This window comes from Helicoverpa armigera, chromosome 12 (genome assembly GCF_030705265.1).
Source record: "Helicoverpa armigera isolate CAAS_96S chromosome 12, ASM3070526v1, whole genome shotgun sequence".
NCBI lineage: Eukaryota > Metazoa > Arthropoda > Insecta > Lepidoptera > Noctuidae > Helicoverpa > Helicoverpa armigera.
The window spans coordinates 6,596,079-6,740,257 of NC_087131.1; the positions used below are offsets into that span (position 1 = coordinate 6,596,079).

General features: G+C 35.3%; 1 protein-coding gene across 6 annotated transcripts; it reads left to right on the forward strand.

The window, feature by feature from the left end:
* The first annotated feature begins 3,015 nt into the window (after positions 1 to 3,015).
* Positions 3,016 to 106,396, forward strand: LOC110373607 (uncharacterized). Of its 6 annotated transcripts, none has more exons than XM_021330926.3 (13): positions 3,016 to 3,543; positions 79,300 to 79,551; positions 80,683 to 80,843; positions 92,397 to 92,443; positions 93,007 to 93,164; positions 99,517 to 99,675; positions 100,797 to 100,853; positions 102,341 to 102,407; positions 103,213 to 103,736; positions 103,879 to 104,071; positions 104,370 to 104,542; positions 104,622 to 104,991; positions 105,079 to 106,396. In XM_021330926.3, the coding sequence occupies exons 1-13, from the start codon at positions 3,094 to 3,096 to the stop codon at positions 105,537 to 105,539; spliced, it is 3,072 nt and encodes a 1,023-aa protein (XP_021186601.2). In that variant the 5' UTR covers positions 3,016 to 3,093; the 3' UTR covers positions 105,540 to 106,396. The 6 variants fall into 6 exon arrangements, with proteins under 6 accessions (XP_021186601.2, XP_021186615.2, XP_049694740.2 ...); XM_021330940.3 differs by having other exon boundaries at positions 104,421 to 104,542; XM_049838783.2 differs by having other exon boundaries at positions 105,059 to 105,199.
* The last annotated feature ends 37,783 nt before the right edge of the window (positions 106,397 to 144,179 follow it).

Genomic DNA, 144,179 nt, shown 5'->3' on the forward strand with positions numbered 1-144,179 from the left:
GAAGTGCAGATTCTGACATAATTTCATGGACCACTTCATTCCTGCTAAATCATAACAGTTCAATTGTTACTGGAAGGGACATTCTATTAATTAACTGAAGCTTCATAGAAAATGTAGTTGAGGAAAATGTTTTTCTTTGATTTAAATAATCCTTTGGTATACCTAGATAATATAAAGTTTAATTTTCTGAAGCATTCAAGTTACCGCATTAGAAATCTATCTGTAGGTGTCTGTTAAGTTATAACAAAAATTTATAAAAAAATATTCATTATTTTAAAAGTAACTTCAAGTTATGATTTATTAGTGAAGTACTATAGATTAAAGGCAGTTTTTATCTTGTCGTAGTGTTGCGCCTGCGAGAATGTTAAGTTACATCTCGGAGTTTAATTGCGCTTACTATTCTTCAAGTTCTCCATGAGATGGCGTTAGTAGTAACTTTGGTTCATTTGTATTACTGGTGTCTGACTACAAATTAAATAAATAATGCTAATTGTGATAAGAGGTTTTAGTTTACTAAAAATTTAAGTAGGTTGACTTAATTGAATGATTTTTTTATTTATTTTCGCAAGAGAGTTAAATTGTTTTTATCTAATTTATTGTGTCCTTAATTATCACTATTCTATATTTTAAATTTTAATTCCTAAAACTTTAATTTATCGTTCAAATCTCTTCTATTATTTCAGTATCTGCAAGCGTGCGCGCGCGGAAAACTAGGTTGGAATAATCTAGTTTATCTGCTGAGTTAGCGAATATCACGATAAGCCAGCTAAGTTATTAATTTTCATTTTATCTGTATAAAAAATCTTTTCGTTTTCGTGATTTTAATAGTTATCTATTTTCTTGAACGTGCTAGTTTTTTTCGTTTTAAATATGTTTAAGTATTTTGATTGACGGTTTATAAGCCTAACCTATTTTCTCACGTTAGATGAAAGCGACTTTGTTCAGTGATTGTTCCAAATACGCCAAACGAGTCAAGTTTTCAAGTAGTGTATGAGAAGACACAAGTTTTGCACATAGAGAGTGATTGTTTATTAATATTTGAAGGAACTAAAATGTACCACCTCATAAAAGTCTGAGAGCAGACTTAGCCACATTTCACGGTAACATTCGTCACAAAGTTGGCACAAAATTACTATGGTCTTGTCGCGTCAGTCGTGGTTAATCTTGACATTCTATGTAGCCGCACTGTTGAGTTACTTCAAACAATAGAACTGGGACAAGTATTACTGTTTTCCGCAAACTATAAATGAACCTCTAAATACTTATGAGAGCCAAGTGAAGATAGTTTTGAATAGTTCTGACTTAGTTTAAGCCTTCATTAAATTATTTATTGAAAATCAACTTCTGTTTCTGTGTCTGTGTGGACTTCAGAGCTTTGTTCAGATATTTCATAAAAGCACCTACGTCTTCAATTTTTCACACAAAAATATATTTTTTATTTACTTAGTTTGTTTAAAATAAAAAAGAATCCTATGCATGATTGGGATAATCTACTTAGGCACTTACGTGCTTTAAAAGGTTTTTGAGACTTATTAACCTCTCCTGAGTAGATAGAAGTAAGTAAGTATAATTAAGTAAAGTAATTAACAGGTATATAGGTATTTAATTTATTTACGCTTTATAGTATGTTGTATTCAGGATTTACGTAAAAGAGAATCATATGTATTAATAATAGAAATGATGAAAGCACCCTACACGAGTATAATATGAGATCGTAAATAAATATTCTATAATTCCTAATTGCTGCGGATATCAGACAGCCAATCTACTTCCTGTATTTATAAATGCAATATTTCATCAGAATATTGTGAGCGCAAATATGTATGTAGATATTGACTAAATATTCAAACCTTTTTAATGAGCGTCTAGACTCGAACGGTGTTTAAATGTAAAGTATCATATACATGGATAAATATGGAATATTATTTATTAACAGCTACAGAGCTCTCGTTTTATTTAGAAGTATTATTTATTTCATTTTACATTTACTTAATTGGTATTTCTATTAGCTCTAATGTAGTTGAACTGGCATTTTAAAATTTTCACCTTCTTAATAAAAGTTACAATTATATTCTTATCTACTTAGTTTCTCAAAAACTCTGTGACACTAACTTTTAAACGCTATACTGAACTAGTACATTAACGAAATATTTATAGAGTCTGGACAATAAACAAAATAAGGAACTATCCTCAGCCCGCATCGCCGGCTTTATGCAAACTTATATAAAGCAAGTTCGCTCATTTAGTTGCAGCTTCCGAAATGAGATAAAACAGGTCAAGTAGTTTAATGAATAACAGCTTTGGCAAAAGTAAACTTTGTGCTATTTCCCCGTTTGTGGTTAATTGGCTTTATTAAGTAAACAGTAAACAGATAGGTGGGGAGTTCTTACGGGATTTATGTATGGGGTAAGTGTGTGTGTAATCCATGGTTTTGATTTATTATGTCTGCTCAAACTAGTAAAATGATATGCTTGTTGGATTGGTTTGTCATTTGTTTTTATTTATATTATATCTACCTAGTTACTAAATTGTGATACTCTAAAAAACTATAATACTTAACAGGTAGACGCAATAACAAAAAATGTTATTAATAGTTTCATTTGAATACAAAATGAGGGCAGAATCAAATTAAATGTAGTTCAATTCACAAACTAGAGGCGCCTCAGAGATTAATAAATAAAACTACACATATATCATTCGACACAGGCGACCACCCGCTGTTCCATATTATATTGACTTTGTGACCCTATTTTTTCTAACTAATCCGAGACGTTTAGTTACGTAAACAAATAATATTAGATATCATTAAATATGCTAAGAGTTCATTTAATACCAATGCTTGTGATAACAGCAGATAACGTCTAACTGGTATTTGAAAAAATAATTCGGAATATCACGTGGTGCGACGCGCACCTCTCTATGAAACGAAACGATTAAGCTACAAAATGTCAAAAAGCAAAAGCACCAAGTACTAGGGGCGGCGACCGCGGCTTATAGAGGGGAGAGGGGGGCAAAGGGGAGCGTGGTCGCCAGTTTTCGCCGACCACCGCGCCGCGAGCACGCCTTGTAATGCTCACAGTATTTTGACGCGACATGGCCTCGTCTGCGAGCGGCAACATCGTCGTCGAGTGGTTGCGATCGCTCCACTTGGGCCAATACGCGGAAAGTTTTATTGATAACGGATATGATGACTTAGAAATATGCAAACAAGTAGGAGAACCAGACTTGGATGCTATTGGCGTCCTGAACCCTGCTCATCGTCAGCGATTGCTTCATTCAGTCAGATCTTTGAGAGAGGAAGGAGCGGCGGCTGTTTATTTTACTTTGGAGGAGGCAGCCGCCGCTCGGGACTCTTGTAGATGTGAAGAAGAAGCAAGGAAAGAGCAGGCGACAGCAGCAGTGGAACCGGCGAAATATGTTGACGAGTATGAGGAAGGGAAAGCAGAGTTAGTGAAGATACCTCGGATGCAACTGAAACGTTTGCTTCGCGAACGTCTCGCTCAGGACGGGATACGTCTGAGCCTGCAGCCATATTCAACCACGGTCAGTGTTCATTAGCCCTAAATCGTGGGCAGTGCTTCTCGCGGTTATGACCCGTGACTTGTGAAAGTGAGAGGATATCTCTGAATGTATAAATGTTAAATGTGTCTGGAGTGAGACGTGAATACAGAGCTAGTATAATGTTTACTACGAGTCGACCGCGTAGAGACACTGCCTGCGTCTTGTTATTTCTTTTGAATTAGTCTGTGTGTGGTGCGGCCCGTCTTCGACCGCCCCGAGCGAATCGCTCCTCGGGACGTGTTGCCATAAAGTTTGTTGCGTGCGTGATTTCCCTCGAGATGAGGAGTTTGCGCGCCTTCCTGTCGTGAGAAGATTGTAATCGCGTGCCTGCCGGCTCTAAATTGGGTTTTACGATAAATCGCGAAACCTGTTTTAGCTCCCTAAGGCGTTAATTAGTAATACGGCTTGTTCTGACAAGAAACAAAGATCTCATTCCCATATAAATATCTGATGCAACTTAAAGTTTTGAGTTGTGCATTTCGTGAGTCGATAACCGTTCGATCGTTTTTTGAAGAATGTAGCCCTCCCTGGCAGCCTGGTAATAATTCGTCTGACTCACTAAATGAATCTTCTAAATTAGACAACAGACCAGTTTTTTCATTGACTCTACTAAAATATTAAAATAACACAAAAGACAAACAGATACTAATAAACTAAGAAGTTCACAGCCTATGAGCAATAAAACAACGACAAACAAGCAGGCATCATAAAAACGATTAAAATAAAGTAACGTTTAATGGGTCATTATGAGAAGCTAATAACATGTTATTGTATAGAAGTTTATTTTCACAAGTTAATGTTATCTTTATCACATGGGCGGAAGCGCTTAGTTGATATTTTAATTGAAGGGTTATTAATTATTCCAGTGGGTAGTGATTAAGAGGGTGGAACGTTTCTCGGAGGGCACACCTCTACGTTGTGTAAATTATATCCAGCATTTGTTAGCAACTTGACGTGCACGGTATCCTTATCGTTCATTGATTTTTTCGTATCAACGTAAACATGCTCCGATTTGATAAAACTGATTACTTTAGTCTTATTTGCATTTTATTCGGCTTGTGTAGACAATATTTTCGAATAGAACACAATTTCATTTATGATCAAAGGAACATAAGTCATGTTTAACAAGTACAAACCTGGCTCGCAGTTTAGTTCAGCATAACAATCAATTTTCAATATTACTTCCCTAGTTGGTACAAACCCAACACAAAATCCATAAAGCTTTCCACGTATTCCTTACTTTTTACTGCTTACAGAATTTCTTTGTTTCCAACTTGGCTTACAATGCATTGTTTCTAATAATTTCGCTAACAAGTGGTTGGAAATGGCACGCCACAATGGACACCACCAAGTACCTATAGAACGAAAATATTTCAAAACCAAAATGCATTCCTTTTCTGTAATAATAATTGCAAATGGTTTAGAATAATATTAGGATTATTTTTTTTACGTAGTCATTTAGTATTTCAATATTTTCTATATCAAATTGTAAAGCGACGAGCCTACTGTAATTACCTGTGATGATTTTTTACCGGTTTTTGGCCTCCATGTTGAATGAAACCTGTTCGGTCTCAAGTGCGCCAAGACCCGACGTCGAACAGGCGCGCATTGGATCGCCAGCAAAAAATAATCTAAGAATGCCACTGGCATTACAAACTCGAACCCGCAGGTATGTATAAGTTTGAAGTAGCAACATTACAGTCAATATTTACTTTAAATGACTTAATGACGATGGTTTTAAATCCTATAAGACATGAAAATTTATTTTCTAAAAGAATATAAATAAAACCAACCATAAATAATTGAATACAATTTACTCCCCATTTTCGCCGGCAATTCCAAAAGCTATGACGCTAATGTCATTAATATCGTAATTTGTATCAATGTCGCTATTAACGAAACGTCCTGTCACAGTAACATGCTTTGGATTAATTATCACCATGGCGCATTGTGATCGATCCACCCCCATATCTACCTGGGAGCATTCCTCACAATTTTACCCGGTAACAATAGAATTGGTTGTGATTTTTTGTCTAGAGGCGCTTTGTAAAGCGATTACCGCCGGAACTGTGCACAAAAGCTTCTGACGAAATTTGCTGGGTATCCATATCGTAGTTCCGATTAATGGCTAATATTTGTGTGCTGTTGTCGTGCATTGTGCCTGCTACATCCGCTGTGAGATCACCGTTATTGTCAAAGTTGGGGTTGCTACGTGTAACAGCTTGCGTTGAATTGTGTTCTGTAATTGATAGGCTTACTTACAACCTTGTGTGAGTAAAAGTTAACTTTGGTACGATGTACGTGTTAAAACATATATTTTTTCTCTCTTTTCAGTTTTAAATAATTGATCTATTTAAAACAAAAAAAAAACCTTGAACTCTACATGCCTATCGCACAAATAAAAGGCATCCTCAGAAGCCAATAAACAAGCTATCCATTTAACCAGTCGTTAACGATCCAGTGTCAGAGTTAATCCTCTCCTAACCGTATCTATTACAAATACCGATCTTTCGTAGTATCTTTGTGAGCCCATTATGATCCACATCCTCCTTTACGTTGCTAATTTTAATCGAGGGGTGGCGAGGTGCGGATGTTACGGATTATATCGACATTAACGCCTCTTAATGGATTCGATTCCATTCTTAAATGATACATGCCGGTATTTTATTAGCCTGCAATTCAAACGTATTGCGATAATTACCATTAAATATTTTATTAGCAAGTTTAACGCAAAAGTGCCCATATTTTAAAGTTATGTTCGCATTAATTTGACGATTAAATAATAATAGTAAAACATGGATGGATATTCGTATTATAAAAAATATGTAAAAGCCATTAGCGTTTTTACTACAAAAGCATGAATTCCATATTTAAAGAATAATCTACGATTGAAATGTCTAAATCGACAGCTTTATTTCTGTTATCAGCAGCATTAAAATCGGTTCCTTTTATGTTTGTCCACTTCTGAGTCACTGTCTCACTGATACAAAACGGTTTAAAATACCACACGTATTTTTATTGGTCGTAAAAAATAATGTCTCACGATTAGACTTCGCTTTAACACGAAAGGAAAAGCTACTATCTATTGAATACGCTAAAATGGTTCAGTAAACAGATAGTCAGTAGAAAAAAGTAAATTAATGAATGCTTCGATGGTTCTCATAAGAATTAGTTTATGTATGTTAATGGAAAGAGGACCAAAAAGGTCAAATAGATGTTTATAAACGAATTCAATCGGACGCAACGTTAGTCACATTTCTATCTGCCCATTTACAGTGCGTGGGCTAGTCCATATTGTTTACACAAGGCAGTAAATGAAAGCATTCGTTTCCATTCTTCAAAGTTTTATTTGTATAGCTTTTGTTAATCATACAAGATTTGTAAGCCGTTGTTTGTCCAAATAATTAGATGTCTTTCGGTTACCACATACGATTTCCGTTATTTATCGTGTTCGGTCATTTGTTCGCACGTTGTTTTTTGTTAAGTAATATTTGTTTTAATTAAAATTGTGCTTCTATACAAAGAGATGTTTGCTTTTGAGACGAGGTTTAAAATTAGCTCGAGCGGGTTTTTCTACCTGTGTCGCCGCTTTGTTACAATGAATGTGTGCGGAGTCACGCGGTGCCCCGGCTCCTTGATATTCCTCCGTCGCGTGGGGCTTATGTATGCCTTGGTAATTTTAATCATATGCAGTGAAATTGCTTTGTAAATATGGTTAATAAATAAGATTTTTAGAGTTAGAAATTGTAATCTTTACTGATGTATAAACGTAAAAAGTTTGCTCGAAAAAAATAACTTATGAAAATGTATAAGTTAGACATTTTTACCTTTGTCTATAACTTTATGATATAATCAACGAAGACGTAAAACTTTTTATCATAACAAAAAAAGCAGTATCGCTTTAATATTGGAGATAAACGAAATTTTACCTCGTAACTTTTAACACTTTATCAATGTAAGCGACCGAATACAAATTCCTGAGTTGAGAAATATCAACAATTGAAGTTCGGCAGGTGTAAGGCGATCTGAGCGAGTTTGCTTGACGCTTCAGATGTTTGCTATGCCCACAGACTGCAAGCCCAAAGTCGGCAAACTTGGAGATTTGCTCTTCAGCTCACCAGGGAGATTAGCATCGGTAATTGTAAGGCCAACGAAGTTTACACAATCTATAGTTGTCGGAATTAGATTTATATTTTGTCAAGTCTGGCTTTGTTAGCTGTTCATTACGCTCAGTTTGATAACTAAGGAGTTGTTTCTATCTTGATTAAGTTTATGTGCGGTATTGTCTGTCTGCGTGCTATTGCTACAGTTTATTTAGTAGATAGATGGTAAATCTAGGCTCGCGCCTTTCATGTTCTCGTTATCGCAGTACATACATCGCACATATAATGTATTTACGAGTTTTGTACTGATCTCAAAGCATCGTGAATATGGTGTAGGAGTGGTATGCTTGGTGAATCAAAAACTGACGTATGTATGTATGTGTTTTCATGCCAACCAAGTAAAGCTTTCAGTAAACATTTTTATTGTTAATAACAATATAATCATAATTTCATATTCGGGTTAATGTAGGTTGAAGATAGGTACGTCATAAATTGCTTTCTAACTTTCATATAAGTGAGTACTTTAGAGTTTCTTAGAATTGGTTTGTATTTCTCTTCAAAGGTACACGGTCAAGTATCAAAGATTTATTATTATTAAACGATAGCGTAGGCAGTAGCTGTTACTCTGACAACTTGACATCAAATACTTGGTAGCATTGTTTATATAACTTTTCTAGTGCTTATATAAAAATCTTATAAGTAGGTATAAAGAAAATTCTTTTAATTCTCCTGTTTTAATTTATTGTGTATTTTAGATCATAGCCCAATATTTCCAAACGTCCGAATATTAGCTAGTCTATATAATTTTACACTTGATTCAGTGATAAGAATAAATTAACACACAGTGAAAATGCCAGTCGGTAGAGCCTGCTGAAAATATGCTTTCATGGATCTGTCATTAAGACAAAAAATTACTTTCAGTGAATACATAAGTACTTAGGTATAATACCTTCATACATTAGTTTACTTTACTTCACATTAAAGTTCTACGTATATTTAAGTATAAAAATTTCAAAGAAAGGCTCTAAAACAGTAAACCAATCCACGATATATTTCCGGCTACAACCTGTCTCGTAGAAGATTTATTTATAAGAGTTCTTAATCAAACATACAAGGGCCTTCCGAGAAGGTGAGCTTCAAAATAAACTGTTACTCTTTGTTTTGGCTTCTTAGGTGGCTTTCTCGTATTGAGTTTGTTAGTTTGTATAATTTAAAACAAGTTCAGTTAATTGGTTAAGCTTGATTATTATTATTTCTATTCACTATATGGAGCTGAATATTAGAGATATGATTGCCTTTTACGATACATGTAGTTCATTCATTCATACGATGTTTAGTTTCAAAAGAAAAGATCACAAAACAACCCGCTCCTATTTTCGCCAAATCATATGCTTTGATGAACTGCTGTATAAATCGCAACTAAAAAGGAATTGTATCCCACAAAAAAAGGAAAAATTCGGAATAACGTGCTTCGGGGAGCGTCACAAATTGGTTACAATAGCGAAATAAACGTTGTGGAATTTTTCATTTGCACACCGTTTCACACTTTGGTGTTAGCTTTAAATTTTAACGGTTTGAGCGGGCATCGATCAAACATTGGCTTGTCACAAACAAGAATATTCATAGATATCGGTTTGTATTATTGATTCTGAAAAGTTCTCAATACTTTGTATTGGTACCCTATCTCTACAATTCATCATTTTTCATATACCTAATGCACAGAGACACTCCTAGATATATCTACATTTTACTAGTCTCTGTCTCTTATACATATGTATCATTCAATTAAAACGAGCTGAAACTTAAAAATGCATAGTTATAACATATCGGAGTTTAGGGAAAAAATTATAACCTAAACCAGCATAGTTTCATGTATTACCTACAATTAAAGGTACCTTAGTAACGGGTACGAGCAATTACCTCTAAAACAATATTCAACACTAAATTCATAACAGCACAATGGTAAACTGTTGATAGGCTGTTAGTCTATCTGCCAGTCAGTCAATCATTTGCCTTCAGATTAAATAAACAGATAGCCACGTTCGCCACTGTTCGTACACAGTACTCAATTTAGATCAATCCGCTTAAAACACTAATAGGATTCTTCTCCTAATGATGGAATTCAGGTACCTAGGAAACAACTAGGTGATAGTGCATGCCAGAATGTTTTAACTTTACTTCAAAATATGCTTATCTTCTCAAACGTGACAACATCAAAACAAAATCCTTCTTTCTTGAAAATCAAAATCATTAGAAAACAAACAACACCGCGAAGCTAATGAAAAATATGCGTCGACAATATGTTGAGGTGAAATGCTTTTTTTCGCCATTGTATGCCAACCTCTTTTAAAACCATAAAAAGGTTTCATTATGTGAAAGCCGCGTGGATCTTTCTTTAAAGAAAGTATATATCCCGCAATTACTGGCCAACAGGTTAATGAAATATTTAAAACGTCATGGAACACACATTCATTTCACACCACAAGATACTAATTTAGTAGTGACTTAAAACTTCAAATTACAAAACTTTTAAAGTTCTTTGCAAAAGGTAAATTCTGAAAGAATATTACATAAAATCATCACAGCTGTTTCTGGATAAGTTCTACTACGTCATACAAACAAAACAGCAGCGATCGTAAACACGAAAAAAACCTGTTACCATTTCCGTCCAATAATCATAAAAATAGTTTTACTATCACTAAAAATTTAAAATTGCTCAACGATAAACGAACAATGTATTTCAAAATTGCTGATAGTTATCTAACTGCTGATAGTTTTACTGAGAAAGAAACAATATTATCAGCGCGGTGTTATTGTTAACTTCGTGTTAAACAGTAAACTAATATAGGCTTGCTTTCTTAGAAGTTCACTTTTATTACACCTCCAAGCATTTGTCATTAGTTAGTCTTTAGTGACGTCATAAACGTAGGTATTCAGAGAAGTACTAGGCTATTTCATAACGTGTGAAATGAATGTTTATAACACTAGTTTCAGCGTACGGTTTCACCCGCGTCCCGTGAAAATTACTTTGCACATACAAATATAAAGTCGCCTAAGGCCTTCCTCGTGAATTAGGTGAAAACACTAAAAGATTTTCAATCAATTAGCAAGTGTAAGCAGATCAACAAAGTCTTTAGCTATATGTGATTGTTATTATCTTCAAAGGATATAATAGAAAAAAAAATGTGGTTGCAATATGTTTCATATATCTAACCAAAAACAAACATACAGTAAAAGTCCTGTTACATATTATTTAGAATTAGCACTCTTCCAAATGAGATTTGATGGTTCAATGCCTCACTAAACAGCCATAATATACGAAACACCTACGCATTGAAAAGGATTACACGACTGTTTGGTATTTACACTCTAAAGCCAATTAGTAAATGTGTGCCAACAAGATTTTCACTATGTATTTTTAGACGTAGGCACTACCAAGAACGGTATTATTTTAAATTAACTACTTTTTTAGGATTTTGATCTCTCGCCAGTAAAAATATCTACAGTTTAAATAACGTAAATCATGAAAGTTTTCTGATGTAAAAAAATAGAATGCGACGGCTTTAAAAAATAAAATAATAATAACTCCTATTATAATTTAACTTCAACGTATCAGTATTAAATTGACAAATAAATGGCCAAAAAACATCAACACTATTCTTAACCTGATATTTGAAACAAATATAGGTAGAAACACGAATTCTCTACTCCGAACCGTGTCCCGCAGTCTATGCCTAATACCACCGGCTTTAGTTCCCTCTCTGCCAAACATTGCTCTACAAACACTATGACCTTTACAGTTCTGTACGAATATAACAATAACCTTTGAAACCAAAACCTTTCTGAATGACGTTTCCCATGTCTCATAATTTTATTTCAAGTAACTTCAGTCTTTTTCATACTGTATTAACAAATAAGGAAGAAATGAGAATTTATGTCCGAATCTCGTGTCTTTAATTAGGCTTAATTAAATTACAATTGGTCGGAAATATCAGATCGTGCGTCTCAAAACTTGAATGTTTACTGCAAGTTACAGCGGACCTACCTGCCCTAATTTCGTTAAATATAAAATAAGGATACCAATTACGTTTCCGTCTATAATGAGCGAATGTCGAATGCTATTATTTTCGTATTAACTCGTGATCGGTTCAGACCACTGGACACAAATTTGGTTTCCGAACGAAATTGGTTAATAATGATAGGTTACCCAAAACATTGCAGCTTCCCTGTTTCATTTTTAATTTTTGTCTGAAATTATCGCTTTTTCTATTATTATTATAAATCAAGTATTTTTTTAAATAATCTTATATAACTTTTTATAGCTCAAAAAATTGCTTCAGCAGTTTGTAACCTTATCTAATAAAAAGCTTGTAAAACTAAATAGGTCATCACGACAAAAATATGTCCCCACTAAAAATATGAAACACGAATAAAATTCCTGACATCGAAAAGTTTACGACGTTCCCTCCAATCTGGCGCTATATCTAATTACACAGAACCTCCATCCAGGCAATATGTGAGCTTCAAATCTAATTTTGCTCACGTAACTTAATATACCTAATAGTACACCATGAACTATTAGATTTACTTCAAAAGGTTAAGGTGATCAGATTTCATGTTTGTGCCGTGAATGGGGCGATAAACCGTCTCATTTAATAGCTCGACGTGGGTTGACCATGCATGTGCGTATACGCAAGTTCTTTTTTCATTTTTATGTCCATCAAGTAAGGCGCCTAAGACGACCGGCACAGCGGGACCTACCATAGGTGTTCGTGATTCATTTAATTTATTACACAACTGTGAAACGTCCCTTTTTGCTGGACAGTTCTTTTGTTAGGTGTATTTTATTAACGGGAGATAAGGTTTTTTTATTAATGATGGAGGTGAAGGTCATAGAGAACATTAAAAATATAGACATTAAGCTGTATTGTGGACTCTTTCGATATTTATGACTCGGCCTGTGGTGTTTTAAGGAAGACAAAGATTTACCAAAGATTGTGTAAGAAGCGTTAATTCTTGAACCGAAACAAATATATTTTTTTTTATATTTCTATCTACTAAATTCCTATGTCGATTCATGGAAATAAAGGTTTAAAGGAGGTCGCAAAAGTAATAAAATATTTTATATTATTCTAATAAAAAAGCCTTATAGGCTATAGCTGATCCGTACGTGCTCTCAGGCGGGACTCTTGCTTCGTTTTTTACGATCCTTGAGCGATAATCCCGCGGTAATACCTACTAGGCTCTCAAAAATCAGTCGACCAAAGGTCTAGACGATCGTCAAAAGCCCTTATATCCTCTAATAATGAGTTAGGTGAACATAGGCAGTATGGACACTCATCGGCTAGAAATTGTGAATTGTGAAAATTGAAATGGTGAAACTCTGGTCCTCAGTTCTTATACGTCGTATTGGTTTAGTTATAAGTGATACTTAGTGTCACAGGTATTGACTTAGGACCTCTCATTAAAGAACGGTACAGAATGGCAACAGAATGAAAATACATACACCTAATGTTTATATATTTATTTGGTTATAGCCTAATAATGACGGCCACCATTCTCTTTAATAGAAGATCGGATAGATCATGTTCTCTCACTGTCATGGTTGTATGGCCATTTCCTAACTACCTTCCAAACTATGAGCTGCTAACGATTAACAGGACCCTGAAATCGATGAGACCCCCGAACTTCATAGTGGAGCTTGGACACCACTAGACCAACGAGGCAGACCGTATCAGAATACCGTTCTATATAATGTTCTATATTCTATTTCATATAATGATAATGCTCTCGTAAAACCTTTTAACAGAGAGTGCCTTGAGCGGCACTGATGCTTCCCATTTACTATTCATTATTGAACCAGAAAATATAAATAGTATTCATGAGTAGAAACTTGTGTAACATGCAGTTGCCGCTATCTTGCTAATTTTCACTATTTAGCGACCGTCTAATGAGAACAGCATGAACCCGTTTTGTACGCATATGTTTTAGATTCATACAGGAGCACTTTTCAACCATCTTTATATGTATATTTTATGGATGATTTTCATTCACTGCTTTATTTATGATACAGTGATTGCCTCTTAGAATCTCTCTCAAACCAACACAAACACTAATCAATCGACACAAGATTACCTATGTTTTATTCCAATGAATGGTTATTATCGTGTGAAGTCTGGAAGTAAACACTACTCCGAAACAATAGGTACCTACAATCTTTATTTCTACTAGTTAGTCTACATAGCACTAGCCTGTATTACACGCACAATGCTTTCCTTTCTGATAGGTACCGCGGAAGCTAGGGTTGCGTGCTACCAACTCCATGTTTTCAATTAGCATAAGGTTCTAAGCAACTTAGGACTTCTAAACAACACTTATAAAACCTAGACGTTGTGCCTCTCGAATAGTAATAACGAAATGAAATGACATGTGAAATTGGAGTATAAAGATAAAGATGTATGTGAGAATTAGTTACTTTTGCCACATAGGTATCCATATATTTCGATAAGGCATCGGGAAAAATGTATACAAAGAAAATTTACTCGAAATAAAACAACCATTTTATAAGCTTTCAACAACCAATCTTAAGGAAAAGGGTTCCTAATGGCATCCGAATTGAAACTTTCACTTAGTTTGCTTGAAATTGATTAAGGCCAAAATGGAATAGGAAATGTTGTTATTCCCAACTTTTTATTGTTAAATTCGGAGATTACTTGTAAATTGTTTAATAACGCTGTAGGGGAAAGTTTTATTATGTCCGTGTTTACATAATTTAGTTAAATTATACACGTATAACTTGATAGCAAAGTTAGGAAGACGGATATTCTTTACAGATTGACAAATATAATATTTTTAAAATGCCAATATCCGCAATATCTGTCGAACGGAACATTCAAGATTCTGATAAATTTCAAGTAAAAATGGGTTAAGTCAACAAAATACTGAGACATGGAAAGTCGCTCAAATATTAAAAACCGAAGATGAATCACTGGCCCAAATTCTTTCACTCTTTCCCCAAAGTGACGCATCCGCCAATAAACTGAGTCGGGGTGGAATATATCTTTTTTTACAACTAGCTCAACCCGGACAGTGTAACGGGAACAATGCATTCCTGTTGTTACGTTCGGTCAACAAAAAGGCAACAAGAGCAAATGTTTTTTGTCGCCAACCCCGCTAAATTAAACAGGGAAGCTGATTTTGTTTTATTTTTTTTCGGAGCAATTTTGCTTTACGTTGAACGTGGAAGCCGAAACTGTGATGACCTTTATTATGCTGGTAATGCTGGGAAATCTTTCGCGTGGTGTTTTTGTTTAAGTTACGGCATGGTATTATGCGTGGTAATTTTTAAGGTATAACATTATATCTTTCGTTTTGATATCTTATATCATGATTAAGTCAGTCACATAGTAAAGGGATCATTATTTTATCATAAATATTTGAACCACTTGCAATATTATTATTGTTTCCTCTTAAAATACCTATAACTTGCTTTGTAATCTTGATCTCCCTCATACAAAGCGGCAACATGCGTATACCCATAAACTTGACTTAAACCCCATAAAAATCACATAAGAAATATTGCTACCACAATTAAATCCAAAAATATCCCCGACCGAATACGGAAAGAAAAAATATGCACACTTTCAATTTAACGATTACACCCGTTAAGATTTTATATACAAAGTATAAGCTGAAGTTACATATATACGCCGAATAACTAAGAAATGCGGCTTAACGTTGTTTTGCATGCCCACAATCGGCTGTAACTTGACTAAATATTATGTCGCGTGCAGTATAAATTCGGTAGGCAGACGCAATTAAACATTTACGATTAATTTTACGACTACAGCCCTGAAAGAGTACACTGTTGTATTCAAATCAATGCATTATTTCGACGAAGGATTTTGGGGACTATTGAATATCTAAAATTACTATCAGCAATATCAAAAACACATAAAATAACAAAAGCCATAATTTACTGAAACGATTTTTTTAATGCAAAACTTTGAATTTATGACATCATTCTGTATAAGCGATACTGGGTACCGATTTACATGATTCGCGTGATGAATAAGCACCCTTCAGACATAAGGATTTAACGATCTATACCGTTAATGACAGACGGAACCAGAATTAATCAGCAATTCCTTCGCACGCCACAACGAACGTCCCTTAATAAAATTACAGCCATGTCTTTTCTGAGAGATACATTCATGTTAATTCAATTTGTTGTAGTCTTTATGTTTTATGCATTAAGGAACTCTGGTCGTGTATAACATTGCCTAAACGTGTTGTGTTTCCAGTGTTGACCCGAGCAAGGGCTCGATTAACATTCCTCGCTCCATATGATCGCTTCGGGATCCAATCAGGCCGGTGTTCACATAATTGTTTGCGGACATGATTTTATCGGAAAACTACAACGGTCGGGACAGCGGTTGTTCGTTTCATGCCATCCATCTAGAAATTATTGGTGGCCCTCAAGTGTTTTGAAGCCAAATTGCGAACGGTGATACTGTAGGGACATTTAATATCGGTACCTGATTTAATTTGAAATTGAAACGAGATAACCGTAGCGAAACGACAGGTTTATTAAGCTGAAGAAAAACTCACGAACCTACTTGTTCAAGCAAGCCATAGGCGTTAAGATCTCATCCTGTCACCACGGCGCGACTATAACACCATTTTACACACTACATCTGCGCAAAAACTAGTATCATTATCGGTTCCGCAGTAACCACCGTTCTTAACCCGTTAAGGAGCTCCGGCTTAATCTCTTATGTATGTATGCTTAACATCCACGAATGCCATCATTTACCATCAGTGGTGCTACTTTGCAAGGTCGTATATCGTTACCAGTGTCCCTTAATCTAGCGGTAACTATGGAACAACAAAACTCATTACTCGGCGCTATTCGTGGCCGTACCTGCGAGTACTGGCAAGCTCGTGTTGGGTGCTTGCCCTGAGATATGTGCGACAGCGGTTTTTAAGAATGGTTTCTTTGAAGCTGCTGTGTTTTATATATCTCTACAATAGAGTATGTACATTAGTAACTGAAAGACAGCGATATGGTTTTCAAGACCTGAGGATCATTTCAAGTTATTCGTATATCACAAAGCCATCAACAAATTTAAGATAGATAAAACTATTTATGTCACCGCCAAAATCAATCAAACTCTGATATACAAATACACTATAGATATTTTTCAAGGACAATAATCCTTAACTAAATAAGATCATAACATTTACCACACACCCAATAGGGCGCTCATAACAAAAGTTCTGGAACAGCATAACTTACCGCTTAGAACATAAATGAATATCATGCCTTGCCAGTAACTTATAACATTACCCGCATTAAATCTTCCACAAGCGGGTATAGACAAAGGTGACGGCTGAAATACGAGCGCCGCCCGCGGCTTACTTTACTATGAAAGTTTATCACTTGGGCCGCGTCGTTATTTGGCTTAGGAGATTAGCAAATGGGGCAACTTGTTCGGTTTACGAAGCCTAAGCCACACCACTAAACCCGGAGAACTTACCGCTACCTTGGCATGGGGATTTTTAATTATATCATTAACTGGACCAACGCACGCGCGTGTCGATTAGCAGTTTTATAGCTATGAAGCCGCGCTTTGCCCTTATTTATGAGTTACAGTGTGGAAACTTGGCTTACATGAAGTAATTTTGTTCCGTTATTACGTTTTGTGGGGTATAGGAGGTTGTCACGCTTTTTTAAGTGAATAATATAATTTTAAAGTTTCAACACCAAGCGGCTATATAGTCGGGAAACACGGAGATGGGTGAGGCTAGTAGTGTAATTAAACAATTTTGTGTGAAGAGAGACGGAGAAAGAGAGTACTTTGTACCCTTTGCATTCTTTAGTCAGTAATTAATCGGAACCCTCTCAGATAGGCCTCTTTACGCAAGAAAACATATCAAGTAATTAGAAGTTACGACTAGGGAAATATACCAGACACAGCGAAGTTGTTGGTATATTCAAAACTACATAAACATTCGTGAAGCCCAATTTATCTTACCGGATTTATTTTATTTAAAATAAAAAAATACCTGGTACAAAACGGTTTACAAATATTAAGCACCGTCTTAGTTATCCGTCGATCAGATTATGAATCTCAGTCTGGCATAATCGCCTTAAATACTAATCTCCCCTTTTCTATTACGTAACTCATTCATCTCGAATAATTATAATTAATTCCAGGAATATTATACGGACGCAAATAAATTCCTGAGTTTTCTTTTTGATATTTATTATCTTTAAACAGCTTTTCTCGGCGGTGTAAAGCCGTGTAAAGCTGTTTAATTAAAAGGGTTAGAACGTATATCTAACACTTACGTGTTAGTGAGCTGGTATTTGCGAGGTCTTATTAAAACTTTAATCAAGTTTGTACTTTTTTTAATCTGGCCACATCAGTGTTATTTAGCAGCCGAGCGCGCGCTTACTTCGCTAATTTAAATTTCAGCAATTTATAAATACACTTAATTAACTTAACGTGTTCAAAACACATGCTGGCCAGGTGAATTAAGAACACCTGCTGTATTATTCCTACGCGAAACTTAATATGGTGAGCAATTTTTCCTTTTTGTATTCCTTTTAATTTGCAACCCGATAACTCATGTGACCAAGGAGGACAGATGAGCCACTTAACTCACGGTCTATTGAATTTCTGCCGGATCAAACTCTCAATGTAATCAAAGGATATAAAGAAAAGAAGGACGCCTTTGTTTTTATAAGCGAGCTTCGTGTGTAGATTAATCAATCACCTACTCGTACGAACCGAATGAAGGAAATTCGGGCACAGTAATGTATCTTGAGACCTAAAAAGATTTCTTTAACAGACGGAAAATGGGTAAATGTGTACCTAATGTTGGATACGAAAGCTGATGGATGTTATTTTTTTGAGAAATATTATGTTGACAAAGGATTACAGATGTTATTGGTTATTCCTGTCTGTATCTTTATCTATCTATCTTTGAAAGCTTTGAAATTATGTTATAGCCAAATGTGTTGGTATACAATTATAGGACATTTATTGAAAGATGTTATTTATGAGATATATCATTATAGTTATTATGTCCAAAAATACGACAAAATGTCAGGAAAAAACTGTCTACAAAGACCGATTAAAAATCCTACACCTCGCTTCGTTATAAGTATATTTCCACAAAATTTCTAACGACAGAAACTTTGAGTTACTTGTCACTTCGCTCAAATGGCAGTCATTTATTTTGAACAACTTCAAAACTAACTAAGGGAAAAACTGCTATAGTAGTTACATCACGCTCCGGGTACGAATTGTGTGAGGGACACACGGGGCTTCAGAATATAGCACTTATGTGTTCTATTAGTTAACAGTAAGAAAGTTTGCACGAATTTTGTGTTTTTTTGAATGTTCATTTTTCTTCTGTTCTATTTTTGTATAATTTGAAACCATTCAAATAAAGAATAATTCAAGTCAGTTTAATTTGAAATGGTTATTCGAAACCGTATTTACACAACACAACTGTTTATTCCGTCTTGACATTCGTAAAAAACATGAAAACCGTATGCCTATTTTATTCGGAACCTTAGCTACTTACAATTTTCCGTTCTCTTTTTGTCAAATTACCGCTGTCTCTGTATGCCAGTTTCACTGCCTGTATAACACACATGTTTGGAAAAGAAAAGAGGAAAACTTTCATTTTTACGCCGTCTAACGGATTCAATATCGACGCGGCTTGAATGAGTTTTGGGGGTGGAAAAATCGTTAATCATCCCTTTGTTGGAATTTTGTTACGGCCTAACTCGTTGCTCGCCTGTTTGGACTTCCATTTTTCCTTTGAATGCTGAAAGTGGGGCCGTTCTTGACGAATTGTTTTCATGGGAAAACAAAAACGAATTCGTTGAGATTCGGGTCCGTAATATGTAAGGAAAGCCGGCTGGAAGGTATTTCATTTTAGACGCAGGAGCTGTGTAGGTATTTGTATGAAATTGCTCCAAAAACTTATATGTGTAACCGAAGTAGAAAGCAAAAGCAGTGTAACTAAAGAAACAGTGACGGCATAATAACTTAAATAAGTAAAACGATATCTTTTTACTTTGAGAGAACGATTAAGCTGCCGACTTCTTCACATAAATTCACACGTATAAAATGTAATCCGGTTTGGTGTCATCCTATGTAACATGAAACTCTATTGCGTTGAAAACCAAGCGAAGTGATAAACCTCAGATCACACTCTTAATTACAATTGCGGTTATCTATACCGACACTATAAAAAAGTAATAAAAGAGACAAGAAAAAATGTTTTAATTCAAACCACAGCGGTAAGTCGTAACTTGGTTGGTGTGGTTTGAATTGACCTTAGAGCTGACACGAATTTAACAAATAGAGTGTCATTCATAACTCTCAATTAGGTGTTTACCATTTGCCATGACCATTAATCAGAATTAGACAAAACAAGCATCGTAGTAGTATTCGTAGTGTTTTTGCTCTAAACTATCTTTTGTTTATCGTTCATAAAACGTAGATATCTCTTTTTTGTTTATTTTGTTTGTTTTGTCAAGATACATAAGCTTACTCACATTTTCTCGGGTCAATAGTTTAAGTTTAAGATGTATTTGACCGTGATGAGTTCCGGTGGCTTGTCGTTAATGAACGTGCGTGCTTTCGAGCACATAAAACTGGTGGATCCAACTCATTTTTCGTTGATCACTTGTATTCACAATGCTGCATTCGTCTGATATAAAAATACTACTTAACTTGCGAGAAAACTTGAACTAATTCCTTAATGCCAAAAAAAAAACTCAAATTAAAAAACTGAACTTGGCTGTAACGAAATCTACAACCTCTACGCATATAAAAATCTAGAAATCAACAAAACATAACTTTTACAATGTTAAACTAGGGAAACTCTTAATTAGATCTAAAACTGTCGTTAAAACAGCGTTTGGAATACGAAAATAACTTTGTTTGTTCAGTTAGTTGGAGCTGTTGATTAAATTGCACTACACACATTGCCTGCCCATCGTTTATCTTTGAGACCAGTAACCCTTCCCTTGAAGAATTTTACGACTTGCCTGAGATGATAAGCAGTATTTATAACTATTAAGTACTTTCAACGGATATGCAACACAAATATATACGTATTTTTTTTTTACATACTTACCTAAGTACAAAGATTTTTTTCATTTTTTGTTACCAGTAAAGGAAAAATAAAAGGTATCTGTGCATTTTTTTAAATAATGTATTTTGCTTCTAGAATCGTAATTTTAAAAGAAATAATTTTGATTTCGAGAAAATATGTAGCCGTGAAATCTGAAAAGCTGCGATCGCGTGCTTCTTAATATAAACAGTTTATAGAAGTTGAGCCGCGTTACGTATGAAATGTTTTCAGGTGTTGCATGCCTCGGGGACTCATTATTTAGATTTATATACGAGATTAAGCATTTGTTACCTAATGCGATTAATAATGGCACTACACTTTATTATGCGTATTTTTATTAAACCTCTTAGTGCCAAACGAATCAAATTAAATCTTAGAAATGTGATTTATTGTAACGCTTGAGGTAGTTATTATTTTTATGGATCTATTGCATAAATAAATATACGACATTTAGGTACCAGTTGTATGTCAGACCGAATTGATTCTCTATTGTTTTATAATTAGCGATAAACAAGCGGTTAAACAGCAGCAGGATTTAAAACAAAAGAGAATATGCTACACGTCATACACTTAACGCTTAAACAAAACAAACAAACTATAAAAAAATACCTAACAAACAAATCCAAATCATTAAGTAAAATCAAAACCAAACAGTACAAAAACTAGACGCTGCAAACAATGCATGTCCGTCAATAATTAGTTAACAAATAGGTGGCGATACGGTCGTAGGTTATCGTCCCTTAGTTTACACAGCATTGTCGGTCCAAATCAGCGCTATATAAATACTACAGCTCAGATATGCTGGCTTACTGGTTCCATTTGATTGTTCATTTCAAGTTAGCGACTTAGAGCGATTTAAGCGGCTTTTTTTATTTTTCATAATAAAGTTTTTAATTAATTTTCGTATTGAATAATGCAATTGTATATCTTTGTTTATGCAGACAGAGGATAAAAATTTAAATAAATGAAAAAGAGCGCTAAATCCGCCTTAAAAAGCAGAAACAATAAACTGCTCCGTTCGCTCCAGCTTACCGCTCGCTCCCATCGCTTCTGGCACTCATCCGAAACACAACTGTGTCAACACAGTCGAGATAATTCGAATACTCGATGAGGAATGTGTTTTCTTATCTCAAGGTTTGCGAGCAACCGACGGGTTCTTTGATGAACTTGTAACGAGCAACGCTGCCCGACTAAGATAATAGCCATTTCAAGTTTTGTTACTTTTGCTGATGGGATACGGATTTTAGGAAAATAATTGCTCTAGATTAATATTATTTGATGGTTATTTTAATTAGTATTAAATTACATTGTCATGATTTACAATTGATTATTTTTCTCCCCTTACATACAACATGTGTAACATTTCTATCACGGTTTCAAGGATAAAGTTTATGCACTTTCAATTTGCTTTTCGAAAGTAATCAGAAAGCGAAACATCGTATTCGTATGTACAATTTCACTAATAGGATCTCTGACAGCCCGATGTCGGAAACAGACCTCACCTCATGCTACAAAGGCCAGTCAATCTGATTTCAGTTTTAAAGCTTATATATCCTGACCCAGACGAGGAAAATAAAATACACAATCTCCTTTCACAATGTTTGAATGAATAAACAGAAACCTGGCTTATGGAAAGTTGAATCAAGACAAAGAAATCATTGCTAGACTTTTCGCAGACAAAAATATAACACAAAAAACAATAACGTTTTCAATTAGAGTATAATAAGTTCAATGAACTTTGGAACACAATCGTGATAGTAAGATTATACCGTCGCAGACAGTTGATTAGCTCATTTTATGAAAGAATCACGACTATTCACCCGGTAGTCAATAACCTACAAAATATGGCATTGACTTCACCGCTATCTTATCGCATTTGTTTAACAAAATACTACTCATCAAATCATTAATCATCAAATTAGACTCACGAAATATTTATAACAACCAAGAATCATAAAATATTGTATTGCCTGCGTCCCTTGGATTGACAAGTTTAAGCCATTCTTCCTCTTCGTCACTTTCCCGTAAACGCACTTCATTTGTTTACTGTCCTACAACTTTTTCAGGAACTGATATTTTTTATCTATCTATTTAAAAGAAACACAGATAAGGGATCCACACACCTATTAGAGAAGTGACTAATAATGTCATTCATATCAAAGATAGTCACGACCAGTTAAACCTTACCTAAGTAGCAAGTTCACGGAACTGTATTTCCTTTTAGGTGACTAACTGCTTCCGCGAAGATAAGGAAACCAATAATTCCGTGGGTTTACTCCATACATAATGCAATTAAAGTATCGGCGGCGCGCTATGATGTTGATATGATAAGATAACAAGACTTTATGGACACCGCGGCTTTTAATTAAAGATAAAATTGTTGGTGAATCTGTTTTTTTATTTAACCGCGTATTTTATTGAGTTTTTTGTCTAATGTTTTATTTATATTCTAGTTATTTGTCGTCCAACTTAATGTTTTCCGTTATTATAGTAGTGAATAAATAATATAAATCTACAAGACATTGCAATGACTATGAGTTCATCATTATGTATCTATGTAAACCTATACATAGGTTTATTTATTTATAGATGAACCTATGTACGTTATTAGCAAAATAGTTTGTACATTTAGCTTCTTTGCCTGTTTGACATAGGAACATAATTTGAAGTTGGCTTAGGTATAACCTCTCGTTTTGAGCATAGTATAGCATGTAACATTATTATTTGGACAAAATATTGGATATTTAGATGTATGCCTGATTCAAATTATTGGTATACACGACCCAGATTCGGATTAATTTGATTTTGATAATTGATTTGGTACTTCGTTTGAGGCGTTAATTGAAACACTGGTTTTGGAAACATAATGGTTTTCAAACAGTAAACTGTATCGGTTTTAGGTAGAATAACGCACTGGCTTAGGCATCCGTAATCCATAGGCGTAAATGAAGCCAACTTTATGGAATTTTCAATTATTTACGAGAGTTCATTATAAACTATTTTAAACTATATTGACCTGGTAATCACGACATTTCACAATATAGATTAAGCCAACGAGTACACCGCTCTAGTACACAATTTAATACCGCAGCTTAGCAATAAATCTTCCTAATTACAATACTTGAAAGTTATCCAAATACACATCCATTCATAGACTCATCTACACAGACTATCAATCAAACACTCACACATATAAACTATTAGAATCAAAGACGAGAGTTGCACACTTTGACGGCGTGCTTTGAACTTCGAGTGCAATGACCCCATATCACTTAGTACACAGGTGTAATGAGAATCCGCGGTGTAAATATGTATTTACGTACCGTATGTTGCATGTATCAATTCTATAAATGAATTTCCGGTACTTTGAGACAGTATAATTATATTTAGACTCGGAAATGTTGATTTGTTCAATTCAAACTTCTGCTTTGTTCGATGCAATGTAACATCGACGCTATTATCTAGCTTAGTCATGAATCTTTACAGATGTAAATAAAGGCTTGTCTACATTTCTATACGATTTTTTAAAAGGTTCTGTGTTTGCATCTCGTATTTTGCAGCGTGCTCCTTTTCATAGTCATTATTTAGTTAAAACATTAGGTACTAATGATAATTTTAGGCATCTGATTTGTGTATTTCACCAATTTCCATAATAAGCCTCATTGTGACGCGTTCCGTCACAAATATGCTGATTGATAGAATAAACTATTCTAGAGATTAGCCTACACAAACAGGCAATTTAGTTACATAAATCATTCAATCAGTTATGCTGGCCACTTGTGACAATGTATTTGCAAAGTCATGTCCGAAATTGATCGATTAAATCATTGTCTGTTATATTGGCAAAAAAGTAATCAATGAACTATTCTATAACGTTTTCAATTATCTTTGGGTTTTTCTTCCGATTATATTCTTGTGATTGTTATTGCAGGTATAGTAAAAGTATATTTTCGGCCATAATGTCGACCAAATCACGCCCACTTCACGTGGCTTTGTTTTTTACATTTGAAACAGAAATACTTGTAAATTGTTCAATAAATTCTAGTGTTAGTTGGAATTGCCTAGCATTTATAAATATCGCAAAACTTTTGGCATATTCATTTGAATAAATACCAAACGCAAGCAGCACAATAAAAATGAACGAGCGAGCCTAGCTTTCCACGTTTCCAACATTTTTCTATTTTTTCAGCTGACCGCAACCTATAATTCCGCGATAGTTAAATCGGCTTGTGTATTCTAACATCCGACAAAACCTCGGTTACGTTTGATTGATAGTTCCATAAAGTTTTCATTTAAAAAATTGATTTGTTTTTTATTGATTCATATCATGTTGATAGATCGTTTTTTGTTGTATCAATATACCTGCAGGGATTTGTTACTTATGATCAGGAAAATATTTCTATTCCAACTTACCTCGTGCAAGGAAATATCTGTAGGTAATTTTACGAGCCGTTTAATAATTCACCACTCTAATGATGCAGGCACAGTTATGTTTCACGCCCATGTGAAATGTATCGATTACGTGCCTTAACTAAATGCTCACTTGATTACCCATTTATACATACACAAAAAAGTACGGAACAGCAATACCAGTATTTCAAACCTATGACAGGTATAACGGTTACCGGAACTCTGCGGCACTGTCAAGTGATCAATGCTGGAAATTGACATCTGTTTACATTTCATTAGGGTTTGCTTTTGTTTGTAGTTTTATTGTTGTGTTAAGGCATGGGAGTATCATACTCACGCGATACGAATATAAACATGCCACTGAAGGTATCGCGGCCGGGGTATATTTTCTAATAGATGAACGCATATTTTCTTGTAATGGTGGAACTTTGGCGATGGGCGTCAGCAAAGTTTTGGACCATTTGTTGTGTTTTGAACCCGTGCTAAAATGTTGGCGGTATTGTAACATCATTATGTCAGGCTTTATGGCTGCAGGTATTTAGAGTTGCTCCTACAAACAATATTAAAACTTCCTTTTGACTCCTTTGAGAGATCCAATTTGTAAAGTTTTTAGATTCGCCATTTACTTTGGTTTAATATCGTTCTGAGCATTATTAGTTTTGTAACCGCAATATTTTCTATTTATACATTTTTTGATTGATTTTCATTAATTTTCATTCAGTTAGAAAACAGAGTCCTTTACCGCAATAATCACCATAAACTTTTAAATTCAACATTTTAACAAAACAGAAAGTTATCGAATTTTAATCATGGGTGTTTCTTCCTCTTGATCTGATGACTACCTGCATACGATCTGGCATGCTCTGGATGATGTTTTTTATCTCCACCTGAGAGATCTCCTCCCAGGCAGGTACCAGCGCGGTTTTCAATTCACTAAGAGTCCGTGGTGGGTTACGACTTGCTTGGACCTGTCTTTTAAGCATGTTCCAGACATGTTCTATAGGATTCATGGCTGGGTTTCTTGCAGGCCAGTCCAATTTTTGAATATCGACATCGAACAAGTAATCGGTTACGCAAAGAGCTGCGTGAGGTCGAGCATTGTCCTGCATTATACGAAATTCTTCGCTTCCTATGAATCCCTGATAGGGTAAAACATGATTTTGAAGGATCTCTTCAATATACCGCACTGTTTTCAGACGACTTTCGACAACCAATAATTCAGTACGGGCTTCTGAACTTTTGCCTCGCCAAACCAAGATGGACCCACTATGAAAACCGAGTTTTGCTCGGTAGTGGTGGGAAGAAACCATTCTCCGCTCTTTCTCCATTCACGTTTACGGCCGCCTGGAGCTCTTAAGACGACTCTGCATTCATCGGTCCATAAAATTTTACTCTATTAGTCATGCGTCCATTTTGCATGTTCTCTTGCAAACCTAAGTATGGCTATGCGATGGTGCGGGAGAAGTTCCGGGCCTCTAGTTGGTCTTCGAGCACGCAGATCCCGTTCCTCCATCCTTCTTCTTATTGTGCACTTACGGACATTGACTTATCTTGCTGTTTGCAAAGGCTGGCGTATCTCTAACGCAGTGAGAAACCGATTTTCATTATTACACGTACGATAAATCGGTCGTCGTGCGAGGACGAACACCTTACACCCCATTTTCTGATCTTCTTGTGTAAAGGCCAGTCTGGTCATACATTTTCTATGCATATCTTTAACTTGTACGCGGTGCACATAAAGTTTCAACCATCTTCCGCTGCGTACGCCCTTGACGTCTTAGCATCACTACTTGAGCAACTTGAGCTGCAGTAAGGGTAATTTTCAAATCAAATTGTGAAAAAAAGAGAAACAAAAAACGATCATAATCATTATTTTTTTTTGGAACGTGCTTAGTACTTCGGCAATTTCTATCTGAATTTAAACTTAACTTTCTGCTTTGTGTTCCAACAACGGAATCTGTTTCTAGTGTTATAAAACTTAAACAGACACACATTTTTCTGTATTTTACTTAACAATTACGAAAGGACTGACAATATGTCATATCAAATTAGATTTTACAACAGCTATCTGGGCTGATATCTACTTGTGTTTGTTTGGGCCAAATTCCGTGCCGCTGAGTGTATTACACGAAGCGTATGACCAATAAATTGCTCCAAAGCCCATTGTGTATTCTTTCTGCCAAAAGAAAAAATACGGACGTTGAGATCATCAAAACAATGAAAACGAGGAAACCCTTTTGTGTAAAAACACATACATAAAAATCGTCCTTTTCTATATATGTATCAACCGTCGTCATATCTAATGTGCTTCTAAATTATTCACTTTTCGTGTCCCATATTTGACTGGTAAATATTCCTTTGAGGCGCCATCGAAATTCGAACAAAAACTATGCATTAAACAAGGCGACCACTCATCCGTATTCCGACAAACTGTACCAAAGCCTATTCGAAGTCACCCAGGGCCTTTGAATTGCAAAATGCTTCGACCATTACAAGAAGTTGTATAAAAAGCGGACCTTCACTGTATATGTTGAATGGAAATGACTTCTTTTGTGTGATACCTAGATTTTATGTGGGCCTGGAATTTTTTATACACCTATGCTTCAGTTTTGGCTGGACTTGATTTTTAATATGGACTTTTATCTGGTTTGTCAAAGTCTATTTTTATCAATATAGAACAAACTAAAGATTGGTTCACAAGAAATAATAGATTCAAACAAAATTAAGTCGTAAATTAAATCCGTTGCCTTCGGTCCTTGTATCACTGAATTACATCCTGAGGCAGTTTGTTATTCAATGGCCAGGTTGGCTGTTTATTTACAGTCAACGTATAGTAGGTGCCTCCATAATTTAAAGGTAAATTAACCCCGGCTCGGTTGATAGTGGTTATGCCACCCTTTTCTATGACACGAGTTAATTGCATCCTACATTTTGTAGCCGAAATTTCGGACATAATATTTTACGGACTTAAAGTACCGTCACTGGGACATCACTCTACGTAGCCGGAGAAGGAATATTTTGCAAACTTTGAAGCACTAAAACGAGTTGATGAGGCTTTTGAAGCGGTCTTGTTTACTGTGAAAAATATTTTAGATGGAATTTTTTTTTATTATTATTATTATCTTGTATGTCTCTACCAGATCTCGGGACTATAGAGTCCCGGATTTTTGGGAGGCGAACGTGGGGCCGAAGCCAACACGCTGAAGCCCTTTTGAGACAACTTTAATGAAATGGTGACACAAAACCGACGATTATCCCTGTATACACTATAGAAATGTACCCAAGGACAATCCCCGGTTCTGTGCTAAACTATTGCTAACTATGGATGAAAACTACTTGGGCTATTGTGATGGGATGCTAATGGACTAGGGATGGGAAACTACGGGAACTATGGCACCTGCCGATAACAATGTAATAAATACACGTAAAAATGGCAGGTGGAGACTCGCCAACTCACTTACTGGGCCCCCGGGAATCAGTCACTGAAAAGCAACAAGAGGGCAACAGGTACATGAGCGGCTGAGAAGGGTGAGGATACCTCGGCGGACTTTAAACGCAGATCACGCGCTCCCTGTGGGTCCAGCATCACCGGCCCACTCGCCACTTACCACGAGGCACCTACCCTCCGAGCATTGCTCTAGCGACTCCACTCTGACCGGCCGGTGAAGGCAAGCCAAGAGGCGGGAGACCTATCCCCCGTCATGCTTCACTCCGGCAAGCCGGAGATGGGGGACAGTATACTCTCCCTGGAGCACTCGGATATATAGCCCCGCGGGGTCGCTACTCCCCGTCATCCGCCTCAGATGCCCTGCGGGGCTTATTATTATTATTATTACTAGCCTATAATGTCCCACTGCTGGGCAAAGGCCTCCCCATCTCGTGTGGAAGATGGAATTTAAAACTAAAAAAAGTAGAACATCTAGAACAAACTTAATTTCAATATAGAGTCCGATGGCACATCTTGCATTATACTCGTGTTCACTTCCAAGTTCCTTCTCGGTACGATAATGCACGGTCGACCTTATTCCCGATCGGTTGGAAAGATGAACTTAATACTGCCATTAGGATATCTCACACATTTGAATAGTTCTACGGTACGGAGATCTTGTCGCGTACTTGCGAACTAGTCGGCTTTTATTTTAATTTTATTTCAGAGAATTTTAAGTTTATTTTGGAGTATGTTATGATCTGTGAAGTAATGTAAATTGTTATTCTTTGTTACAGGTAAGCCACGATTTGACTATCCATACGACGAAGGAAGAATTTGTAAGTTAATTTAGTCACATTAAACTTGAATAACATCAAAATAAAATAACCAAACAACAAATTGACGAAATTATTATCGATCATCAAATCAGGTCCAGTCAATCACGTACGTAAAGTAACGAATAATACTTACTAGCTTTACGCGAGTGCAGAGGGATTCGTTAAAAGGGTGAAGCAGCCTCGTCACATTGTTTATTTAGTCCGCTCGTTGGTCGGCCAGGCCTAATCCGGATCGATCGTCTGCCGGAATGTTCGAGCCGGCCTTTGAGCGTTGCCCGTCACGTCTGCAGTATTTACAAGTTTTTAGGGTGCTTGCAAGGTTTCCGTGTGTGTTCTTGTATACCAATGAATGTCAATATTTTGTTAGACTTTTGTATTCCTTTTCTTTTGGTTGTTTTCAACTATGGTAGCTTAGCACTCGGTTATATCATGCTGATGAAATTCACCGATAATTATAACCTGTACCTACAGATATAGCGACCGCTGCAAGTCATTGTAAATTATAAGAGTAGTCTATTTTGACACCGAATAGCCATGAATAATATTCTGGTGTGACCGTGTGAAATGTATTTATGATAATGAAAATTATTTTCAGACTATCCGCAATAATTCAAATTTAAGTTTATCATTATTTGCATCAAATGGACATACATAGCGTTGAAAATGTTAGGGTATCTAATAGTAGATGTATCTGAACAGCTGTAATTTATGAAGCCTCTGATTAAAAACATGTAGCAGCTATAACTATCACTAACATTATTACTAGAAGGTAATAAATTAATGATAAACAATTCTGAAAGAAATCAATCAAAGTTGTTTGGACCCACAGGCCTAAACAAATTACCAGCAAAAATATTGTAACTATAGATCTTTTTATATTGGTAGCATTCACAATGTCAGTCACCAGTTAGCCATTATTGCCATCCTTTTTTGTTTCTCGTATTTTATTATAATCTGTCCCTGTCCCACGTATGGTGTAAATCCCCAATCTCATGTTTATAATCACTATGCAAATTGGAACATTTCAATATTGCGCTTGAACGCGACCAATATGGCTTATTGTAATTGAGTTATTTATATTTTTGTTTACGAAAATGGTTTGACGCTGCGATTGTTGAATAATAGGAATATGTTTGGAATTAATACGTTTAATATATTGGGCTATTGACAGATTGCTAACAGTTTTGAATTGGGGATAATACTTGAGAGATATATTGGGGTCCGGTTGAAAGGTTCGTATCAGCTGCGAAGGTTCTCGTAGTAGCTAGCAATCGAGAGATACGATTTTGTGCTGATAAAGAAAATGAAGTTGGAAGGGACAGAATGAACATATTGTAGCACTTTCATAGTAGAATACTTTTAGAGGATTAGCTCCTTTGTAAGAAATTTATTTGCCTGCTTACATTTGGAATACGGCCAAATATTTGTTTCATGTAATTTCACTACTATAAGTCCTGATAACCTACCTCAGCATTAAATTCTTCTAGAAATGATCGTAGTAAATGTAGGTGGAAAATATTCTATTTTTTTTTTTGTAAGTAGTGCTTACTTGGACAATCCTATTATTCTGTACATAGTAAGCTTTCCTTTTATCCTAACCGCAATCCATAAATAAATGATTGTTTGTTCAATCTATGCCGCAGATTGCGTCTAGAGTACAAACAAGATTTTAGCTCAAGCATAATTTTTTTTTCAGTGGCATTTTCTGTGAATATTATACCTCTGTTTAATTGAAAGACATAAGAGCACGGTTAATGAGCAACCCTGTCTGAAAAAGATAAACTACTGAAATTCCTAATTACTGTAATAGATATACCTACTGTAACAATATATCTTATAAACACTCAGTTTGTAAAGACAGGTATTTGTATTTATTACCTTGTAAGTAAATCAACAAACAACATTCCCAGCAACAGAACAATGCATTCAGTTTTTGTTCTAATAACTAACGTGTACCTACAATTATTCTAATTGCCAACGTTCCAACGAAATACGTTTGCCAATTAATAATTCTGAGTAACTAAGTAGCATTTCACGAAAATAACATTACTAACAATAATTGCAATGCAGTCAGGCATCTGGTTTGCAAAGTTACTAAACGAAACCAACTTGGTTTCCGTCAAGTAATAGTTGAAATACGTCAAGTTTGTTCAATAGAACATGACAGAGTGTCTGATGTTGGACTAAATACTACCAGCCTTTGATTTACGATTTGTTTATTGGACTAATAAGTGGACTAAGCTCGAGCAATTTGTAATTGCAATACCGCCGCTTTATAAGGAAATAATCATATTTATGAACCATCGCGTGAATATTACGAGTAAATGCAGCATGCAAAACTGGAAGCTGTATTTCAAACAGCACCGAGTCCCAAGAGTGCTGTGTGAGGTTTTATATTCTTAAATTATACGCTGACTTGTTTTTAAAACAACTAAGATAAACTACAACATTCGTGTGGAAAATGAACTTGATTTTCAAAGGATGTCTAACATTGTAAGTAAACTTTCGGCTAGTTTATAGTATAAATGAATTTATAAAACCTTTGCAAATAAAAATGATACGAAAAAGTCTCAGTGATAATTACCTACACTGACAATTATTTCATAACATGAACTTTTCCCAGACAGAATAGTATCTATCTAATACCTATTAAGTTTATGATTACATTCCTTCGTAATTAAGTGACTAACAGTGACAATAACTACACTCAATAAACATTAACTGCAAAGTCACACAAAAACATATTTGTTGAGTAACCAGCAGAACATAAACAAGACAAACATGAACACAAACCTCGATATTTGCCGAACAACAACACTAACAGGCTAGCTTGTACAACCACTACAGAGACAGATAGATCTTCATTCCACATTGCCATTCAGAAAACGTATCAGGAAATAAACGATCCCCAATTTTACGAGCTGATAAATACTAATAATATTACCTCTCTAACCATTCAACTCGGTAACGGAACCCCACATAATTTAAAAGAACGATTACATTAGCATCTCCTTACCGCATACCGAGATCACCCCTTATAAAGTTGCCAAAACATCCTTTGATCTTCACATTGTTTTGTCCAGCTCGCGGAAATTTATTTTCAACACAGTACCCTTGGGTAACGTATTTTATTCAAACTTGGTATAACATCTACGGGATATAACCCTTGTGCGTAAATGTTATTTTGAGAATTGCGTTTAAGAATAGTTTTGATCGTTCTTAATGTACAAACTTCAGTACAAGAATGCAAAGTTTTAGGTTGTGTGGTAAAATTTAATTTATAGGAAATTTGTGACTGGCACCCAACAAGAATAATAATAGTTCATTGTTAAGATACAGAACAATAGTAAATTTTACGTTAAGGAAAGGCTGAGACAGAAAACAAATTGCTCCTAAGAACCGTCGCAGATAAAGCGCTTGCAATCTGTCATTGCTTATCATATGTTTGCTATCTCAACGCTCAGTTTACACAGTGTAAAAAAGGGGCAACCTGTGTGGTGTACTTGAAAATAGATGCTTCAGCAAAATCCTTCCAAGATTTTGAAATGTAGCTGCAAATACCTTCATTGCTTAATATCGAGGATAGCCGAAAAAACTTCGCCACTGGCTATCTTGAACTCCTTTAAAGATTAATACTTCTTATCGTATCCGTCCTTTTGCGAGGGAGCTGGGCCTGTGGGAAGATAAAGGACTTACCTCTTCAAAACTCGAACCCCTTACTATTGTGAAGTGCATATTAAAGCGGGCGCGGCTTCTCGTGAATTGGCTCCTTGATTTGAAGTTTACAGTCGTCGCAAATTCACGGGTTAAATAATTTCGTCTAATTCTTGGGTTTGTTATTGCGGAAGGGTTTGTTTATTAGAAATTAGTGTCGAACAGGTTTGTGCTCTGTGTTGTTACAAATTTTACGAATCTGATTTCTATCGTAATAGTGACAGTGTTTTAAGATGTTAAAATTACTTAGTAGAAATATTTTTTTGGGAATTGGGTTTAGGTTTTGAGTTATGAATAAAATGGGAATGACTCATTTTTGGTGCAAGGCTTTAACAGCGAATTCTATATCTCTTGTCGTTTTATACCATAACATCAATAAAACTTGAGCTCTTCACATCTATCTTTCGATTTTATTGAAATAAAAATATGCTTATAATCGTTAGCTATTATTAGGTTTACATGCCATATAAAAACAAGAATGGCTTTATACAATAAATCAACTCAGCCGCTGAATGGGCAATCGAATATTCATGCGAAAAACATGGAGCCGTTAATATAACGAACATCCAAAGCCACTTCTACACAGACTTTAATTATGTAAATGTCTATGATATAAAGCTCCATTTTATTATATGCGTAATTGTTTTTGCATATTCAGAATATATTATTGCTAAAAATGTTAACAACGCCGCTCATTTTTGCGTAATTAGAATTCAGAAAACATTAATTTGTTAAAAGTGTTTGGAACTTGTGCCCGTAATGGATTATAGTGTTTGAATGATTCTTAATGAGGTTTTAACATACATTACATGTATGATTGGGACAAATATTTTTACTTTAACATTTCTAAAGCGAGAGTAAAAGTTTTTATTTACATTTGATAAGCAGCGGCCAGCTGATTTAAATAATGAGAAAATAAATAAATAATTATGCCATCTTCACCTTGAAAATAAATGCTAATATTTAATTCCCACGGCGCGTGTTTGCAAAGTAGGTAACGCATATATTGACTACTCAATAAAATAACAATATGAAGTATTCTGTACTCTGTTGAATAGACACGAAGAATCGTTTTGTTCGTCTCTTGAGATTTAACCGCGAGACAGAAATTGCTGCGGCCCGCTACTTATGTTCGACTGATGGTGAAATAAGATTTTTGTAATTTCAAAGCTAAGCTTTAAGTATTGTGCTCGCGACAATCCTATTGTCGAGAAGGAACATTATTTTAACTTGACGTTATTAATATTAACGTATCTACTCAATGTTAAAATCAGAGCATGAAAACAATAACATGAATAAAAAAGCTAGACATATGCAGACCAATCGTAGTTTTGCTAGACAATCGAACGCCGCCTACGACTATTTGGGAAAAGTCCACTTTTATCATCAACACAAAGCTTCAGAAACTAGATCAAAGTTATAAACCGTACTAGAATTTTTGACTCCCCATAAAGCGGGCATAAAAGAATCATTTTTCAATTTGCCAATACCGATTCTTGTGAATGTTTCACGCAAAAACGTGCACGACACACGATAGCCACCTACGTTGCGGGCTGGAGCGGATTGTTGCTACTTTTTTATTCGCCCGAGTTCCGACAAAAAAGCAATCTATGAATCGGCCGCTTGCCCACAACAGCTTTGCACGCGTAAAACTTCATAACATGACTTACTGGGACGGAATTCGGTCGATAATCGTGTAATTTAAAAATTGAAAATTATAAAACAAGTCGGTCGTGTAATACGAGATTTGCGGCCATGAAAGCCAGTGTCGCTGAGCTTCGTGTATTAGATTACCTACTTTGCGGTTTATGTAGACGCCATGAGCATTGTGGTTACAAAGCTTCTCACGGTGCGCACTGCTCCAAGCTCGTACGTGTCTAATCCGAATTCCTACTATTGTTTCAAGCGGAAGGTGTTATTGACACGTTTTTTCCACACCTCTAACAGCTCTCGTTGATCTAAAGTTACTTCAGATACGTCCACGTTGAATATACGTCTTTAATTTAATTCAAGAAACATTTTATATTCACAGTAGCTGCGAGACATTTGTCCGCTCGTAAGAATATTATTCTACGGGGTATTCTAAAGATACTGTGAAACTGTATGCGGTGTAAGTCTTGTGAACGGTCCGGGTAATTTATTCGTTCCCTAAAGCAGTGCATCACCGAAGACTGCGCTGCTGCTGCCCGTAGCGTGGGCGGCACCCACCATTGTGACAAAATAATGTCTCCTCACTATAACCTTCTTCCACCCAGTGTTGCATCCGAAAAAACGCCTTATTCTTAGAACTACACAACTGCTATTTGCGCGCATCGTCGCACCAGATGGTACGGCGCGATAGCGCTGAATAATCAACGCTTAAAACGTCTGGAAAAGGAAGATACGGTAATGTAATATGAATAACAAAACGACAGAGATATATTCCTATCTAATTCTTATTACTTACGACCAACAATGGTCATATAAATTACTGGAGTTAATTCTATTGCCTGTGAATCATAGGCCGAGGTGTTGCACCGCTGAATCAATAAACGTTAATATGAGGACGTCCTATTCTGTAGTGGCGAAGAGTCGCTTTGATCTATTTTTGATTCGGACCCGATAGGGTAGGACGATTGTGTTTCTCACTCGAGTCGGCATCGTGGCTCCAATTTTCCAGCAGAGTGGGCTTCCAGCAATTGATGCGTTGTGACGCGGCGACAGCTCGCGAGCTTGCGATTAATTACTTTCGCCAAGTCGACTTCACCGTAGCCGGGTAGGGCTTCGCTTCAACTGTCGTGTAAGTTTTTGTTACACCGTTTTTGCATGCAAAACTCGCAGTCGGAATAAATTGAATTGATACGTGGCAACACCCGGCAATACCAGCCGTATCGTCTGTGTAAGCCTTTACTGCAAACGTTTTGTATTACTTATTGTGACGTGTATCTTTAAATAAACTGGAAGATCGTGTATAAAATATGCCGTGTAATTTTTATCAGCATTTTAATCAATGATTGGTAGCAAATCAATTAGTTGGTATTTGACTTCTCTGACTTTAATCCGCAATATCGTTCGTATTAAAGTAAAATAAAATAAACAAGCTCGTTTATTTTCAAAACACAATTTACCATTACAATCTTGACTACCATTACTTCGGTCTGGCTGCATTTGTGGCATACTTTAACTTCACACGAGTTGAGGGCGATTCGCATTATTTAGTGTAAAGGAATAAAAACTGATTTTCTAACGAAAAGGCATATCTACAGTATGTTTATCTTATATCTAAACTATGGGTAATACATTACATAGAAAAAAAACCAAGCATTTTCCTTATGGCCAACTTTTGTGCTGATAACCACACGCCATTTCGATATTAGCATACAAATCCTACAGACAAGTTGGAGTAGCAGTAATTTGGGTGTCGTACATGAGAAACGTTTTACGTACCTGCCTCTAGGCGTTTAACCTCGCGGAAAATGTGAATAGTAACTTATTCCCGTCAGTGGCAGGGTTCGGGCGGCGATGTGTGAATCGACCTACAGGGTGCGTGGCTTCGTGCCAACGCCGAGGTACCTCTGAATCCGACTGCATGCATGTTAGTACGTGTATACTGATTTATGAGACCAACTTTACCAGTGCTAAGCAGTTTCTGCATGATTATAATAAGCACAGAAGGGACGAAAAGTTATAAAGGGTTTAGGATATTATGTTTGATATATTAAATAGTTTTGTAGCAGCTTTATTTACGTTGTTTTGAGAAATTTAGGCAAGTAAGTAGTATTATGCTAAAATAAAACCTTAGGCTTGCTTATTTGATAACATTACGTTATTAAGATTGTAATTGTAGGTAACTGTTATGATGGTGACAACAGAAGTTGTTATGATATGAGAAATCGATTTAGTACACTTTCACATTCATTATTGACGTTCACGACATGCCTCACTATTTACTATCACAACCTCTGTTTACTTCAATTGTTATATCTTTATACATAGCAGAACTGTGGTTAGCTGTTAAAACAAAAATAAAGACAAAAAAAGTAGCCTAGCACTTAAAATAAAAAAGCACGTTGAAAATGAGCACTAACCATGCACGCCATTTACACCAAAACTAACACAGTGGCCACACTGTAGGTATAATAGAGTTACTACGTTAACTACACTGCCTAGGCTGTAATTGAGACTTAGTCTAAGCTTTGACATGCTAATGAGCTGGACAAGCAACATGTGGCCAACGACACATGCCACGTCACCTTTACAGAGAAATTGAGTTTGTGGGTTATTTTTAATTTGGCCGGATTATTTTTGTGTTTGTAAAAAATATTTTAAATTAACTAATTATGCTTGTAATTCGTGAACTAAATTTCTTCAAAATTAAACCAGCAGTAGTTATTTAATGGAATTGAAAATAACTGGAAACATTTATGGGTGTGTTTCCATTTTGAGTGCTTGAAGATTTCAAATCATTTAATAAATGTGTTAAATAATAGTACTGGTAAATAATTTACTTAACCAGTTTAGTATTTATTTTACTTGCTAGGTCGTGTGATCGAAGCGACATTTTTCAACACGCAATTGTCACATTATAAATGTAATCAATCAAATAAAATCTCTACACCTAGTTTAAAGGGGATTACATTGGTTGATGCAAAACAAATTCATTCTTAATGTTAACGGGTTAAAGTTTAATATTGTACAACAGCAAAACAACCCTTGAAACGGTTGTCACTCGAAATTGACATCTGGCATTTGCTTTGATATTATTGACGTGCTAATTCATTAGTCTTCACTTTGGGGGCAACGCCACAACTTGCATACTTAAGTTATTGATGCACCATTAAGAACCTTATGCAGATAGACATAAAGTTTAAAATCACTATACTTAGGATACTTTTGAGTGAAGAAACTTGAAACGATATTTTTTTAAGGGAGCCCCAAAATTTAAAGCTTTTAGATTAACGGTATTCGAGTCACGAAACGTTAATATTTCGGGTTAACACATTGCGTTAAGTTAAAAAATTGAAACAGATTTTTATTATTGGCTAATTATACCTGTATTTATAATTATAATGATATTGCATCAAAAATATATTTACCTGACTCGCAAAAATGTATATTATGCCCCTAAAGTTCGAATGCTAGAATAATTAATGTTTACCTTATCCTTGAACTCCAAGCACTAAAATAGCATTATAAGTCAAAAGCTATATTCCTAAACGTAAATTCTGTAGAACTTTAGTCTAGCCTTCACCTTGCTCGTTTCCATGAAAAATTTGAACCCTTATTCAGCATCGCGTGACATTGAATTATAAGACAAATCGAATCCATTCTAGTATTCAGAACAACTATTTTTACTTGACTGTAAGAGTAAGAGGTCTGCCAACCATTTTTCTTGCCTTGACTTTCTTGGAATAGAGAAAAATGTGGCGTGTCACTCAATTATTTACTCTTGAGCGGTGTAAGGGTTGGTTTGCTGGCTGAAGGGAAAATCGGTTACCACAATACTTTCCAAAACGATTTAATACAAGGTGTTTGTTAATGGTCTTGAATTGTTTTATTTTATTTATTTTTATTTATTTCATTCAGCTGATTGTTATACATAGAGAATAGACTATGATTCAACGATTACTTTGACGTAAACCAAAGAACTTTGACGTAAAGAAATATCTATTTAGCTTAGGTGAAAATGCCCTCTGGGACACATTCATCAACGATATCACAAAGGTTACTATGCAGTGTACGAAAATCCAGCGTTGCAAAGCTTACTCTGTCCTATCGATGAATAAAGATACAACACAAGGAGTGCCTTTATTGGTTCCACAATTGCCTACCGTCGAAGCCTGTAATTGGTTCATTGCTTTTCGCTTCACTATCCATTCTAGCAAACTTTCCACTCCAAGCTATTAGCCCCGTAATAGTATACGTAAATTTGATTTTGCCATTAACAATGAGTACATGAGAGAATGCGGTGAAGTTCCCATTTAAGGAAAAGTCGTCATTGCCTGCGTGATGTAGATAAGAAAAGTAATTGAGGCAGTAGTTAATTGTGGATTAATTGTTTCAAACATGTAAAGTGAAAGTATGTTCTGATATTCAGAATATTCTAATTATTTCGTTCATCAAATGCTATAGTCACTGAATATCCAAAATTGTAAAGTATTAACTGTAGGACCGTTAAAAGATAGGTTTCCAAATATTAACCACACTATGACTTCTTCATACCACGAATAGAGCATTAGGGTGAACCGAATATTTTTTTAAATTTCTCCGTGGATGCCTCTACGCATACCTGATTCGTGTTGACGGCTTGCGCCCTTAGCCTTGCAGTTTCGAAGGGTACGTATTTCCGATTAAAGCACCTTGCTTCCCCCTCACCTTGCTTCGCTTATTGTGTCACCCTCGTCACGATTTTTCATAGACGTGGTTCTCCCATCCTCTTCACCACACTTGATTTGCGAAGCACGTATACTTCGCCATCATTAAATTAATGCAACCCTTTTATTTTGAACTTTGAGCCTTTGTAATAAGGATTGTCTTAGCCGCAAAATAATCTTAGTAATGCGCCCAGACTATCTCATCGTATTGTCTGAGTTGTAGGGGCGGTGTTTCGTTCTGCGGCGACATCGTTCAGCGCACCTTATTGGAAAAATAAATCGAATAGTCAAAGCTTTCGTGCTTGGCCGTCGTTATCAATAATCCAAGTACGTTCTCCACTTCTTACCTTGCCATTGATTTAAAGCGCCCACTTAGTAAAGTGAGAAATAAACTCGACGAATTTATCTGATTAATAACTATACATAGATTTCCCGAAATTGTCTAAACACAACGCTGCATAATTTTATTTTCATAAATTCATAATTCATTCAGGATCTACACACGAGCAATTTTTTACCCGCCAAGTCCGCGACCCAATTAAAATAATGCAATTGTAAAATAATAAAGCCGATATTATATAACCAGTTATTACAGTTCAATTACTCTATGACCGACAATTTCTTGTTAATAATGCTTGTAGTCAGCCATTTTTATTTATGCGTCGTCATGGTAACGGGATATAGTTTTTGCGGGCGAGAACCCCTTTGTTGGAAAAACTTTGCGTCAGTTAATTACGGTGTGTGAAGTTTTGGCAGGTTTGTGAGTTTTTACGTCCAGTGTCCGTAGGCCGTGGTTAGTTAAGCGTGAGGTTTAAGTAAAAGGAAAACAAGTTCCCACTTTGTTTCACTTAGTTATTTCATTGTGTGTGAAGAACAGACGGCGAAGGTAATTATGAACTGTGCTATAAATAGAAGTGTTTATTATAGTTAATGATGTTTAATTAAGGGTCATGAATGGACATAATTTGGCTGTTTAAGTACCTATTTGATTTTAAAAGTATTTATCGTAAATTATTAAGTTTGTGGTTTTTCGTGTAAAAAAGTTATACAAAAAAACACTATCATTTAATCGATAATAGGTCGATAATAATCAAAATATTCACGCACTGTTTAATATATCCACCAAAGATAAATACCTAGAGATACTTGAAGTACCAATAACAGTATACGCTGTACTTACACACTCAACCAAATAAAAATAAAACTCTCACATCACAAAAACAAACGAATAACAGAACTATCGCAACCCTAAAAATCATTAGCCAACTAGTTTAATAACAACAGTAACAGTCCGAACGAGACCTCTAACTTGGCAAAGTAAATAAATCAGAACTTGGCTCACCACTACGTCAGAACTCAGAACTATAGTGCACTGAGATAAACCAGTGGAGGTGTTCATTAGGGTGCGTCTACACGGTGCGAGTAGCTGGAGCAAGTTAACATGCGCAAGTGACAAGAGCACACGGGTGGGTATTTTGCTTTGGTACATGCTCGAGTCGATAGAACCGCACGTTTTTAAAATGCATGTAACCTACGCATGTGCCTCAATATGCGCAATCTACTTGAACCGTGTAGACGCACCCTTATAGTGGATAAATAACTTTTCCTACTGACAAATTACCGACAGTACTTTGTTGCGAAAAAAGTCGCACGACTGGTGTATTGTGTTAACCCATTGTTTTTTCAGCTGCGGATAGAAAATTAAAATGGAAAGAGTAAATCTGAGTCAGACCATTTGTTTGTTGATTTAAGGAATTAAGTTAAACCAGAGACTTTGGTTTGGTTTTGATTGCTGTATTTTTAGTCAGTTTAAAAGGACAATTTGCTGTAATTTAAATAATTTTTATCAAGACTTTATTTTTTATATTTTTATATTTATATTACCTTTATATTTTTATATTTATCACATCCATTTAATTTTGGAGTCAAAAAGAGAACAAGGATGTGTTATTATGTACTTAAATTGATTTGATTTATCTAGTTATTCCCAACACCACCACATTGTAAACCAAACCACCACTGTGTCAAAGAAGAGTTTTTTCCCTAAAGTAAATAAATTCCAAGCATACCTTCAATAAATTTCCCTCAACAACAAACAGTTCCCAATACAAGGCATACGAAATTAATCAACAAAAATCGATACACAGTCCGATATTGATAATATTACCGACGATCATATTTCATGATCACTTGATTGATTTACAACGGTCGAGATGCTTGCTTTCCAATTCGATTTATTGTTTGCGGTCGCAAGTAAATAATATTTGGATGTAAAGCGGCAAGAAGTGACTTCGAAACTTAAAGGCAAATAAGGCTTATTCGGTTTGTGTTTATTGTAAATAAAATTCAATGTTCATGTGTTGTACTTTACTGACGTGTAAGTATTTTGTAAGGATTTCTTACCATTTACTGAATTGAATTTAAAATGATTTGTTGAGCGTGTAATAATTGGGACAGTAAAATTAATAAATAACTTTAGTAAAAAACTATTTACCACTTCACTATTTACTACAAAATCTACATACCTACAGTTTTTTTACAAACAGTTGCTATAAAGACACATGCATGGATATACCTAATGTGAACTATAAAGTCGATTAACAAGGGATAAAATAAAATTTATAAAAAATGTACACTCTTTATCTTTTCATTGCGTGAGACGGCTACCAATACCTCCAAGTCGAGACAGCTACAAAAAAACATCGGTTTGGCACTTCAAGCAGGTTTCTTTTTTGTCTACACAATTAATCAGTTTTATACCTCACTGCGTATTTGTACATCCAAACGTTCAAATTAATCTTATAAAATAATCCAACACAATGATTGATTTATTTTGATAAATTTAATTGAGTTGGTAGCCAAATGTCAAGGAAAAAATAATACTAAATATTATTAGTGTTTGTTTTAATACAAATTATTATAAAAAAGACGAAGATAAAAATCTGAATTGCCGAACTAAGATTTATCATTCTATTTTATTTTATTTGACAACTTTAATAAATTAAATGATGGACACTTCTAGCAAGCTATCGAGGATCTTTGTAAACTATTAAATGATTTCAATCGTTCGCGGTGTGCCAGTGGTCCTATCAATGCTGTCGGCTACTTCAGGTCATCAGGTCAAGCTTGAATTAAAGCTTCGCTGTTACGAAGCGATTTTTTGTTTGCCTTTGCATTATAAAGATTAATAGTGCCAAATGAAGGATGAGGCACCGTTTCGAAACTAAATGAATGATTAATTTAATTAACGCTTGGATGGCTCTAGGCATTATTAGATAGTTTATGACTTTTTGCTTTGATTTAAAAAGCTTACTTAATTAAATATATCTAGCATAAAAACTCGCGCGCATATTAAAAGGCGAGTCCCACAATGCGCATTACAAACATGCACATATAAAAGCTAACAATAATGTTACTCGGACATGAAATTAAATGACTTTTTCCTGTCATTTAATACGGAGTAATGAAGCCGTCGTCAAATATTCATCCATCAGAGCAAATCATCTGTGCAACGTTGACGCTCGTCCATTATTTATTTGGCAACGATCATCATCATTACGTCCAGAAACCTTGGAAGACGTAAAAGGTAAAGGCGGCTAGCGAGTTTGTAAATATTCGTCACTAATAAAAACATAAAGTAATTAATCAAACAGGTTATAAAAAACTAGTCTCCATTTAAATTACATTTTGAATTATGCATTTTATAACGTTCACACATTTCAAAACTTCATGTGGTATTCGGCATACCACACTGACATTCAAAATTCCGCCGGGAGCAGAGCAGATTTTACAAAATTATTTACCCTCGCATTTAAGCTTCTACAGTGACGCATATTGGTTTGACAGAAAAAGAAAACATCCTCTAAGACACCAATATAGCGGAACACCGTAATAACAAGTCCCAAACATTACCAATTCTAATTTGTCGACATCCGCTCGCGGTTACCTCTCCCTTGCACCGAAACAAAAGTGACTGTGCCCAATTACAACGAAACGCGTTGTTCCCTACCATAATTTGGCCAAGATCACCGTAATTTTGTATTTTGTAATATTCCATTATATGTAGCATCCGCATGACGTATAAATTGTAGATGTCTTCAAATTGATGGCGAACAAAAACTGCAGTCTTGGTATTTCGGTTAATTTAGATGCATGGGAATCGATTTTGTACGAACACGGTGAAGGGTAATTAAGCCGTGTGAATTGCATGCGGTGGCATGCAAATTAATGATTTGGCTAAATTATTGGGTAGGTCAAATTACAAGCAAAAAGTGCAACTTAAATAGTTTTTATTAAGTTTAGCTTATTATATATTAGCGTAATATAAATGTTATTATAATAAAATTACATGTTTCAAAATAAGTATTCAATTACTTACCCTCTATGTTTATCATGTATATTTTTTTCATATTTACTTGCAGGCTTTTATTTGTAAAACGGAAAGGCTACCATGTACTTACGGTATACTTATACCTAAACTATCACCATTAAAGAAAGTGGACGCCGTCATTATAAACTTCAAAATAGCTTTTGCTCTCCCAACTATTCCGAAACGCAACCCTACAAAGGGTATGAATGATTAAAGTGCGCACATGTACCTACGTATCTACATGTATGTACATACATACATACATCAGTGTATGTCAGAGGGCACGTCATAATCCACCCAAGCACAAAGATTAACATTTAAACAAGTTTTATGTAAATCATACTGGATAAAACCCGTTTCATTTTTGTGATCGCTCGCTTGGAAATGCTTGCTTTCTTTGAAATTGCACCATTCTTTAGATTTGTTTCTACTGAAGGTTTCTTAATTTCACGTTGTATTTGAGTAAAGTAGTAGTTTGCTATGTAAATTTAATAAAGTCCAGAAAATGAAATTTTTCATTTAGAATGAGCTAAATCAAAAATATATCACGTTTTCTTTTAGGTAAAGTAAATATTTGTGTGAATTAAAATACCAACACTTGGTTTGCAAAATGATAGTGTAACAATGAATGACAGGAAAGAGGCGTGAGTTTTGCTTAACAGAATAAACATGTGATTGGAATAAATAATTATGAAGCGACCAATCACAAGGCTTTATCATACATCTGTCACATAAATCAACCAATAAGAATACAACTTAAAAGGCCAGTAAGCCAGGTTTAATATTTAAATACCTAGTTAGAAGCCATTAAATGGCCTTGAAATGTCCGGAAAGTGCGTTGTTGGGTAATAAATTAGCGGCTAGCCTTGGTCCGGGTGACGAATAGATTTTCATTGAAGGGTTTAAGCTTAAGTTGAGTAAAATACGATAGTTTGAGTGGTCTGGTCACATCGTGGCAGTGTTTGAAGGGATAACTATTCTGAAGTCAAGTGAGGGATTTTGTTATGTTTTAGTTATTGAAATAAAAGTTTAGATATTATCTTATAAAAGGAGTTTTAAAAGGTTGAAGCTTTCTTAAAAGAAAATCGATCTATAAAGAACAACTTCAGTGAAATAAAAGTCGAATTACTTAATAGCAATAATTACCATTTTACATAGGCAACATGAAATTTGATCGAACCAGCGGTCATCGCTAGTTATAAACAAATTACTTTCTTCGGAATGTTCTAATGAAATAGCCTAGCCTTATAGCCCCATAAGTTTTATAGCACCAATATTGAAGGTATTTCAACCAATTAGCGGGAAATGCAGTCAACACCCCCTCTGTATAACTCCGCCTTATTCTTTGTTCAGTTCGAGAACTAAATAATGGAGTACAACTATTGTTTTTGTCCTATAGAAATATAACCCCTGATCACAAAATCGCGGCTGCATACATTCATTGTGAGAGCCGTCAGAACTGCATAATATACATAATGTACTTCGAAACACCCTATGTTTATGAGCTTTAAAAAACAAAGCTTTGTAATTTTGCAATCTGAATGTGATTCATAACCATACCTCATATAAACCATTGCTTGTAAAGACAGAAAAAAACAACATAATAAACCTGTAGCTAAAAGACTTTTACTTCCATTTCCATCAATCTGCAAACATACGCGTGAAAACATCATCCTTTTACCGCCGTGTAAAAACCTCGCGGCACATGGAATAGAAAACGCCATTTCCAGCGCATCCGTAATCTACTATCGGCGCTATCGTATCCGTCGACTGACTGATTCGATTCCGCAGCACGCTTCTCCGTGTGAAAATAACACGTCACTCAAATACAAACGATAATAAATTCAATTTTCTCTCACCCTAGCCGTCAAAATGACGGCCGGTCAGGATTAAACCGAGTCCCATTCGCCTTTTGTTCGCCACATTTTCTCCTTGTCGGAATGCTCTTGTCACTTCTCATATGATTCTCAGATGGAAACGTTGGCTGTTTACGGATTGAACTTGTTGCTGATCAAAATATTATAACGCAATGCTATAGATATGCTATATCTATATCTTTCGTATGTGAAAATGAGTTAGAACCTCGTATTGTCCTACGCGAGAATTGTAGAGTTGAATAAAAGTTTGAAAAGTTATTTCTCAAGCAAAGAAAATTGACAATCCGCCTTAGTTTTTATTGTGTTTGTAAACTGGGATTTTCTATTAAGAATCTAATGGAGCTGTTATTTATTTAGCACCTGATCAATTTCCTCTGTAATACGCTTACACAGTTGCGGATCTAAAGTATTCACAATGCGAGGCAAAGTCGTCGTTTCTCAGAATTCATGATCGTGTTACCTCGCACTGCCGCCAATTAAACCGCGTTCTACCCTCGTTTTGCTTTTATTGCACACACGATACGCGGATTGAGTCGGCACTAACTTCGCCGCCTGATAGCTATTTTAAAAGAATTTTACTGTAAGATTAACATTTAATTTAAAGCTACTTTAGGATTATTTTGGGATGGTATCATGAAAACTAATAAAAAATTTAAAGGCTTTTTAATATGTATGGAAGTATTTGATATTATGAAGAGGAAGAAACTGGATTACGCCAAATGCTCCTAAAATATTAAAGCTGGAGAACGCAGTTTTAGGAATTTCTCATCTCTGTTAGAAATACCTATTCGATTCAAACGGTATACCTCCGGAGATTACAAAGCACGTTTTAAATCTTTTACGAAACATTCAATTCCCGAACCCACGTCTATGAAGATTTAATTTCAAAAATCGAATAATCCGAACCGACTTCGTGTACGTTCGGTACCCACACGAATATCGGGTTCCATAATAGCGTTCCGCAGAGAAAATGTTTTATTGGCCTTGTCGCCTCTCCAGCCAGCAATAAAGGGCAAGACTATCGTGGTGTATAAAACGCACCTTTATTATTTCTTTGTTTTGCATTGGATTGTTCGACTTCGCGTTTGCAGTATCGACAATCGGATTATGAATGCAACCGCAGTCGCAACGTCGAGCTGCCATTTTCATATCGCTCGATGCAAAACTGTCGATATGAGGTTTAACGGTAAATTGAGGTTACTCTATCATTAGCCAATTTATTTCCTCCAAGTGAAAATTGCATTTCACTAAGTATGCCAACAATTTATGTCGATGCCTCTTCTTGTTTTTATTTTAGTTCCTTTTATATGCGATTACATGTGCAACCTTCAGCTTACCATCTAAAGTTACATCCCATAAATCGATGAACCGTTTTTGACAAAGGTAACGGTACCTGGTATGCCTCCAATAACAAAATTAAGGTTGCAAAAAAATGCGTGCCCCATTCACTGAATCGGCAATTTGCATGCGTAACATCAAGCCTTAACTACCTTGCTCGGGCCGGAATTATCCGGAATAAGGTGCAATAAAATTTTTATTTTTTCGTTATTTAGGTAATGCTCCGTTTGAATTGGTTCGTAGCTATGAAAGCCACGCTAGTAGCACGCTGGTTTTGAGATTAGACTAAGCTTGCTCCCTTTCGTTTACAAATAGGCCAATACTAGCTGGCTTAAAACTTTGGTTAACGTTTAAACATTGGTGAACTCTATACCTACATAAGGTCTTGTTACAGAAAATCAAAAAATTAAACAACTTTGTATTATAACGAAAATTATGAAGCTACTTTCATCTTAAAATTAACTTAGAAGAGGAAAACAGCTTTCTTTTTAATTGACACGGAAACCGGTTTCTTAATGAGGGAATTAACTTTTTAATCACTTTTTACCAAACTGTTAAAAACACGTACCTTATGAACATGATTGATACAAAATATTATATTTATTTTATTAGGAATTTTCTACAGTATATTAACATGTTCCTAATTCTTGCTGCTTTGACATTTTTTTATCGAGATAAAGCAAAAGCTTCCTGAAACACACTGAGAAAATAACATTTATATAATTTTAAGTGCTCATAGTTCACGGTACTAGAATTTCAATAATTCCGACTTTTAGTCGCAAGCGGCACCGATTGAAGTCTAATCGCGAGTAGCGGTCACTACTTAGGAATGCACGACCGTAGGTAGTCAACTTGATACGTTGACAATTCAATACCTTGCATTAACTTTAAGATAAGAGCTATTACAAAATATCACATGACGATTTCTACGACTGTGTACATATAAAACTTAGTGGGGGTTCGAGTATGGTAAGAAATTGATGGTATATACCTATGGTATAGAAAAATAAAATTATACATCGTTCTATTATACGTTTTAAAACCTGTAACATATTCGTTGCTTTGTGTATATTACCAACATTGTTTGCTGAGCAAACATGACCGGCATTCGCGTTTAATTGAATGAAATTGAAAAGCTTAGTCAGATTTATTTAAAACATAAGCAAGCAATGTGTTAAGCTTTTAAATATAATTCATTTTCATATTAATGTTTATAGTGACCAGAATTTTTTGGGATTTTTAACGAACAGGGGAATTTCATGTCACTGGCTCGATTTTGACCCTTTAAACAAATGGAGAAAATTGTAACGCTAACGGCTATTGTTTAGTTGCTACCTGAAACGTATATAACCCATGAGTACACAGTATATTTATGTTAAAAAGTGACTCAATAGTTGTTACTTCTACTTTATCAAAGAAAACGTTAACTGAGGCGATCCTAATGTGCAACTTCGATAGCTTCAATTCATAACGTTATTTTCTCGAATGCACGAGTATGTCGTTAAAAATAATGGCAATATCCACAATTGAATGAAATAACTGGGGAGCATGATGTCGTCTTCAGCAATTTTAATTAAAAAACTACGTATAAGAATTCTCACTACCTTTCCTACTACTTAAGTGTATTCATACCTTTAAGTAGTCTTTTATGTAGTACGAAACTAATGAGTTGCCTAGATATGTTGCGTTTCATTTTGCTGTAAGTGCAAATATGTAGGTATGTAATGTACCTATGCTATATTTTAAAGAGAAGATATGTCTACTGAAGCACTGCCAAATCCTTTAATTAGCTTCCTGATCGTTATCAAAATACTTACAAACTACGGGTCCAGGCTCAAATGCTATCCAGACTTAGATGATATATTATTTGAATTATAGATTAAGAAATGTCAATATTGATGTTCCTTAACATACAAAATTGGTAGCTCTCCGGAATTATAATCGAGAGAATTTCCAAGGCTGTCAACAGATTAGATACTCCGTGGCCTATGCTTTTCGAGATCTCGATTACTCGTACCGACTGCATGCCACAGCACTAAAGGCGTTAGTTCTAAGATAACGTGTTGAGGTGCGACTCTCAGGCACGCGGCATATCTTTAGCGAAACCTTTCTACTTCGGTATGCACGGCCTCTTAAGTACGGGTGCAAAAGGAACAACCTGTTACCTATCACGCAATGGATCACGTTGTGTGCGTGTCTTTATTTTGTAAAATGCGATATGTATAGCTTCACTTGGTGTAAGCTTTGTCATAGTTTTGTGGACTGTGTCGAGAGTATTAGTTACATTATAGGTGAAACAAGAATTGTTACCTACAAGGGTCCTTTTCAAATTAAGAATATATCTCAAAGAATGTAATTACCTATGTGCTTATGTTGAATTTATTTCACCATTTTGACATTGGACGTATCTAAACCTGTACCTTTATTTAGTTAACTTATCCCAATGTTTTTTCTACGATAAGTCAAATAAAAATTTCCCAAAAAAAGGAGTCTTATTTTTATAGGATTATATTTAGCCATCATCCTCCTGCCCTTATCCCAATTTTATTTGGGGTCGGCGCAGCATGTTTTCTTCTTCCATACGCTTCTATCTGCCGTCATCTCACAAGTAACATTCTTTCTTACCATATCTACTTTCACACAATCCATCCATCGTTTCTTTGGTCTTCCTCTTCCACTATATCCGTCCACGTTCATACTCATTACCTTCCTCACAACATGACTCTCATTCCTCCGCATCACATGCCCATACCACGACAGCCGGTTTCCACGCAGTTTTTCTGATACCGGCGCTACTTTCAAACTTCCTCTTATATACTCATTCCTCACTCTATCCATTCGCGTAACTCCACACATACCTCTTAACATTCTCATCTCTGCCGCATGCAATTGTCTTTCATTCGTCGCTTTTGTGGGCCAGCACTCTGATCCATACAAGACAGCAGGCCTGACCATACTCTTGTAAATTTTCCCCTTAAGTTTAAGGGGAATACGAGGGTCACAAGTTGTTCCCGTTACCTGCCGCCATTTCATCCATCCTGCTTTAATTCTGTGCGTAACTGTCCGATCTATTTCGCCATCACCCTGAATAAGCGAACCGAGATACCGGAAATCGGAGCAGACTGGAAGAAGTGCGTTATCCAGCGCTATGGCTTCAGGACTGGAGAGACCGCCGAAATCGCAGAACATGTATTCGGTCTTGGTTCTGCTGATTTTTAAGCCAACATTCTCCAGTCTCTGTTGCCAACTCCCCAATCTGCTCTGGATCTCAGGTCCGTCTTCGCTAACCAGGACGATGTCGTCGGCAAACAGCATGCACCAGGGTGCCTCCTCCTGTATGTCCGCCGTCAAGGCGTCCATAATAAGCAGGAAGAGGTAAGGACTTAAAGCCGACCCTTGGTGCAGGCCCACAGCCACACTGAACTGGTCAGTATTGCCGGCCGACGATCGGACATAAGTACAGGACTGTCTGTACATCGCACGAACTAACTCCACATACTTCCCAGGCACACCTTTCTCTTTCATGGCCCACCACAACACTTCCCGAGGCACCCTATCATACGCTTTCTCGAGGTCAATGAACACCATGTGCAGATTCCTGTGCACACGTCTGTACTTCTCGCACAATTGGCGAAGTGCGAAGATGGCGTCCATTGTTCCTCGACCTGGCATAAACCCAAATTGGTTTTGGGTAATTTCACTCTCTTCTCGCACTCTTTTCTCTATCACTTTCTCCCATACTTTCATAGTATGCGACATGAGCTTTATCCCTCTATAGTTGCCGCAATCTTGCACATCCCCTTTATTCTTGAAGATGGGCACTAGCGAACTACTGCACCATTCTTGCGGGATGACTTCTTCATGCAGCAACTTATTGAAGAATAAAGTCAGCCACATACATCCGTTCTTCTTTAACACCTTCCACACCTCAGCTGGTATATCATCAGGGCCCAAGGCCTTTCCATTCTTCATACTTCCAAGTGCTCTTTCTACCTCATCCATGCTAATTTCTCTTACCAATCCCTTATTTACTTGTGCCTCTTGGAGTATTCCATTCCAAACATTCTCTTCATTCATAAGCTTTTCAAAATAAACCTTCCATCTCTCTTTTATTTCCTCATCTTTACACAAAACCTTGGATTTATTGGGATTATATTTAGCCTGAAACAGATTTTCCTTCTTTATATTTAGAATATCTTTAACTGAAATATTAACCATTCATATGTTTGTTTCAGGTAAGCTTTCCTTCGGGAGTTTCAATGAATACGGTTGAAGAGTAAGTCCTGTGCCCTTTGATGGTCCCTTTCAATATGAGTGTAAGTATACAAAGATGCGAGCTTCCTAGATGTGTTAGAGGAATAATTGCTGCGTGCATTTAACTGGGAACAGTAACGAAGTGGGCTTGATGGAAGCAAAGCGGGAAATGCATTACCATGTAAATTGAAGCTTTTTTAATTGTGCGAGGATTATGACTTGGATATCATTGAACTTTTTGCAGGATATCAAAGTTATTTGAAGTAAAATAAAGATTGTACTAAAATCTAAAATAACTTCGCTGGCATCGGAAGCATAAACAGTCTATCCTAAATTCCAATTAAGTCTTTGAAAATTTCAACCTGTCAATAAATTAATGTGATTCCATATTTCTTTGATAAAAATATATCATAACTAATATTGTAGGTAATTAAATCCCGTTAAACGTTTCCAGCGCTTGTAAATCCACGGCCTTTGATTATACACGCTCGGGAATGTCCTTTGAAGTCCACCGCTAGGTCGGTGGTCCACATTTAGTTTCTTTTTGTTCTCACATCTTAGCTTCCGTCCATTCGCATTGTCCATTATAGGATCATAGGCCATTATGCTAAGCAGTTTGTCGAACTTACTTTATTACATCCATTATTTTGTTTGCGACCACGTTTTATTAGACTGTATAAAACGGATGAAGCTCATTTTGGGGAGCGATGTTTGCTGTCAACATAGATTATATTTGATTACTTTTGATGTTAGCGTGACAAATATTATGATAACCACAAACAACGGTGACGCACTTTTAGTTAAAAAGATTTAGCAAACAAAACCAATTCAATTATAGGCAACTTTTTCAATCGGTTATTTTGATTTGAAAATTAAAACGACACATGTGGAATAGCCTCACGGTATGACGTGTACGGCACCACATCAATTACAATTGCTAATCCAAACGCGGACTAAAATACGCAACAATGAAAAAACGTATACATTTTTAAATTTCAAATCCAATCCTTTCTGTATTCTCTTTGCATTGCCGCCCACGTACGAGTTTGCTCCTGTAAAATATTAATAATACAATTCCGGTTCTATTTTCGTAGTCAGTCACTGCTTTAAGAGGATTTCGCGGCAGTGAGACGTTTACAAGGGCCGTAACAATGTTATTCTTCGCCTTGACAAGCTCAGGCGGGAAGCCGACCGATCAATCATCGAATAGTGCGGTACGGCCGGGCGACGTGCCAACTGTCGATTCGTCGATCCGGATGCCGATATCGATAGGAATCGGAACTGATGTTCGTGTTGAAGGGTTTTTGTTGGTAATTATTATTGGAGTTGGGAAATATTGCGGATATGATTATTATGGAAGAGGTTTCATTACATTTTCCCGTATTAAATATGGAAATGAGAAATGTACATAAATCATTCATTTATTTTGTGCGTGATAAAAAACAGAATACAATATTATTTCCGACGTAGGAAGAATGACAATATTAGGGATGCACTAATGTTTGAAGACATGTCACCTACAGACACCACTACATCTAAGCCCCCTTCCAAGGGGATTTAATCGGGATAATACATGTGTCGCATCTTATTACCAAACTGAGATTGTGGCAGGAGCAAACAAGCTGTAGGCCCTCTCTATTGCGAGTCAACATGATATCACTTACGGAACCTCTCCTAGCTAAGTGTATTTGTATTGATGAATTCTTTTTCATCCTTTGGTGTATCCATTTACAAGAAGCGGATTATATTGTTCATGTTTCATCGATACTTTTTCTGATCGCCTTATTTTATTGGAATTTATATAATTTTATCGTTAGATCAAAACATCACAAAATATTTGTATATAAATACTTATTCGTTTTTGTTTGATTTTTATATGATTGTTAGTTGAAATTATACTGTCATCGCCTATCCAATAATCTTCAAAGTTATCGTAAACGTGTTCAGTTTCAATCTGTGTTTGAGTAAAACACACTTGATTTTACTGTTCCCAAGTGACAAACGTAATAAATTCCATACTGGGAACTCGTAAAAAGTGTATCGTATATAGACGTCAACGCTCCGTCTACTTAATGTGACGTTGAATTAGTTCGTCTTAACTTTCTAATAAACAAACTCAAATGACATAATTGTGATGAGACGATACCGCACATGATTGCTGTTAAAACGAAACTTGTGAGACTGGACTATAAAATTTTTGATGTATTTAATACAGTAAAATGTTTATATCTCCTAAATGGAGCTTTTATCATGACTTTATCTATGGCTGTTTATGGTTTCATATGGTAAACTCGTTGATGGGAAAGCAATTGGGCTTCTAATTGACACAATAATAATTGTGTAGTACTGTGTTGACAACAAAATTGGAATGTCAATATTGATCACTTTGTTCAGGAATTATAGTGAAATATGTGTCCAGAAATGTTCTTAGATACCGAAGTAATTTACTGTATTGGTATTCTAATTAACGTTGAAAAACATCTATACATATAATAAATCTGTAGAAAAGTAATTTTTGTACATTGAAGGAATTGGCAAAAAAAATAGCCAGCATGTTAAAGGATAACTAACAGAACCCATTTCCATCATTTTTGTCATTTTTGTCTGTTTGTCTGTTTGTCTGTTTATCTGTTTATCTGTTTGTTCGTTCGGGATTCACGTAAAATCTACGAATTCAATGCAGACAATGCTTATATACAAAAATTCTACGTAACTTGGGGTATTACTTAGTTTTTGTTTCATCGAAATCGATTCACTCTATCAAAAGGTATGATTAATTTTGTGAATTCAAGATGTAAAATATTACGACACGCAATCTGTTTGTCAAAACTGTACATTTGAATGTTGTACTTATATTAGTTGATCGGCCTATTATTAACCTTTACACAGAAAATCACACCTTCATAAGTAACTTCGGAAGAAAAAAAAATGAAAATTGTGTTTAGCCAAGGTTAAAGTAGCTCCATCTATGGTAATCTGTGTTAAATAAAATACATAAAATTTGTCAAAGGAGCGAGGTGGTAAATGACAATAAATTACCATACATTCTTTATAGAGGATTATTATTTCAACAGATGGAGTTGTGTATTTTCCGTAATTCACCATATTTTAACACGTAGTGTAATTTTTCGATAGACATTTCAATAGTGTTTGTCAGTTTGCCGTGCCACATCAAAATCCAATTATAATTATTACCTTGATTAAAGGAAAATAATAGTTCTCAGCCAAATTTAAAACGGTGCCATCTAAATTATTTTTTGAATATTATGTCAAAAATGATGACTTTATATTATCATTTAAAGTTACAGATGGAGTTTATATCAGGATTTTTTCATAAACATAGTTTAGCTTATCTTCCACTAATGTGGTGGCCTTAAAACAAATTACTTTGAGTGAATAGTATTAAGTAGACCTTCATTATTTTTTCTGATGCAAAGTATGTAAACTTTATCCTAGAAGAAAGGAGGATCTGTCTCTCGCAAGTGCTGCTAAGCGTGAGGTAGGTAGGTAATGTAGGATTCTGTAGCTTTAAGAACAAGCCCAGATACAAAGTGCAGATAAGAAATGGGAGCTTTCTCGATTTAATACCATACACACGTAAAATGCTTTATGCGTCTGAAAACGTACAAATTGCGCGTCGCATACCAGAGACATGCTTACTTTCAACTTCTGATCGCAAATACACTGGTCACGATTACGAACAGTCTCAGTAAGACCCGAGCCAAGTCTAAAAAAACACCTTTTATATAAAACTACGTTTGATGTCATTCAATCACAAAGACAGAATTGTTTTCTGTTGCAAATCCTATCCACCTGTATCCTATCCTAATCCAGCATGCATTGCAGGTGTGCATTGCACAAAAACCAATGGTATCCTATTCGAGAAGTGAAAAGAGTCGACCTGCCAACGTCAGCTTCTGCGCTAAGCAAGTGTTCTTAATAGTACCATCAGAATTACATTCATCGTTGAATGAGGTGAATAAATTTTCAGAAACCACAATAACAGTAGGAGCCAAAGCATATGATCGCTTCATAGAGCTCTGATTGGCCCCAGTTGACCAAGTCAGGTCTGATTTGTTCGTTCATCAGATCTTTGAAAGTTTTTCGGTGGACTTTTTTTACTTACTGTCGTCCTGTTTACGTGTGACACAAAATATGGTATATAAACGCAAGAGCGAAATTTTCCTGGTGTGCGGTAGTGACGCCCAGTATACGACACTTCTGTTTCTTTTGATTTGCTGGCTCCACCAAGAAATGACAAATTGAGAGCGTACATTTTGAAAATGTTGGTGTTGGCTTCCAGTCACCGAATCTGTTTGAGTACCAATATTTTGCTTGGAGCGACTACCTATCTACCTATCTTCAATCCAGTCAACTACACAAGCCGATATCCATGGTAAGACTGACAGACTTTCTGGCTTCTGATTAGTCGCAGCAGCTGCAGAAAATGTACAAATGACAGCTTTGTCAGACTCAAAGCATATCATCATCATCATCATCATCAGCCTATCGCAGTCCACTGCTGGACATAGGCCTCTCTAAGTGCACGCCACTGAGATCAAAGCATATAGACATAGATTATAACTGTTTCCTGTGAAAATTACTTACGCACCATACGTAATAATTTTCCAAATTGGCTGACTAGATCCAGAGATATTCACAACGTCACAAACTTTACTTCTTTTGTTTAGATAAATGGTCACATCCACAACACAACCTTGATCAATGAATCTATGCGACTGCTAAGTGCTAATCCTAATTATACTGTCACGTGAAAGAATGCACCTACGGGATAAGTAGTATTTTGACTATTCTATATTGCCCACGCAGACGAAGTTGCGGGCAACAGCTAGTTTTGAATATGTATGATGATTAGCAGTTATTTATTATAGTCTTAATTTTACCTCAGAACCATTTTGTATTCTGTTTTTCTTATTTCGCCGAGTTTGATAATAAATTCTGATTTCTTCAAATTGTGTTCTGTAACTGCACAGACGAAAGGAGCTATAAATAAAAGCCATTATTGTGCCTCCACAGCGGCCGGTGTTCAGTAGAAATCTGTCATAATTTATAATTTTATCATATTACACAATTAATATTGAGTTATTTACAACCCCGTTCCGTTAATATTATTAAATGGCTAACGAAGGTAATGGATGGGAGAAAAGGACACTTTATCTGCGAAGTGATTGGTATAATCATCAACTCGATATTTGACACTAATCTCAGTTTATTACGCTTTAAATTATAAAACATCTTATATTTCTATTAATAAAATACAAACATGTAATAATCTGTATAAAGTGGTTTTGAGGTAATTTTGTTTGTATAAAAACTATTTAAAGTCATAATTTCCTTAGTTTTAGAGGTTATAAAAGCCGTTTTTACTGTCTATAAAAATGTTTGCCTCGCGGGATCCCTCAATCCGTGGGTGTCACGTGAAGCAATCAATGGTTAACATATAACATATCAGGCATTACGGAATTCGAAACATACAGCATGTTCAGTAAAACAAAAAGATATAATGATTACAGGATTGCTCTAGGAAGACCATTTAGACATTCTAATGCGATTTTTACAATGCTCAGAATTAAAAAATGAGCGTTGAAAGGATAACCCATTCGTATAATTGTAATAGGGCGTGTGAAGAATTTCTTAATTGATATAATAAATTAAATGGCTCAGTAAAGTCTTTCGGCTCTTTTGTGATAACGTGTTGAGATTATGAGATTTATTAGAACACGGAAACTGTGTACTAATTGGCGTTTTATGGGGGTATGAGCGTGTTTGTCTTTTGTTTATATTTCGATACAGTTATTAGAAGCTTTATGTCTTATTATCCAAACTTTTGTGGTAAATCTATAGTTTCGAAAAAGTGTTTCAATTAATTAGTATCTACATGTTTTTCTCAAGAAGCTGTTTTATCCGTATTTATCACAAGGATTTATTTAATGTTCTTAACTTTTGTCACAAAATTCTACAAACTGCATTATCAAGTTATTCTCAGTCTTTTCAATATTCTACAAAAAACATTATTCTACTGGAATATTAGTCACTGCCATTCCCGTGGGAGTTTGGCTCTACTCGACGTACTTTCAACCACTAAAGTGGCTTTTGTTGAAAGTTTAGTAATTTTTAAGAAACTATCGGTAAAGTGCAGCTTTTAAATAAGGTCAAGTATGATGTTTTTCCCTTGTGATTATACTAAGAGGTACTATAGTTGTTGTTCGGTATGTGACTTTAGCGATAAGTATTCAAATTATTATTGACTAAGCGTTCCTCTGATGGAGTGATTCCGTAAGTACATAGATTTACCTATGTTTATAACTCAAATCAAGATTTTAAACCCAAAGTTTACTGTTGACATCATTGCATATTAAAATAATGACTGCAATAAGTCTTCCCGCTTAAATAATTAAATCGAAACTCTCCAGCTGTCGTATCATTGTCACAATTCACATTGAATTAATGGCAGACTGTGTGCAGCAGCGACGCAAATATAATAGCCAGTATTGCCATTCTAAAGACAAACGCAACCGCCACACTGCCACCACAAATAAGTCGGAAACCAAATTAGAATAGTCTACTGAGCATTCCGTCGGCGAAATACTAAGCTGCATTACAATTTTCATCGCTCGAACAATCACACACGGCTTTGATTTACGTAGGTACGGTCTTATTTCAGATGAAAAGCCGACTTCTCTAAGATAAAAGGAATAAATCACATGTCAGCCGACCGACTTACGCTGCACGAATCCTGAATCTCGTCGGAAAATACCTTCTCCCTTGAAGATTATCTACAACTTTATTTTGTTCGCTGTATTACTATTAATTTATTGTTCCTTATTGGACCGTGGTTCTGGTTGCGGTTGGTTTATTTTTGTGTGTATTTTCATATATGTTTCATTCAGTACATATACATGATACATGAGAGTTATTTTATAAATGTAAAACAGACTAAATATAAAATATTGGAGAAAAATAATGTAGGCACCTATGCCTTTAGTTTGAATGAGTGGCTAACTAGGTTTTTGAAGCAGTAATTAAATAATTACTTTCATAAATAAACTATGTTTTGACATTATAGTTACTAAAGGAACTACAGCTACATGTAAATAACCAGTTTTCACCTTCAATAATGAAGTTGTCATTGCCTTCGGAAGTATATAAGTAAAGGGCAGTAGGGCAGCCGGTCATTAGTGACCCAACACTCAGGACCGATAAGATAAGCCAAGTTCGGCCCCTTTAGTCCTTATCGTCACGTCAAAATATTTTATGTGCCGCGATTAGTGGCCGGACAAAAAACTGTAGGAGCAATTATTATGATTGTTTAGTAGTGTGGGAAGCTCGTCCTAAAGATTGTGACTCCAGCTTTAAATGGATACGTACTTCCATATTAAGGTGAGGGCAGTTGTCCTTGAGTGTGATCCCTTACTTAGCGCGCTTTTTTGTTTGATATAATGCTGTTATGATGGCCGACTCACTATGTCTTCTTTTAGGGCTATGTGGGAATATTTATGATTCTTAAGTGTCTATCATAATTATTTCAGTCCTTATTCTATGTTTTCTTGCCTCTATACACCATTAGGAATTTTCCTGAATACATTTTCTAGTGCTTACTCACGATAATGTCAGCGAAACGACGCACACTATGACATAAATAAAAACTAAGATAGCGATGTCGTAAAAGGTTTTTGATACGCTAAAAACTTATGAATAAGGCATAGGAATTTCAGTCATAACCGTAGCCTTCTTTCGCGAAAGTAACCTCGCCTACTCACTTGGACGTAAAAATGTTGAGCAGCGTTTTTAAGCCTCTCAACACGCAAAGTAATACTCGTAATGTGGGTAATGCCTTTTCTATTTTCAAGCTAAGCCTGTTAGAAATTCATTCCAGAATAATACGTACTCTTTTTTCCTCATACTTTATATATTTCGTGACGAAATGCTCGTGGATATGATAGGGTTTCCGAGTTGGACATCATTATGTTACTACCGGACGGGTATTAATGGTAATTTGGTCGGTACAGTCATTAAGATACTGCTGAGTAAAGATTCTATCATTACTTTTGAGATTTTGGTGTTGAATAAATAAACAAACTAATCATGTATTGGAATGGATATGTTAATTATTACTTTGGTAATGTAGTCTTGATATTTCTTATTCTCTTTTCCCGAACCGAATAAAATCGAAGCATTTTCTGAATGGATTTGGTATTACTGCGCTGACTCATTGATTGAAAAGTGATATTAGTAAACTTTGACAGCCAGTGGGTGAAAAAAAAAAAACATTTGATGACCAACACGAAGGGTGACAGCTGCCATTGTTTCATCCGAAATTCACCCAAATTGGACGTCATTTTGATGCTTTTACGTAATGAGATTTTAATTCTGAAACACCTTTTGTAAAGGTGACTGTGGAGTTTCAAAATGGCCTTTTATTTTTACTTTAATTGTGTGCCCAACGAAATATGAAAATTGCTTTTTAATTTAACGTGTCGAAGTTCTCGAGTAAACTTCGGAAGATTTAAATAGTTCGAAAGTTATACTAAAGTTTCAAAGGTCAGTGTTTATACTTCTAGGTATTAGTTATTTGAATTCTAAATAAATTATTATCAACATTTTGCAATTTATTTAATTTTATGAACGTAATTGAAGGGTTCATCATAGACTTGAGCCTAATAATGAATCTGATTTCTTCAAAAAAATCTGATTAATGTACATCAACGTGTGTGTATTAACACTAAGATAGTCATAAATCTTCCATAACAATCTTAACCAGTGCATCTCATGTATTTACCGACTTAAACTATCATAGTCGGAAATCATAAAGTCCCATAACAATATCACGACCAATCTACATTATAATTTCAAAAGTTAATCCGAAGCACTACCACGCAGATGTGGAATAACAAGTTTACGTATTCGTAGTACGACACGTACCACTAAGTACGCCATTACGTAGCATTTCCGACAGTAAATTGCGTATCGATGTTCCAGCACTATGTGATTTCACGCTGGGGCGTGTTAATTTTGCCAATATTACCGTCGTTATATGCGAACATCGACGCACATACGGGCCGTTTCCTGCGTACAGTATGCTCTGATTGAACCCTATTTTCAATCAATTTTAGCGCATATGTTAACAAGTTAATTTTGTCATAAATAATGTTTGGTACTTGGTTGGGGGTTCTGGTTTTCAGATTGTCATATTTATGACTTCAACTTATCTTTTTCTAAAGCTCTTTTTGTATCGGAATTGATGATGATTGTTTTGAATTATTATACTGTCTTTTTGTACGTATCCGTAATGATAATAAATTATGAAAAAAATTGCATGGCCAAAAAACGGCGCGATGACAAAAACCATATCAATTACTGTTATTACACCCATCCATCGTCAACTGTCCAACAGAAATGCAAACCCATAATTTCCTAAAGTGCGCATTTAGGAGCACATGAGCAACATAAATTTGACGATACATATACCTCGTATCACGAGGTTCCACCAGCTGCCCATTCATTGTCATTTACTTTGATGCTCTATTGATCCTGGTAGGCATGCTGGCTTGTTATTAATATACCACAAGCTATAAACTTAAAGCGCGAATGTTCACAGTATTTCCTTGGAAAATACATGGAGTGATAATTTGGCTGTTAACTTGCTTTATGGCCGCTGTCGTCGACTGGCTTTAAACCAAATATGCTGTGGTACAGCGTGTGTGACGCAAATCCTGATAGTAACTGTCTCTTTGTAATTGATTACGAAATAAAAAAAGTTTTATAGTCAATATAAGTAGCTACAACCATTTCCATTGTCTATCAAGACATGTCCAATTTTCACGTGAGCAATATAAATTAACATCACATGCGTGAAATGAATGATTACGCAGTATTTTGACAGTGGACCCCTCACGTTTCTAATCGCCTCGTCCCCTAATCTTGGACCATAGGATGCGTAGACGAACACACATAACTATCCCTTTTGTAGTAAGATCAAAGAGACACTTGGTACGCTAGAACGCGACTGTAATTGATGATGTCTTTTGTGCATTATTAAGCAACTGTACCTTATTTAATAGTAGTATTACGTGTAATAACTCATTAGTCAATGTAGTTGAGTCCGTGTATTTCTGTGTTATGAATAAAATATTATGTTGTGTCTCGTATTGTTTGTTTTGATTTACGGCGGTCTTGATCTATGTTTAGTTTTTTTCATTCGATATATTTTTACTAAATTATTTGTTGGTAATTTAACCCACGATGTTAAAATATTTAGGTAGGTAAACTGTTATTAAGTATTACACGTTATACGTAATACCTTTTTAAATAGTATGTGCCTCTAAACAACCTTTACTTCAACCCCCCACGGTTATACGCGTGACAGTTAATTGTCAAATTATTTTTTTACACCATCGAAGCAAAGTAGCGTAAAACCCACCTGCTGGCTTGATTACCTAATAGTTCGACAAACACGCACAAGAACCGTAACAGGAGATGTCACGTTATAATGATAATTATAGTTCAAAATAATAACATAGCCCTCTAGCGTGCCGTGGATGTGAAATAAGACTATTAATCAGATCCTTCATTAAGAATAAAGTAATTAATATGCTTAATGGAGGCCCTGATAAAGTTATAAAACATAATGAAAAACAGCGAGAAAAAAAAATGCTCAATATTTTACCCGAGAGCATTGTTAACCCTAAGTAATAGAAGATTAGGTAGATAACACCAATCTCTATTAGCCCGATCGGCGAGCTAGCACAAATTTTCGTGACGTGAATTTCAGCTGACGAAAACTTCAAAGCGAACACCCAAAATACGAGCACCAGATAATGCCGTAGTCGGATTTAGAAACCCTGTGAAGTCTTGCAGCACGTGCACGATACAATTACGGAGTGAACCTCTCTAACAAGACTCCCATAGCCATTTACGCACACGATACGTAGGTACAGATGCGTTCGTATATCGCCACTGGCACGCGTGGCTCGACTAAAATGCATTTCACATGCAAAGCGTGCCTTAGCCCACGCCTGCGTCGGTTGTTCACAATCTTTAAGTTTAATGAAGGCCTTAGTGGTTGTTGCCGTGGGTTTGATTGAGCTCACATCGCTTCTATAGTCGAGTTAGGGCGTGACGCGGGGGACTGTCTATAACCTAGTCTGAATGAAATTGACGTGAACTTTACACGTCGCAATACGATAACAATTTTGTTTCACGATACTTTTATTGATATTTCAAAGTTAAATAAACCTTCAATTAGAAACTTCAAAGTATTTAAATAAGATTAATAACACCTTTGATACCCCACACAAAGACGAAATAATACATTTACAAAAATAATAATCATTAATTTCTGACTTTAAGTACCTAATTAATTGTAAATGTTGCCATCTCAATATAATTTAGATTCTCTTTTAAAACAATTTTTATAATGACAGAGATTTACCAGCATATTTTTGCAAGCTTCGTATCCACTCATGGACCCTCCTGGTGGCTGTCAATTCAGCAATCGTTAGTATCACAACAACTTCCTTTGTATCTTTTGTTCACGCAATTTGCGTCACACGAGAGCTAATGAAGCTGTCTGGCGCGATGTGGGGGACCACGATTTGGACAGCGGGTGAAATAACAAGGGAATTGAACGAATAAATCTTAACCACAGCAGGATAATCACGTGCTAATAAAGAGAAAAGGTTTTTCTCTATTTGCGTGGAACGTGCTTATAAAAATATTTTCTGCTCACAATAGAAACTGGGTAACCTAAATATATCGCCTGTTTTAGCTTCACAAAGTGGATGTCTCACAAAAATACTTAGCTTCTTTAGTAAACACACATCCATTATTCTTTTATAAACCGACAAAAAGTAGAAGAAAGGAAAACGTCAAACAAAGTAAAACTGAACAAAAATTATGCATGAAAAACACACAGTGCCGACAAAGACGTATTAATTTGCCACACTATGCAATTTGCGCAAAAAAGCGAAGCTATTATAAAAAATAAGGTGCTCGCGTACAGGGCTATGAATAGGTAACTACTGTTCGTAGTAGATAGGTATGGTATATGTCCACGGATGGAAACATGCCCTTTAATTAAACGTCGGACATTAGGAAATTTTACAGCCGATGTCCGTATTGAATCGATTCACTTTACATCGAATCGTTTAAAGGCATAAAATTTAATTAGCCATCTACCTGACAAGTAATCCTTCTCTTTTGGACGTTTGAGTAATGAGGGAGAGGTGAGAGGTCCGATGAATTCTTGGAAACGGTAGGAAGCGGCGTCGAGGCGCATATCCGGCCCATTGTTGCTGTACGGTCCTTGAACGTCTTTACTAATTAGTCAAAAGCGTAAGCGGTTGTGTGACGGTAATTACGTCATATTGTGGAGCTGTGAATGCTTTGTCACCCCGCATTGTTGTTAAACGCAATCATTATGCTATGAATGCCAAAGTTATGATACCATACATAGGATAATAACATAGGCAATAAGTTAGTAACTCTAACTTTTGGATACAAACCTACACTAAACGTAATGTCTAACAGGGAGAATTTGGGCTACAGCTGTTTATTTCAAAGAGCATGATCCATTCCTGTATTCTCAAGTTCTAAAAGGCTATCCGATTATTCGACACAACTACAGGAGATCGGGTACAGAATTACTATCTTAAGTAGCACTGTGACTTTGTTAATAAATTCCTCATTAATGACTCGACCGCAGATATTGCAGCATAACATTGCAATCTGTTAACTTTAAGATTGTTGAAACGCTTGTGCATCTTACGAAAATATATTTAAGCATTAAACACATATATCAAACATCTAGTCCCGTTCCGAACAGTCTACTCGAAAATAAATGTTCCTATTCTCAAGTGACATTCACGACATCTTACGAGCAATGTTCATCGTAACGCTTCTAAACGCTTAATCTTTTCGCTTAGTCTCTTTCAGGCTGGTACAAGCGGGTAAATGACGCGTGTAAGGCAACGCGAAGCAATTTGGCAGCAATTCCCGTGCCGGCTTAGTGCAATAAGACTTCACTATTTTCACGGAAAATAATATTTGAACAGAAACATTGATCCTCAAATAGTATCTTGTACAGGTCTAGGTAGTTTCGTTTGTTTGCCAATATCTTGTTCAAGATGGTACGGTAGCAAAACATTTCGGATAGAATAAATATTTCTTTATTGGAATCAGTGTTGGAAGGGTGAAATACGAAGTTTGTAGGTATGGATTTGGATGCGGCACATAAATTATAAGGTACATTGTACCGCAGACTTTAATGATAAGACAGATAATTTAATGTAGAAATACGTAACGAGGATTCTTAATGGATATTGATCGCAGTATTCCTGCTGTACTGTCCTGTAAGTGACAGATCACTAGAGCGTAACTCGCAGCACTATTAAGTAACCATTTCCCTCGGCCGAGTCCGTAGTCCGTACAATCCCTTGGGACAATCTGTTACACAATGCCTGTATTCTATTTTTATTGTAGTCCCACCGCCATTAGCATGGGAAAATTAGCTAATGTAGTTTAGAATTGGGTTGGTCATTGAACGTACAGTAATGTATTGGACTAACAATTATTTTGGACTGACGGCTGACAGTTGATTGATGTGGGAGCATAATCGACTGAATTATATTTCAGGTAGGTCTTGAAGTAAAGTTAATTTAAGTGTAAATGAAAAGACGAAAAGACTATAAGTTGAACTACCACACTATATACCACTAACAAAGTGATTCTAATTAAGGATAGTTAAAGCTGACCAAAGAAAACAGCAAAAACTAATCTATTTACCCTTGAAGCAATAATTTATATAAATAAGACACAGCTTCCAATTTTTATTGAACATCAGTTTACAAAGTACAAATAAAACAATCGAAAAACTAAGTCCAAATCCCTTCATCAATTTATTTGAATTGCCTAACTTTGGCAAGTAAACTTCTTACACAAATCTTACTATTGTTTTCATAATATAATATTGTAGGTTGAATGACTATTATTACGCAGTTACTCTTACAAAACAACTTAAAGATATTTGGCAGAGATTTCGCCGAGTTTGGTTAACTCTAGCTCCTGAAGAGTAGCAACATTGGAGCGTGCCAACAATTGTGTAATCAGTACAAGTATATAGAAAAGGGGGAATGGACTGTCAATGTATCGTAAATGGCAATGAAGTTATGAAGGAAATGTTAATAGTGTCAGGATCGAGTGCCATTACGTCCCACGTAGAAGATAGAGCAACATTTATAAGTAGCCAATGATTCGTTGAATCGATCGCCGTTCAGAAGTATACCGGTGTTTATATAAATCGTACAGTATTATGGTCTTACTGGCTCACCTCTTTGATACAGCTTGGCTACAATGTAGGGAACAGAAATGGTTTTCTAAACTAACAATACGCATTTAACTTCATAAAAGGAAAAGTTTAGTTTTGTCAATTGAAATTATTATAGGAATTTATGACTACCATAGTAGGTATGTTGACTGTGATACGAGATCCAATTTATCCTATATGGGAAATGGAGCACGAAAGTAAAGTAACATTCAGTTAGGATAAAATCTGCACAATGTTGTTTACTCGACTTAACATTATGGATCATAACGCTTTACGCATTCTTGAGAGGAGAAGGACTTACATAGATTGACATACCGCTATTGAGTATAGCACATAAAAACAGCACTACGAATAAAAAAATATTATTATCTAACAAGATAAACTGTAAATTATACCTTACAGGTACAAAAATAAAATTCATTTTTGTATTCTCTATGCGACCACATTTTTCCAGACCCATAATTCAGTAGACATACCAGTTACCTCCACTCCACACCCGACGTGCCTCGTTGCAGTCACAAAACTATTTCACTGTAACCTCAGCTTAAATAAAGTACAGAATAAACTAAGATGTCTGCCAAGACTTGCTAAGGTCCTGAATATTGCAGGCAGGTGATGCCATCCCTTTCGCACGGCCAATGGATATATTTCAATATTTTATGTGTCTAGCCGCCTCGTGGTTTCACTTCCTTTGGAAGCGGTTTTCTTGACTAGAACTTTGTAAGAGGCCTTAGACTTGCATGATCTAAGCGAATTTCGGAAATGATTAAATATGGACTCAGAGTTGTATGATTTCAACATTTTCATACATCACGGGACATCTATTTCATATTCTGTAAAGTAAAGTAACATTTCAAAAAACTTTCCGACATACCTAATGTATTTGATTTCAATGATCATCTGTTCGAATGAAATCGTTATTGAGTTTGCATGACAATCGTCTCCATCATCGAAAAAACATTGGGTTTTAGGAAATGTAGGTGTGATAAGAATGAGATTATTATCATATTATACGACGTGTTATAGCTAAATTATTTAAATTTAAACACATACGTTTATACGTTTATTGAAGGTTCTTTATTGTTGTTAGAAGAGATATGAATCGATACAGGTCGTTTATTGATTTCAATCGATATTGAATCATTTATTATTGAGCAAAGGAAATCAGTAATTTCTTTAACAATTCTTTTATTAAATTTTAAAGCAATGCTTCCGTCGTTTCTAATTCTGATTTGAATAAAAAACTATTTAGAGTGAGTCAATTACTAGCTAGCTGAAAGTATGCACAGTAGGAAATTATGACTACAATTTCCTTATTAACTTTTTTTCACTTCGTCTAATCAGTCCAATAACTTGTGAATCGACATTTAATGACTCCTTCACTTAATTTTCTGCCACATAACATCTATCAACACGACTTCCAAAGGCATCCATCATAGAAAGTGGTACGTAAAACAATTTTAACCTGTCCCTGTCTAGATTATTACCGTTGATAGCGGTCTGTAATTATTGGTCGTACAATACAAACTGTAATTTGCAGACTGTACTGTGTTACTGTAATAGGTTTAATATGTGTCGGACTTTCTGTGGCTACATTTATTTGTTATTTTGGTCGTTAATTGGTTATTTCTAGGCTATGAAAGCTGAATTCTACTTTAGATACAGACGGCTACGTTAGTCATCAATGACATGGTAATGTTGGCAATTTTGCGTATTTTCAATACTTTTCAAATATGTATTTTTTCAGACATCAGAAATTAGATTTCCCTTTGCAATATATTCTTTTCTGGGCGTTTATAATGTTATGATGCAACGTGATAAATACACAATACCTCTTCTAATATACTTCCATACATCGAAGTAGTAAAGAAATATTCATACAAAACAAACATCCGCTACCTCCCCATTCACTAAAACACTCATCTCTGTTATCGTAATGGCTTTTTATTTTGCCTTAATGCATTTCTAGATAACCGTGCACTACAAATAGAGGCAATAATTCAAAGTTTTCAAGTACTCCATCTAAACAAACCTCATATACATCAAAGACAAAAGTCATAAATATTTTAATTGCAAAACACTCGAGTTATTCTGGTGACAGTAATTCAGATTTGTACTAGCACGTGATTCATAACTGCAAAATTAAATACAAAGTAAAATGGCACAATATTAATTCTCAAATAGAGAACTAACAGTGATCTTTGTTTTAATAATTAGTTTGAATTTTTGATTATGAGCCTCAATTACTTGGGCGTAGAGATGGAGTATTAAGCTCTCTAGAACTATAAGTTACCGGGTTGCGGTTTTGTCCTATCGTATTTTGAGGCGGCATCGCGGGGTCACGGACAGAGTTTCGTAATATGCGTGAGCGTAATCGTAAACATGTAAAGCGGTGCGAGTAAATGGTGCAAGCGGTTAGCGTAAATCTTTTGAGCGATCGTTAAGCACAACCGCGCTGTGGACGTCAATTTATCGATTGCATTACGGCGCCCTACGCTGCAACCGCAATGCTGTGGCCCTCCAATTTTAATTATTCACTTGTCACCTACATTTTTAATCACCGCCCCATGTTCGGAAATTTTACGCGCCAGCTTTGAACCGCCATGGAATAAAAACCAAGGCCTATCAGCGGTAATTTTATCCACAAAAATAAGTTACGTTTGACATTTTCTGTCCCAACAGTTAAAACAGCAATTACGAAAGAACCCGTCTAACGTTTCCCCCGGGTATTCTACTAAAACGTAATTTACGCCGACCGAAATTCGAGGGGTATCTCAAACCACAAAAAAGCGAGTCGTATCTACATGTCGCTTGCATTCGACGACGCGACTCATTTCTGAGAAGACAAATTACGGAATCCGTGGCAGTCGGCCGCGTAAAAAATGCAGCAATTAACTACCAGACGACGGTACCGGAATAACCATCACTATTTCGGGTGAGCGATCATTTCGCTCGTTATTTTAGACTGTTTATGTTTTTTCGTCAACAAATAGTTTTAGGGTGGGAATACACATTATAACTAACTTGCTTCTTTAAACATCAAAGACAAATATTTTGTAGACAATGTTAAATCGTTATTTAATTCGAAACGACTTCATTCAAAGCTTGTTTAATTCTAGCTTCTTATTAATATCTGAGTGTACGAACGTCTGTAAGAAATAACAAATGATCTTGGCCAATATTAATGCGGTAGCTTCTCTAGCTCGAGGCGTATGCTCGTTTAAAGCGCACAGATTTATGGTCCATAAGCCAGTCGAAAAGTAAATCGTAAAAACGAGAGGCAGTTTGCACTTGCAATGCCAATAAAATAATAAAGCAATAAAAATATATATTCAACTCAACGGGGCGCATGTTTCAACCGTGGAGAGTTTAAATTGCTTCCATTCTGGGCGATAATTGTCAGTTATTTTGTAATGGAAGAGTAAATTATGAAATGTGGTTGTAAGCAGTCCGATTAATATAATCAAAGTCATTTGAAACGCTAATGCCTCGTAGATAGCTGTTGTCAATTAATTATGAAGGCAAAATACAGTGTAACATAATCAGTTATTTATCACCAGTGTGTCAGAGCAAGTCGTTTGTCAATGGTTTCACCCACGGCGCTACATCTTGGGCATTCGTCAACACACTTACTTTTAAGTATATAATGAACCTTAGTCAACACTGCATAAGGGGTTTTATTGGAAAACCTCTGCTTATTAGTTGTTGTGATGACAACCCAAGATTACTAGCTTATCTGATTTCATCGTCTTGAAAAGCTTATTTTTAACGTACACGAACGTTGGTTATTTTAAAGATGCCGACAGAATGTTTTATAATCAAGCCATAAATGTACCATGAACGTTCCGCAATTGCACTGCAGTGTTTAACATAATATATAAACATAGGTAGGTACGTATGTAATGAGCGCATTAAATTTACAACGCAAATACATGGCTCCCAGCGCGCGTACAGTTGGTTAAATCATAAAGCCGCCGTCAATGCGCCTGTCTTCTTGTGCGACGAACAGAATGCAATCCATGCAGCGTCGGCTCCCACAATCAGGCCGGCAACCGCCCGACTAAAGAGAAGAATTCAAACAACGGCTTTTTGAGCGGCCCTCCACCATTCAAATTAGCTTAATGCGTTGAGCACAAAGCTTTGCGATAAGCGTGGAAACCGGGAAGCTGCTCGTTCCGAGAGATCGCTTAGATATTTTTAATCAAAACATTTGGGGATCACGTCGAACCGTCGAACTTTTTCAGAATTGACGGGTTATCGAATCAAAGTTTGGAAAGTGTCAATTGCGTGATTTCCTTTCATCATTAAGGTCTTTTGTGTGAAGGAGTTGTGTCTTGAGTTCCGGCGCAGACAGTCGTCTTAGTTGTGACGATCTGAAAATAGACAACAGATGTAGGTATCGTTTGCAACCATTCGTCGTCGCACAACACGCGCGCTCGACCGTTGACAGATTGGACGTTTTAAATTTAGAACGCTCATCCTTTATTTTGAACCTTTAATGAAATATGGTCTGCCGATTTTAATGTTCAGTTTTATTTGTTCAGCTGCAGTCTGGTGATTTGTTTTCTCAGATTTGTCAACAAGCCAAGAAACGTATTTATTATGTATTGCGATGAAATTTAAATTGAAAAAAAATAGTGATGCAAATAAAGCTGAGATGGCGCTTTTATCATTCTCATAAAATGTGACTGCGAGAAACGAGTTTCGACTTCCGATGTCAATACTATCAATTTCAATATGTGTTTTCCATTGACAGTGTTTCGATGTTTGCGGTAAAATATACGAATGGGGAATATTTACGATCAAACGATTGAGTTTCTGTTGAATGTGTAGCATGCTTCCATTCGGCTGTCACTTGCTACCCACGTGTTATTCAAATGCTTTTGTTTATGCATTATGTGGTTTATGGACAACGGAATACGCCCGCGATTCTACAATAGCCTATCTTTTGTAAAATATTTCATAATGTCTATTGAAGCCGTTGCCTTTGAACATATATTTTATGACTCAGCATTGTAGTAGTGCAATCGTAACATTGGAACACTACTGATATTGAATCCTACAAAATATCAAAATATTTGCGGTGTTCTGAAAATCAAAGTAGATAAGAATTTTTCACGTATATTTTTTTGATATTATGTTGATGACATTTCAAATCACGAAAATTATTACTCATTTATAATCATATAAACCCATAATGACAATAATGGTACATGCACAAATTCTTTTTTTATTGACTAAGTAACTATTCTAATTTTTTTTTTCAATTTCCATCAGATTTAACCAGTCGCACATCACACCGTAAGCCCCATGACTCAGACCACGTAATCCCTTGCTATTTCACAAGCGTGTTATTATCCGATATTATCACAAGCGTGGGCCATGTTTATCAATGTTCTATGCAAGTTCAACCGTTGAGGAAACTATACATCATTGTCAATCTTCACTTGTCCAATTAAATAAATAACCTCCGGTTTGTCCGTAATTTCTTTTGCTGTCACTTCGAATTAATGCCTTCTTACTTCAAATTCATCAAGTTGTTTTACTTAGATAAATCTGGCTGCTCTAAATGTTTTAATTATGTTACCGAGTTTTTTTTTGACGAAATCTTTGTCAAACTCGGCGAGCTGAGTTGTATAATACAATGGTTTGTCATTTTCACTGAATTATATTTATTAAACAAATATTATCATTTATTGAAAGTATATCTTACATACTCATCTCCATTATATTTTCTTAACTTTATTGTCTCGTTCGCTCAATATCAATAAAAAGTGGAATCTATCGACTTCTAAACTTGAAGTTTATTACAGGAGTCACGACGTGGTTTTGTTTCTTTTTACAATATCAATATCTCGCTGAATGTCTTAGCTCAACGTAATATAATACGAGATGGGACTGGCGTAGTATTTTATTATCTCGAGAATACTCCAGACACGCATCATCTATGACATCAAAACTCAATATCCGTTCGGTACATTTGTTATAGATTTCACATTTCCGTCTTGGCTAAAGTGCTTCGCTGCGCCATTTGCCACGATAAATATTTTGAAATACAACTCTTAAGTCGACTTTCCAATACTAGTTGGCATTAAATTTTACGAGTGTATGCTAGTCTTATTTCATGGGTTATTGTTTGGGTAATCTTCGGGTAATAGCGTATCGTGTTTTGCGCATACACTCTGCGCTCTATTTAGAAATTGGGGAATTTCTACTTTGCAGTTTCATTTTAGTCCTTCCTATCGATGCATGCACTCATTGCAATAGCAATTACTTGCTTAATGGCTGTTTAACAGTTACCCAATATTTGCTGCATTACAATTAAATGCTTCTCTAAATTGTTCAACTGCGATCGTGAATCGAACGTTTTGCAAACATTAATTTTGGTTCTAACGTTAACATTTTGTTGTACTCGTAGAATAGAACAATAAAGTTTGCTGCGTGACAATTTGAATATTAATTAAAATAACTTATTAATTCAATCGCTATTATTTTACTAATAGTTTAAACAACTAACAAGCAAATTATTATCAGTCTATTGATCGTCTGATTCACTTCATTAACATCTAGAAGCTTCTACAAGAAAAGCATGAATGAGGAATGAATGGGCTCATCCTGTTCTGTTCTCCAAGTGAGGGGGGCAGGTGAATCTGTATATAAATCGTGTCAGCGTCGCATCGGCTCCGTGGCACGCGGAACCTCGTCTTATTGTGGTGCTATTTGTTTTGTTTAGCGGCAGACGGGACGCGTTATTTTAGATTCGCCATCTTCGATGTTTCTGTGGTCGTTGTTTGTGAATTGTGGCCGTTCATTGGTTGGTAATGTAATTAGATTGGTAGTCGTATAATATAGTTTCAAGAATAATAATTTTTATCATGTTCTACCAGGTGTTATAACAACTCAACAACAGTCTAGGAGAGTATAGGCACTTATTGGTTTAAAATAAAGATTTCGATCATGTTCTATTCGACTAGCAAAGCAAAAAGCAAAAAAGACACGATCATAAAAGTCCATTCTGACCAGTTTCGTATAAGTCATCATTCGCCAACTCTTTCCACCACGTAACGTGAAGTTTGAATCCCAAGAGTTTTGAGACGAGAGCTCTCGCCCACACGTAGGTACGTGTATTTGCAAGTAATTGAAAACTCACATGACAGCTATCAACTGAGTTTCTTTCTCCGAGCAAAAAGTTACCGCGTGTTTCTAAGAAGATGTCGTATTATGTTTTGAATAAATTACGTGTTAGGTGCTGACATTTTCTTTGAATAAAGGTAGACCTGGAATAAATTACATCTTTATAAATAAAATCAGCTTCTGTACGCGGTTGATAAAGGATAATCTCGTGAGAACTGCTGCCTTGTGTTAGCTATTTTGGACTTTTCTTATGATTGTAGCTATCACAGAAGGTATACTTACCTGCTTTGTTATCACCCTACATATCGCAGATGAAGAAGTAAATTAGAACTGTTGGAAAACAATTTGCTAAAGATATATTTATACTCAAGAAATAAAATAATTCAAAGAATTTCTTTCAACCACGACAACTAAAAGTAAAATTTGATTGTTTTCACCTTATTTTCGCTCAATCTATTCGAGAAATTCTCATTCCTAATGCAAGTTAAGTAGCGCCACATAGTCCATTGTCTCACATTTTGTTTTGTTCTCATCTTGGTCCGCGTGTAATGCTATTTTAGATTCGTGATCTCTTAATAGTATTTGCTATTCCAATACTTGCTACTGAATAAAGCAGCTTAGAAAATCTTTGTTGGAAAATAAATGGCTTCACTCAACTTCTTTCGCTGATGCTTTTGCTGATAAATTGGTTATTATAGCTCGGGATTGAGTGTAAAAATTATTTGGTATTAGTTTTAAGCACTGCATCGGATGGTGTTGATCAGACCACAACAGTTATGAAGTCATTTTAGGATGTATTTAGTGACCTATGAAATACGTGAAAATAAATATAAATGGTATAAAGAAGAGCCATAGATGAGCTGATTTTTATGTAAGTTATAAGACATTAAAACACTAATTTAATAAAGAGACAACATAAATTAGGTAATCATACACAAAAATAAATTAATCTTTATTTATTACTTCTAACCTCACAGAGTGTTGATTTGAGGTTAATTAGCTAACATTTTTATTGCTTCTTAATTTATTACGTTATAAATCATAGATTTTCTCAACTTATGGATGTAATCCTATACAAGTGAGATGTTTATGTGGTTAACATGAATATAATTTTCTGTCATCATGCTTCGATTATTTCGTTAATGATCATAGTTAAGTTGCAAAAAATCTATGATGAAAGGACCTACCTTGTTTTTAAAGACATTCATATGCAGCAGTACCAGTTGGGACACCAGAATGTGTAACCAGTGTGTACATAATGGATGAATATAGCTGCACTCTTCCTAGAAAAACGCGCAAAAACTAAGATACATTTAATTCAATTTCTCAGCTATTTTAAACAAACTCACATCAACGTTTTTAAAGTAGAATATTTTCATCGCAATTGGAACGACAAAGCGACATACTAAGACTCAAACAAATTGTTCTACGAAACACAGTAATACTCTTTGTCTCAAATAGATAAATGTATTAAAGCTTCGGCTTCGTTCGGACTGAACGTAAAGGCGCAATACAAATCGATAGTCCGTCGCATAAAGTTTTCACGATCACTAAAACAAATGTATCTACGTACCTGGTACATCTTATGTGAGAACCTCGCTTCGTATCGTGTCTCTAGGATTCTAGGATAAATTAATCCTGTTACGCTGGTAATACTGGTACGAAAAGGCCACCCCTTTTCTCCCACGGCTGGTTTATCAAACGACTCAAGGATTAAATGGGGTGGTTGTTTCTTCGCGTATTTGCACTGTAAACACACCGATTGTTTATTAGCGATTGTTTTTAAAACAATTCCCCATTCTTTGATTGCCGGTGGAGGAATATTCGAATATTTTTTGTTGGAAGTCTGTACGATTATGTATCGATAATATGTTTGTATACTGGATATGTAGATGATGCGATGCGGTGCCACTATAAAATTGAAGTGTAGACATCCAAGCAACAAACATTATTTTTTCAACCAAACAGTTGCTTCAAATACGTCAAACTAAACGACCAACAAACAGCCCTGTCACAAAGCTAACGCGAGAAAAACATAACTCTCTTCTTCTTGGGCGGATAATTAATACTGCATCGAATACCTTGGGGTCCGTTGAACCCAGCATACAATGGATGTAATGGCACAACATGAGCCGACAGGCGTCTGCCTCACAAAGGCTTGGACTGTCACAGACCGCCGCGGCCAACTAGGGAAGCTGGATAGTATGTAGCTGCCATGGTGGATCTATGATTGTTATGTTGTTCGGTGTTCATAATTACCTACTTGTTACCTCATATACCGAAATAAAAGTATTTTGTAAATTGTTTCATTCTGTAAATATCGTTTACAATTTTATTTTTTTAGACTTATCAACGAAGTTGGTTGGTAAAACATAGCCACTATTGTTCACTAGATTTGTCACAGTTACAGTTTCAGAAAAATAATATTCCCTTGCCCCCTTTAATAAGGCTATTTAAAACTAGAACAGGATAATTATTTGGTGTTCTTAATAAAAACCAAATGTAATTAATAAATTCCTTTCATACATGCAATGAAGACGTATACTTACCTAACAGCGTCCGGGACCAGTTTTATGACAGAGCCTTAATGGTGACTCCTAGCTTGTCCGCATCTGTTCTTTGATGAGCATAAATTACCGATTAAACCAGTATTTTACTGCCTATTATATTCATTTTGTACTTTTATCCGCTGCGAGTGCATCGTTTATAGATTTTTTGTGGCATTATTATGCGCTAAAATTGGATTCATGCGATGTTGAGTGATTACTGCCCTTAGTATTTATCTTAATAACAATGTTGTTGTACAACGTGTATTTACTAATTATGAACCCATAATGTTTAATGTACTTACAAGTATATTGTACGTACGTGTATTATACTTACGAAAAGCAGAAGTTTTTATAAAGCAACATTACCTTAAACCACATTCTGCTCGCTTATTTTTAATAAAGCGAAATATTCAGTCTCTGCATGCAAAACTAAAACTTTTGGAATATTTTATTTACATAATATTCTGGTGCAGCGTAGCATGCGGTGGGGCGGACACGTGTAAACTGTCCTACGTACAAGAATGTCCGCGTACGAACACTGCAACACAACATGCTAAAAGGCTAACCAAGCCCGACCACAAACGCTCCTACCTACACCTATTTTATTAACGAGCCGACAATTTAAAGCAAACTAGAAACTCATTTAGTGGCCATTACCTCCAACTAACTACTGGTAAGCAGATTAAAATGCATGCCAAAAGTTTAAATTTATGTACCGGACGCTCTCTTCAATTAAACTTGTTATAATGAAACTCTGGAAAAACTGAGTAAATTTCTACGAAGAGACGACGCAAATAATTCCCAAGTTTTGCAATTTATACTCATTTTAAAGTTGAGTTCGATGGCGCAGACGTTCCTTCAGTAACCCACGACCTGAATTGATTATTTTAACGCTTTCGGATCTTTTCAACTTGATAATTTTGTCTTCCTTGTAACTTGTTGTGTTCAAGTTTAATTTCAGCCGAGTTGGGTAATCTGATATTTTAAGGTGGCATTTCGTTATTTTGTTTAGTAAAATAATACCCCAATTATTATAATATCTATGTTTCGAACTTTGTAGGTACTTGTAAATTATGACAAATTGCGACAAGATTCTCAGTTGTTACACAAGTGTCATTTAATATTTCTAATGCGTATGTTATTATAATAATTAACTTTAACATAGTGACTCCTTTGTATAACCACACTGTCACAAATAAATCAAATCTAATTACTGTTACAAACATTTCATACTAATTTATTATTCAGTACGCTAACAAAGGTACACAACATTAATTTAATAAAAACACGGAAAAGAACAACTCAAACAATATAATTTATAATGAACACACGGTAATTAACATTAACATGCAAGCCATTTAGTAACAACAGCTCGGAGATACTTGTGGTCGTATAGACAACTAATGCTATTCCACGAATAATCTCAAACAAAACGATAAAAGAATTCCCCGAATGCCATGTTCTGTATCTATTACCTAACTTTTCGTTTGGTTGTTTTTCGTAAACATTCCAGCTGCCGTTGGCAAACCATTCAATGAACCCGTTTCTATGCTCTAAACGACTGGTCGTGGTCTAAATATACCATTTAAATTCAAGAGCAGTTACTATGCCTTATACTAAAGCATCATGAGCTATTTATTATTGTCTTTAATGGCGGTTCTTTGACTTAGTTCGCCCACTCCGCTATATTTTTAAGTGTTTCAGTCAGCAAAAGCTTTGCTATTGACTATTCCATTTCGTCGGAAGCAGAGCGGGCGTGGGGAGCATCGATAATCAGCACCACTCCATTCGGATAGTGTTAATGAATTTCTTTAGTTGAGTATTCACAAAGCAGTCGCAGTCCGCAAAGAGTTCGTTTCAACAGCTTCCAGGCTTCCACGGGAAAATAAATAAAAATCGGCCGCATCAAATTGTGCGGAGTGACTAGGAGGCAAGGTCCCGCGAGCACTTTCTCATGCAAAAGTCGAACGGTTACTTTAATTCTTAGCTCGAGCACTTGTCGGTTTTACGAGCGTGGAGCGATTTAATCCACTTAAAACGCAGAGCACAAACTCGGAGCCGACAAAGCTCTCAGCCGCTCTCATTTAAAAATGGAAATAAACCTTCGGCCATCTTTGACTCAATGCGACCGCTAGTGGAATTCTAAGTGCGGTCTTCAATGATACAGCTACAATTTTTTACTCATTTGGATTGCCCTTGATTTATTGTGCGGTTTCATTGAATGATAAAGGAAATAAGAATATACAGGATATCTAGACATCCAAGCACGGGAAATGGTTTCCACTATATTAATTTAAATACCAGATGCGAGTCATTGAAACTTTCAACATGTTGACCGTATGAAAGCTAGACCACCGAAGTGGTTGCCAATGGAAAGTGTTAACAGATTTAATGTTTGTCTTGGCAAATTCTTATGAATTGCAAACATAAACATTGGAACTGAAGTGTTTATATAAGAAAACGGTATATAAACATTGCATTATAACGTTTGGTGACATGATAATGTTCGTAAATATGAGTTTTACTTCATCCATATTTATCAGTCTACGTTAATATCTTTACTTGTATTATAGTCCACAGAAATAAGAAATGATTTATTTATCCTACGAAAGTAAACATAAAGTAACTTATTGAAATTGAAACAATGTTACAAAGATAGATTACCGGATAATTTATTTCCTATCTTCGAAGGTATTTCAGAAATTATCCGCCCTTAGTCGTCGTCTTTAGCTTCCCCGTCTTAATGAAAGAGTTTTGCGGAGAGATTATTTCGATTTGTTTATTTTTCTTCCGCCCCACCAGTCGCAGTAGACGTTTGTATTGGTATTAACTTCTAAAGTATTTTATTGTTTCAATTGTTATTTCTCTACAGTAATTATGAAAGGCATGAATCAGTTGAAGTTTTGAATTTTATATTGTAAAGTCTCAATCTCAATTTAATTAAGATTTTTAAATGATTGTACACTGAAAATTACACTGTGTCTCAAACAAACAAATTCCAATATGTAAAATTGTATTCCCGAAAGATACACAGTCTATACACACGTCATAGGGGTGTCAAAACAAACCCACAAATTATGGGTTAATCTGTAGTCAAGCCGTTGTAACAAATTGTAGGAAAAACGCAGTGCACCCGTTCTGTCCATTTCGATCTCACGCCATACCAATTACGCATCAACAAACACCTAAAAATGTAAGGCCTTTAATTCTTTCTGCTTCTTAATTACCTTACTTTAACGTCGATTTTCCCCTTTTTTGTGACTCAACGGAAATTGCTTGGAAAAGTCACTTAAAGCAAATAGGTCTAGGTAGGATAATTACGAGTTTTTTTTCTCAATTTTGTTAATTTTGCCGTGTCAGTTGTAATTACGGTGTAATTGAACGCCGTGTTTATCTTGACTCAACATCGGTATTGGTGGTTGTCCAGTATTTTACCTCAATACATTCCGTTGAAGATTCAGAACGATTATTAAGAATTGAGTAAAAATACTTCACACTTTAGTTAGTACTTGATTGATACATTGAGTGGTTTGTACCGTTAACACTTAATTTATTCAATTAATGTACCGTTTTATTGTCTTAGCTTTTTATTGCCCTACATAAACTCAAGTGTCAGGAATAAAAGAAGTGTTGTTTTTATACCATCAGATAAAATTATCGGGTACCAATCTTGCGTCGTAAATGTTTTGCAACTTTGGTTAAAAACGCAGTAGCATACATTATTTTGGAGAACAAAGCCCAAATCGCGTTTCGTAATCTGTACATCGTTTGGAATTTTGATCGAATGATTACACATTGTTAGACACTTAAGTACCTACTTTTTATTTTTTTAGTATACTAACTTACAGTTTTATTCTTGTTGACAGGATGGAGACCGGGGCTACCTAGAAGGTCTGGCCTCTCGATACGCGGACCTCTTCTCAACACACTATGGCGACGTTCTAGACCACCTTGAAGAGTTGCGAAGACACGAATGGGACGAGATGTCTCCCAGAATGAGGGTGCTCGGAGGCCCTGGAACACCTCAAACTCCACCTTCGGCAAGTCCTGGTTCCCTAGCTTTGAATAACTTGACCACGTCGCATTCGCAGCCCATTTATGTGCCTGGAAAGTATTCGGTGAGTTGAGTGAGGTTCTCATTTGTTTTTGGGAATGGTCATCAATTTCACGAAGTATTCACTTGTAGATATAATTGTTTTGAACAAATTGCTGGCTTCTGTCTGTAGCTTGGTGTTGCATGAGTGTGAATTTGAACTACTTATCTAGCCGTAAATATAAAAGTTTGCCGTTGAAAACATTTTCAACTGTAGCATGCATTTGGCACCCTATCAGTATAGTTTTTTGGCTCCACGTAAGATTTGTTATCTGTACCAATTTTATTTGACATAGTTACAGCCGTTCTACATTTTCCTTTTTCCCTGTTCACATTTTATGTCTTCACATTTTTTAGTCAAGCTAGCAGCAATTTGTAACACAAACCGAATTAGTCCAAGTTTTAATTAAGAAGCTCTCACGTATATAATTGCGTAATTAACTTAAGCTTACCACAAATATTTTCTGCTAGCTCATTGTATATTTTACAACTTTGATGAAGATAATTCGAAATGTTCGTTTAAATAAATAATCGTATTCGCACGTACAAACGGAGAGCACGTGATGAACTTGAACTTAAATCCGCAGTCGGCCATCAGACAAAAGTCCAAGGCCATAATGATGAGCCCTCTGGAGGCCCACAGATAAAACGGCCTGAATAAATAATAGGATCATGTCATGTAATCAGGCTAAGCGGGTCAAATCGTCGCTTTGTGTAAAATTAGCCAGGAATATTAGGCTTTCAACATTGCCAGTGATATTTGAACCGTTTTTGTGAATATGATTTCATTTTTTGTGAATACACTTCTAAATACGCAAAGCGGATTACTTACCTTCAGAAGGCTTTTTCTCGCATTTATACCAAGAATTACATTAATACGGATTTTTGCGCAGACACCTCTTATGACTTTTGTCAGAAAGAATTTTCTTTTTGTCTCATGTTATAAGTCAACCTTTTTCAAAGTCGTCTATTTTTATACGAGTAAAGGCTTGATCTAATATTATTGGTTTTTAGAACACTGTTCAATGTTGATACCTAATTGAAGAATAGCGTTGTCATTTCACTAATTATTCTATCTATTGGGCTAGAAATTAAATACGTCCCTGCATCATAGTATTCGTAAACCTATTTTTAACACTTGATTTCTTTTCAACAGCCCTCAAGCTGTCTCACAGAGAAAGAGGAGGACGAAATCTACGGGTTCGGGTACGGCGTGTTCGGTAAACAAATGCTGCAACGGCAACAGCAACAGAAGCAACTGTTGTTGGCGCAACCCACACAACCGCTTATGCATAACACACAACATAACTATCAAAGGTGAGTGAGTTTTTACCTATTTCCGACAGATACAGCATAATTACAACAACTTAGACATCTGTTGAACACTTGTCTGTCTGTCAATTTTTTGGTAATATTTGGTTCGAAATTCGTCTCATTAAAACAGTGTTATGAAAATGTTATCGGAAAGATAGCTCCGCAAAATAATCATTTAGGATTGATGTCCCGCATAAAATTGCCAGTACGCGTACTATATCAAGCTTTATGCAATAGCGTATGCAAAACGGGTAAAAACTCCCAACACCACACAGGTTTTTACTTTCCCAGGTAAAATATAAATTTTCAAAAATAGACCTCGTTACGTCGTTCCTGGTTTTTACATTATTGATGCGTGTATATATTGAAGCACTCTATACCAACTATTTTAATGTATAGCGCAAAACTATATTCCATAGAAAATAATAATATGAACAATATCCAGAATGTACAGAAAATAAAAACATCTAAAACAAAAGAGCGAGCTTGTTAAAAATCCAATTAACTTCAACTACCGATAATAAAAATAAAATAAAACGATCATATTGCGAACATTCGAACGGTGATCATTATAAGAATAAGTTGCAATCGAACCCGCGAATGCTGACGCTAGCCCAAACAGCTTTATCCTTATTCGACGAAGGAAATTCGCGGTCGGCGTACACGAAATGTTAACGATAACGAGAATAGCATGGGACGTAGTCATAAATTATTTGGACTTTAACAGGTGTACTCGTTAGATAAGCTTTTGCGCTGCATGTTTAAATTCTAATCTAAATTGAAATCAGACATTCGATTGGCGACAGAAGCGGCCTCCGGGTTGAGAATAGCCGAAGTGATGCACGGTTAGTATAAGAAGCGAACTGCATTCTTCTTTAGAATATTGAGAAGAATAGAATTTACGTACCCAAGTATCAGATTTTTCTTTATGAGCAGAAGACTGACTGAAATGTACTTTCAACAACAAAAAAGTACTTAGATCATTTTAACTTATTTTTTTATGGCTTTGCTGTAAGATATCATTTGAAACGTAGCATACCTACGAAGCAACAATATAAAGCACAAGTTCGCAAACTTTACTCAAAACTTACCAAACAAAAGCCCAGCAAAGACATACATAAATATTCGTCAATCGTTCCAACACTAAGTCCCGCTGAAGCAAGTTCTCATTACACCGGTGCTTGCTGTAAAATAAATTCAAATTAACTACTGATGGATATGTCCGGGCCGGGCGCTCGTACGAAGAAATTTGTGTTAAGACCGTATTTAAATGAAGGCTACTAAACTAGAACTAATAAGGTAACTGTCGCGGCCAATTTATTATTGGAAATATTATTTTTCCTTTCTCAATAAATTTTATGTTTATTACATTTCTTAACTAGTTTTTATCTGATAGGGTTATGAAGTTGTAATGAAACAGTAATAATTGACGTCAGCAAGCTTTGACTTTCGTTGTTATGTTTTCTACCGATCTATTATTTTATCTTCACTACAGTCATCCTTATATTAGTCGGAGGGTTGAACAGAAACATAAATAATGTGTGGCACACATTGCTTGTAATACTTTTGAGAAAAATAAAACTCCGATGACAGATTAAAAATGGTTCGAGTATGACACGACGAATATGAAATGTTTCATCATGATATAAGCCTGTGATGCATACTATCATTATGCTACGAACGGGTAAACTTATATATTATGACTGTGTTTACTTATCACATTGAACGGTTCAAATAAAAATAGACAATAAGTCGAGTATATTATTTAAACTCCAAAAATGTACCAGAATTACAGAGATGAATATAAAAATAAATCTTTGAATGGGTTTTTATTTTTTGTACAGCGTGGGATGAGCATTGTTCATTACTTGTATATTTTAATACATGTATCCTTAATAGAATTCCGAAATCAGATCCGATTGCGATGTTATTTATAACTGTTTAATTGGGTGCGGAATGGAGGGAACAAGCTTCGGGGAATAGGCCACCCACGTAGTAAATTGTTGGTTGTCAATTATTAAAGGATTATATTAACAGGTGTGTGGTTATCGTCGTCGGTGCATGCATATGTCTAATGACTACGTTATACTTGAATCACAGGGCACCAGTCTAGCGTAAAAATTTACATCACGGTTGGCTCAGTGGCTGAACAAATGGCTTGTTCGCTGTGTCAGTTCGCTACTTATGCTGGGAACATTGACGCTTAACGATACGTATTCTGCGTTCTTATCTATGCAAAATTGATATGATGTGGATTAACTAACCAGCACTGCACAGCACTGAAGCTAATAAATTATAAATATATTTTTAATAGGTATCAAAATAACACAAAATAGTGAAATCAAAAAACCTTTAGTTTTCAGACTACGTTATTTGAAGTTATATGAATTAAGTCTGTGTACGTGTCATATATGTACGCGTGGATTTACAACATAATAGCTAAATGGTACTTATCTATGTAGTCTACTTTCTAGAATTTACCACTCTATCCATATCCCTAATTAAATCTAAACAACACGAACTCCTTTCTAAGTGCAGCTGGGATATTAAAATCTTGCATTCCCGACCGAGCGGAGGTGTTCTCATAAATTTGTACTAGGAAAACCGCGTCACTGCCCACTCATCCGATCTAGCATGTCGTACAATGCTAATTAGATCTTTGCACCACTAGTTTGCCTAATGAATTACTCGTAAAAGTGTTATTTGATTGCAAATAGAGATTATTTATGGTAATAAAGCTCCAGTGGGCGTACGTTAATCGGCAGTCGGAGGGCTGTGGATTTTATAAGCAGTTGGTTTAAAATGTATTTAAAGGACAATGGGCACAAATATATGGGACCTGGTATACCCCACCAATAGCGATGTCATATATATCATTGGATAGGCTTTTTTATGTAGAACAACATTTACTATGACAGCTTTGCTGAAATGTTTGTCCGTTCTGAGATATAGATCAAAAACTGTGCAAAAGTTAAACTAAAGTTAACTTAATAATCTATTGATATCTCAAGTTTTTAGAGGAAAAACTAAGTTGAAATAAGTGTAAGTCTCCTGAGTCCTACCTGCTGTACCCGTTAGGGTCCATAATTGTTACTATTATTTTGCATTTGAGTTTTTTTGTTTTTTTAGAGAAAAAGACAATGCATGACTTTGTTATTGGCGGGGTCTGTTGTTATGCCCAATATCCAGTTAGTACAGTATAAGGTTCAAATGCAAAATAATAGTAACAATTATGGACCCTAACGGGTACAGCAGGTAGGACTCAGGAGACTTACACTTATTTCAACTTAGTTTTTCCTCTAAAAACTTGAGATATCAATAGATTATTAAGTTAACTTTAGTTTAACTTTTGCACAGTTTTTGATCTATATCTCAGAACGGACAAACATTTCAGCAAAGCTGTCATAGTAAATGTTGTTCTACATAAAAAGGCCTATCCAATGATATATATGACATCGCTATTGGTGGGGTATACCAATCTGCCCAATGTCCTTTAATTTAAATATTTATTTGATAGGTAATGTGCATAAAAATAAATATAATATGTTTATAATACTGCGTATAGCTCTACGACTCACATAAATGCAATTAGCTTGACGTTTCAAACGACGTTTTATAGGCTTAATTGACGTACAAATAATGTTTGAATTCTTAGAAATTATTAATATTTATCATAATATCTTCAATTGCTCCTGTCTTAGATTTACGAAGTGATTATAAGGCACAAAAGTTTACGTTTAACTTTTGCACAGAAAATCGTATTTCAAAAAAAAGATAATAATAAGTCAAAAATGTCAGAGAATTTTCAGAATAAGTTGCTGTCCCGAAATTAAAATGGAATGGCTTTTGCATAACGTTAAATAGTTCCTTTATATATTACTACTTGTGGTGTAAAAATATTTGTATTCTGAAGTAAAATTAACCAATTGTCTTCCTAATTAATTGCATTTCAATATTATTGATATGTTTATTTTATTACTTATCAAATAATGAAGTGAGATGTTATTGATTGGCATAAACAAGAATATTCAAATAATAAATAACACGAAAATAATGTTTGTGTTATTAATACTACAGCGAAATTACGTAACACTACAGCTTAATAAGTTACTCATAAACATCGTTTATCTATTTCGAAACAGCAATGAAACGATCTAGTTTTAAACGAAACGTTTACGAGCTCGGCTTGCTAACTGATTTCTAGGGAAATTGATTCTGATTACCAATTTACTCTGGGGAAGTTAAAGCCTCTCTACCGGTAAATGTAGGTCGAGTTCAAAATATTCCACAGATTCTTTGAACAATAATTGCTGATTATATCATTACGTTGAAACTCATTGGCCCAAAAAAATGTAGGTCAAAGTCATGGTAGGTTATTTTTTTTTGGCTAATTAGTGTTTGAGTTTTCTTCAACAAAAAGATTCCTTTATTTACGGTCAACACCAAAAAGGGGAAAACATGAATCATAAATCAAAACCAGCCCCTTCGTAAAAAAATCTTGCTGCCCTGATTAATGTACAAAAAGTTTTAGGGGTAACTGCAAATTTTCAGCCATTTGCTGAAATATAAATCCCACCCAAAACAAAACTGTGAAAGACTGCCAAGTTCGATAATATGGGAATGCTTCGCCTATAAAAGAAGTGAGATCTGAATAAGTACCAAGTTCCATACACATACCTCAGTTAAAAATAGTAACTTTTTAATGATGTTACTTGGCAAGTTTTCATACACCTTGTTATAAACCTACTAAACGCAATGAATCAAGTATTTAATTTTCTATTAAAACTTGCCAAGTAATCATCATTAAAAAGTAACTATTTTTAACTGAGGTATGTGTATGGAACTTGGTACTTATTCAGATCTCACTTCTTTTATAGGCGAAGCATTCCCATATTATCGAACTTGGCAGTCTTTCACAGTTTTGTTTTGGGTGGGATTTCATTTATTTTTGTAAGGTTGTTTATTTTTTTTTCTTATGATGAAGTTAGTTAAAGAAATGTCTCATTTATACTATTTTTTAGATTTTTTAATATGCACTATGTTTCTTACAAAGAAATGAACTAAATTAACTAAATGGACTAGATTTACCAACTGACTGACATGACATGTTATCATATATTATGTTCGTGGATCAAAGTTACACATTCGTTATTTTCGAAAGTGATTCACACTTGGCCGTTTTCAGATTTTTACTTTACTTTGACTAAATACAAACCTTTGTACCATTCGAAGATATATTATATAAATATAGATAAATTTAGTTCGTTTTAGTTCCTTAGGGTATAAATTTACACCGGGTATAAAACACCTTCATTATTTTGAAACCGACTCACACTTGGCCATTTTCAGATTTTTCCCTTTACCTTGACATAAAGACCTACCTCCATGCCAAATTTCAAGTCAATACGACCATTGGAAGTGGTCTAGGTTTTTGATGAGTGAGTCAGTGAATAAGTGAATAAGTGAATCAGTGTATAGTAAAAATAGCGATTTTCTGACGTCAATATCTCAAGACCTACAATAGGTATATTAATGAAATTTTGTATTTTAGATAAGTGAGGGGGTCTCAACAGATACTAGAAATTTGATATGCGTAAATAAAATAGATTTTGAGTTACAGGGGGGTCGAATTTGGCCCGAAATGGTTCGTGTAATATAACCCACGGCCGGTGTGTCGCTTTTTTTGCTCGAACTTGGCGGACACACTGCCGTGTGTCTAGATGAACGAATTCCTAAATAACGACATCCTTTTTAAGAACCTTGAACTCGCATCCGACCAAGCATCAAAGCTTGCGACTTCTTAAAGTATTAAAATAAGGATACCCCCTCTGTTCTTGTGTGAATCAAGTTATGGATGCCAATTCCCAACTGGTAATAAAATTCTCGTTGAAAATGTACGTTGAATTACGTAATCCTGTACTATTGTTTGATGTAAATGTTTTAAATTCAGACTTTGTACCTACATATGTATAAAATGGCAACTACAAGAGAAAACTTTACAGGTAGGTACCTATTTAATATTTTGAAAGTTTTTATTTTATCATTGCGGCTGAATTGTATCTGACGTTTCACGAATAAAGATTTGTACGTTGGTAGAATATTAAATACGAAAGTATTTTTTAAAACGTGATAAAATATATTTTAAAATTGATTAACGAGATACACGAACAAAAATCATTTTATTCTTGCATTGAAAACAACTGCGAGATGTTGCAAGCAATGCATATTACGTACACACGTGTAGGTATGAATATTAATAAAATCTCTATCCCAACTATCTAAAATATCTTTATCTTTACGAGTCATAAGTCAAACATCACCTTTGTGCCCTTCAATAAAATACACCACTTTATCAACCCATATACTTTGTTGACTTACAATTTCTATGAGAAAATACAATAAACACACGCCTACACGAGTCAAGTAAAACAGACGAACTAACGAACCTTTACAATATATGTAAATTCAATACATAGCATTCATAATAAATTTGTGTCAATTGATGAGAATAAATGTACAGAGTAACGATCTTAACACTACCATATTAACATACGTAAAGAGGTATGAGATGTCATATTTGAATATTATAATGTTATCACTGTATTTAGTTTTGCATAATCTATATGTTTGAATACTCAAGCGCTTTACAGCATCAAGTCTTATTTTGTCTATCTGTCTCTATAACGTACTTATATTTTGTTTCAAAAGAACTAAGATGTGAATTATTTTAAGTACATACCATATCTGCACACCTTTTAGAACTAATTCATAAACAAATATTAATTAAATATTCTCTCACTTTATAATATTATGCATGTATTTTAGCGTTGACAGATGCAACAAGCTTTCATCAAAGAAATTCTCAGGCACTTCAATAATATAGGCACCCGCAATGTAACCCGTCCTCTCATGTTTACCTCACGTGCCTTTGTGCAGCATACTTATAATATGGCATGTATTTAACGCGGCGACTAAGTAAAACGAATATAGGTTTTAAAAAATAATAGAGTGGGTACCATTTATAATGGGTTGGCAGCTAATAAGGAGTATCATAATAAGTAAAAGGTAGCATATTAATATATCAATTATGAGGTCCGTTTTAATTTAAACTAGCATCAAGTTTTTCTTTTGGCAACTGAATTAATATCTAAGCGAAAACTTAATGATGACAATAAAATAGAAAATGGGCATTCATAAATAATACAAATCAGGTTTTATTTAAAATTGTTTGGATGAAGAATAAATATAAACTAGCTCTTATTATAAATATATTGTGCGTCTTTTTAATAGCTTTAAATAAAGTCTAAAATGGCATGAAGAAAAAATATTTTGCGGCTGTTATTTTCAAAATTATAGGTGAATAGCATGGAAGTAAGCATGCAACATGCAGCAAGCATGACTTCTGTCACGGCTCCGGTGCTGCGGGGCTCCGGCGGTCCCATGCGAGCTTATCGTCGCAGATGGTTTTCACGCTCACCACCGCAGCTTCGGGCCGGCCAGCCTCAGCCGCGGCGGCGAGCGTTAAAACTACCTGCGCCTCAGCTCGCAGGCCGCCTCGCCCCTCCGCGCCTACGTGGTTTTGAATTGCACTCTAGGGGTAGGGCAGATAAGACTACGTGGAGTCGGTTTTGCAGCGATTCGTTTTCGTCACTAACTTAAATTTTTAATACAATATTTTTTAATTGAAGGTTATAAATGGCAATTTGCTAAATAAAATGAATACAAATTAAATTCTACCATCTTCATAGTGTGCCAAGTGAGATAATACCACCGCACCTTCCGCCGTTTTCATGAAATTATGATACACAATATTAATAATTAACTCTTATTCCTTTTTATTGTACTCCTTTTAATATTTAGCGCTATCCACAAAGCGAAGCCTGAAACTGGGTTTTTAGTCGGCACGAAATAGTTGGTAACATATTATTTTTGCCACCCAACTAACATTATTTGTCGCCAAGTCATTATAAATAGCTCCTCACCTAATATTTCAATTGACTGGTATAGTTTATTTGCTACCCAAACGCAGCTGCTAGTTTTTAGTTTTTATAACACCCTTAATTTTGAACCTTACATATTATAATAGTCGCAAAAATATTTAATCACTGGCAAGTTATTTTATTTGTTGCCAACATTTGTCGACTTTTAAGTTATTAGTCACCAGGAATATAATAAGCCTTATAATATTTACCTTTCTGAACAAACAGTACAAGCAAGCAATCAAAAGCTCTGTTTAACTACCTATATCAATAAAATACCAAGATATACGGTACAGTTAGTAGGTACTGGCATTTGGGACGATATACGTACTCGTTACTCAATTAACGCTACGCACAGACGGGAATCCTACTAACAAGGTACGCGATTACGGCCGGCGCGATACGGGAAACGCGAGAAACGCCGTGATACGCGGCTTAACTAGACGAAATTTATCTAAGTGCTATAGAATGCGCGGTGCGTCGTTATTTCTGATTCGCTATCTGCTTTGTTGGCTGGTTTCGATTACGTTTCGACATAAGTCCGGTTTGGTATAGCTTTTATGAGACGCCTGACAATTATTGGCTTTGTCAAGACCGAGTAAGAGTTATATGCTGCGTCTTTAAATTGAACTTTATGGTTTTAAAATGAAGATTGCTTTGGAAATCGAGGTATTGGGCGACCATTAAATGCTTATCGCTTTTAGAATGAAATATTTATTGTTTAGACACATTGTTGGGTAGACTGGTTATGTAATGTATTTTGCGAAATCGTAACTTTCAATGTTGTTTAATTTACACAAGTTAAGACGTACATCGCAATAAATAACTTTACGAACAACTCGTATATTTTTCCAAAACGATTGAATGAAGAATGCAAGATTACAATATTTTATTGGAAGATTTATTACTGATTTACAAATACATACCACAGATTTGAACATGCTAGCGAAATTGGAATTAATATAAATTTGACCCATGAGAACTAAATTGTTGAGAAAATCAATATTCATTGCAACCGCGGCGTTGCATGGTGGAGATATGATGCTCATTCTGATTTATTGCTGAACCCCAACTTTACATACATACCATACATATTTGGTTTTGGAACGAAGCGTGCGATATGAGACCATTGTTCGTAAATACGCATCTTGACGTGTACGTAGATTTTCTGGTACGTTTTTATCAAGTTATTTTGTGTTTGTAGGAGTAGCTTTATATCTAGGCCTGATATTATCTAGATACAGGAAATTAATATTCTGATTCCTTCATTGTATTTTATAACACCGTAATACAGACACAGGCAATCAACACAATAACAAAACCCTGAAAGGGACGGCTGTTACCCGAAAACCAATCAATTTTCAATTATCAACTGACAGTCATATTTTCAGATCCAATAACACAAAATTGAAATAACATTTAAAATACCGGGACATATTAATTTTATATCCGTAAAATTAACGTCGGTTTAAACGTTCAATTATCGGGGCTGATTAAGGGTGCGTACACATCAAAACGAACTCTTTACAAAGGACATTGCTCTGCGTCCATACATAGTTGGCCCTGGAGCCAAGAGCATCGGATAATTATGTATTGTATTCTCTATCATTAGTAGATTCCTAGAAGATCTTGTATTTATAGCGGACTAGCTGCAAAAAAGATATATTTCAAAAAAAGTATCAGATTTTGAGGTTATAATCTAACCATAACAACGAATATAATGCTACGTTCACACGCGCGCCGCGCAGCCCGGCGGGCTGCCTGGCGGGCTGCGCGGCGTGCAGCCCGTCGCGGGCAGGCGGACATTCAAGCTGTTCACACGCACGCCGTCGTGTCAGTCAGTGCAAGAATGGCGAGAAGCGAGGATCTCGGTGTTGTTGCTGTTGTGTGCCTTTGGCTTAACTTATTTTTATTGGAAAAAGAAACAAAATGATGAACGACGTTGATCATTCCGCCATGTTGTAATCTCCGATCGAAGCGACTTTCTTAGAACGTTGAATGAAGATCCACTCGTCGCGAAAGCGTAGGAGAGACTGACTGCCCGCGCGCGTGTAAACAGTCGCCGGGCGTCCGCACATTCATCCTTTGAACTTTGCCAAAAAACCGACACTCGCCCGATTCGCGGCATTCACGGGCACGGGCGCGCTCACGGGCTCGGGCGTACCGTTTACACGCTCGTGAACGTGACTGTGCCCGTTGAATGTCGATTTGAACGCGCGCGTGTGAACGTACCATTAAATGTAGGTACCTACCTACCTACGATTTTTCATAGCTTTGAGTGATTTTTGAGAAACTGAAAAGTAGGTAATATCTTAATACCTACCTAGATAATTAGGTAGGTACCTATGCAGTTGTTTTTCTAAAAAGTGGATGAAGTACAAAATTAAAATGACATATAACATTAATAACATCAATGACGGACGACGTGACGTTCACAGCAAAACTAGGGATGCAGTACAACACCACACCAATAATCAATTTTTTCGATTAAGATTTACTGTGGTCTTAAATTATTTCAAACTGTCTATTACATCACCTTTGTCATATAAACATTACAAGTAGGTATTTATGACAATGGTTTATTTTACGCCGAAAAATAAATGTTATTTTTGTATTAATTGTCGTAAAAAATGAATAAGATGTTTTAATGATTGTATAGAAATAAAAAGTTTTGATTACTGTATAATATTATTCTTACTACCTATTTTAATTGGAGTATGACTGCATTCATAAAGTATTCTTATTAGGTTTAAGATAAAGCACTAGAAAAGAAAACACAATCTATCGATTAATAATTCAATCAATAGATTATAATTGATTGGACATCCCTATTGGACTTCTGACATGACATGACATTAGGCGAAGATGGCGATCTAATTTTATTAGTCGCGTTAAATTCTATTAAAAGTTTATTTTGGAATACAGCTAGTCCGTGATACAGGAGTATTTGCAACTTACATAATAAAATAGGCGATTAATTATCGTATATTCTGATACTCTTTACTGCACAGGGCCAATTTGGACATTGTCCTTTACGATTTCATTAACCGCCACTCATTTTACGGACAATCATCATTAGCGGAGTATTGTTAATGCCGTAGTCGATTAATTTCCCATTTTCCGAATGCCGAATGCTTAGTCCGATATTTTTCTGCATTGCAATATCCGGGTATTTCTGTTTATCGTTAACTGTTGGATTTTGTTTTGTTGTTATTGTTTTGACACACGATTCTGCCCGTGGGACTTATACATCCTTCATCATCATCATCATCTCAGCCATAGAACGTCCACTGCTGAACATAGGCCTCCCCCTTTGATCTCCACAGATACCTGTTGGAAGCGACCTGCATCCAGCGTCTTCCGGCGACCTTTATAAGGTCGTCTGTCCACCTCGTTGGTGGACGTCCTACGCTGCGCTTGCTAGTCCGTGGTCTCCACTCCAACACTTTTCGGCCCCATCTGCCATCTGCTCTGCGAGCAATATGACCTGCCCATTGCCACTTCAACTTGCTAATCCGGTGGGCTATATCGGTGACTTTATACATCCTTATCTAATTTATAATGTTTCTTGTTTCAGTTGCCTCAGTCCACGGTCAGCCTATTTCTACGAATTTCCACCTAGTGGTGAGTCTTGTCTAGTACCTCTTAATTAAGACCTTCATATTAGTCACATTATTAGAGAACGTATTCATGATAAATGAATGAGAGAACTGTGCGTATTTACTCAGTCAAAACATTTTTACAATTTAAAGTAGAAAAATAATTATATTTCAAACTCTTCAAGTCATTCAATGTTAATTAGCAAATTAAACGGTTCTTTAAATTTTCTTTGAAAGGCCTAGAAGACTGAATAAAAAACTAAAATACCTTTAGCACTTGAGTACTTGATTTATGAACTTCTAATGTTGCCTAGACGTGTCGACTCGTGACTTGCTTTTTTAGCCCTAATTCGCAAAAGCAATTTTCTTCGTAAAATTAATAATACCTACGAGTTTTATAAAATGACACTTTTTTAGAATTTTTGAGATAAATCTTAAGTTAAGTTTTCAATGATTTTATTAGCAAATATTTGATGGTTTCGTAAAATGTAACTTCTTTTTTTTCAAGTTTGATAAGCAGTTATGTAGCTAACTAATATTGATATTATATCGTCATTTTATAGTTAGTTACAATTTAATTTTAAGCAGGCATTATTTTCGTAGACAACTGCCTGGGTACAGCTAAGAAGAAGGTGACAACATTTTCGAGGCTGCTTCGAGGACTGAAATCCCATAGGAAAGAGAAGCATGGATCTTGTTCGCCTAAACACACGCATAGCCCGCGACAAGTATTGCCACCCCAAAGGGTAAGTATATTTAAGGATAAAACTTTTATTAGTGACCCGGAATTTAATGCTATTTATGCTATAGCTACTATTTTACTGCTGGCGATAAACTAAATATGTTTCAGTAAAGAAATATATTTTTGATCGATTCTGAAAGTAAAAATTACTAAGCCACAATGGCTTAATATTATGCAGAAAATATCGGATCACGATTCCAGTTGGATTTTTGTTGTTGTGTTTTTTTAGATGTGTGAAGATTTTCAGTAATCATGCAAATAGTGCTAGATGTTTAGTTCACTATTAGCGAATAACATACTGGCATGAAAAAAGTATAGTAAAATCATCAATGAATAGTTTAGCGTGTGACCTTTACCAATGAACTAACAGCTCTTATGTTCATGAAAGTTTCCAGACTACTATTACGAATTTGTTGACTTAGGCATGTTGTGAATTATTAACTATACTAGACATTTCTAACAGGCATGTGTATTCTTGAAACAAGGATGTATGGGTAGTGTTTACTTAGTTGATAGAAAATATTACGAAATACAGAAAGAAGCACGTTTGTTATAGAAATCTAAAAAAATACCTACATCAATTTTGGTTGATCCACGCACTAGAAAATGATTATAAAAATTATGTTATAAAAATTAATAATTCATTTTTTATGCTAATGCTCCTTAGCGAGGTAATAATAAGAATATAATTATAAAGTTTACAGCAGTTGCGTGGGTGGTCAATTATGCTGTGAAACGAACGGCCTATAACTTTACACCTCACACTTAACAACTAGTTGTTGTAAACATTTTAATTAGGAAAACTGCTGCATTGATAATTGTTACATTAAATATTTCCTAAACTTTTACGTAATTATGATATTGTATAGAAACAAGTGTGTTGATACGGCCTACGAAACGATTCTCAGTTTTCAAATGAACACGGCGTTCTGTTAAAAAATGTAGGTACCTAAATGAAACACAAGATACCCTGGGGAAATGTTTACATTGCCAAGAATTTACCGGCGTAAAATTAATTCACACGAATCTACCAATTTCCTATAACATGTGTTACATAGCATCGACTGCAACTTGAACTGCTCTACAACCACTTCAGATTTTAGGTCAAACACAATTAGATCGGAAACAATTGAGTCCCAATAAAGTTGGCCGCACAAGTCTGGCGCTATTGTCGTCGCGATTTCTCGTTAGTAACAACAATTGTTTGTAACCGAATCTTAGTTTGAGTACACGCTTACGGCGTCTGTCTCTCGCGTTTTTTCATACATTCCTTTTTGCTATCCCCCCATGCACCATTATGTGGATCCGGCGCGTCGCCGGTACGCCTTTGACATGCACTCCGAGCAATTAGTATGACGCGTCGTGTGTACCAACGTACCTACAATACGTACTTGCAAAGCTTAATTTTTTTGGAATGTTTGCGCTTAAGTCTGGGTTTTTTGAGTCCTGTTTTAAGTTAGATAGCTAAGTCGTGAAGTGTTTCACGCTGCGTCTCGAGTTAATTTTGAATGCAACCACAGGTCGCAACGTAATGAATACAGATGTGGTAGTAACTTACGATGTTAGATTTTTAACAGACTTTTAAAGTTAGTATGTACCTGTTCACATTTCTTATAAGTGTCAAGAACTACATTATTATTAGTTAGAACATTCAATTAAAAGACGTGAAGATATGAATTTCTCCGTACACCAATAACCCTCACATAAGAAATACACGCTTCGAATACGCAACTCATCTCACCCAAATTAAGTGCTACATTTTTCCACGTCCACCTATATATTTATTAATCTCCAGACAAGGGGGGGTGAAGAAGGGGGGTTGTACGTCACCGCATGCCTTTTGAGAAATGACGCCTGCCAAAGTTAAGTCGGTTGAGCCAAGCCAAGGCGGTGAGTTATGAACGTTTGTTGAGCCAGCGGATAAAGGCCATTAGAGCCCCGGTATAATCCTTATCGGCCAAGTTGCACTTAGGATTAGTCTTGTCAAAAGTCGCCTTTTTCGGTTTATTGACCAAGCCGTGTCCAGCTGTGATTAGGGGATCAAAAGTGGATGAGTATTGTTTGTAATGCTTGTGAAGATCCATCATGATTTTAAAGCTGGATATGAAATAAATGCTTGTTGAGATTACGAATGATCGATGGGAATTAAATTCATTGATTAAAGGAAAGGCCGAAACTCCTGGAAATACAAAAACAACAGCTCACACATCGGAAGATTTTGAGTTTTTACACAATATTAAAACAGTACACCAGATATTTTATAGACCAAAATTAGCACATCTCGCTTACATAAATCAGCTGTGCAGTGTCAAGCGCCATTTTCTTTTTAAAGTAAGTCCAGCCAATTTTCACTGGGGCAAATTAAATTCTGCTTAGTCCCATGCCCCGTCGCCTGATATTACGCCAGCAAATCCGCGAATAAACTTCTTTAGCCTTTGCTGTTATTTTGCGGAATTAGCAGTTTAGAAGGAAATAAAAATTCTGATGGGACACAACTTTCTTTAATCTTTGACCTACTTGCTCCTTTTACAACTTATTTAGAAGACGTACGTAAACGAGAAAATATATATTTTATTTTTAGGAGTTTCTCTCATTATTATGGCATTAGGTATGGTACAAAGATTTGTTGGGTAGCAAAAAAAGAAGAACAATAGACATACTTACAATGATAAAGTTTTCAAGAACAATATTGGTATAGAAATATAACATCATAACGTATTTTTAAGCAATAAATAAAATAGGTGAAAGGAGTAGAAGCGATACTTAAGAAACTATAAGTACTTCAAAACTTTAACATACCATTGTCGATAAAAGACTTGGCAGAAAATATTACCTACATTAAACAGTAAGTCTTCACCAACTGTAATTTGAAACTTAAGCTACAAAAATTTAAGTAAGAACAAAGTAATGATGGTATTCGGCTCACACGGCATTGGCACGATGCCTTCAATACTTCTTGCGGGAGGTATTATTGGTCCATGTTTATGTGTATGGTTTGTGCTCTATAGAGGGTAATAAAACGTTATAGTTGCTCCACGGGCGCTTTTAGCAATTCCAAGACCGTAAATACGAGCATCTTGTACCGATAAACGAGTATTGCACGTTGCATTGTTGGACAATTTAGTGGTGGAGTATATTGCGTGTTTAGGCGGCCATTTCACCTTCACCAGTAATAAAGAAGGAGATAAAACAAGATTTGCTGATGATGGGTACTCAAGTTCAGCGCAGTATGTCCCGATTACTACATCGATAGCTCTGGAATTTTTGCTCTGCTCGGAAGTACGAGCTAAAATGGATAGTGTACTTGAATTGCTTATTATTATTTTCAGCGCCAGAATAATATTTTTTTGTTCTTGATCCCGTTTTTTGTTATCTTATAAATCTATGTTTATAATGTTGAATGCTCCATAACTTTAATCTGAAAAATAAGTTGCAGTTCAAAAGTCACAATGTCACCAACAGTTCTTTATTTAATCATGAATCCAAATTTTACTGCACATTAGAGCAACTATCCGAAATCCCTAAAGAATTTAATAAATCCCCAAACTTAGTTGCAAATTGTATAGCACTAAATAAAATGTAATTTCAACTACAAAACGCGGAGTATGCAAATGAATCGTAAAAAGATTTTCATGTAGAATAGATTAAAACGTAGCCGATATTAAAGTTTCATAAGTAAGGGAAGTTATTCGTTGCAGCTAGGGTTTTCGAGCAAACGAAATGCATCATTTTGTCGAATGGTAAAATTAAATATTTTATATTTCCATATCCATAAGAATGCGACAGTACCGTACAAATGCTTTGATATTATGTCTTAAATAGTCAATAATCAAATTACTTAGAAATACCTCATCATCATCATCATCCTCCTGCCCTGATCCTAATTTTATTTGGGGTCGGCGCAGCATGTTTTCTCCTTCCACACTCTTCTATCTGCCGTCACCTCTACTTAAAATACCTATTTTTCACTATTTCCAGTTCTCAATTTAACAATATTTGTGCTATATATTTGCAAAAAATATACCAACAAGGTTAAAGTTTACCACATACTGTCTATCAACGTCGTCTTATTTCCACCGACTGACCGAACTATAAACCAGATTAGTCGGTCCTCGGGACAGCCCTAACCACAGCACATTTATCAACTTTACTGCTGTTATGTATTCAGAACCATTGTTTTTGACACAGATTACTTTCCTAGCACGTTTAGCAACGAAACTTGTATGCAACTTCGTTTTGAATATTTTTGCATTATTAAATGTTGCCTTGTTTGCGGTTTTATTGAATGAACGTTTTTATTGCTTGAATATGAATTTATTATTGAAGTTTTATTAGTCAAAGTATCAATGTTGGATAACGGGATTCACTGTTTACTCGTTTATTGTATGTATTAATAGAAATTGATACATTCTACAGCTATGAAAACAAAGCAGGTTATCGGTTATTTTTTAATTAAAACCACATCACAGTATTCAATACCTATCATATGGTAATTGTAAATCTCCACATACGCATATGCAAACTCAAGCCTAATTTTTGTGGCATTTACAAGTGCCAATCACTTTATGCCATCAAACATAGACAATGGATAAAATGGATTAATAATCCGATATCTCTCAATACTTGTCGCCAATTATCGTGTCAATTGCATTCCTGAATTACTGTTCAGAGCTGCCAATCAAATTCATATTTTATTACCATGCAAATAGGTTATTTATTCAACGCAGTGCGTAGACAGATCAATCTCTAAGCGAAAACCATGTTAGCGTCAACTTAAATGTTAATTGTGAAATTGATTTGTTTCCCTCAATGATATATTATAATGACAAATGATTTAGTGAATCTAAATTGTAAGTGTTGTGTTTGGCGTTGTAAATCTAATTTTGATTTAGTGTGAAGCACCTTTTATCATTTATGTCAATAGTTTAGTGAGTTAAATAAGCAGCTGTAATTTGTATTCCATTAGTTGTAATTCTACTCAGTGGTATTATGCGCTTCCGAATAAATTTTATGTAATATTTGATCACATACACATAACTGAAATTAAAACCATTAAACCGTCAATGGCTCGCTTCAAACACAATTTTAGACCGATATTTCTGCATAAAGAAAACGTGTGTGACTTTGATAAGGGGCCAATAAATCGTGCAAGGTTCGAGTTTGGGGCATCCGCTCTGTCGCATTATAGAAGCTCCTATTGTAGGCTATTCGCATTATTCCCTTATCAAGTGCGAGTTAATGGGCGAGCATTGTTGGTCGTATGATTAATTGATTCGTACGTACATGCTTTCATTGTGATGCAGATATCCTTAGCTTTTTCCTTGCTTAAGTGAAAATGATAAATGAAAAGCCATTGTTGGCCAAGTAGTAGTGACGTTATGAGCGTATGCTAATTAGCGCGGTGTGATTTTGATTGTTTGTTTACTTTGTTTGTTTTGTCGTTGTTGCCACAGACAATAGTGAATTATGAATGAAATTGAAGTTTTGGTAAATATTGGTTGTTAGTTTCGTAGTTCGTCTGTAGTCGTTTGTTGTTTTAGGCGTAGTTATCCCGCGCTGTTATATTTGTTAAAGCTCCAAGTAGACAGTCTGGTTGAGACTCAAATAAGCCTTAGTGGCTCTCCTTGGGAATGATTTATGTCCAGAACTGGATGTAAGCCTACAAGATATAAAGTAATTCAGGTTTTCAGACTAGTTAAGAAGACAGGTCCAACTAGTATAAGAAGTTAAAATATCTCATCAATTTTTTAGTGCGCTATCTCATCAAAGGCGGCATCATTAATCATATATAATATGTTACTAAAGATATATAATATTACATTAAATTAAGTTTAAGTCTGTACTAATTTTATACATAAACTTTTCTCTTACAAAACTTTATTTGCACTAAAATTATGTTGGTTGAAAACTTCAACCAAGTTGAGGCGATAATTTATCATATCGCCGCTGCGAGGCTACGGTGATTCGGGAAAAAGTTAGACTTTACGAAGTAGCTAGCTAGTGTATTTGCGAGAAATCTTTATGAGAAAAATGACTAGCCGATCACATGATAAATGATGTAAATTTTACTAAGAAAAGGTACTTAATTTGAATTTCATAACTTAGAGTAGAACTTAGATTTAGTATAAGAAGACGAGTGATAGCACGCATTGTGTATCTGTAAAACATATTTTCTATGTAATAACAAGTATAATGTGTATTTTATGGCATTTATTACTCATGTATCTATGTACGGAACCAAAAATTATCTTGTCATAGCCGCACAACCAAGCAGAAGCCTTCCGAATGCTGCATTCAAATACTTGGTGGAAACTAGACGTTTTGGCCTCAAAATTACAAGCGATACTTTCCAACAGGTGGACACACCGGACAGCGTGCTACAAAGTGGCCTTGGCCTAGGGCCTGGGCCCGACACAGCTCTTAGGTCTATGGTTGATCCAAGAGACTATGACCGCCTCCGCTTCTTTCAAATGAGTGCCGCCCAACCAAACACCTTCGAAGAAACTATACATAGGGTGAGCATTCAGCACATTTTCCTTCCACATCTATGGGCGGCAGAGCTTTTAAATTGCCATGAAAAAAAACCCTAAATTGCTTCGTTAAAAATATTTAAAAACCACTCTAACATTATGTTTTCAAGCAAAAAATGCTTGAGTCTCTTTAGTCCTTTTTGGAGCGTAATTTTATTCACGCTGAAAAAATGAAAGCATTTCCAACATGGCATTTTAAAAAGGGATTATATGAAAGATATTACATCGTTAACGTTTTTGGTTAACTTTGCAATAAGAAGCTCTGCCTCTCGAAGGTGCTGCAGGAAATGCTGCTAACTGTTATGCTCTGGATGGCAAACTATTTAGCCTATATTTTATGTGTATAGATATTTACATATTGGTTTAGATACACAAACATAGCAGTGGCTTTTTAAATGTTTCAATTATATTAAAATAGACTGTTTGTGATATTACTGCTTATTTAATTTTGTATTTTAATTTTCATTCATTTTTATATTGTTCTTGTACTTAAATATTATTTGTAAGACTTGTATGTATGTATACGATCATAGCTTATTTTTCCATAAATAAATCAGTCTTCATGATAATTTATTGAATAGGTATTTCATATTTATTTGCCAAACAGAGTATTAACAGGTTTCAAAATTCAAAATCTCATCAAACACTTTTGGCTTCTTTTAATCGGCATGCTCAAAGAATTGGAGGTGGCTCTACAGATCATTATTATTGCATAAAACGACATTTTATCCTCACGTTATTATCATTTTATTATTTATTTTCTATTCAGGATATAAATACTTTATTACTTTTGCACAGCTGGGTAGTTTTGATTTATTTGCACGATATGAACATGTAATGCATGGTTAATCACCTAATTACACGGAATATGCATGTTGTGCACGATGAACATTTTGCGTTTTTTTAGTTTCAATAGAAAACCCTTATCATTTACAAAACCAACCGTTTAGCAGCACTTTACTATTTTAACGCGCGTTTTATTCCAAGTTTCTTATGAGTTATTTTATTTATTTTCCCCCATTTTCATAATTTATTCCATTTTCATAATATCAGCAAAGAAAATAAAATAAGCAATAAAATATCATATCATGTATTTATTGTTGCAGTTAAAAGTCCAAGAAGCAATGAAGAAAAAAGACAAACTAGCGAGAGAACAAGAAGAGGTAATTTTTGATAGTTTATTCTTTTCCATTCACATATACGCTGTTAACGCAGTTACCTGTTCGCAGAATAAAGTTTGAAATAAAAATAAAACAAGCCTCCGCATATTCACATAAGAACAAAATGCAATGGACTGTACAGTTTAAAAACTAAAACTATTTTTTGTGTGCAATTAAAATATTCCAAAACAATACCGTAACTTGTAAAATAAAAACTAAACTGCATTTCCCGAAAATGCTCCATCACAATTTTTTATTCACAACTACGCTCGAACACAATGCATTAATGCAATCGAAAAGTTCCCTCCGTTCACAAAGCCTACATCCGAAAATAATCTGATGGCAGTCTCGCACCAACATGTAATCTCCTGACTGGCTCAACCATTCGACGCACCTACCGAGGCAAGCTAATCGTGCCCTAATCTCGGACTAAGCCTATTAGAGGCAGTTGTATCGCTTCCCTACGAAACTTCCGAAGCCCCTTGCTCAGCACATTTCGCTCGTAAAACTATGGCTCCAACTTCGGAATATTGAACATTGAAATTTTACTGTTTCAATAAACTGTTTGCCGCAATTTCGGTGATACTGAAATGGGCGCTACATAATATTTTTAGATGTTTATAGATATATGAAATAAGTGCCAAATTTTTGTAACAAGTAATATTAATAATATGCATCATAAACCGAAGTGCCACATAAACAAAGAAACCATAACCACATTACATATTGCACCATGTTTCAGTAAAAATTTGCTAAAATCTCATTTTCTAGAACAGTGCGACACGTAAATCCCTTTCGTGTATAAACTGCGCCATCTTGGTAACTAAGTGTGCATAAATTAAGTTAATGTTCAATACTTTTCTACTTACGAGAAAGTGGTCTTTTTATTGCCCCCTTTGAATATTTATTATCGTGTTCACGCATTCAGGAAAATATTTCGTAAGGAAACATTTTAAAAGATTTCTCGACCCGTTTGCTGTACAATTTATGTTTAAAAATAAGCGCATAAGACGTCTAAGTAAATCCTTTACTGTAGGCATGTCTTAGGGTAGCTTTAAGTATTTTTTCATTCAGTCATAACGTTTCGCTTTTTTACATTTCACACTAAATAATCTTTTGAACATCAACGGATGTGAGTGATTGTAGATGCCAAGGAAATAAGAGCATCTCATTTTCTTATAAACACCATAAAGATTTCACGCTTCCACTTTAAGTCATGCCTATTTTATATAAAGAAACTGAAATGAACTCGGTGGGGGAAAAAACGCAAAATTCAAAAATGTTTAGGCACAATGTAACGGACTCCTGAAAATTGCTCATAATTTTTAAAATTAAAATTTTCCTATCTTGTTTCTCCACTCCCCTACAAAATAGCTAGCTCAGTTTCCTTGCAAAATTAAAATAATGTTATCTACTTTAGGGGGAAAAGTTCCGCGAAATATTCAAGCCTGATGTGTTGAATTTTTTGCAAGCGTTTATTGTTGTTACAGATCCTTAGAGATATAAGACATGGTCTTATGAACATGGGAAGAGACGGCGTGCGGGGACCTTTCGGAGGTATGTCTAAGAAATTCCGGAGACAACCTTGTCCAAAACATGTTTTGTTAATGTTTGGATAAGGTTGCTAACAATTAAAATGTGCTTCTGACTTGAGTTTTTCATTTTAATCTGATTGTTTTTTAAATATTTTGAGAACATACATTACATACTTTCTTTTTGTTTGAATATACCTAATTGGCAACTTTTTATTTTCAACAAAATATTAAAATAATCAGATTCGGCTATTTATTATTGAGCTACCGTGATTACGCATGATGCTTGCACGATTTTTTGATACTTATTTGATCAATTGTGCGGAATGCTTGTTTTGAAGAATTTCATTTCACGTTCTACATCATGATCATGCGGTATGCTTTTGATGTGCATCAATCATTCATCATTTTATTGTTTCTTGTAATTAAAGAACTTACCTGATTGTTCAGTTATGTGATTATTGTTTATTATTTTTCGATTTTATTGCAAACAGCAGCTTGGAACAGAAATCGTGTTCAGCGACTTTGATGAATCAATTAATTAAATCGATGCCATTCTTATTACTTATAATCATCCATCGATCAATGTTTTCTTTGCGAGAAATGCTGAGTGCATGTTATTTTGGAAAAATAAAATATTTTGCAACCACGCACGGCTTTACGATGTTCGTACACAGCTTTAACTGCAGTGTTGTCAGTGAATCGCCAGTATATGGAAGGCATATTTACGGTAAACTTTTTTGGCAATTTTGTTAGCACGTATTTTTTATTTGCATTACTGGGAACTACGTAACTAAGCTACACTGGTCTAATAGAGGGATCATTTACAGACGATACGTATATGTACGACGACGAAGCGAGAGGCCTATCAGGAAGAGGGCATTGGTACGACGAACCGCCTTACGAGAGTGACCCTGAAGATTTCCTGATGGGCGGGGGAGCACCTGCGGCATCATTTCAGAATGGTCGTGTTTGTTTTACTTTAAACCTCAGAAATGAATCCAGAGAAGAAGGCGTAATATCGCTAAGAAGCGCTGGCGATATAAGTTTAGCGAGAACCCCTCGGAGGGGATTAATTATTCCTCAGAGTGGCCCCTACCCGACCACCGTGATCCCCTTGCGAACGGCAAGAGATCGGGAGAGTGGGGATTACGCCGCATCTGATATACAATCTATAGGATCAAGGTTATCAGGCATTTCTTTAGAATCCAACCGATCAGAACGAGATTCCAGGAGGGGTTATAGGCAAATGTCCGGTTACCGGATAGGAGCCGATCCTTTATCACCAGCTTCGTCAGATTATGAAGACCAAGAAAGTGAAACAGATTCACAGCACATAGCAACTGTGCACAAGGTAATTCAAATTATTTCCTTGCATCCACTGTAATTTCACTGAGAGAAAAATTGTTCAAGTAAATTAATAAATTTGCCAATACCAATGTTGCTTTTGATTTTGATTTCCTTTGCCCAATTAACAATTATATCTCTTATTCCAGTCAGCTGAAGAATGTGAAGGTGTATCGAACTTAGCAGGAAAAGTAAGAGGGCTCAGACAAGACGTCCAGAGAAAAATATCAAGGCTAAGGCAAGAAAGGGGCCCCGAAGGCAGCGACAGGCGGACGAGTGGTGACCAAGCATTTCCGTGTTCTAATAGTTCTTTCGAAAGTCTTCCCAGCGGATCAGGCAGTAGTGAGTGGATTTATTGAGTTCTTTGTTTGTGTTAATATAAATGGTTTTGTAAATAAGTTGGTCTTTCCTTTCTTTGTACCATAACACCCCATGTGTTACTTACAGATACCCTCTTATATTTTACGTATTCTCAATTTTATTTGCACCGTAACTAATCCTACTAATTGCATCGCAATGAAATACTAAAACTACTACCCATTCACAGTCAAACAAAGATGTACACAGGTATTCAACTTTCAATGTGTTGGTCGTAGACACTGAAATTTATTTTATCTGAGCGTAGAATATTTATGTACAGGCACACAAGCATTGGTTCGCGCCGGTAGTAATCACTCATCTCTCTCGGCAGAAGAAAACATAGAATTAAGTCCAGCCGGGCGGAGTTTACTCGTGCCGCAAATGCTGTGTCGAGCTCGGGCCCTCGTCGATTACGTACCCAATATTTATGAGAAAGATGCCCTGAGATACAAGGTAAGACGACTTAATACCAAAGCGTGCTCACTGCTCGTATCTAGGAAGGAATTTCTAATAACGTGTTATTTGTCAACAGAAAGGAGACATCATAGAAGTGATAAACATGAATGCATCCGGCATATGGCGAGGCGTATTGAACAATAAAGTTGGAAACTTCAAGTTTGCTCATGTCGAAGTTTTATCTGAAAGAGACACGGTACGTTCAAGATCGTCCAAATGGTGCAAAAGTCGCGAAAGGCTTTGGGAAACGCGGCCACGTACGGTAGAAGAATTATTGAGAAGGATAGACTTGTTGGAATATGCTGTGGCCTTTGCAAGGAATGGATATGAAGACATAGAACTATTCAAGGAGATTGAACCATCAGATTTGGACTACTTGGGAATAATGACTCCAGAACATCGTACACGTATTCTCGCAGCTGTTCAACTTTTGCACCAGCTTGAATGTGAGTTGGAACAATAGTATTGACAATCTATTTCAAATAAAGTAATCTATTTTATAAAGCTTCTAAGAAAATTATCATCTTTCGCAGGCGTTGAAGGTGAAGCAGAAGCCGATGGAGGTGGTTCAAGCTCTGAGGGTGGTGACTCTCCCTTCGGTAGACGACAATTTCCTCGAGACTCGGGGTGTTATGAAGCAGGCGTTGGGGTTGGAGGTGTTCGAGTCCGGACCTCGCCACTAGTTCACAGGGCCGACGAGCCAACACACAGGCCTCCAGAACCAGCGCCGCAAGCTAAACGCTCCATTCGTCGACGTCAACCAGATGACGCCGAATGTGATAGAATTGAGCGTTATCCAGGTACAGTCACGGAACGAACGACAACACGAAGTGGCGGTCTTCCCGGTGGCGCTAGAGACGACACTTGTGAATCTGACCACCGACTAAATGTAGTTAAGTTTGTAGCCGGCGGGGAGCCATGTGCATCGGAGAAAAGTAGCGACTCGGGGGTGAGTAGTTCGTCATTAAGTTCAGCTCATCCCCACCGTCCCTGAGCGAGGCCTGCCGCGCCCGCGCTTGCCTAGGCGCTGGCGCGGGCGCGTGCGCAAGCCGCGCAGCCGCCCGCTCCCCCCGCCAACACTGAACCGTCAGCGCCGCCCGAACCCGAATAAGAGTAAACTGAACTCGTTCTCTGTAATACCGCGCATATAAACTTCTTTGAAGACATTTTTTTACTTTCTGACTATAATGTTCCCATTCACAAAATCATTCTTAATTCACATGTCTTCAACCACATTTTAGTACATAAATCAATCGACTCAAAATAAGACTGAAACTTATTTTCTTTATAGGAATGATTGTATAATTTTATTTTGGGCGGTGCGAATTAAGATAAGTGTGGGTTAACCTCTATTTGACTTCTGCATAAGCAATAGATGGCTCTCTTTAAATATCATGATTTACGATGTCGAGCCCACAAAACTCTTTGTGTAAGAACTTGTTACTTAAAGACTGACTTAAGTTTCAAAGCACTTATGCGTGCTGTAATTTTATGAAACGATTAACAGTTAAAATGCAATAATGTAAAGATATGTAACTCTTCTTCTTTGATATATTCAAGTAATTGTGGACAAAGAAAATTAATCGATGTTAATAGATTCAATCATAAAATAGATTTCAGTACGGAATATTATTATGAATTGTAGATATTTATATAGGTTGCTTGTTACGGTTTCACATGCGGATTTTGAAATCGCTATTTATCATTCCGTTATAAATTGAAAAGCATATCATGGATGGCAGCAATTTATTATAAACTTTAGTTTGCTTTTGATTTCTTACTCTGTTCAAAATACGAACTTGTGGTTTTCTTTCAATGTTCATTAATTGCAATAATTTCATAGATCATGATTCACGGTACATTTTCTCTATATTATTTTGTCATCAATATTGTCCTTCCGTACATAGTACATAAAATGTCCGGGAATATCCGCATTTCCCAGTACGAGGATAATCTAAATACGTTTAGGATTTATTTTGAACAGAGTATTTAAAAAGCATTTATGACTGTATTTAGGTATTAGAGAAGGCAATATGCCACTTTGTGTAAGTACTTGGGCGTTGGAAGCGCAACATTCAATAGCAATAATTGTAAATACATTAATAGATAGGTTAATTATTATATATGTTGATAAAAAAAAGTTTTTTGTAATTTTTTAAGAGAGCTTTATGCGGTATCCCGTGTGTACAGATATTGTAGTGAAACAGTGAAATTTTGAATTTCACCCCTCGATCTTCCGTGTCACGGTAAAGCAATTTGACATACTTTACGATCTTCACACTTGTGACTGGGCTCTCGTAAAATTGTAACTACTGTCAAACTATAGACGGGAACAAAACAATATTAGGTTTCGCAAGTTGCGTAACATCAGGTTTGTCGCTTTCTCTTTTGGAAATAGTATTGTTTTCCTTAAAGCACTTACCTCATTTTTGCTCTTTTTAAATTTAGTAATGTGAACCTGTATTCAGTGTATGCTGTTATACATATCGATGTGAGTTTCTGAAAGGTCATTTTTGTAATTCGATATCACGGTAACCAAGTCTGAGGGTTTGAAATATTCCCAATTTCTATAGCAACATTATGCCTTCCGTAAAGAAACATCAAAAAATATCACCAACGCAATGATGCTCTAAAAATGGTGCTCAATTCCAAAAACTTTTCACATTACTTAATTTTGACCTTTCACTATCGAATTACAATTTATTTTATCATTAGAGTAAATAAACATATCGACGGTAAAAAGGCAAAAGGGGTCAAGCGCCACATTTTGCGATTTTTACTTTTTTATTGACCCCAACTGCACTATTTTTTCTCTTTCGAATGGTCGTAGTATCATTTTCCTAGCATGAAAAAAAGTCGCTTGTACCAAAGAATTATTTGTACTGAAGTGCCAAATCGATACTTGCCAAAAGTGCTCAAGCGACACCAACTTTACGTTTTTGTATCGCCTTGTCATTTGGCATAATTTTAAAAACAATATTAGAAGTAAATATGTCGTTTGTATCCATTTTTCTTTTATTTGTTTAATAACTATAACGTCGCTTACACCAATAGCAAAAATTGTCAACTAAACATAAATTGGCGCTTGGCCCCTTTCTTAAATAATTTTATTTTCATTACGTTGCATTTGATCCACTCCGCACGCACGACAGCGCCCTTGCAAATGGGTATATGTCTCGTGTAGGTACGTGAAAGCGAGTTCACGCGTGTTTGAAACGCGATCGCAGTTTTTAACAAAGATTAAAATTTTATATAAAACATGTCTGCAACTCCCGAAAACGTGAAATTGCGACGTGTTTTAGGCCGAAAAAGACTTGCTAGTACCAAGAAGGTTAGGTATTTGATTGTAATGATAGCAATAGAGGGGTCGCAGAAATTTAAGATGCCGTGATTCCCCTACTATCATCGGTAAATTCATCCTCATTTTATTTATTTTATAAAAATAAATTTAACGTTTCTTAGGATAGTTTTTAAGGTTCTGTACCCAAAAGGGTAAAACGGGACCCTAATGTTTTCGCTCCTCTGTCCGTCCGTCCGTCCGTCTGTCACCAGGCTGTATCTCATGAGCCGTGATAGTTAGAGAGTTGAAATTTTCACAGATGATGTATTTCTGTTGCCGCTATAACAACAAATACTGAAAACTAGAATCAAATAAATATTCTGGGGGGCTCCTATACAAAAACCGTGATTTTTTTAAGAACTGGTAATAGGTAGTAGGTACGCGTTTCATAGGTACATGTTGGATAATTTTATTACGAGAGCAACTTGAAAATGTGTTTATTGAGATATCTTAACGATATTGGTGTCAAATAAAAGGCTAGACCTTTTTTTGACACCAATTTTTGTATAAAACCATTTTATCCGTTTAGGAAATCATTAAAAATTAGCAAAAATGTAAACAATCATAATTTTTACCAAGTTATTGTGGTTTATTTACTCAAATAATGTGATAACATGCTGTTGTATGTACTATCAGTTAGGTAACTGCTGTTTTTTGGATCTCAGTTTTGTTCCTTGTATTGTTTTAATTTAATACATAGTCCATAGTTCTATTACCTACCTGCTGTGCCAAATATAAAATAATACTGTTAATTAAGATATTTTAACTTAAGCCAAAATCTGACTTAGTTCTATGATCTGTTGGGCCAAATAAAATAAAATACTTTACTACTTTATACACATGGAGCTTAGGCCAAAATCTAAAAATTCCAACATTCAATATTGGTGCTTGGCCCCCGCGCAAATGCGATAAACCTGGTAAAAACCTGGGGTCAAGCGACATCTATCTTTGAAACTATTGATCTCAGGCTTATTTTGATGTAAAATTATTAAAGAACATTGTATTTAAGTAAACTTTTCTGAAGATTGTGATGTGATTCAATAAAGCAATAAAGAGATATTATTTTTTAAAACTTTCTTTTTACTCTCCTGAACAATTTGATCTGTGGTGCTTGACCCCTTTTGCCTTTTACCCGTCGATATACACAAAGCAATAGGTAAGCCTGAATATTTGTGTTCAAACCAATTTGAAGACTTTTGCCCATTTTTCGTACAAGCTCAGCCATTCGTGTCAAAATTGGACACTCCCGACGTTCGTGGTGTTCCTCTTGTAAATTTTGTAAAAAAGAAATTCTTACACACTTTTCGAATACAATCGTGAACTAGTCCGAACTATTGAATGTACATAGTTAAATGTTTGTTACTTGTATATTGTAGATAGAATATATTTCTTTTGACAATTGTATATTCAATAAAATTAATTCTTTATTAAAAATTCAATGTTAAAAAGATAATTTATTTATAATCAAAATTATGTTAATGATGCTCAGGTAGATTTGAACTTATCCATAGGTTTTGTGGTTATAGCGTTGTTTTTAAGACTTGTGATTATAATAATTAAGCTGTATAATTCACTTTTTTATTTCCGTTAGCCATACATCATTAACTGTGCGTACTTTTTGTAGCAATATTTATATTTTTTTTAAACAGACCTTATGTGTAAGTTAACAAATCTGTTTACAAACATGGATTCTAAATAAATAAATCCAAAAATTTATTGGCTTTTTATTGACACTTCTTATTTTTCTCCATTTATGAAATAGTTACTAGGACTTCTCATAATTCAAGCAGGTGATTAAGTATAAAACGATTACAAGTAAGCTATTATTTAACTTAAACACATAATAGAGTTCATAATAGGTTCATAACTACAAGTTTCTTAATAACTTTAAATTGAAGCCTTCAAACGATTACATAAACTACATCATTTATGCTAGTAACTAGTTTTCAGAAAGTTATAATAAGCTAGACATAATACATACTCAATCACCAAACACACATGCGCTAACAATTAGGTGTTAGATACATATTTTTTTTTCATGGTACAAAGTAATGAGTATTCCAACGTTAAGCTGCAATTCCTCTCACTGTGCAGATACAAAGCATCATTAGTACAGTCTAAATATATTCCAAAATGTGAAATATATTCAGCCAGGTGTACAGTAGTTACCCAAACAAGTTGTCTCGTAATATTTGCTCAATAAATTACCCTCATTCTACGAGCCCAAAGCAATCTGAAACTACTCATTCATAGATCGTTATCGTATCAACTTATAAATGTCATATACAAACAAAACTTGTTTATTACGACAAACATTCATACCTTATCGTAGAATTAATGAGGACTACTTAATCTGAGTCAAAGTAGTACTTCAATTGATTGCAAATCACCATTTTCTGTTTTATCGATTTGTGCAGCCGGTTCAATTGATTTTGCTTCTGTGTTTTTTTGAGTCACGCGATTATAGCCACTATTACATAAGGAGTAAGGATTAAAATGCTGTCGGTTATGATAGTGGTGTATATTATTTAGAAATAACAAGCAGATTCACGGGGCTGTGAATAAATATCGACAGTACATCAATGTTAAGGAACGTGTTCACTTGTTTTCTGAGGTAGCGGTATCATGGTTCCATCTCATTGTAGGTCTGTATCCAAATGTATTTAACTCTAGCTTAGACATTGTTAAATCAAGATAACTTCAAATCGTTATGAATGGAGTGGAGTAGGAATAAAATCAAAATTAAAAAAAATGTACGAGATGCGCCTAAATTGACTTCGTCTATGATATAAGGAACGTACATTGAATATGTTGAAGTAGGTACGAGCTCAAGCTTATTCAGAACCACTGTAGCTATACATAATTTTTTTACCATTAAGCCCCGCACATACTCCATAGACAGTTACATGTAGTCATTTTTGCAAGTACAAACGTAGACAAATCGCTGCGATTCGCAGGCGGTGTGCTATCTCAATGCGCCTATAATTATACAAGGCATGACTTATGACGGCTGACTGAGGACCTTACATCATGTTCCTTTGGCCATTTTTTAGTTTGCACGCGAATAAATCTTGTGACGGAACCCAAGGGATAGCGTCATGTGGTACTGTCGGTGTATTAGAATTGTTATGAGAATTCCAAGCTTTGTTTGTGAAGGTGAGTAAGATGTGTGTGTGTGTGTGCGTTGTACTTGAGAGTAGAATATTCTAACGATGTGTTGACTGAGTGTTAGATTCGGGTTATAATTGAAATGAAAACGATTATTACATGTTTTGGGAAATAACTGTTACGAAACACGAGGCTATTTTTCGTTGCAAGAAGAAAGTTCTTACTTAATAATCTATTCTTCCGTAGAAGAGTTGAGTGTCCCATCTGAGAACGTGATTTATATACCTTTCATGTACCAGTGTGTGATTGTTTATCTAGCTCGAAAAGATTTCTTCAAAGGGCCATCTAACACTCAAAATCAAAGACAAGATCGTACAAACATTAACTTAACCAACTGTACAAGACACAACACATAATTCCGAAGGCACAGGAACCAAGTTACGACTAGCGCAAAATTTACGGTGTCCATAAATGTCCGAATGCAAACTGTATGACGGGAACTCGAAACACGAACACTAAAATTTAAAATTAAAGGCGTTCACTTTGTCGTAAATGGATAGAGTTGGATGTTTCATTTATTTGTTTTGCAGTGTCGATAAATACTCTATTATGGGTAGATAATAAATTGATCGACTTGTATTGTCTTACTTGATTATAACTTCAGATGAACTAGACTATTGTATAATTGCTTAACGCAGCTTAGCGTATTTCTAACAAATACCCCTATTGAGGTAGAAAAAAAAGGGTGTTTATTTAAACATAATTTCAATACATTCTATCTGTCTATTTAATTCAATCCATATTTGCAATACCAAGTTTCAAAACATCCCATAAAATAAATATTGTTTCATTGAATACTATCACAAAAAAAAGTTCTTTTAAACGTTTGATCCCTGTGATTTGAATTATTGAGTTACCTACATCGAGTACTCAAAAAAATGGAACGATATATTTGCGTCGTTCAATTTTAGTTGAAAGAGGATGCCCTCGAATTGGTCTCGTTAAAAATTCATCGAAATTCGTTGTGCAAAAAATGTAAACCGAAATTGGTACACGTTCATACATTTTTATTAGATTTTTTGATGACGATAATAAGTATAATGTGAAGACTTTTCGTCAATGGAAATGAAGTATTGACAGTTATTTAACAAGAGCTTTTATTAATTTCAGTTAAACTGATTACTTATTTGTTTTACTACGTAAGTACATACTTTGGTAAAAATAAATGCCCATCGGTCTTATCCATATTTGAACTACGTAGTCAATTTAGCACTAGAAAGACCAGAGTGGTCAAATGACCCCAATGAAGTTTTTGATCAATCATATTTTCAAAACCAAAGCATTGAAATCGCTGTGGTTTTATGACTTTTAATATTTCGTCATTCTTTACACTATTCTGATGTGTCGATACCGAAAGCAAGATAAATACGAATTAAAAATTATCATCTACCTAGAAAGACCGCTGTGGTCATTTGACACCACTACGTGCGTGCTTTGTAAATTCGTTGAATATACTCGTATTGTGGGTAGTTAAATTAATATATTTGCATTGATGTTGATTCAAAGTGCTTATGTAATGGTTTCCCATATTTAGGGAGAGAAGGCCATCCCATTTCCCATATGAAGGCCATCCACAAAATCAAAGTTTAGGCGAGTGCGTTGTATTGCGACTAATGGACTCATACTTGAATAGTGGTCGAAATATAACAACTGATATATTTTTTATGAGTGTAAGCTTATCAAAAAGCTAATTGTAAAACGTACATCAATAGTTGGTATGGTAAACAAAATACGATTAGATATTCTAGCTACTATAAAAAAATGCAACCCTCAGTTTATATGAAACACATATTCACAACTCTGAAACCTGCGCACTTACAGTTTATCAAGGAAAACCTTCAAAATCAGTTATGATTCTTAGTTCACTTCACTCTTATGTATTTGTTGATCCAGAAGAAGCAAAAAAGAAGCCGAACACGGTGAAGTTTTACAATGCTACGAAATTTGGAGTACCTGGATGTTATTGATCAAATGACTAAGAAATATGGTGTCAAAGCACCTTCTGCTCGTTGGCCCTTACAAGTGTTTCATGATATTATGAATTTGGCAGCAATCAATTCTTGGATTTTGTACAAAAATCCGAGAAAAAAGGTGATTCTTGACTTGGCAAGGGAGTTTATCGCCAGAGATTCCCACTCCCTGATGACGCCATCTAGGTACTCCACAGCCCGATAATAGCATACCCCAGACCCTGAAGAAGAACGTAGCGAAAAGAGAAAACGGTGTCACGTCATTGTTACGTGCAAAAATGCAGACAAAACAACAAATCTTGTATTAGTTGTAAAAAGCCTTTGTGTGGTTCTTGTAATGTAAACAAAGAGCTAAAACATCAAAAATGTGCCCATTTTTTTCATTTTTATAACACATAATGGATGTTTAATTACTATTAAGGTCTTTTATTTTCTATTAGATGGTTAATCAATAAAAATTAAAACCATAATACACGAATAAAACATTACAACCCATGAATGGGTCATTTGACCCCACTTGGTCTTTGTAGGTAGTTCAAAATTTCGGTCTTTCTAGTGTTAGTAAAGTAACGTGCACTTGTGTATAATACCTGCAATAATAGTATCATCAAAGAAAAAAAATACACATTTACAAGTAAACAAAAGATCGAGAGGTGTGGAAGCAAAACGCGGAGGCCTTTGCCCAGCAGTGGGACAGTACGGGCTAAGAAAAAAAAAAACCTAGTAAACAATATCGTGGTTTTATTCCTGTTTGTATTGTCACTTACAAATATAATTTGCATATAATAGGCATGCGAAGCACTGTAAAATCTATTGTTGCAGTTCAACCAAACGTTTGTCATAAGCCAATTTAGTTAAATGATACATCATCTATCTATAACCATTTAATTAGACAAATACCGAACCACCAGTATAATACATTGGTTCATAAATAACAAACCGTTCTCACCTATTCCATGAACACTGATTAATCTAGAAATTAACATACAATGAATTTGTTAATGGACCAATAACTGCCAATCAATAAATTTACATGTACACCGATATGATGATGTATTTTCATAAATTATAATAGAATGGCGTGGAAATGGAAAATGTAGAAACACTGATCGAAGAGTAAAATTAATAAAAATACTTCACAATGGCATCTGTGGTAATACAATGTATTCATATAGGCAAATGCTAACAGTTCTAAGCTATCTTGTAGTAGCTTCTCAAGATCAGGACATTGATCAACCTTTTTTTCCCCGTAAATGACATCTTTATGCCTATCACCTTGCCATAAAGTATAAAATTCCTTATTTAGTACAAAAATAGATACATGTAGTGCATACATCGTAATATGAAAACCGAACCCCAAAACGACATACAAAAGTAATTTCACCATCAACACCTACACAGGGCGTATTAGCTAACTGGCAACTGCATATCAGTTTACAGTATCGTTGCATTCTGCGGCACAACATGGGTGTTCAGACATGTTTACCTGACTGACGTATGTACTGTAATTAACTTTTTATTTTCACACCGGCAGACCACCGGCACGGGTTCGTTTGAATAGCCGGACGGGAATTGCGAATAGGCAATTTGTAGCTGCTATAAATATTAGGGGGATGGTAGTATTGTTTCAATAGTATTTCGACTTACCACGAAATGTACATTGCAATGAACCTTTAAAGCAAAATTAGAGGAATAAATAAATACGAAAATTAATAAGAGACTTGATTTATGCTACTTATTATATCTTGCATGGTTATGTAGATTGCGCAATAGAAAATTCACTACAAATAAACTACTCATATCCTAGAGAAAAGCAAATAAATTTAGAAAACAATAGACAACAAAATATTATGGAAACAGTTTGATGACTTATTTGTTTTACTACGTAAGTACATACTTAGGTAAAAATAAATGCCCATTGGTCTTATCCATATTTGCACTACGTAGTCAATTTAGCAAAGTAATGTGCACTTGTGTAGTGCATATCTTTAAGTTTATGTTAAGGACCCATTCTACTGATCGAAGATTGCCTCTTAACACAGTGCTAACGTTAGTTTACAGTCCCAATGACTGCTATAGAGGAAATGTGTTTGTTTTCCAACAATGCATATTATTATTGCGCTTTGTCTTCGTGTGTACGCTCAATTAGTAACATGAAATACTTCATGGACTTAGCTACAGGACTCAATCATTCAGCCTCATGTTCTCAATTTACGTAAGTAATAAAATAACTGTAAGCATAAGCTTTACATTAAAATTTCAGAATAATATTTATCTTATTTCTTCATTTTCTTACACAAATAATTTTCTATCATCATTGAAATACAGCTATAAAATCATTAAATCGTTTACTATTAACGATGCGTCTTTCTGTTTCCATCAAGAAATAAATGTAAGTACAATTTTAATTGCCTTTGCCCAGCAGTGGGACACTACAGGCTAGAGATAATAATAATAATATAATAACAACAATTTTAATTATAAAATTCCTTTTACGTAAAACACTAATTAACTTGAAAGTAAGCAATTCCGGTAAACCATCGTAAATATAGAAAACCGGACAAACATAGATACTTACAACATATTGACAGCGCATCGTACCTCAACTGACGACATTCATAGAATTTCTAGAAATCACTTAGTACCTGCATGGTAAGAAGCATTGGAAAAGCTACTCCAACGAAGGCCTGGCAATACATTCTTCATGGTATTAGTCACTTAGTAGGCTTTTTACAAGGAAATATAATCAAGTTGAGATATCCAACTTCAATTTTATATTAAAAATACAGTAGTTATACAACATGCTCAGTGATTTTCTTTTTTATCATTAGAAGTATTCATAGGAATGTTTGCACGATCACTTGAAGATCTGAACTAATCATCTGTCTAGGAAAGATTTATGTGACATAACAGCCTTAGAAGAATTTCACTAACATAACTCTTATTTTTCTTCATTAAGTGTCGATAAATTGATGATTAATGATCGCTCATATTTCATGTTGTTAGCTTGTATCCCGTGATTTCCTGAGGGATATCATGCACCCTTAAAGATCTTTCTACCAGTTACTATCTACCTTCAGACAGCAACATTACTTATCTACAGTAACTTATACTGGAGATATTTCTCAATTAAAAGTACTACGGTACAACGGTAACTATTATGTTTAACAATAACAATGTAATGCTTAAAGTTATCCAATTATAACAATCATTTTAATCGAGTGTCTTGCGAGCTGCGATCAACATTCTCAATCTGGTTTCAGAACACCCCACTGCAAACACAGTCTAACTCCCAAGTGTTGTACTATCGACGTTGCGGGTACATTAACAGTATTTTACGACATCTACTCCGACTAATAGGTACCTAGTAATAGATTAGAATATTAGCTTTCCAGTTAAATTAATTCTAAGACTGCAGTTTGTCCTCGTTAGCTGGTGGTGTTAAGGCGTTTGAGGTAGTATTTTTAGATGTTTACTTTATGCAAAAAGTATAATTTTCATCAAGTAAACTTAACTACTAAAATACTTTAAAGATTTTTCACGTTCAAATTTTAATTACTGTGTTAAAATAAGGCATTAGCCTCATTACACTATCGGTAGTGGTAATAAATACACAAAGCACTGCATTATTTTAATTTCAAAAATTTTCTAGTAGCCCCTGAAAATGAACCAGATATTACACCTTTGAAACTCAAAACTCACTAATCGCAAAAGGAAATCATATTTTGCAGTATCATAGCTCGAAGTAGACAGCATGGGAACGGAAAACACGGCAAAACATCATATTCCTGAAATAAGGTAATAACTCAATACATAAAATAAAATTACTTCCCACAGTTACTGCTAACTATTACTTATAATTTTAATGGGTTAACAACACACCATTTGAAAATCACAGGATTCTTGAAGAAATGCAACACGACTCTCTTCTTGTAAAAGCTTGTCTGACTTTAACTTAGGATTGCATTAGTTGGTAAAAAGCAACATGAACAAACCTGTCCGTCTTGAACTAGCGATACACACGGCTGGTAAGTTTTAACAACGTAAATTAAAGTACCCATTTAGTACATTGCTATGTAATTGCTATTTATCGCATTACCAATGATTCCTTCAAATTAGCTTATGTAAGTACTTTACAAATATTATCATTACTGTGCTCTATTTACACTGAACTCTTTCTACTATTACAATAACCTCTTTAGAACAGCTATTACAAACTCTCATCTATCAACGCCACACTTCAACTTAAAAACAAAGACAGAAAAAACAGAATTCACCGATAAAGGTAGAATTCCGTGGGTCGCGGCTTACGCAGCCGCGCGCGGCTTACGACAGTCGTCGGCCGCGCGCGACAATAGTCAACCTATGAAAATGTATGGCGCCGCTGCCGAGGCTCGCGACAGTCGCGCGCGGCCGACGAATTCGTCGCGCGGCATTGTGTTGAAATTAGTAGATTTTGTTCGTCCGTTCCCTCTAGTTGAAGTGCTAATTGATATCCTTGAAGAAGAAGAGGATGACGTATTGCTGTGGCTGTATTATGAAAATAGATTACCAATCGACCCTATTTTTAAAAAGTAGAAATGATGAAGGATACTACCCAATACTGATTCAAAAGCATTTGTAGTGTAATGAAAACAAAAGGAAGTTTTGCCGACTAAATAAAAAACAATTCAATTCTGGTTTTACTAAAATTATATAGATGTTACTAAGCGCTAGACCATGTTGAGATGCATACGGCCGCGCGCGGCTTACGAAATTCGTCGGCCGCGCGCGACTGTCGCGGACCTCGGCAACGGTGCCATACATTTTCATAGGTTGACTATTGTCGCGCGCGGCCGACGACTGTCGTAAGCCGCGCGCGGCTGTCGTAGCCGCTATCCACGGAATTCTACCTTTAAGCTGACTGTTCACTATTTTTCCAAGCTAACAGAACGCCAAACAGCATCATTACATACACAAATCAAATTCACTGACATCCAGACTAGGAACAAATGTTTGTCTCAATGCGGAGCGATGGGGACTAAACGTGACCCGACGGCGTTGCACCAAGTTGACGTTACAACGCAGCGAAAATTCGGGATCGAGGAAATTGGAAAGAATTTCGGTATTGGTAAAAAAGAGTGGGGTTTTTTAATCAAAATTGGATTGGTAACTGAGAGGATCGCTGTCGTCGGATACATTAATATGAGGAAAGAATTCAAAGGTTCAACTATATTTTTAAAATGCAAAATACCTAAAACATTTTTTTTTGTTACTACAATATGTTTTTTTACGATGGAGTGTTTATTTATAAATCCACCAAATTTTGCTAAAATCTTACAATATGCTAGCATTTCATTAATAGCGTTTTCAACAGCTGTAAAAGTTTACCATATTTTTGTGATTTGCATTACAGTTTAACAATATTTTAGTTCGTGCATCAAGTAAACAGTATGTCACAGCTAAGTCATCGACAAGGTCTCAGAGATTGCAGATCCCAGACCACACTCGCAGGTGGTCTAAACGGAATGTTAATGCGTCCAAAGTGCCATAATTACTGTGTAAACTAACGCTTAAACTTAAATAACAAATATTTAAATATTAAAGCTACCTATAAAACACCTTTAATAACATACCTAAGGAAAATTAAGTTTGTGAATTTTATAGTTACATTTGATTTATTAGCTTTTTGCAATCTTTGGAATTTAATTTATGAGTTATGTTTAAGTACTTAATAAAGCCCGTTTTAAATGCTGTTGGAACATAAGTTCAATTTCCTGAATGACTATTCAAAGTATGTATATATGTATGTTGTATAGGTACTTAATTTCCCATTGTTTAGAAACCAAATAAACGAATTATTTAATGTATATAAATTATAACGGTCCTTAGGACTCAAAAGATAAAGATAAAGATAAAGATACTTTATTTTGTAAAACATGGTACAAAGCATAGGTGTTATAAGTAGTATCAACTCATGTTTTGCCTTATGATGGCGTACAAAATTTCAAATGGTTCTTAAGCTAGCTTAAGATATTAAAATTGACTCTATATAAAAAAAAAACAATATTAAAATATGTAAGTAATTAAAGAAAACGAGATCAAAATAAATACAATCACTAAAGAGAGTTTAAAATATACATATGTGTGTATCACTCACTTAAAAATTCTTGTATGCTATAGTAGCACTTATTTATTAAATACCTTTTAAGGTTGGTTTTAAACATTGTATCTGGCATTTGTTTTATTGCTTTGGGTACTTTGTTATAGATTTTGGGCGCCAAACAGAAAACACTTTTATTCTTCAGGGTAGTTTTTGAACTTACTATACTGAGGCAATCATTTTTCCTACGGTTACGAATTACAGTGTCCGATTGTTTTTTAAAAATATGTGGATTGGTCCGAACAAAATTTGCTACTTCGTATATGAAAAGTGATGGCAGAGTCAATATTTTGTGTTCAATGAAAAATGGCTTGCAGCTATCTGTGGTTTTTAACCCAAACATAGCTCTGATGCATCGTTTCTGTGACTTGAAAATGATTTCTCTATTTGTTGAATTTCCCCAATATATAATTCCGAACCTGAGAACTGAACCAACAATACCGTGATAGGCCGTGCAGAGCGCTTCTTTAGTTATAACTCGAGAGAGTCTATAGAGAGCATAGGATGAGGAGCTGATTCTCTTATTGAGGTCTTCTGTATGAGCTTTCCAGTTAAGACTTCTATCAATAATAATACCTAAAAATTTTGTAGCATCAGCTTTATTGATAGCTGTCCCTTGGTATGTGATGTTAATGTCTGGCGCAGCTGATTTTTGGCTGAAGTGCATTATTTTAGTCTTTTCTAGATTTATTTTTAAATTATTGTTATTTAGCCATTCTATTACTGATTTTACTGTATTATTAATTTCATTTTCATATGTGGTTTTGTTAATAGAATTTATAGTTATCGTACTGTCATCTGCAAAAAGGGAAATGGGATAATGAGTCACCTTTGGGAGGTCGTTTATATAAATTATGAACAAGAGCGGACCCAACACACTCCCTTGGGGAACTCCATATTCAACTGCACGTTTAGTTGACTTAAACCTTTCTTCTTTTTTACTTTTTAGATTAATTTTGGATACCTCAGTGTATATTTTTCGGTTTTTAAGATATGATTCTATTAAGTTTAGTACATTTCCACGGATACCATATGCTTCTAATTTTCTTAATAAAATGTCATGACTAACGTAATCGAATGCTTGAGTCATATCACAAAATACAGCGCATACGGGTGTCCTATTGTCTACATTATTCATGACTGTACTCAAGAAATCGAAAATTGCCAGATTAATTGTTTTATTCTTTCGGAATCCTTTTTGATTGTTTGTAAGAATGTTAAATTTCTCTAGATAATTGTAAATTTGTTCATAAATGTATTTTTCGAATATTTTAGAGATGATGGGAATTAGTGCTATGGGTCTATAGCAATTCATGTTTTGTTTATCGTCTTTCTTAAACAACGGTTTTACAATTGACGTTTTAAGACTGTCTGGGTATAGTCCTGTGTTAATACACAAGTTCATGATGTAACTTAAATGTTCACAGATTTCAGATGCAACATGCTTAACCACGAGAGTGGATACGTCATCGTGTCCAACGCTTGTGGTGTTTTTTAGTGACCTGATGATTTTAAGGATATCGTGTGCTGTACTTGGTGCCATAAACATCGAGTTATTTGAATGACTTATTAATGACGTTACTTTTTCACCTGGCCCCAAGACGATTGGTTTAACTTTTTCGATAAAGTAGTTGTTGAAACAATTTGCAATTTCCTGTGGATTAGTTATAGTTTTGTCGTTTACTCTTATGGAACTGGTAACACTTTTTGGTACATTATTTTTGGACTTATTAATGATTGCCCATGTAGCTTTTGATTTGTTAGATGCTGTTTTTATTTTATAAGTGTTTTGTGCTTTTTGAGTTAAATGAATTATGGTTTTATATAATTTTGAATACTTTTTAAATTTATTTTTATTAATTATATTTTTATTATGTCGATAGTTCCACATTAGCGCTCTCTTTTTTTTACTACAAATTTTTATTCCGCGTGATACCCATTGTTGTTTCTCTTTAATACTGACAGTAACTTTTTTTATAGGAAAGCATAAATTATATATTAATTTAAAAGTATGCATGAACAAATTATAGGCGGTATTGGGATTATCCGTATCATAAATATCTGAGAATGATAAATCTTGCAAGTAGTTTTTAAATTTTTGTAGGTTACATTTACTATAATCACGTTTTTTTATTCGCCATTGATCTATTAAAAAGACTTTAGTTACTGGTAATTTTAAAAATTGCGCTGTGTGATCTGACAGACCAAAGTCAATAACCTGAGATTTACACTTCTTGCCAAAATTATGAGCAAAGTTATCGATGCAAGTTCCACTTGCATGTCGAGTTGGCTGAAACAATTCCAACCTCAAATTATAATTTAATAACAGACATTCTAATTCTAGTAAAGTATAATTTCGCTTTAGAGAATCTATATTGTAATCACCTGCAATCACAACCTTTCTGTTTGGAGCCTCTCTTTTTAGGATGTCTAGCATTTTTTCTAACTGTTCAAAAAATATATTCAACTCATTACTTTTAGGTACCCTATATATACACACAATAATCGTTTTATATGTCATTAAATCAATTGCACAACATTCAAATATTCCAGCTATAGACAGTTTTTTAATGCTATTTAGTTCGTTGAATTGATGACTATCATGTTATATACATTTCTAATAAGAACATCTGGTAGCTAAAAGCTGACCGTTTCACTTTGATTTTATTTAGCAAATACACATAAAGGGCAAAATCGCACACAAATCTGTATATTGGGGAGAACCAAAGCGCACGCACTGAATGTTTGCCGAGGGAATCAAGTCCAGACATATGATTACACGCGTTTATTGCCGACATCCTTGCAGGTGGTCCCTCAACGTGTAATTTACTTAGCCGGCCTGCTATCTCGCTAATCGATGTTTACTTCGATAAGTCACGGAACAACCGATAATTTTGGCCGGCCGGTTTCCCTGTTTTCGAAAGCAAAATGCGTTTTAAATGAGAAGGAATCGGTTGGTGGTTGTTGATTATGTAACCTCAATTTTCCGGGTAGCATTTGGCTTCTTTGGATGACTATCTTTCAAAATTTTTGCCGTCTGGTTAGATACTTAAGCATGTAAAATACAAAATGTTGTTATTGCTCTCAAAACTTAGTCAAGGAAGATTTACAAGCTTACCCGAGCATCTACTTGTGCCAATGAAAGAAAAACGCAAACATCACGTATTTTATTTACACATACTTACGTAAGAGAGAACCGAGCCAAACCACAGCAAGCGACGACGTCACTTAAGTACTTACTCGGTCAAACCGTCGAAAGCGAGCCAACCCTCGGAGGAATTTTAACCCAACGCGTTTTTCCGAACTCACGACCAAAGTCGCGTTCGCGAACCGTTCCGCAAAAAGCCCTCTACCCATTTAATTTTATGGCAAGGGCGGCGAAAACTCGTCTCTCGTATCCTCCACTGGTCTTTTATTGTTTGTATTTTTTCGCAACTCGACGGCATTCACTGGGCGAGCAGAAAAAGAGGAGCATTCATTGTTCACGTAACGCTTCGTACATGCCAGCGTATGTTTAACTGGTTTTAACTTTTTAGGTTTCAACGCTGCGTTTGGTAATGAGGTTTAACAATGGTTTCAACTAAAACTTTCCACGTCCATGTACATAGGTCGGTTTACAATTTGGACAGATTTTCAGTGAGGTATTCAACACATTGGTAAATCATTATACTAAATACAAAAACGAGCTTTGATATAAGTACTAATCATTCAGTACCTAATCATAAATATTTGTTAGCCCATTAATTAAGTCCAATCTCTAATGTTTTCACCAATTTTACGGTTTGGTTAAGAAAGTCACAGTGCAGTATTGAAGTCAGTAAATTGAATGAAATAAATGTAATTAAGCTTTCAAATCAAACAAAAAATCTTTCTTATAGACGTACAAAAGTACACTGAGCCAAAAAATACGGGAAAAAGGGAACGCCATTGAATGGCTGAAAAAATAGAACGTCAGCAAGCCAATAAAATAAAGAGCTTTAACAAAAAAGAGCGGATTCCAAAAAAAAGGGTTTTTTTACAAATGCCTGTTACGTGAGACTTTCTAGTAGGTCACTGTAGACCAGTGGCTTGAAGTTATGAAAAATTGCTCAAGTTAAAACTTTTAGATAAGTCCTTATTACTTTTTTGTTAATCTCAGCGGGAACTTTTATATTTCGACCTGGATAGTAAAATAGTCGGCTCGGTCTTAATGTTGTTTTAACTTTAATAAATGAACTAAGTAGAAAATGTAGGTAGGTACTATGGTTGTTGTATACGTGTGACTAAACTTTTTATAGTTAGTATTTTTTTTGTGTTAAAGCATCCTTTTAGAGCGCATCTTCAGGTTCTTACCTACTATATAGATTGCATGTCCTGTATGCTATGTGAAATTAAAGTAATAAAAAAAACTGGTCTGACCCCGTCGACATTATGTAAAGCTACCACATGTTTCTCATTAAAAAAACCCACTTCACTCATCAGAAAGTCCAGTGACAGTCCAAAATCTCTTGTCACTTACATCTCGAACGGGGAATCGATTTACACTCGACATTGTTGAGAGTCCATTGCCAAGGGACCCAATCGTGTAGTGACAGCGCCACGGATATTAACCACTCGATGGCTAATTGTTCCCAGTTCAATTATCGAACAACTGTCAACGGAGTATTCAACGGACAAGCCCAGAAACAAGTTTAGCGAACATTCGATTTACAATTTGTTAACATGGTGATCGGTGTCACCGGATCGGGGCTTATTAAAAATTTCGCTGTAATAAGCTTTAAATTATTTATTCAATTCAATTCATTTATATTAGATTTTTGACTCAGTCTTCAGAAAAACCATCAGTCTATTAAATGAAAGTGAAACTTATTGAAATTTTGTTACGCTTACTAAAGGCAGCTACAGATTTGTAGGTAAGGAATGAGAATAAAAATAATAGACTTAATCTATTATCAGATTTAACTAATGATTATTAGGGCTCCGAATCTATACTATAATATTATAAAGCTGAAGAGTTTGTTTGTTTGAACGCGTTAATCTCACTAACTACTGGTCCGATTTGAAACACCCGGGTACGGGAAGTCGTTCCCTCGGGACGCGAGTAAAACAGGGTAAAACGGGTAACAGCAAAATACTACGCACTGATTAATTACGAAATCTCAGAAACTATAAACTCCTACAAACTTAAAGGGAGGTAGGTTTTTTTATACAGGGAAGAAATGCATTGAGGGATTTTGCCAAAATCTATTCCTTATGGGCCGAAGTCCAGTTTTTAAAGCCCTCACTTCTTAAAATTTGTAGTTAGCCCGATTACGATACAAAAAAAAAATTACGCGGACAAAGTAGCGGGCGACCGCTGGTATAATTATATACGTGCCTATAACTCCGTATCAAATGCTCCCTATTCAATTTCTAATTACATGAAACTAATTGCAGAATATCTTATGATTCAATGGATGCTAGCGACGCAAACTCAAAAGGAGCATTTCGAAATGAATCGTCGTTGAATAATTGATGTCTTCGTACTTTACGACACGATTGTCTACTAAATGCAATGATTAGAGTGGCAGACGCGTGATTAGGTATAAAATAAAGCACTCAGTTTTATGACGGATATGTGCCAAGAGAGTTCTAAGAACGAGTATTTGTTATAGGTTGTTGTTGGTAATAGATATATCATTTTCAATGATGTAGCAAAACTTTTATACTGATGCAATGCAGTTAATGGTACTTACTTAAACCTTATATTTTAATAAGATAAATAAGGCCTTATGAGATATTTTAGAACGTGTCAGAAACTGAAAAATATGATCAATTCCCATTCCATTTTATTATTCAACATTAACTAATCTTTGGCCGTAGCCGCCTCTTTGTGTTTTGTCTCAAGTTCTAATTGGATCAAGATCTCTTAAGAAAAACCTACTGTTATTTGCGTCGTCGTAAAGTTTACTTTTCACAGTAATTAAATTGTGTTAACTCAAATGTCTTTGAATAAGGGTCTGTCAATAGAATCATTGTCTTAATGTAAATACTGTTATGTGATTTGATAATTGTTTTAATTGCGCTTTGTTTACGCAATGTTTCCACTATCTGAATCCTGAATAAGTCTAATGAAGTCTATAAATATTTATAAGGAGTCTCGATAACTATCTATCTGATCTCCTTGAAGATAAAATCTACAGTTTGTAAAATAGAATTTAAGTCAACTTTCTGAAAGTAAAGAAATAATATTGAATTGGAAAGCTGTAAGCAGTACAGCTGATAAAATTAGTAAACACGGATTTTTTCGAACGTCAATTATTTTTAATAAATTAAATTATGATCGGGTTTTAATTGAACCGTAAAATAACGAAAGTATTCCATTAACTCGATCCACTTAATGCCTTTGAAAATGGACTGAAAAATAGGAATTGAAATTTCATTTAGCATGAACGATTAACCATTCCAACGTGATTGCAATTCATCTATGCTAATCCTTTTTTTATTGTGAAACCGTTCATTGTTGGCTCGTAATAGTCATTAGTGGTAATGCCCAGCTATTGGTGAATTTAGCCAATTGACAGAAATAATTAAATAGACTTTATTGTTTGCTTAAATGCTGTTTTAAATCGTATTGTTATTCATATTACAATTAATGTTTAATAAGCATTATTATGTCGGAAAGAGAATTAGATGTACTACTGAAAACAAATCAATTCTATTGTTAAAATAAATTAACGCATATGTTGAATATCTGATATGTGATTTGCCTTCATAGTTAGAATACGTTATTCTTATTGATTACTTTTAATGTCAAGTGGAGGACGTTGAACTTGTAATACCCTTGTTTTCAAAGAAGAACCCATTACATCGTTACGCATATTATAAGCCATACTTTGTTTTGTTAATATAAAAGAAAAATGTATACACTTGAACCTATTTTAGGATAACAACTAGGTAAAGAAAAGTCGTTTATTATTATCAAAGTTATTTTCATTAAAAAAATTGCAATGCATGTTTTTAAATAGGTCAATAATTCATACTTATATAACACACATAAATAAAGTTAATCCTGTACGAGTACACAACTACGCTACATTTTAAAACGACTCGACGTAAATCCCAAGTAAAACTGAAAGATCCTTTAACATAATAATGTACACAAACAACTTTATTATTTTAATTTATAAAACCGTATTTGGGATGTGTCCATTCGACCACAAAAAAACAGTTTACGATACGATACCCTGTCACAATACAAAAGGTATTTTTGTTAAGCTCACGATCTTTAAGAAACAAGCCCGTTCTCAGATGTAATTTGAAAGCGAATGACATAAATTCTTAACGGACAGGACGACTTGTACAAATATCCGATTACATACAAACAAAAAATAAAACATGTGTGGGCGAAATTTCTTCGGGCGACCCCATTCTTGAATTGGTCAAGCCTCCTTGATGAACATAATTTTTATGCAAATGTGTAAACGCATATTGAGATTCCACGAGGGAAAGTAATCAAAAGATGACCATACATCTTTTGTAATAAGGCTCAAAATAATTTAACAAAACAAGTCTTTTAATAAATGTTTGTAGTTAAAAATATAGGTAAGCATCGTTTTATCCACGTCTAATTAACCGCGTTTAAATTGGGTTACGATTTACTAAATACGTTGAAATTGATTGTAAAAGATTCTTGTGTCGATACGCATCAAATGTCTAATCGAGTACAAAAATAATGAGGTTGTTAGGTTTATTTTCGTTTTTATAATATCGGATCGTTTTCTTTTGTTTTCTCTTATTATTTTGACCTATTAAACAAATAGGTCTTCTTCTAGTTCTTTTACGAGAACGATATTTTAAAACAAAATAATATTGAAATATAAGGCTTATGTATTAGGTAGACCATACAAGTAACTTTTTTTTTTACTTTAATATTTTGTCATAATGATATTCTATAAAGATAAGTGATCCAATAGATCTTACATGGGAAGTATAGAGCTTTGATATAATTTTGAGTATTAGAGAGTATTAGATTAGATAATTTAATAACTATGGGTTGAGTTAAGTTTTGTTCATTAATTCGAATTACTAACTTGGCTAATGTGGTAGAAGTACTATAGTCCTTTACATTGGTATACTTCTACCTTATTCTTCGAGGAAAACAGGTATAATCTGATATCATAATTGAAGATAACAGTACTGATATTTATATGAAGTAAACGAAGAGCCTTGTTTAGAAGAACTTCTAACCCGTAATAATATAATGAGGGTTGTTGCATAGGTAACCGTTTAAACTTTAGTTCTATAATTGTTTAAGTTTCTTGTGGAGAATTTTGGAGTAAATTAATATACCTGAATTATTTTCAGCGTTAGTTTAAATTGAACTGTTTAGATACAGATTAGATTATTTCGTTTCAGAAATTCGAGCTTAAATGTGGGATGATACACCTACAATTTACATCTCGTGAATAAACATCAATTTGAGTGAATAGTAGTAATAAAGCTTCCATTTTTACAAACATATTCTTTTGTTATTGAATACACACTTAACATCTTTACTCGCATCATAAATTTATTCAACAAATAAGGTAACAAATCAATGCACGGCAAAGGAATACAAGTCTTATAAGGTAAAATTTCACTGCTTCTCGTTCCAAGTCATTATTTTACCATAAAGTGATATTTTGAAGAGACAGCTTCCACTTTCGAAAGTGTCTCGTGACAAAAAGGCCAGAAGAATGGTCACGCGACTGTTGTTTACTATGAAGTTTCAATATACGTATTATATAAATGACACACGGGTATTGTGTTCGAAAGATTATTGCTATATGGCTTAATATTTTGGGTACTTGCGTAAGAAAATCGTCGGTGGGTCCGGGTTTCTGGTTGATATATGTGTCTAGGAATAAACATTATAATAAAACCAGTTTTACAAATATAGATATGTCTTTTTCAATTCAAAATGATTATTGACAGACTTTCTATGAACAATTAAAACTCGTTAACATTAAAACAGAGAATTGTATGCTTAAATGAAACAATTTAAATTAAATATTTCATTGCAAACGGACAACGCCCGTCAAAAGAGGTTTCGTTGAAATGGTAAAGATTTCATTTGAAACTGTCGGTTTTTTATTTAACACAGCAAAAAAGTCTTACGCACACAACTGCAATGTTCTGCAGAAAAGTTTAATTAAACCTCGAAACGTAATAACAATTTTTAGTGGAATAATCATCCGGTTTTAATCGTCTGTGTATCATGGAATTTAAAATATCGTTCCGTGTCACGCACTACACGAGCGATGAACACGAGTGTGGAATAATAAATAATTATTCTGGCACTTATTACGAAGTAATTACCATTAAATGCGTTTGATGCATTATTAAAATTTGTTATAATACAATTCGGGTTTCGGTATTCAAAAGTTCTTTAATGAGGACTAACTTCTTAAGTTTTGTATCGATTTGCCTGTTGAGTTGAAGGTGTCGGTCACTTCTCGTCGTAATCAAGGTATCAAAAAGCTTTCTTTATAAATGCAAATATAAAAAATTGTAATCACTTCTTCTCATAGAAAAAGAGGGACGAAACATTGAAATAAAGTAGGTAGATATACATACAATACATGCTACAAATAGTAAATTTTCCTCGTCATACATAAATTGGATGAGTAAGTTGGATTATGAAGAAAAAATAAAACAAATGCACACTACAAAACTTCGGAGCATATTTTCTTCACCCCACAAAGTTGGGGGAAACTTAATAATATGTAGCGATATGCTTTCAAACCGTAATGAGTTCGAGAGTGCTCTTTCCTGTACGTTTATTTTGTGGACCATAACATATGACAGGACGATGAACTTTCTCAATATTAATTTCTATCTCAGCTCTTGGAGAGAAACAAAATACATATTTTGAAAACTTTTCGTATAAATCGTTTAGTTACTAGTAGCAAAAAGTAGTCTTTCTTTTTATTAAAAGGTATTTGTTGAAGTTTGTAAAATTTAACTGGATAGAGAATCGGACTGGAATTAGAGAGTCTTTTCGTAGAATAACAAAGTGCGAGGGTTGCCTAATTGACCATAGGTTATCACAGCAAGATTTTATTAGTGCCAAGAAAGTGACTCACGCCTACAATTCTGCGCTGACTCACTCCTATCACTTTCTAAGAAAGATACGCCGTCTAGCATTAATTGGATAAATAATATTCGATTATTTCGTAGCCAGTTTCTTAGAAAGATTGTTACACAACATTATTACTTGACCACATAATCTTTTTGTTTTCAACGAAGTCAAAAATCATGAAATGACTCTCTCTGTGGATTGGCAGCGGTGAGGGAGTGTGCCACCTAACCTTCCATTGGTAAACATAAAGTATAATGATAGTTACGTAACAGATCCTAACCCAACTCAACCCAAACAATCTAAAACAAAAGCCCATAACTCACAACCCGCAAAATCACCTTTCGAACATTTTTATTCCCACATCCCGTCACATCACGTTTGATATAGTTATTTTTACAAAGGTAGTGCAGTGGGGGACAGCGGTCGGTGAACGTAACGTATTGGCGGGCTTACACACGATCCCTTGACTGATTTATTGCGTGCGTAAATCTCCAATTTACACGACAATGTGTCTATGTATAGGTAGGCAAGCGATCTAATCGACGATAAGAATCAGGTTTATCCTCGTTTTCGGATTTGGTGGTAATTTGCTTTGCTTCGTTTGAGCGGTTCCAAGGATGGATTGTGGAATTTTAAGTTTCTTTTTGGGTTACCTCTGTTGGTTTATGAAAGCCCAATTGTCATTGTTGATTCTGTTTGTAAAGCTATCATTGTCTTTCAGCCAGTGATATCGTAATCTCTTCACGCTAACTCAAACTGAAGTCTATGTCTTCATAATCTATTTATTTTGTAGCTGTTTTAGTAGACACCAATTAATAACTGACTAGATTAATGTTTATTTTTGCATAAAAGGAAACTAGTGCACCATTTTGTTTTTTTTTTTTATTCTCACTTTTCAGCTTTATTCATTGTATTGTCTAAACCCTGACCTTTCACAACACTTCAACGGATTACATCTCCATAGTCCAAATTCTGTTAAATTATACATAAAGCTTCGTTCGTGTAGCCTTTTCAAAACCTAGATCGGGTTGGTTTCTGACTAAATGGCAATATGTTATTGCCATTATTACTAGGACAGTTAATACTGCACACATACTGATAATTAATTTATTGAATAGATCTAGTTGTCATAATATGACGACCTCGATGGCGCAATGGTCACCATGCCGGACTGCCGAACCTGAGGTCCCGGGTTCGATTCTCGGTTCGGTCGACATGTGTGTGATGAGCATGTTTGTTGGCCGTGGTCTGGGTGTCACAATATGTATTTATCAATATGTAATATACGTAGCTATACGTAGTTTATCAGTTGTGTTAGCACCCATAACACAAGTTAATTAATAACTTACCATGGGGCTAACCGACCGTGTGTGAAAATGTGTCCAGACATTATTAAAAAAAAATATATATTATCATTGGGTTTGTGATTACCAGTAGCAACTATCACTGACAGACTGATTGAAGTGTTTGCAGGATACATATATCTGTTTTTTTTTAGTAGAATACTATAGGTATATTTCATAATCGCCTTGTGCACCGACTTTTATATGGGCTCTGAATATGAGACGCGTGTGGCCTCTGCTATCAATGTTATTAACTAAATAAAAATCTATCTTTGTTAAAAAATAAAGTTACTCTCATTTTCCAAGTTATGCGACTAACGAAGTCATAATGTAGTTCAAATTCGATGAAAACACAAATACGACAAATGTGTGAATTCCCATAACGAACCAAATTGAATGACACCAAGTCACCTTAGTTTAGCCTGGTTTATCCACATTCAATATTAGTGATGCATTTGATTATGAAATACAAAGACTGACACACCCCCCGATTACTCTGTATTGCCTGCCTTTGGTGTAAGCCGCAACCAGAATACAAGGTCCGTGGCACCCCTCTCTTCTCTTTGGATTACAAAGGATAAAGGGGTGATTGAAAGCTTCATCGCGGGTCTACGCAAATTGGTCGTGTTTACCTGAAGTACTGGTAAAGCACCCCTTTATGTTTAGAATATGGAGGCGATGGATGTGTCACTTCTGTATTATTACGTTTTATTAATCTTTAAAAGATCTGGTAACTACTGGTGTTAAAGAGACATCAAAGACAGACAGAAAAGTTACTTGACGATATTATGAAAAAAATTAAAGAGAAACAGTGTTTTTTTTTTCAAATTATAAAAATTCTTATAATTATCTTGGACATTGAATTAACTTATAATCTTACATGTATTTTATTTACGTTTTGTGAAACCTGATTTGTAGCATTTGCTCAAATACAAATTGAAGTTTTTCGTCATTGTTCTTGCTGCAAGTAAATTGTTCAACCAGACCAATTGAAATCAATATACCAAATTACACATAATATAATAATCAAAACTAATTACACGACAAACGCTTCACTCGTATCGGCACATAACAATCGATTGTCGTATCCATCAACCCCTAATTCGTGTACATTATTTGCATTCGAGAGGCGGTAGCTGTCATCGAGCACAGTTTATGCAGGTCTGACCCATGTTTATAATAACTATGCAAATTATTCCGATATCGTCCCCAATCGGCCTCCGACGGGCTAAATTGAATTTGTAACTCTGATTAAACCCCCCTTTGAAATGCCGATATGTACGCCCAAAGATTTTTTAATGAATATTTTTTAAATTATTTTTTTTGGGTAGTGTTGAGCTTATCGTTGTGTGACGGGATGTTAAAAATCGTATTAATTAGAATTTCAACTCAATATCAATCGCAATCTCTGAGAGCATTACATTGATGTTAATTTAATTATTTTTTCCAATAATTACTAAATGGAAGTTAATCAACGAGCAAAAATTACACAATTTAGTAACATTGATCCTTAACTTATTACATTTTCTCTTGGACAAACTCGGGTCAATGAGTACAGAAATTCTTACTTAGAATATAACAAAATCGGTACATACAAACAAACAAATATACTTTATACATTAATTTCCAAGTTAAAATCCCTGGATTTCACGTCCCTACACACTATTACAGTATGGGCTCGGATAGCCACGTGGCACCCTTTAGTAATGTTTGATACACACGATCAACCGTTTTGATGCGCTTGTCTTGAATCCATACCTATAATACCAAGCAAAAATCTTAAACATCTTTTAAGATTTTTCGTGTATCGAATACCATTGGTATAATGATTTAGATTTAAAAACACATTTCTTAAAAAATCGTATCACTAAAAATTTTAATAAAAAATTTACCAAAAATTACCATTGCTCAAGAAATTGACCGTCACGCATGATGTATGATTTGTGGTGCACACCCACGTAATATGCCACTGCTGTCCCAACAAGCTCAGTTCGCCATTCGTACTATCTGTGTGTCCACTCAATCGTTACGCACATTCCTATAAGATTATACTAATGCCATTTTGATTGAAATGCACTGCCTTTTTCAATATTGAATTTTACGCTTAGTATGTTTTAAAGTCTCAGGATGTTGGGGAGAAATGGATTTCCTTGTATCAAATGGTTCGGTTATGCCAATGCAATAAAGTTAATGGAGTGAAACGATTGATAGATACAAATGTAGTTACGAGTTTGGTAATTATCTGGTAAAACCTTAATGTTTTCTTGATAATTGAAACGTTCAGTTCAATTTGGGTGAGTATTTATAAATAATAGTTAAAGTAAACGCTGTGAAATTAAATAACTTTAAGTTATTCCGAAATGTGTATATACACACAAAACCTTCGTCCAAGGCAAACAAAATCAATTCAAATCAAACGAAAGTCGATTCCACCTAAACGCATTTCATAGATAGGCAGCACAAACAATCCCTGAACATTACGTTATCGGTCCGTCAATCAGGGCATTTCAAACAGTTCCTTATCATTGATTTTTCCTAGCATTGATTGTTTACTGACAGGCCCGGTGCGCGATAGTGTCACACTCAACCGGAACGATATAATGAGAGATACAATACGGCACGCCTTAGCACACACTTGCCAGTATTAGATGACCCCCAAACCTTAACTCCCTGCTACAATTCTAAGTGTCAATATTAATTGGCCGTGATTTAAATTTAGATCCGTGAGTTACTGAAGCGGTAGATTGTTTAACGATGTAATTGTTTCTGTTATTATATAAGTGATATGTCGCATAGATTTATGTCATGTTGCTTACATTCAAGCGGTTTGAATTAAACTGGTTTGTATTAAGGACAGATTTGGGGGTACGGCAATTAAGTCGTGATTTCGATTCGCATTGTGGCACTGCAATAACTAATTATTATATCGGTAGAGTTTACATAATTTGAAAATACATTACATTGCTACCATAAGGTCAGGATTTATTAGACCAAGATTAGGTAAAATCTTATGACATTGATGTTAACGTTGTATTTAATGCTCCCCATCGTCAAATTGTATTAAAATATTATAATGCCTTGTATTGTTATGGCCAGAATTTTTAATACAAAAAGTTCAAAATCGTAATATTCTTGGTACAACATATTAGTATAATTCGACCTAATTCCCGCTCCTGGGTGGCTACCATTGTGCCCAAACCGTCATCTTCCAAAAACTCGCTAATTTGCTCGGAAGTAATGCAATATGTACCTTCACGCTAATACATAAAGGGTTCTCATTCGTATAACACGTAAAGAGATGCTACAAAAAGATAGCGACGCGTAATCAACTCTCGAGTTTGGTGAAGGAAACGGGTAAAGATATGAAATTTTAATGGATATGCCACGAAATGTAAATAAAATAAACAGTATTCGTATGAAGCGTCTATTCCAGGTGTATATTGCGGAGGTGTATTATTTAATGGTCTTAGCATAAATTGGGGCAAATCAATAAGTTTTGGCGCCGCGTGGAGACGTGAATCAGTGATTTGCATTTCAATCTTGAGTGCAAATCTAGCGACAGATTGGTTTAGCTTTGAAGCACTGAAACAATATAGTTCCATTACCTAATGGGTGGGATGGAATAGGAATTACTTGCCAATCCTTTTAATCTATCTTGTTCTTATTGTGGAGGCCTTAGAAATATTTTAAAGGCTTAGATAAAGTAGGTGCTTATTCAATTCCCTGTTACTGAGTCAAAGCTACGTGTTGCGTCAAAACAGACCAGGTGTTAGTGCTATGCACATGTTACTACCACCACGATAGTTTTACGAGCGTTCCATTTATTAACGCCCGAATGAACCTTATCTTACTCTAAGCTGCAGTAGTTTTTAATTCAATGTGCAGTTTATGGCAAGTTTTTATTTTCTTTATAATCAGTGGAGTTCCTATTTTTATAAGATCTAATTTATTTTACGAGCCAAGACTTCTATTTCAGACCTTGGCAGGTCTGATCCTTGGAAAAAAGAGTTGTTTTGAGATGATACAAATTTTAAGTGCGGCACCGTTGATGGGCACTTTTATTGCTTATGTTTACGTTGAAACAGAGTTTTTTGATTACGTACATAGCTTCTCTAGACATTTCACCCGTTCATCTGCAACAACAAAACATTATCAAACACATGCAAGCCCATTTAGAACATAAAATTATTAATTCAGAACAACTTCATTGCGTACGCTCAATATTCTAAAGATACTACGCTCAACACCCCTTTTTACATCCATAATGTAATGTGCACAGAAATATGAATAACGAAACGCGTAAAGACATCTGTTCGTGTATGAAAACGGGAAAGGAGCAAAATTTAATATTGAATTAAGGCGTTACGTAGAAATCGAGAAAGGAGCAAAGGTGAAAATAAATCCTTGTGATATATGGAGGCCAACCTTAGGGTGTTGACAATTTTTGAGGTAACATTTTTATGTTTTTCTCTCTTGTGTGCACTCTGTTTTGTAATGTTCTTTATGATTTGAAATACACCGTTAGAGTTTTAGCTTGGTAATGGGGTGATGCAATTTTAATTACCCTGTTAATGTACGTAGTTAAATAAAACTTTCATATTTTCGTCTAAGTATACAGGAGTGTTTCTGTAAACTGTAATGTAAATGAAGGATTGCTGATCAATCAATTAGGCCAGTTTAAACACTTGTAAGGTTATCAAAACCCATCACATTTCACTAAACACCACAGCAAACGGTATCTCATTATCGTCACCATTCAGCTTCGTGTTTCAATATCGAACTGTCAAGTAAATTCCACATCAAAATTCCAATGTGTATCGCAAAATGTACCAAAATACAATTGCAGAACGCAACGGTTACATGACGATGTCATGAATAAAGCATATCGCACGAGGTTCAATTTTCCAACGGTTTACACTGCACGACTAATATCTTCCGACTGCATTCGAAGCTGGATATGATTTTGTATTATAACGTTATTAAGGTATGTTTAATTTGAGGTTATGTTGTTTAAATACGAGATATCCGTTTGCGAGAAATGCATAGATGTGTTATAGACATAGCACAGAAGATAGAAGTGCATGAAAGTGTAAGTGATCGTATTGAGTGATAGTCTATCGAAGGAAATTAAAATAAAATAGCCATTTTTATACAGATAACTTTAATAAAATAGAACAATATAAACATGCATCTCTAACATGTCTCCGGCATAAATATAAAAATCAAACAGAAGAGCTGACTAAAAAACTCCAACGGATTGTAAGCACAGCAAAAATGAGTTCGTATCATAATATATGACCTACTAGCAAAACTGCACTACAACGGCAGATAGCGGACTTAACTTCCGTGATTATCTCGATGCTGCCAGCCTTAAAAATATAACTAGAAAAAAAGGAACTAAAATATGAATACGAGGCAAAACGTACGACGTCGTTCAAAAAAAAAAATCTGGACACTGTTGCTGAACGGAAGGCCAGATGTTCTATAAATTGTAAGTTTCTTTGTTCTTAGGGGAAAATTTCCGAACTGTGCAGCGTAGTCGGCGTTCATTATTGCTTGGAAATATTAACTAAACTTTACTATTCACTCCACATGGGAGACGGTGCGGTTGAGAGATGTTTCGACTTGGCGGTGGAATGAAATCTAAAGAATATTTAAAGCTTCCGTGGAAATCATACTAAGTTGATCTAGGGATTTAAACAACTTGAAAATTATGAGTCCTAAAAATATATTTCATAGGAGATTTGTCTGCGGTTTCCGAGTTGCCACCCAAACATACTTGGTAAACACAAACATGTGTATTACAATATTTAGGTGCGGTGGTGTACTAGCTGTACCCTTAAAGCCTCAAAGGACTACCTTCATCAAAATATGTCACCGCTATACATAATTAAAACGCACACTCACACACACCTGACAATGAGGCATCTTGTTTATTTGGACCTTGGTAAAAATATTTGTAAAATTAGATTTTTGACGTGATGAGAGCAGTATTTTTTATGTTTTCTGACCTACTTCATGATATTTGCCCTCTATAGGTACAACTAGTAAGTTACATTTTTTATCATCCACGCAAAACTCAGATTGCAGCACATAGTTCATAGTTGCCGGAGGATCATACAAAGTATAAACTCTTATAATAAGCCATTAAAGAAAGTTAGCTAAGTTACAAGCAGTGTGAAAACCTCTTAACGAGTAGCAGACTTTTGTTATAAAACTTTGTAGTTATAAACTTTGATTTCAAATCCAGGTTAAGTTAATACTATAAGACTGGTACCTTGCAGCCGCTGCATTTAGTTAAAGTATTTAAATGAACACGAACATTGAGTATCGTATTGCAATGCTGGACAGCGCTTTAGCAGCTGGGAAGCAAGTGGATTGCGTTAGACATGAACACCGGCAGTATATTTATATCCCTTTGTGAAAACAGACGTATCCGAGCCATTAGCGCGTGCGACTCGCGAACTATTCGTATTAATTAAATTTAATTGTGTAGAAACGGAGCATGAGATACTCTCGTAAATGTTGAAATAAAATAGGGACACTTTAGTTTTATAGTAAATTATTAAGGCTCCGCACTTCGAAAACATCAGTTTTTTCGTCGGGTAGTATGAGGCCTGGATACATTCTATAGATCAGAAAATTTAACAGTGAGTAGTCGAGGATATTGACCAGAGAATATGAAAAAAACCTACTAAAAAAATAGTCTCACACATAGAAAAAAAAAGGCTTGAAAATGCCTCTCGAAAAAATTTTTCGTCAGCTAATTCTCAAAATATTCAATGGTAACCTACACATGTTTTATCACTAAACGATAGAATATTTCCTAAGCTAAAGAAAAATACCACATATTATATGGCTTTATAAAGCACAAAAGGAGAAATATTTAAAAAACGTATAAAAACGTATAAAATTCAATGTCAATTTTCATTTCATGAATTTTACCTTCTGCCAGACGGCGTTCCGCCGTGAAGGCGAATGGTCATGTCGCTTTGTCATCCAATGACAGTTCATCCTTCGTATTCCCAAAAATAATATAAAAAAATATATTTGTAATAACATCATATAAGTTCTTTTTTTATGACTGAAAGTGGATTTATTTTAATGTACTACATATAATTAGCTCCATGGAAGATGATCATGAGTGTTGTGGATGCTTTACTCCTACAAAAAAATGTTTTCAAGCGTATGATGTGAGATTACAGTTTTAGACGCCTTCCACCGGTCTTAAAAAATAGGAACATTAAGATAATGACCGTTAAACTCAGGTAAATATGTGATTCCATTCACAAAATTTATTTATTTTCCAAATATTTATTTGTATTAGATTGTTAGGTTGTTTATTGCAAAACGTAGTTGTCATGGTAGCCGAATTTAAACTGTCATTGCTTGACGCGCAAGGAGGTTTGTGTTTGTAGTAATTTATTTTGGAATCTGACTAATAAGGAAATTAAAAATGATTTATTTACGATAGCGAAAAAGAATAATTTACGTGAGAACGTCGAAAATAATTAATTATTCCGTAATGAGTAAAAATATGAAGTAAACATAGAAGTTTTGTTTAGGATATCATATCAACCATTTCGGATGATAGAAAAAACGATTTATAAAATTTATATATTATTATGATACAAAACCACTTATTTGAATTTCTACCGAGGTGATCATTCTTCTGTTCAAGACTACTCGTAAAAGCAGTTGGACCCCAGAAAGTAACGGGTCTGTGAAGATATGACTATTTTAAAGAGCATTTTCTCTAATTTCCTGGGTTCATGTCTTAAAATTACGATGTATTTTTCGCGACCTTTTTTATAAGATTGCTTGAAGGCAGTTTTACAACCACACTTCTGTAATGAAGCTAACGATGTGCCTATTTCTCAATATTGTGAATGTTTTGTGCAGTACACAACTGTTTTCAGTCTGTCAGTTATACAAGGCGTGGAAATGGTCTCTATGCCTTGTATGCCTATGCAAACAATATTTGGCAGGGAAAATCATTACAACGAAAAGTCCTTAGGAGTTTGGGCGTTCCTGGGCTTACGGCGGCCAGCCATGAAATTGGTATCAAACGATAGCTCTAGTAGTAATTAGAAATAACTTTTACTATGGGCGCTATCCCGCGGGACATTTAGGAAAAAAGATATTCGGTTATTTTTGCATCAGAAAAGTATGAGCTGAGACATCCATTTTTTCGCAGTTTTTGATATAAAATTAACTTAATTCTGTTATTTCTTAGGTATTTGTTTTGTTATTTCTAATCAATCCTGATCATCTGATATAGGTTTCTATTAAAGTATTTTTTTGTTCTTGTATGAAAAGTAGCTCGTAGAAAGCACTTCTAGCTATGCTTATGTGGTCCCGGCGGGTTATTCCCGGTAATGGGAAAAAAAGTTTCGTTCGTTCACAGTGTTGACGAACGCTACTTATTATTTCGGGTAATTCCCATTCGGTAACACCGTCGTCAACACTGTTGACGATTGGGAAAAAAAAGTTTGGTTCGTTCACAGTATCCATGAATGCTGGTTTTTATTTTTAAAATATAGAAATAAAAATAAAACATGTCATGGATTTTTAAAGAACTCCTATTTCTCGAAGTAATTCTTAATCACACTAAGGTACTCCTGGGTGTATTTTATAGCCCCAACCTGAGCATTGATTACTTTGGCTCTCTGGACACGCTCCTACATGATTTTTCTCCCTATACGAACACGTGGTCTTGATGGGTGACTTTAATACTTGTTTATTAAAGAATGACAGGCGAGCTCTTAAACTTCAATCGCTCCTTTCTTCTTTCAATCTCAGTCTCTTACCTCTGTCTGCTACTCATCATTTTCCTAACTGCACTCCTTCTCTCCTGGATTTAATAGTAGTATCTAAGACAAGTAATGTATCCTCTCATGGTCAGATTTCAGCATCTTTTTCCTATCATGATCTAATCTTTTATCCTATCGGATTCGTCCTCCTAAGCGTAAGCCTCAATACCTGTATCTTCGGAATTACAAGGGCATTGATCTGGAGGCATTGAAGCGTGATGCTGATTGCATTGACTGGTCTTGCATTTTCATGAGTACCTGCGTTAATGAAATGGTGAGTTTATTTAATTGTAAGTTATTGGAACTATTCGACATTCATGCTCCACTTCGCCGTGTCAAAGTTAAGTATGCTCCTGCTCCGTGGCTCACTTCTGCTATAAAGGAGGTGATGGCCAGTCGAGACAGAGCCAAGCGTAGGTGGAAGCGCAGTCCATCTGAACGCAACCTCATTACCTACAAGACATTGCGTAACCGTTGTAGTCGAATGTGTAGAGATGCAAAGAGACGCTACTTCCACAATTCTCTCGATAACCGTAACTCTTCTGAGGTATGGAAATTTCTCAAAACTGTTGGCATCGGTAAGGCTGCTTGCGCAGCTGGTGGGGACACTGACGTGGGTGCCCTTAATAACTACTTCTCCTCTCCCCCTGTACGTTTGGACCCACACGTCCGTGCCCGCACATTGAGTGAGCTTGCTAGTTTGCCGTTGCCTCAGTGCTCTTTGTTTGAACTGAGTGCTGTGACTGAAGACGATGTCAGAAAGTCTATCCTTGCCATATCCTCTAGTGCAGTCGGTAATGATAACATTTGCTCTAGAATGGTGTCCTTAACGCTACCGACTGTCCTCCCTGTCCTGACACATATCCTAAATTTCTCCCTGTTCTCTTGTTCTTTTCCTAATTCCTGGAAAGAAGCCATCGTTATTCCTTTACCTAAAATTTCCAATCCAGCTGATATGTCTGATTATAGACCCATTTCAATCCTTCCTTACCTGTCCAAAGTTCTGGAGCACCTGGTGCATTTTCAGCTTTCTTCTTTCCTTACCCGCAATAACCTTTTCCACCCTTTACAATCTGGTTTTCGTCCCGGTCACAGCACTGTAACTGCACTGTTGAAGGTTACTGACGACATCCGTCTTGTGATGGAAAATAAATCCCTGACGTTACAGGTTCTCCTTGACTTCAGCAGTGCATTTAATTCTGTCGATTTCGACATTCTTCTTGGTATCCTTAAATCTATTAATATTTCTTCTTCCACGTTAAGTTGGTTTGACTCTATCTTAAAGGCCGTACGCAGTGTGTCCGGCTTAATAACTTATCCTCCAATTGGTGCAACCTTTCTGCGGGTGTACCTCAAGGTGGCGTCTCTCTCTCCTTTTCTCTGTTTTCATTGACTCTGTCACTAAGGTCATTTCTTCAAACTTCCATCTCTATGCGGACGACTTGCAACTCTACAGACATTTTCCTTTATGCGATGCGGAATCTACCGTTGCCGCTATGAATCATGACCTGAATATGATTGAGATCTGGGCGCAGTCCTTTGGGCTACAGATCAATCCCAAGAAGTCTCAGGCCATGATCATTGGCGGCAGAAACTTGCGGGGCAGGCTTGATGTTGCGTCTTTGCCTCCTCTTTGTTTAGGTGGGGTTCAACTGAGCTATGCAGAAACGGCAAAAAATTTGGGTGTCATCATGGACTCACATTTATCATGGTCTGCGCAGGTCAATGAAGTCAGTCGCAAGGTGCACTTCACCTTTCACACTCTGAAATGCCTCCAGTACTTTTTGCCCTTGAAAACCAAAATCTCTCTTGCTCAGACTCTCATTCAACCCATCATTGACTACGCCGATGCCTGTTATTTGGATGCCACAGAGGAGCTCTTAAATAAGCTTGAGCGGTTGCAAAATTTATGTATTCGTTTTGTTTTCAATCTAAACAAATATGATCATGTTTCTCATTTTCGCAAGGAACTCAAGTGGCTCCCTATTCGTCTTCGCAGGAACACGCGCATTTTGTGTCACCTTTTTAATATCCTTTTTAATCCCAAAACTCCTTCCTATCTGCGAGAACGCTTTTCATTTGTTCGCTCGCCTGATGCGCTCTGTAGAACGCATCTCAAATCTCTCCTTAAAATCCCCTCCCATTCCACTGACTTTTATTCCTTCTCCTACACAGTAAACGCAGTACGGTTGTGGAATTCGCTGCCGCCTGAATTAAGGAACTGTCAAACTGTTGCTACTTTTAGACAGAAACTCAAAAGTTACTATTTGTCCTCCTCTTCTTCATAGAGTCATTTTATAAAATATGTATTTTTGTATGTATGTATTATCTTTTGCTTTATATATGTATATATGTGTGTAATTTATATATCTTTACTATGTCCTTTTACACAGTCTATCTACCTACTTCTCTTCATTCTAACTCTCCTACTACGGGTCTGCTGGAAGAGATTTCGATTTAGAAATAAGCAGTACCTTTGTACTATTTCTATTCTATGTCTATTTCTTTTATATGTTCACTGTGTACATAAATTGTTAAATAAATAAATAAATAAATAAAAGTGTAAAATAGTTATTATGAACATGATAAGGCTATTTTTTTATTTTCTCGTTAATTGTGTTTTAAAAGATCTAACATAATCCATTAAAACATTTAAAAAATCCAAATATAGGTAAAAACCAGCATTCATGGACACTGTGAACGAACGAAACTTTTTTTTCCTGATCGTCAACAGTGTTGACGATAAGAACGAAAGGTGTTACCGAACGGGAATTTCCCGAAATAATAAGTAGCGTTCGTCAACACTGTGAACGAACGAAACTTCTTTTTCCCGATGGTCAACAGTGTTCACGAAAGGGTGTTACCGAACGGGAATAACCCGTCCCAGCTATGTTTATTCACCTTGGACAGTTGTTATGAGTAATCAGAACCCGTTTAAGGCGTACCTTTTAACTGGGTTGTGTGACAATAGGTGGCAAAAAAGTTCAAAGTTCTTCGGTTTTAAAGTACATCACGGAGATAGAACTTCATAACAGTAATTATAGGACCACACTTATGACCACACTACATTCGTTAGTACCAAAATCATCGCTGGCCGCTGGTAGCCCGGGCTCCGTAGAGATTTGCCCATTGTCCTTTAAGTAGTTTTTATTCAAAATCCAAAATTACCTGTAATCTATAAAAACTCTTATCTCATACCATACTCTATTTTGACCTTCGTAGGAATATTAATCAAAATCATAAATGAGACGTCTGTTTGGGAACATATTAATGTGAATCATTTGTTTGCGATTTCTAAAAAATCTAAAGAAAATTATTGCAAGATTATTATTTGTTAAAAAAGTTTAGTTTACTACTGACTACCTTATTCCATCCAGTGAACACAGGCAAAGATACGAGTTATGTCAAAAATCAGTTGTCGACTGTTTTCGTATCGGCGAAAACGTGAGCGGCGCCCCGAAGTGGGCTCGTACCTCACCCCCTCAGGTTGTCGATTTTGACAAGACAAGGAGCAGCTGAAAATATTTATCTTGGCCTAATCGATGTGATTAAATATAAAAAGTATCTTTCTCGAAGAAGAAAATTATGGCCATAATTTATCATCTTGCATAGATAAATCTTTTCTGTTTTGAGAATCTACTTTTATTTTAGAGTGCAAGCAGTTCTAGTTTTAAAGCCTACTTATTTCCAAGTAATTAATAACTTAGAAGTGTTGTTTAAATGAATTAAAGAAATAGCACATGGTATTGTCGTCAATTATCCTTACAATATATGAGATAGTAAATAACATTTTATTCAATTTATATTACCTTATACCTATATAATATTACCACATAAAATCTATTTCTTAAGACTATAATTTACGGAATATTTTGAGTTCCATTTAGGGGATCAAAACTCAATTAGTATTGTTAAGGGGAATCGGCATGCAACATCTGGCGACGAACACTGATGACAAGTTAGCGCCTTAGGGAATGGGTGAACGAGTCAAATATAACTTTGTTTTCAATTGAAAACGCATTAAGACGGTTGTGTTTTGATTGAACTTAGTAAAGTTGCGAATAACTCAGATTACCACTACCGCGTCCATTTAACTAGGTCAAACTTGGCAATCTTCCTAATATAATACTCGCCTGCAAAAATAATTGCAGGTAGCCAACTACACGTTTATATACTTTACCAACTTTTCACTTATCAATTTTACCAAAAAGATCGATTACTGCAGGTGTTTTCTTAATTACTTATTTTCCAAAACTGGCATGAGAGTGAAGTTTCATGTGTCATAAAAAGACTGATTGCCAATTTAAGAAAACTTTCTTAAAGTTGTAGCAAATATGGGAAACTAATTATCCAAATAAAGATTTGAGGCTCTTAAGATAGTAATAGAGGATGCTAAGAGATTTTATTTATCAAACGAAATATAATCAGTTAATTTATATACTACGTCAAAGTACTTTTAACTCATGGTTTTATACCTTTTTCCTGTTCGTCGAAAGCCACACACGAAGTCAGGTGTATTTTTGATCTGAAATAAAAATAACTGTATTTACTCTAGCTCAAATGGAAAATAAATACGAGTATCATGATACGCTTGTGAAAACAATTTGAAACGTTTGTTTTTCTCAGTTCAGTTCAAAGTGCGATGTGACATCCACTTATATTCAGAAAAAAGGGAAGCGTTTTAGTAGGTTTTTAAAACAGCTTTGTGTAATTCATGAAATGGGTTTTTGTGTTCCTGAAAATTATAAGCGAGCTTAACTTGATAGGATTAATATAG

What these genes read in the sequence shown, in the direction of transcription:
- LOC110373607 (XM_021330926.3), top strand. Translation starts at nt 3,094, where the DNA reads ATGGCCTCGTCTGCGAGCGGCAACATCGTCGTCGAGTGGTTGCGATCG. An exon ending in TGCAGCCATATTCAACCACG is followed by an intron (nt 3,544 to 79,299) that starts GTCAGTGTTCAT and finishes TCTTGTTGACAG; the next exon opens with GATGGAGACCGGGGCTACCT. An exon ending in CGTGCGGGGACCTTTCGGAG is followed by an intron (nt 102,408 to 103,212) that starts GTATGTCTAAGA and finishes GATCATTTACAG; the next exon opens with ACGATACGTATATGTACGAC.